The 144,179-nt window shown below is 42.9% G+C and overlaps 3 protein-coding genes across 9 annotated transcripts in view; all 3 read right to left on the bottom strand.

Annotated features, from left to right (window-relative positions):
• Positions 1 to 1,620, bottom strand: part of HSD17B7 (hydroxysteroid 17-beta dehydrogenase 7) — a 24,702-nt gene extending 23,082 nt beyond the window's left edge. For all 3 annotated transcript variants that reach the window (XM_042465878.1, XM_042465877.1, XM_042465876.1), the window contains exon 1: positions 1,498 to 1,620. In XM_042465878.1, the coding sequence (XP_042321812.1) occupies positions 1,498 to 1,532 (35 nt within the window). In that variant the 5' untranslated portion in view covers positions 1,533 to 1,620. The remainder of the gene's footprint in view (positions 1 to 1,497) is intronic.
• Positions 1,621 to 13,924: 12,304 nt separating this feature from the next.
• On the bottom strand, positions 13,925 to 92,247 carry DDR2 (discoidin domain receptor tyrosine kinase 2). Of its 2 annotated transcripts, XM_042464958.1 has the most exons (17): positions 92,167 to 92,247; positions 81,695 to 81,803; positions 67,557 to 67,659; positions 60,312 to 60,543; positions 57,111 to 57,258; positions 55,133 to 55,229; positions 50,679 to 50,862; positions 47,381 to 47,624; positions 46,277 to 46,339; positions 45,022 to 45,152; positions 37,084 to 37,294; positions 35,505 to 35,728; positions 34,667 to 34,794; positions 32,502 to 32,693; positions 30,411 to 30,645; positions 29,012 to 29,161; positions 13,925 to 18,946 (listed from the first exon to the last, which is right to left on the bottom strand). In XM_042464958.1, the coding sequence occupies exons 2-17, from the start codon at positions 81,765 to 81,767 to the stop codon at positions 18,812 to 18,814; spliced, it is 2,550 nt and encodes an 849-aa protein (XP_042320892.1). In that variant the 5' UTR covers positions 81,768 to 81,803; positions 92,167 to 92,247; the 3' UTR covers positions 13,925 to 18,811. The 2 variants fall into 2 exon arrangements, with proteins under 2 accessions (XP_042320892.1, XP_042320893.1); XM_042464959.1 differs by lacking the exons at positions 81,695 to 81,803; positions 92,167 to 92,247 and adding an exon at positions 68,793 to 68,823.
• An 18,932-nt stretch (positions 92,248 to 111,179) lies between these two features.
• On the bottom strand, positions 111,180 to 135,196 carry UAP1 (UDP-N-acetylglucosamine pyrophosphorylase 1). Of its 4 annotated transcripts, none has more exons than XM_042465332.1 (11): positions 135,129 to 135,196; positions 132,549 to 132,843; positions 130,459 to 130,663; positions 127,686 to 127,861; positions 126,671 to 126,843; positions 125,043 to 125,236; positions 123,104 to 123,247; positions 122,020 to 122,208; positions 118,688 to 118,735; positions 115,128 to 115,194; positions 111,180 to 111,484 (listed from the first exon to the last, which is right to left on the bottom strand). In XM_042465332.1, the coding sequence occupies exons 2-11, from the start codon at positions 132,838 to 132,840 to the stop codon at positions 111,392 to 111,394; spliced, it is 1,581 nt and encodes a 526-aa protein (XP_042321266.1). In that variant the 5' UTR covers positions 132,841 to 132,843; positions 135,129 to 135,196; the 3' UTR covers positions 111,180 to 111,391. The 4 variants fall into 4 exon arrangements, with proteins under 4 accessions (XP_042321266.1, XP_042321265.1, XP_042321267.1 ...); XM_042465331.1 differs by lacking the exon at positions 135,129 to 135,196 and adding an exon at positions 135,012 to 135,106; XM_042465333.1 differs by lacking the exon at positions 135,129 to 135,196 and adding an exon at positions 134,306 to 134,342.
• Between the last annotated feature and the right edge of the window lie 8,983 nt (positions 135,197 to 144,179).

The raw sequence follows: 144,179 nt of genomic DNA on the forward strand, positions 1-144,179 counted from the left end.
GCTATTTAAATGATGCATGTGTCCTAAGAATCCAGAAGCTGCACCAAAGCTGCCCTCCAGTGCTTAGGAATGGAGTGTGGCTTTGGCACGACCTCCAGACTCTTAGGACCCATGCATCATTTAAATAGCATACCTCCAAAGAGACCCAAAGCAGCTTTATTTTGGCAGTCTGTAACAGGCCATTGTCTTCCTCCATAGTAGCTGCCAGCTCCCAGTCCTTTAACCTCAGAAAGGCTCCTCTCCCACAAGTGTAGGAAGATTTTCAGCACAGCTATAATAAAATACAGAGTTCATTCCCAAATGGTACCTGAAGAAATTCCACTACAAAATCTATTTTATGGGGATGAGACAGACCTTTTAAAAATCAAAATTCATTTTTCCAAACTGAAAAGTCTGAAAAACACATTAATATAATTTAATAATATGAAATAGATGGGTCACTGAAATAATGCTGACAAGTCAACCCACAGAAAGCTCTGCACAGGTTGATCCTCTCTTATTCAAAATGCTTGGGAGTTTTTCCTATTCTGGGGCATTTGCATGGAGATCATGAGGTCTCTTATAGAGGGGCCCCAAGTCTAAACATTAAATTCACTGATCTTTCATGAAGACTTCATAGACACAGCTTGAAGGCAATAGTTTAAAATAATTCTGTGCATGAGACAAAGTTTGTGTTCACTGAACCATTAGAAAGCAAAGGGCTCAGTCTCTCAGCCACCTGTGCGGATCATTTGGGATTTCTGAATCCAGCCCTTACTTACTGTATTTATATCATGCCTTTCTCCCAAGACAGGATTCAAAGCGGCCTCATTGAGTTAGTATTTGAGAACAGGAGCCTCCCAAGGCTTCATGGAAGCCCAGCTGTTTCCAGTTTGGTTAAGACACAAAAAGGCCCACATCAGGCCCACTCCCAGAGACAAGGCACACTTATCCCTCCCTCCACGTTCGCTGGGGTCAGGGGCACAGGGCCCCCATGAATGTGGGGGAATCACTGCAGCGGAGGAGAGGGAGGCTCGCAGAGGCCCCATCCATCCATCCATCCAGGGGGAAGTGGCTGAAGGGCAGATCACAACCCCCCTTCTTCTGCCCATAAGGGCTGGTTGGAGTGTCCTCCTCCTCTGCTCCTTTGCCCAGCCGATGCCCATCACGCCCAGCATCTGAAGCGCTGCTGGGTGGCGGAGGAGAGCGGAGGGCTCAGCCCTGCAGAGGCGGCCCAGGGGAGCCTTGGGGGCGGCTGGCAGGAGAACAACAACAAGAGTCCTAACACAGGGATGTCCCTAGACTCCGCGGAGGGCCCCGTGCCCTGTCTGCCTCCGCGCCCTTCCTGACTTATGCCCCCCATTCAGAGGGGCTTCGCCATGGCCCTCCTCTGAGGCTGAGAGACTGTGACTCCTTGCCCAAGGTCACGGCGGAGCCGGATTCGAACCCAGCTCCCTCCCTCCCTGGTGCCTCCTAAGCAAGAGAAGGGAGGGAGACTCGCTGACTGGCCTCCCTTACCTGCTGGCGCCAGTGACCAGGGCCACCTTCTGCATGACGGCGCTGCCTCAGACACCAGCCAAGACTGACTGGAGGAGGACGCTGAGGAAGAAGCCGGCGGTAGAAACTCAAGGCAGCCCCGCCCCCAAGCTAAGCCCCGCCCCCTCCCGGCGCCTCAGCCGCTCCCTCGGCCTTGCCCCTCGCGGGCCACGCCCCCTGCCCTCCTCGCCCAACCAGAGCGTTCCCTCGTGGCCTCAGAAGTGGCGTGAGGGTTGCCCCACAGGAGACGGCGCCGCCCTCCTCTCTCCTGAGTGGCTGCGGCCGCGGGCGGGGGGCGGGGTCGGCGCCGCTGGTTGGCTGGGAGCTGCGTCAGTCACGGCCCGTCCGGTTGCCACAGCAGGCTGCGGCTGCGGGGGCTTGGCGGGTCAGTCAAGATTCGTCGTCCCTGCGGCCGGGTGCTCACTGAGGGCCCAACCCAGAGGACTCTGGCCGGGGAGTTCTGGGTCTGCCCAGCCCAGCTGCAGTGGAGCCCTCTTTTAGAATCCCACAGATGAGGAAAGGGGACTAAGGGACCCACTCCAGCCTCATAGAGCCATAGAGTTGGGCCATCCAGTCCAACCCCATTCTGCCATGCAGGAACTCTCAGTCAAAGCATCCCCGACAGAGGAAGCCCACTCAGGGAGGGACACTGGGGAAAAGTCACACACTCTCAGCCCAAGAGGAAGGCAGTGGGCAGCCAGTGCTGCCTGTGTGTGTGTGGGGGGGGGACTGGCACTATTGGTTTACAACTGCCTTCCTCTGGGGCTGAGAGTGTGTGACTTTTACCCAGTGTGGACAGCACCCATCCACCCCAGAAGGAGGAGGAGGAGGGTGGCACCCACTCTGACCCTCCTCCCACTGCGCCTCTCCCAGGAGCCTTTTGGAGATTTTGCAGCTCAGATCCGGGTTGACTGCGGGTCCAACAATGCGGATTCATGTTGTAACATGAATGTGTTATCAGACAAGATTCCTTCCTATGGGGGCTCCTTCCGTGGGGCTTCTGCAGTGATTCCCCCTCATTTTGGTGAAATCGGGAAAAAGTGAATTCACAGAATTCGCTTTCCAGCTCACTTCAATTTCACTTTGAATTGGTCTGGTGTGGAGGACCACCTTGGCCCCCTGCGTCCTGCTCCTCCATCCCCCTCCTCCTCCTCCATGCCATCTTGTCCTCTCTGCCACCTATCCCATCATCCCCTGCCTTCTCCTGCATCCGAACCCCACTGACCCCCCTGCCACCTATCCCATCATCCCCTGGCTGCTCCTTCAGTCCAGTCCCGGCCCCAGTGACCCCCTGCCACCTATCCCATCATCCCCTGCCTTCTCCTGCATCTGATCCCTGGCCCCAGTGACCCCCTGCCACCTATCCCCTGCCTTCTTCTGCATCTGATCCCTGGCCCCAGTGACCCCCTGCAACCTATCCCATCATCCCCTTGCTGTTCCTTCACCCCGATGAAGGATGACAGCTAAGGAAGGTGCAGAGAAGGACAGCGTCCAGACCCCCACTGAGCATGCACAAGGGTCCCAGTTCGAATCGTTGAATCCTCATTGCACTCACTCCGCTTTGCATGAATCTGCATCATGTGACTTGCCTTGGATTCGATTCCCCCTCAATTCGGAAGGGCAACAGAAGGGCAACCAGGTGTGATAAAACATTCACGTTATGACGTGAATTCGCATAGCTGAACCAGGAGTCACCCCGGATCTGAGCTGCAAAAAGCCCCGTGTGATAAACCTCTTCCCCACAGCAAAAAAGGAAAGGCCCAAGTGCCCCTCTGCTGGCTTTGATGGGGCAAGGAGACCTTTGCTGAGAAGGCTGAATGCACCCTTTTGTGCTGCAGTGCACCCCTGGGAATGGGACGGGGGTGGGGGCACCACTGGGTAAACCCCTTGACCTCGAAACTGTAGTACAGGCACTGGTAACCTCAAGGCTTGGTTTTTGCAACACACACTACATGGGGCTACCCTTGTGCTTAGTCTGGAAACTGCAACCGGTACAGAATATGGCAGCCAGGCTGATTACTGGAACATCTAGGAGTGATCACATAACACCAATATTAAAGTCACTCCACTGGCTACCTATTAGTTTCTGGGCACAGTACAAGGTGTTGGTTATCACCTTTAAAGCCCTACATGGCTTGGGCCCAACTTATCTAAGGGATCGGCTATTTCCATACAATCCGCCCCATGCTCTCAGGTCCTCTGGGAGGAACTTACTGCAGCCTATAAAGACCAGATTGACTGCGACCTCCCAGAGGGCTTTTCTGCAAACGCTCCCAATTTATGGAATGGCCTGCCGGACAAGATCTGTCAAATCACCAATCTAGAGAGCTTCAAGAAAGCTGTTAAGACTGATCTCTTCCAGCAGGCCTTCCCAGAATAAACTACTCGGCCATGTAACGACCTCCCACATATATGTGATGACGCTGCCCACCATTATTGTTTTAACTGTTTTATGTAATTTTAACCTTAAACTGCTTAATTCTTTTATAAGGGGGGTATTTTGTATATATTGTTGTATTTTATTTTAATATTGTAAGCCGTTTTGATTGTCTTATCAAAAAACGGTGTAGAAATAAAAGTGTTAATATTTATTTTTGCCAAAGTTGACTGAAAGGACATAACAAATAAGCTTCATTTATATACCGTTTCATACCGCCTAAGCAGTGTCTAAGCGATTTACAACTGTAAGCTAATTTGCCCCAGCAGTCTGGGTACACATTTTAGTGACCTCAGAAGGATGCAAGCAAAACCGTGACCCATTAGATTCAGCGGGCATTGCATCTAGGGTGTGTGGGTGTAACACTGCTGCCTTTAAAAAGAATTAGACAAAATTTGTTAGGTCAATTAGATAGAGAATTAGACATTGACACATCTCTGAAGATGCCAGCCACAGATGCTGGTGAAATGTCAGGAATAAACTCTTCTAGAACACAGCCACATAGCCAGAAAAACCCACAGAAAAACTATAGACACAAAATAGCTAAACATTGCTTCCAGGTTCAGAAACGCTGTCACCTTTTGCAAGGGTGAATGTGGGGGAAGGAGGCAGCTAACATCACAATTTCCCTGAGATAATGAAGGCCACAACTCAAAATGGAGGACTGGCATAGGTGGCCCTTGGGGTTATACATCACACAGTTCATTTTAAGCGCCTTCTGATTAAATCAGGGGCAGTTGCATATTTGTAATCACACCACAAAGAATCTAGCCTCTGTTAATCAGAATTATTCAGAGTTTTAAGCTTGTGCCTCATGAATATTAGTATCATTTTTTTTCTTGGCCTTGCTGGTGCTAGAGAAATATTTTGGCTTTTATGTCAGATTGTTATTCTGAGCAAACTGGATGAAAACAGGGCATACTTCCACAGTTAAGAACAGGAGCAAGGGGCAGCTGTTTTCAGCAGTGACAGCTATTGATAGAAGGATCACCACTTTTGCCCCATTAGAAAACTAATTAAAAGCATCTTCTCTTCTGTCTGCCTTCTCGTCTGCTGTTTTTATATGCAGAGGAAAAACCGTCTTTTAAATGTTGACCCCTTACTGTTTTAGACTAGATCCCTATACACAGTAAGGTCAGGAGTAAGTTCTGTTGAATTCACTAGGATTTCTTCTGAGTAGAAGTGCATAGAACTGTGCGGTTAAGATCTTTGTATGAATTTTTTGAGGGGAGGGAAACTTTGAGAAAAATGAAGAAAATATGACCCTTTACAGATTTAGGAAAATAAAAACAATTATGTGTAATTTTATTTGACACAAAATTATCATGTTTGGCACACAGAACCATAGACTCTTCAAGAGTTGGTATTGACCCCCAAGGGCCATCTTGTCTGCTCCCTGTTATGAAGGAATACATCGCTTAAAGCACTAGTGAAAGATACTCACCCAACCTTTGTTTGAAGACTTCTAAGTAAGGAGGGTCCACCACTCAGAGTGGATACTTTACCTAACTAATATGGAGGACATCTGACACTACAACTCAGTGGCTCTCTGTCTGGGGGAAGTGCTCAGTGGCAAGCAGGGTTTGGGGAGTATCATGAGTTGTAAATTCCTGGGAATGTAGAATGATACAATCTTAAGAGTTGGAAGGCACTACAAGGGCCATCTAAACCAGCCCTCTGCCACGTGGGAATACATAACTAAAGTACCCCTGACAGATGCCTATCCAACCTTTGTTCAAAGGCCTCCAAAGGAGAGTCCAGTGGCCTGCAAGGCAATCTGTTCCATTCCCCTTACCTTCAGATCTTTAAGGGCAAAATTTACCAACACCACCCCTTACCTTGGTACTGAAATATAACTCTGGCAAACAATATCCATCATCACTATTTGAAGGCTGCCCAGGTTGATGTGAAAGACCTGGTGCAGTTTCTTGCCAAGGATGGGCATGTGCTGTTGAGGGGGAGGCCCCTTGTGTACAATGGGCAAGTATAGTTAATTCACACAATATAGTAATTGGATTTCCTTTTAATTTAAATTAAATTAATTTTTTTTACAGATGAACCTCCAAGAACCTGAACTGTAAGGAACCCTGAACTGTAAGAAACTCTTTGGTTTTGCCAGTTTATTAAGAACTGAAACATCAAAATTATTTTTAAAAAAGAAAGAAAATTGTTCTCTTCTCTCTAGTTCTCTATATTGTCAAGCAGACATAAAACACTCATTGACATAAAAAGAAATACAAACCAAGACCAGGCATTGCAATGATCACATATTTGAAGTCTCATATTAAAATCGTAATGTTCCATAATTTCTAGAAATAATTTGGGGTTAATCAGTATATGAAAACCCTGGCCACAATCCTGCATCAGGATATGGGATGTAATGTTCTGCCTAGGCCTCGTGTCTCTCCTCCATAAAAGCCACTTGTCTCTTGCTTCCCCTCCTAACAGCGAGTGAGGTCATGGGACAATGAAGAAGCATCTGGTTACGTGTTCATGGCCGCCTGGAACAACATTTTCATTTTCTAAGACCACTGGAGGACCCCCCCCCAGGAAGTCTTGGGGAATGCCTTCATTGTCACTACAGGAAAATACCCAGACCATAGAATCAGAGTTGGAAGAGACCACAAGGGCCACCCAGTCCAACCTCTGGCCACACATAATCAAAGCACTCCCGACAGATGGCCATACAGCCTCTGTTTAAAAACCTCCAAAGGTGACTTCCTACACTCGAAGGCAGTGTAAAACAGCTCTTACGGTAAAAAAAATCTTCCTAATGTTTAGGTGGAATCTCCTTCTGTAGACTGAATCCCTTGCTCCATGTACTAATCTCTACAGCAGCAGAATACAAGCTTTCTCCATCCTCAGTATGACATCCCTTCAAAAATTAAACATGACTTTCTTGTCAATTCTTAATCTTCTATTTCCCAGGCCAAACATACCCAGCTCCCTAAGCCATTCTTCATAGGGCATTATTATTATTATTATTATTATTATTATTATTATTATCATCATCATCATCATCATCATCATCATCATCATCATGATGCTTTTTTTATATAGCGCTGTAGATTTGCACATCGCTGTACAAACAATAAAATAAGAGTAAACCTGCCCATGGCGTACAATCTAAGTAATAATAGCATAATACATATAAATAATACATAATGGCATGGTTTCCAGAACTATCACCTTTTTGGTCACCCTCCTCTGGACATGGTTTAGTTTGTCAATATTCCACTTGAATTGTGGTGCCTAGAACTGGACACAGTATTTCAGGTGATGCCTGACCAAAGCAGAATCAAGTGGTACTATTACTTCCTTTGATCTAGACACTACAGTCCTAGCAGCCTAGGACCATACTGGCTTTTTAGCCACTGCATCACACAGTTGACTCATGTTTAGTTTATGGTCTACTATGATGCTTAGATCCCTTTTGCATGTATTCTTGGCTAGCAGATATCACCCATCCTATACTTCATGGAATCTGTTGATTGATTCTACATATATCAAGTGAGATAGTGTATCTCCTCTTATTTCTAGGGGGGGGGGGAGGCAAAACTGAAGACGTCTGTATTGTTATGCAAAGCAAATTTCTCAGAATAGTCAATAGCAAGACTGTCTTCTGTTTTCACAATACAAGCAGCAAGTTGTTGTTACTTTTTAAAAGATTCTTATTTACAAATCAGTCATTCTATAGGAAAACAATCCAATGTGTATTTACAGAGAATAAATTAAAAAAGGAAACCTTTACATTGATATCTAAATCTTAATTTCCAAATTCAGATTAGTTTTTGAATGAATACTGCTATTACAAATTAACATTAAACAGCCTGAAGTGTATTTTTCCTAAGGATGAAAGGAACATGGCTACCCAGTATGTTCTTATAAGCAGAGGGGCCCTCATTACTTGTAAATGTGACTTAGGCTGAACCTAATGGGGCTTTTGTCTGAAAAGATATGCAGAGGATGGGACTGTTAGAACGTCTCAGCAAAATGTACTATATATTTCAGGAATAAAGTTCAGCAAAAAAGCAAGCATTATCATTACAAAGCAGGAAACTAATATACGACATACTACAAACTATTGCTAGGATCCAAAGAACTGTACAATTATTTCTATACTATACTTCCATACTTCTGAGGGATCTGAGCATATGTTTGTTTCCCACTAAAGACACTCAAGCCCTTAGGCACCCCTATGGTAAACTCTGCGGACCCTGGCCTGATTATAACAGAACAGTCAGGACGTAGGGGAGAAAAACTCTTTAGGGGCACTGTTTTGCTCCCACATTAAAATCAGGTCATTACACTTCTAATTGAGATTATGGGAAGTATGTTACAAATCATTCTAGACAACATTGACAGATCTGCAATTTACTTCAATAAGGATTCAAAGAGTCTACATGAGTAGAGATAATTTCCTCCTGTGATTAAAAAAGGGACTAAAATACTAACAAAAATGTGAACATAACCACAAACACCAAAACCTAAAGACTGTTACCCAAGTGTACCATTTGTCTGCACCAAATGTAACATCTGTCTGGTGTGTTAACAAAAGTTCCATATGTACGAAGCTAGGATTTAATATGTATTACATCTTGTGGTCATGCCCAATAAAGATATTTTCAGAGGAATTGTGAAACAATTTCAATTTCATAATCAGTGTAAGTCAATGAGGTTTAACAGCACTTTTTAATGTAATACAAAAAAAGGAAAATGATTTCATGATTATTGATATGGGTTACATCTCAGTTTTTTAAAGGCTGGATATATCTGAGAAACCAATGAACACTGCAGAGGGAAGATGTTTTACCAGATGTGGTAAAAATATCCTTATATTTTTCATGAGAACTGTAGAGAGCAGTCAGCCGTCTATACCCACTGAGCCTTTATCCACAGATTCAAGCATCCACGGCTTGCAAATATATATATATATATATATATATATATATATATTCCAAAAAAGCAAACCTTGATTTTGCCATTTTTACTAGAGTACTTATACCTCGCCATTCAACCCTAAAGGCTATCAGCGCGGCTTTTATATTAGGGGCATCATTTTAGTATTATTATTATTTTATTATCCTTTATTTATAAAGCGCTGTAAATTTACACAGCGCTGTACATATAATCTTTTAGTTAGACGGTTCCCTGCCCTCAGGCTTACAATCTAAGAAATCCACTGAATTTAACAGGACTTCAGCATCCACGGATTTTGGTATCCATAAGGGGTCCTGGAAACAAACCTTTGCAGATATCAAAGGCCTACTGTATAAGGAAGAAAGGAAAGAAATGTGGATAACATCAAGGGAAGAATTGGTAGTGGGGAAAGAAATGAGTAGTCAGTCTCATATACTAAATGCCAAAATGTGTTTGACTATGACAATTTCATCAGAATCCTAAACTGAAACAGACTGATGCATAGATGTTCAGAAGATGTCTAAATCAAAATGAGGCTCCTCCAAAGTGGAGCATGTTCAGTCTAAGTATCATTAGTGACCTGTTTTTGGAGGGACTCATACATATCTTCAAAAATGGATCTCTCTCTCTCTACAAGATGGAAAAACCCCATTTATTTGAAAGGATCTTATGTAGGGCATAGTCTCCCTGGCAGACTACATCTATCAACATTAATTTAACATTATTTTAAAATGATTTATGTACATTATCCCAACGATATATTTACTTGATAAACATCTCAAGGGCATTAACACTCTCCCTGTAATGAAATATGAAGCAATTGAAATGTGGGTTGACATTATATTCTCACTTGAATTAGCTAATTATTTATGATTCATGTTTATGTACAAAAGATAATTCTGGACTCATTCAAAGAGATCATTTTGAGAAAATCAATCAGACATTTAACAACTTTCACTTGAAGCTAGAACAGTTCACGTCACTTTCTTGACACAACACTATGCAACTATGGCCTGATCTAGACGGGCCTTTGCGGTGCCCCCATCACATGCCAGGGGTTGGCCGAGGGTGCACCACCCATATTGGCCTCACCCCCAGCACGTGACAGGGGCGTCAAAATGGCGGCGCCCTGTACACATGGGCGCTGCCAGTTTGATGCGGCGGATGCTTAGTGTCCACACGTCCTGGCGCGTTTCTGATGCCACAAGTGCGCCATTGGTGCATTGCACAATCACAAATGCACCGCATTAAGAACCTGCTTTTTGCGGATTCTTTTTGCTCTGCGGGGAAGCCCTGCGGTCTGGAGGATGCGGCTTCCCCGCGAGGCAAACCAGGGTGGCGGGAGACCACCCTTTATGGGCAATCTGTATCCCACCTATATAATGAACATAAAGGTGCTGTGTTATATCAAAACCCACGTATCACTACACATGCTCATGTGTGCCCAGAAAACACCAACAAAAATCTATTGTCTGTGGCTAAGTTCTCAACTCAACAAGGCCAATTTTTTAAAAAACTTAAAAAATGACCTAGCAAGCTAGTTGTCCAGGGTCAATCTACTATAAGAAATGCTCACGGGTTTTGGGTACAAGGGCTATTCTTACAGATAGCCCTCCAATCTTAAACAATTATTCCCAAGGTAGCTCTTTTGGTTTTCGTGGTTATTGCTGATTTCACATCTACCCAGTCTATATCTGTGTTCCCTCTCCCCCCTCCTAGCTATTAGAGCTTTTCCATTTTAAAATAACAACAACAACAAAAATAAAAACAGGGGCATGGTTGCTGAGGCTGAGTTGTGCACCTATGGCAATTATTCTCCCCTCTGAAATGTTTGTGGGTTTAATTTTACAATGTTATACTGAAAAAGTGCCATTTATAACTACGTTGATGCAATATGGCACTGTAACTATAAAAACATTTTTTAAAAGCAGTGAGGAGATGAGGTAAGGTAAGATTCAGGTAAGTTCAATCACATACTTCATTAGGGGGAGTGCTCCCCTTCAAAAAAATGTATGAGCCACAAGTATTGAGAATATTCCTATCTAGACTTTTTTTTGGGCTGTCTCTTGGAATGAAAAAAAGTGGGAGTGAGAATAAAAGGATGCAGCTGTTGTCAGGATCTGTCAGAAAATAGTCTGGGACAACAAAAACAGTGTTTTGTTTTGTTTTTTGTTTAAATCCAAGTTCTAAAGCAACAAATACTGTAAAGCAATCTCCAGCAACCTCCCAAGAAACATGGTGTGTTTTGTTGTTTTTGTTAGCTGTCCTTGAGTCGATCTCTCATAGTGGCCCTGTGGATGAGACATCTTTAAGACTTCTCTGCTCAAGTCCTGCAGACTCAGGCCTATGTCCTCCCTGATTGAATCCGGCCATCTGGTGTGCAGTGCTCTTATCTTTCTGCTGACTTCCACCTTTCCTAGCATTGCTGTCTTTTCTAATGAGCCATGTCTTCTCATGATGTGGCCAAATATGACAGTCTCAATTTAATTGTCGTGGCTTCTAGAGGTATTTCAGGCTTGATCTGCTCAAGGAGCCATTTGCTTATCTTGATGGCTGTCCACAGTATTGTCAGCACTCTTCTCCAACACCACATCTCAAGTGAATTTATTTTCTTATTACTGTATCTGCTATTTTCACTGTCCAACTCTTGCATCCAAAAATAGTGGTTTGGAATACCATGGCCTGGACAATTTTAACTTTAGTGCTCAGTTGTATATCTTTACTCTTTAGGATCTTCTCTAGCTTTTTCATGGCTGCCCTTTCCATTCCTAGTCTTCTTATCTCTTGACTGCAGTCTCCATTCTGAACTGTTTGATCCCAGACATGAGAAATCTTTAGTGTTAAAACTTCAGAAATAAATTACAGTGATACACTGCTGAGCAGGCATTTGAATCAGATAATGAGTACCTAACATGGTGTGGTAGATACTCATTATCTGATTCAAATGCCTCCTCAGCAGCGTATCACTGTAATCTGTCTCTGAAGTTTTAACCCTTACAAAAGCACCCACTCAAAACAGAACTAAATGAAAAAGACGTTTTTGGAAAATATTTACAAGTTGGAAGTTTCTTGTGGAAGTTTGTTGTTCTTATATCAGTTCTTACAGAGTACACTACATCTATACCTGAATCTCTAAGGTTCATTTGACATGGGCCCTTTCCATATGCAGGGGATCCATTCTGGACACACCCACACCCACATAAGGCAAAAATTGCGTATGCTTAAGCCCCATTGAAAACAATGGGGGCATGCTCCTGCACATGTGGCTTGCCGTTGCGCATATGGTTAAAGCTATGTATGGCGTGGGTGCACTGTTTATGTTAATCTTACAGGTCTTACACAACTCCTTTTTGCTTTGCCAACAGACTACACCCTATGCAAAATATAAGTCAGGCAAGGACGTAGCCAGGATTTTGGGAAGGGGGGGGGTCAAGGCTAAGTGCCACCATTTTGAGAGGCTAAGAGTCCCCCCCAAGACACAAAAAGAGTGTCGAGCGTTTACCCTCGACACTTTGATGGCACCACTTTAACTTCCGTTATGGCTTCGTGCAATGGAATCTTGGGAACTGTAGTTGAGTCATCTGTCAGGTGCCACAACAAACTACAAATCCCAGCATTTCACAACATGGAGCCAAGTGCAGTTAAAGTGGCATCAAACTGGATTATTTTTTCAGTGCAGATGCAAACTGAGTCCTTCCTCTGAAGGTGTTTACATCAGATAAATTCAGCTCGATAAAGCAAAGTGCAGCTGCTCAAGCAATGAGCGGCAGCCACTCTGTTCATGCTCAGAGACACTCTGCTCATGCTTTGAGACACTGTATTCCAACATCTGAGCTGAGCTACGAACCCAGGCTGCATCCACACATTTCATTCCCACTTCCAAGAGGGATTTTTAATTTTGAGATACACACACACACACCTTTTAATTCCAAGACCTACCTATCTATCTATCTATCTATCTATCTATCTATCTATCTATCTATCTACCATAATTTTTAATTCCAAGCCATTATACGTTCCTTTCTTTTTATATTAAACAAACCCCTTTAAGAGAATCCTATTTTGGGAGAAAGGCAGAGTACAGTGGTACCCCGGGTTACGAATTTAATTCGTTCCGCCGCCGCTTTCGTAACCCGAAATACTTCGCAAGCCGAAAAACCCATAGGCGCTAATGGGGAAAAGCCGCGATTTCGTGTGAAATAGCGCCGAAAAGCACCAAAAATTTTTTCGTAACCCGAAAAAACCTTCGTAACCCGGAACAGTTTTTTTAAATGGATTTTTTTCGTAACCCGGAAATTTCGTAAGGCGGCGCATTCGTATCCCGGGATACCACTGTATAAAATCAATCAATAAAAAAATATAGTGCATGGCCATCAGTACATGGCTTGTATTATAAGACTTTATACCTTTATACATTTAAAAACTATTAAAATCACAGTAGGCTCAGAGTGCTACAGAATCATGGAATCATAGAGTTAGAAGAGACCCCTAGAAGGGCCTTGATCCAGTCCAACCCCATTCTGCCATGCAGGAACTCCCAGTCAAAGCATCCTCAACAAATTATGTAATGGAGGTGTCCATCTGCATTGTAGAAAAATATACTATAGATTAATGCTATGGAAAATCACCACCTTGAGTCTTAAGCCTCCGCGGCCTTCCTTCCGCTCCCACAACCATGATCCACTGTCCATCCGAGCTTCATCAAGACTTCCAGGAGAAGACGTCTAAGGTAGTATTCCCTAGTGGTGCCTCTCCTTCTCAATCTATCTCCCGAACTTAACCCTCCCCTGCTGTAGCATTGAATGTGTGTATATGTGTGTGTGTGTCCCCTTTTGTTGTGTGGTTTTATTTGTGCTATAATAAACAATACCATTTTAATTGCACCTAATTGGTATCAGAGTCTCTTTCTCTTGGGGTGTACTGGCGACCTCTGGTATACACTTTGGGACCTGATCCTGACACATGGCATTGTTAGGGCCACCTCTCGGCTAAATTTGAGTTAATTAAAATTCCCCTAATTCAATCCTTCCCAACAATGAGGACTAAGCATACTAAAGCACAAAAAGGTTTTATTGTGACCATGATAAATTTTGAGTATTTTGCTAAGAACAGAGGTCATACATATGCAATTGTCATTTTAGCCTCTAAACTAGAAATGAAGGTGGAGCCACATTTGTTTCTTATTTGAGTATTTTATTTGTATGTAAATGGGGCTGGGTAGTGGTACTTACTTTATCAAAACAAGTGCAAGAACCCAACCCTACCCTTTCTCATTTGTGTACCACTGATTCCAAAAGTAAAGCGCCCATGTGGTTTGTCAGCCCAGAACTGTTAGAATGGAAGGCTACAAAAAACAAACAAACCCTGCTATAGGTGTCTCTTAAAAGAGCTGTTTACAATATACAAGGAGGTGGAATGCAACTGAATCAGAAACAGTAAACTACATAGAAACAAGCCAGATTGTTGTGCCTGTGTCTAAACTGAAGTACAACACTTACATCTAAGTATGTAAACAGGTGAGAAAAAGAACTGGAATGCACCTCAGCCCACCAAGGCTTTTTGTTGTTGGCCAGTGACAAAAATAAAAGGAAGGAGAGTGGACAAGAAGACCCACAAAGTATGATTTAAGATTCTTCATAGCATGGATTCCAAGAAAGTGAAAAGAGGCAGGGGAGAATGCTCCACTAGCATTTGCAAAATCTACTTGCATGCTATGTGTAAGAATGGCATCAATCCACCCAGTTCTGGGTAGGAAGTGGAGGAATGGCGTTTTATCTCAGCTCAGTCAAAACATATATTGAACTGACCTTGATGTTCCAGAGAAAAATCTCTCTCATCCATTCTCTTATCACTGCAGCAGCCTACAGAATCCCTACTCTTTTCTTTGAGAACTATGCTTTCAGAGCAGCCATGCCTTGTTTGGGGTTTCTGAGACCCATCTGTTGATCCAAAGCTCTCCTGCAAAAGCTAGTCACCCAGTAATCCATAGGAACATCAACTTTTAGTTGCAACATACTGATGGCTTACAACTCATCCTTATGAATCATATTTGGGCAAATAGCCTGTGCTGGCAACAACTCTATGCTTGTCATACCGAAGAGAGTAAAAAAGCCACTTTTGTTGTTGTACGTCATCACGTTATTTCTGACTTAAAGGTGACCCTGAGGCAAACCTGTCACAGGTTTTTTGGGCAAGATTTGTCCAGAGGGGTTTGCCTATATCCTTCTCTAAGGCTGAGAGAGTATCATTTGCCCAGTGGGTTTCCATGGCTGAGCAGGGATTTTAACCCTAGTCTCCAGAGCCATAATCCAATACACAAACCATTAAACTCCACACTGACTCTAAAAAATAAAGCTATTAGTGTTAAAATATGAAATTTAAAGGGTCTCACAGATATGCCTAAGGTTTGCATGAAAGCCCACCATGCATTCTCACAGAACTACTACCAGGTATTTTGGTGCGTGAAGCATATATTCCATACACCTCCTGCTAATTTAATATAGAACACTGGAAAGCCCTGTAAGATGCAATCTTGTATCAGGAGCTCTAGCACTATAATCCTGACATAATACATTTTTGCCACAACAGTAGTCTGTTGTCCTTCAAGTGACACAATGGGCTACTACAATTGTACCTCAGCCTACAAACCTCCTTGTGGCCTGGTTTATTAATCTGAGTAATCCGATATAGCCTGCATGCAAGACAAGATGCATTGGGAGTAGACATATTTGTTTGTGTGCCTGCCCCTTTCAAATATGTAATAGAGAGTGAAGGAGATAATTTGTAAATAGCAATATAGCAAGTACCTTTCTATACCATTTATCCATGAACTAGCACCCCCTAAGTTGTTTACAATGTGTAGGCCAATTCCCCCCACAAGAAGCTGGGTACTCATTTTACTGACCTACGAAAGGTTGGAAGGCTGGTAAAACCAAAGATATATGCAAGTGAAGAGAGGTGAACTCTTCTCTCAATCCCTACTTTACTTTCTGAACTCTACAATTGGGCTTGCTTTTCTTCTGAAAGCTCAGTACTCAAAGCCTATGGAAAAATTCTGAGGCAATAGAACACAAAGGCAGGAGAAGGGAAAGAGACAGCTTCTCTCACTTACATAAAACTTTTCTTTTTACATGTTAATAGGGCAGATTTTGTTGTCATATGCCTTCAAGCTGTTTCTGACTTAGGGGTGATCCTAAGGTGAATGGGATTTCTTGGCAAGACTTGATCAAAGTGGGTTTGACTTCCTCCGCGGCTGAGAGTGTAACTTAGCTAAAGTCACCCAGGCTAAGTGGGAATTTGAACCCTGGTCTCCAAAGTCGTAGTCCAACACTCAAATCACTACACTACACTGGCTCTCGAACCCTGACAGGCTCACGAATGGTTAAAAATAATAAAATGTGAGGTTTTAGTTATATTTGAAGCAAGAGGCAAGAAGAAAAAGGTAGGGCCACTGCCTAGAAAAGATGGGAAAATGCTAATGGGGCAGGCAGAAGGCCAAACTATTTCATACCTTTGCTTCAGTCTTCCTTCAAAAAGATAACAGTGTTCTATCTGGTGAAAATAGAATAAATCATGCAGTAAGAGGACTACAGCCTGGAAGCTAGTAGAAGAAGACATAGCTATTCTAAATGAATTCAAGTCTCCAGGGTTGGATGAACTGAATCCAAGAGTATTAAAGGATGCTGTCTTCTCAGTGTCACTGTCAATAATCTTTGAGAACTTTGTAAGCTGCCCCGATAACTTTGTAAGCCGCCTCAATTGCTTTTTGTAGAGAGGCAAGATATAAATAAATTTTATTATTTATTATTATTATTAGAATTCTTGGAGGACAGGAGAGGACACAGCAGATTGGAGATGGCAAATATTGTCCCCATTTTCAAAAAGGGGAAAAGAGGACTTCAACAACTACTGAATGATCATTTTGACATTGATACCAGGAAAGGTTCTAGTACTTCTAGAATAGATCACTGAACAGTCAGTCAGAATGTACTTAGAAAGAAATGTGATTATTAAGAGCCAGAATGGGTTTCTCAAAAACAAGTCAAACCAAATCTCTCTCTCTCTCTCTCTTTTTTAACAAAGTCATAAGGCTGGAAGATCAGGGGAGTGCTGTGGACATATGTCTTGATTTCAGTAAGGCTTTTGACTTATTCATCTGGAATACTTTTTGCATTTAAGGACATTACAGTTCAAGGATATACTGACCAAATGGAATGTGCCCAGAGAAGGGACATCAAGTCTTATATGGAACAACTTAAGCATCTGGATATGTTGGGCAGCTTGGCGAAGAAAATATGATAGCTATCTTTAAATATCTGAAGGAGTGTCATGTAGAAGATGTTGCAAGCTTGTTTTCTGTTGCTACAGAGTCTAAAACATGAACCAATGGATTCAAATTACAGGAAAAAGGATTCCACCAAAACCTTAAGAACCTTTTTACTGTAAGAGTTGCTCAACTTTGGAATAGATTACCCCTGAGGAGAGTGGATTCTCCATCTTGGGAAGCCTTCAAACATTTGTTGGATGTGCATCTTTTAAAAGTACTTCAGCTGTGTATATCTTCATGGCAATGGGTTGGACCAGATGGCCCTTTCAGCCCCTTCCACTCTAAGATTCTGTTTCTAAGATCATTAACCCCTATTAACGGGTGGAAGCAGCAAAGTCTTTCCTTCTTTTAACTTCTTGCAGGATAGGCATGTAGCCTTCTACATACTTAAGTCTCAGAGAGCTGCACCACTATGGTCATCCACCACTAATTTTGCAAGAAGATGAAACAGCTCAGCAGGAAGTTAAAAAAGAAATGTGATGACTGCTGCTGTCATTCTGGACCCTTTGGATTAGAGAGCCCATGGACCTGCCCTTGATGATTAAGTTTTAAGAGTGCCACTGATTACTGAGAAGAGAAGGATATTCTGAGCAAAAAAGGATGGACAACAATCATCTAGTCCAATTGAATCATCTACTCTAGCATTTTGTTCCCAAGCACAGCAGCCAGATGTTCCTAGAAGCCAAGCTGGGAGAGTGTGAAGGCAGCAGGGTGTGAGAGCATCACTCACCATTAGGCATCAGAACCTTTTTTTTTTTTTGTAGTAAAGTCTGCTGGAGGTTTGTTTAGACTATCAGCACAGCTTCTGATATTTTACGTAGGGCACCAACAGGCACAAAAGCAGCAAAATGGGGCGGGGGGGGGAATCTGTACAAAGTATTCTAAAATCTGCAGACTGTACAGCTATGGTGTGTATAATGTGTACAAATGGAAGAATCTACACACACAATCTTAGAGCTTTTTACACAGGTTAGTCTGGATTGATTACTCATGTGGTGTTATGCAAGGCACATAGGCCTTTCCCAAATCATTGGACATTTATTTCAGCAACCCTTCTGAACTTTCAGCAAGTATTGTCTACACACTTTCAAGCCTATATACACAGCAATGAAAATGAAAGAAGCAAAATTCTTTGTCCACATTCTATACATCTACAGAATTGTGGCATACACATAGCTCTGGGCATAAAGTACTATAGTGCTAGACACTTCACTACTTCCCTGCTATATGTACTTATTCTCAGCTTAGTTCCACACGTAAGTAATGTCTCAAGTTTTTTCCTCAGGTAAAGAATACCTCATGCTTTCCTTTTCCTTTCATAGACAAAATCGATTCATAACTCAGAACCTACAACATTTACAAGATAAATAATAGTTTTTTCCTCAGTCTTTGCTAGTTCAAAGCACAGCACCTTGAATGTGGCTATGTCACAGATGTGGTCAGATCCCAACTTTTTTCCTTTATTTCCTTTGGTGAGATTGAAATTCCAGCTCTGGTGTTGAAGGAAATGGTGAGTCCAAGAGTACTTCTAAGTGTACATTTTGGAGTATGGGAAAGGAGAGGGAAGGGAGGTGAAATAGATGGGTGGTTTGGGGTAAGAAAGAAAGGCATCACTATGAAGTAGTTGCATCTTGGAGGAGGCAATGGATTTCCTGGAAGGAGGGACGGTCTTTAGTATCTCGTCTCCAGCAGCTGAGCATTAGCTTGTATACAGAATCAGGACAAAATGCAGGCTGTGGAAGATAGGTCTTAAACCAGAAAAAGAAAAGAGGAGATGTTGAAAACAAACAGATAAATTATTTTCTAAAAGGCACCAAACCCAAGGCACAGCCACAGTAATAATGAGGATTTCATTTCTGGCATATAATTGCAGAATATGAGATGAACCTGAAGGTAATCTAGTCATTTATTAGTTTGACTCATCAGTATTCTCCTCTCCTCCATAGAGTTGAGGGTGGCTTGGAAGACTGGGTTTGCTTATCTTTGCAACGATCCTCTGAGGAAAGGTTCTGTTGAGAGTTAATATGTGATGTCATCTGATGCTGGGAAATGAGTTTTGTGCCTGAGGGGAAGGTGAAAACGCCCAGGCCTATCACTCAGTCCAGTGTATCACATAGGGATCACCTTTCCTTACTTTGAGACAAAATCTATAGTGGCATGAAGGAAGACATTGCTGATGGGGCAATCCAAAATGTCTGAGGTTTGGCTGAGAGTGAGTGGTTCTTATTTATTTCTCAACTGTGAGCAGAAGAGCAGAGTAAACAGTAATGAAGAGACTGCCTGAACCTCACTTTAGCCTGATGGTGCAGGGCATGAAGCCCCTATAGGCCAGGAATCCAAGTAAGGTGGAATTCCAATGGCATAAGAACCATCAGGTTCATATTGGTCAGTGAGTGGAAAAAAGGAATTTCACTGGCAACATGTATCAGCTGAATGATATATGCAAGAGCAGACTTTACTCAGCAGCTTTACAGCACTTGATGATTATGCAGTGTTTGATCAGTTTAAAATTAAAATATGCGGTTTATAAATTTTCCAACTGGATTTTAGAAATAAATTAATCTATTTTGAACAGATATATATTGCTAATGCCAACATATATATTTATAGTGTAAAAAGTCCTCCAAATTACTGATTACCTCCCTGAAATCAGGCACAGATTAACAATGGGACAGACAGATTTAAAGCAATTCTTATAGTTTGGGTTTATTTGGGGACATTCCATTGGTGCTTTCAGCCTAGTGATTACAACTGTTGAGAAAATGGAGCTTTGACTACAGTCAGCCCTGCATAACTGTAGATTTTTAATCTATGGATTCAAGTAGCCACGGCTTGAAAATATTTTTTGAAAATTCCAATAAACAAATCTTGATTTTGCTGTTTTACTATACCATTGTATTTAATGGGACTTGAGTATCCACAGATTTTGGTATCCATGTGTGTGTCCTGGAAACAAACCCCAGCTGATACCAAGACCCCACTGTATTTTACTTCCAGACTCAGGCATTTAGGAATTTCAAAGGCAATGAAGCAGAAACGCCTTGCAATTGTCATTCAGGACTTTTTATCATTCAGTGCATTTTTTCCTTCAGGTATTAAAGAACATTTTGAGAAATTGATGCAGCTATTAAAAACTAGTGAAACAGACAAATATCAAGTAATATACCTGGAAACAAAAGAACCACAATGTAGAAGTACAAAACATGATGAAAATAGCACTGCAGCAGAAGAAAGACCATAAAATATTGCTCAACAGTTGAATTCCTCTATGACCAAGAAGTGGAAGTGTAGTGTATTGTCCCAATTGATCCTGTTTATTGCTTTCTATACAAGTCAGTGTCACTGAGTAAAAATTCAAAAATGAGAATTTTTTGGTTTTTTATTCTGGCTTGCATAGGAATCTATGTGCCAGGAGTATCCCTGGTTTAGGTGATATGCTAAGCTTACACCTGGTTCACAGAGTGGTGACGCTAGGACAAGGGTGGACAAATCCCTGAGATCCTGCTGCCCACTGTACCTCAGAGGGCTGCATCTCACACTATTCTCCCAATTTAAAAGAGAACTGTAAAAAGACTTGCACCTTCTAGGAGCTGTGGAGAAGAAATGAAAGTGACTGGAAATCACTCTTGATTTTGAAGAAAAGCCCTGCTAAGCATAAGACATCCTTGGAAGACCAAAATTGCCCCGAAGGATCCTAGAGGGTATGATGGTGTATTTGCAGTTTTAAAAAATGGAGATTGGGGGGGGGGTCTGCACTAGGGCTGGGGGGGGCCTGCATGTGCCTGACATTACACACTTTGCCCACTCCTGTGAGAGGAGGAAGTAGTGGCAAATGGACTACATGTACTTGCAAGCATCTAATTTGTGACAAAGCAGGATTTTCCAGACTATTGGGGTTTCATCCTATGTGAACGTGACCAATGCATTATCTGTCTTAATTAAACAGTTTTTAATTGCATTCACAAAATAAAGGTGTCAGAAGTACCATATTTCATGTATGCAGTTCTTCACTTGGTAAATGACATTTCATTTTTATTGTTTACTATACAGTGAGCCCTTAGTATCTGCGGGGGATCCGTCCTGGACCGCCCTTCACAGATTGGTGGATGCTCAAGCCCCTGTTGTCCCCAATAGTGGTGCCTGCCCATGGCTGTGCCACCATTAGGGACAGCCCCCATTGTCCCGTGGCAGCGCATGCACATGGTTGCGTTGTCATGGGAGACAATGGAACTTAATAGTGGACACAGGAATGCACCACCACAAGACAATGGGGGCTGTTCCTAATGGTGGCACAGCCATGTGCATGCACCACCATTGGGGACAACATGGGCTTGCCATTTGCTGATGCTCAGATCTGTAGATGGCAAGTCTGTACATCCTTACAACAACCTGTAAGGAAGATCAATAAGATGCTTACCTGTAACTGGTTCTTCAAGTGGTCATCTGTGCCCTCACACAATAGACTCCACGGAAGCTGAAAAACTGAGCAGATTAGAGGGAGGCCCCGCCCACCCCCATGTACTGAGCATGCCCAACCCCACCAATCTAGCTCCACCTTCAATTCAAGTCCGCCACAAAAAATAACAGCAGGGACCTGACTGAGGGGAAGTAGGGCGGGTTCGTGTGAGGGCACAGATGACCACTCAAAGAACCACAGTTACAAGTAAGCAACCTGTTCTTCTTCTTCATGGTCTTGGTGTCTCACACAATAGGGTCACTAAAAAGCTGTACCTGTGGCAGGTGGGAAGGTCCCTGCAGAATTGAAGAAAGAACAGCATGGCCAAAGCTGGCATCCCGACAAGACCTGGAATCAAGTCGGTAATGCTGGACAAACGTGGAAGGTTGGGACCACGTAGCTGCCTTACAGACATCAGGTAGAGGGACGCCTCTGAAGAAGGCGGCAGATGAAGATACAGCCCTGGCTGAATGTGGGTGCACACCAACAGGAGGAGGGTGTTTGGCCAGTTCATGAGCCAGCAGAATGGTCTGGGAAATCCACTTTGAAATCCTTTGAGAGAAAACAGGGTGGCCTTTTCTACGTCCACCATAGCAAACAAACAACTTGTTGGTCAACCTGAACTCAGTAGAACACTGAACATAAAATGTCAAAGCATGGCAAACATCAAGTGTGTGCACAGTATTTTCCAGAGGCATAGAAGGGTCTGGATAGAAGGTAGATAGCAGAATTTCCTGAGAGAGGTGGAAAGGGGATATCATCTTAGGGAGAAAGGAAATGTCAGTCTGAGGACCATTTTCTCCTTGTGAAAAATGAGGAAAGGCTCGTCCGAGGGTAATGCAGTCAGTTCAGAGGACCTCCTGGCCGACATGATGGCCACTAAGAATACCACTTTCAGTGTAAGCAATGTCAACGAGACTGAACCTAAGGGTTCAAAGGGAGGCCTGGTAAGGTGCATAAACACCAGAGAGAGTGACCATGTAGGAGTCAGCGGAGGCAATGGAGGGTAGAGGTGATGCAGACCTTTGAAGAACCTTTTCAAGGTTGGAGAGGTGAAGAGCTGAGCAGATGACGAACCAGAGGGCTGATTGGCTACAATACCTGGCAAGTACACCTTGAGAGATGAGAAGGATAGTCCTTGGTCATGCAGGTGAAGCGGGAAGTGCAAGGTACTTGAGGGAGAGAAAGGCAAGGCAGTTCCAACAGGTCTTGCCTGAAAAGAAGAAAAGCCCTCCTTCTATCCACCATCTTGAAGGAAAAAAAGACAAGCCAGCTCCAACAGGCCTCCGAGGGAGAGCAGATCTTCTGGACTTTCCCCCTTCCCCTTCCCCACTGCCATTCCTTTCTCCTTTTGTGTCTTGTCTTTTTTTTAGATTGTAAGCCTGAGGACAGGGAAATGTCTCATTAACAAATTGTAAGCCACTCTGATAGCCTTGGCTGAAGAGCGGTGTATACGTAAATAAGTATTATTATTATTATTAAGTAAGGCTGTCGACAGTTGAACTGAAGAACATGGCTCGGCTCTAGCCTCAGCAAAGGCACAAAAGTGTTTCCATTTGTAGGAGTAAGACCACTTAGTGGAATCCTTTCTGGAAGCTGACAGGACCATGAGGAGTTCAGGAGCGATCAAGGCTGGATCCTCCATGCTGTCAGGTGGAGGCTGCTGTCAGGTGCAGGACTGCACGATTAGAGTGGGATTGTAGGTCTGGCCAATTTGGAAGTTCGAGGTTATGCCCCTTGGACAGGTGAAGTAGTAAGGCAAACCAGGGTTGCCCAGGCCAGTAAGGAGCCAGCAGGATTGCTTTGGACCTGTCTCTGGTCATTTTCATCACCACCCTCGCCACCAGTGGTAGCGGAGGAAAAGCATAGAGGAAGTGGTGGCTCCAACTGAGACGGAATGCATCTTCCAGAGAGCCCTGTCATTGGCCTGCTCTAGTGCAGAACATCGAACACTGAGTGATGTTTGAATAGTCAAAGAGGTCCACGGAGTGTGTTCCCCAACATGCAACGATGAGGCAAAAGGCTGGTGCAGACAGCATCCAAGGTGGAGAAAGATGGATGAATGCGTCCTGCCTTGTTTGTTGATGAAACAGACTGTTGTCGTGTTGTCTGTTATCACCTGGATAACTCTGTGGAGGAGATGAGGTTCAAAGGCCTGAAAGGAAGGCATTCCCCTGAGGATGTTGCTGGGGATGAGCCACAACTGAAGAGAGTTCCAAAGATATTGAGGGAGAGTCAATTTCTTGGACTGTTTGTCGTTGAGGTGGTCTAATACTGAGAGGAACCACTCCTGGAGGGGCCTCAATCTCAGGCGTGATAGACAGGTGACAGCTGTGGTGGAGGCCATGAGGCCTAGAAGGCGCTGCATGTCCCTTGCTGTGGGACGGTCCATGGCAAGGACTGGGTGAAGATGAGCCCAAAAGCTGTCTGCCCTCATGGTGGGTAGGTAAGCACGAGCCATGACAGAGACAAGAGATGTGCCTATATAGTCTATTACTCTGATTGGTTCCAGAACAGATTTGGAGGGGTTGAAAGTGAAGCTCAAATTGGTGAGGAAAGAGAGAGAGTGGTGTGGACATCTCGGAACAGTTGTGTGCAGGAGGACGATACCAGCAACCAATCGTCTAGGTAAGGAAAAAAATTGATTCCTTGTATCCGAAGGTGGGAGATGACTGCTGCCATGCATTTTGTAAAGACATGAGGAGCGGTGGAGAGGCCGAAGGAAAGGACGGTATATTGAAAGAGATCTCCATTGACAGCAAAACGTAGAAATTTGGGGTGCTGAGGCCTGATGGCGATGTGAAAGTAAGCATCTTTCAGATCGATTGATGCAAACCAGTCTCCCTGATGAAGAAAGGGAATAATGGAATGAAAGGTTAATATCTTGAACATGCGAGATTTGTTGTAATAGTTCCCGCCTCTCAGGTCGAGTATGGGGCAAAGGCCTTATCCCTCTTTGATACTGTGAAGTACCTTGGAGAAGTAGCCGTCCAGCCTACAGCTGGGTGGGATCCTCTGAATGGCACCTCTGTTGAGGAAGAGATCCCCTCTAGAAGAGGAGGGGAAGGTGGAGTGGATCAAAACACGGCGATAGGTGGAATACTTCAGAATTCTATGGCGTAACCCAGATGAATGATGGTGAGTATCCAGGTATCTGTGGTGATTCAACGCCATTTGTTGTAAAAGAAGCAGAGTCTGGAAAACTGATGAGATGGGAGAAGGGAACATAGTGGGATTAGATAGGATGATGTCAAAAATGAGACTTAGAAGAAGAAGACTTCTTTGAGGACTGCTGCTGCTGTTATTGCTGTTACTGTGGATAGCGCTGTTTGTAAGGTCTCCTAGAGGATTGTTGAGAAGAGCCACTATATTGAGAGAAGGCTGCAGAGAGAGGCTGAGAGTAATTTGAGGGTGCTGATCTAGGATGCCACTGTTGTCTTCGATATTGTTGCTTTTGGCCCGTAACACCTAGGCATTTGCCTTTGAGACGTGCTTTAGCTAGAGTGTCTAAGAAGTCATCAGTCTTGGCTGCAAAGAGGCCATTGCCTTCAAAGGGGAGATCCTCAATATGCTTCTTGGCTTCGTCACTGAGGTCAGTGGACCTGAGCCAAGCATAACGACAAAGGGCGACAGCCCCAGAGATGATTTAGTAGCACAGTCGACAGAATGTCTAGCAGAATGGATCTGTTGGTTGACCAAAGAGAGGGCCTCAGTGTAGAAATCAAGAGTAGCCACCTTCTGTTCTTCAGGTAAGTAAGGAATAAAGGCTGCCATCTTGTCCCAGAGAAATTTCTGATATGCACCCATACAAGCCTGGAGATTGCCTACTTTAGCAGAAAGGGTAGCAGAGGAGTGAAAGGGACGTGCAAATATATCTAGATGTCTGTCCTCTTTATCAACTAGTGCTGAGTAAGTCTTACTAGAGAACTTAGAAGTAGATTCAACCACCAAGGAGTTAGGAGTAGGTTGGTGAAAAGATAAGGTGCAGTGTCAGGCTGGACTCTGTACATGCCTTCAAGCTTTTTTGATGCAGGAGGTACAGAAGCAGGTTTGAACCAGGACAGGTTCATGATGTTGGACAAGGAAGCCAAAAATGGAAGGATAGTTGGCTGAACAGCAGTGGCATCAGCTATACCAAAGACAGGGTCTCTTAGCGGTTTAGGAGCCTCATCAATCTGGAGTCCTATAGCCTTGGAAAACCATCCTCTGGACCACATCTGAAAAAAGATGTATATCTTCAGTAGGAGATTGAGGTGTAGTATCTTCTACCTCTTCCTGTGGAGATGCTATGACAGAAGAGGGAGAGGTTGGTGACATCACTGTGTCATAAGCAGATTCCTCAGTAGACTGTGGTGGAGGAACGGGTATTGTGAGATGAGGCACATGCATAACAACAGGAGGAGGCATAGACTGATCTACAGGCAGTGAAGAAACAATTGGAATGACAGCTGGGATTGATGTCGTTAGTGATGTCGACATCGGGATCTAAGCAGCTGGCATAGAATGAAGAGGCGAATCTGGAGGTTTGGGAGGCTGTGCGAGGAGGAGGAGAAGGGACCCTGGTAGCATCATAGTCCAAACATCTCGGAGAACGAGAGTGAGAGCGAGGTCGATATCAAGAGGGAGATTCATAGTGATGTTCTCTGTAGGGACACTGATCCTGGTAAGATGGAGAGTAGGACCTATAGAAGGGCGCTCCCTCCAATAATCCTCAGCTCGATATCGAGCTATATACGATGCAGAGGTGTACGGCTAGTTGCGGTAGTAGTATCTGGAAGATGACGCCGACAGCTCAACTTGGTCTTTCGATGGTGTGGGAGACCTGTGAGACCTTGCAGGAGACATAGAGCCCTGGTGGCGCAGTGGTTAAATGCCTGTACTGCAGCCATTCACTCAAAACCACAAGGTTGCGAGTTCAAGACCAGCAAAAGGGCCCAAGCTCGACTCAAGCTTGCATCCTTCCGAAGTTGCTAAAATGAGTACCCAGACTGTTGGGGGCAAATTAGCTTACTTGCTAATTAGCTTACTTGCTGTTCACCGCTATGATCTTTGGAATAGCGGTATATAAATAAACAAATTAATTATAGCTTGGTGTCGAGGGGCTGGAGGCGAAAAGGAGAGTCTGTAAGCCTGAACCAACAATGGAAATATCTGCAATGGAACCAATGTTGGAACTGGTGGCAGAGGAGAGACTGTTGGTGGCACAGAAGGGGTAAGTGTTGATGCCGAAGGCAACGGAGCACTCAGTGATGCCGAGGTCAGAATCCCCGATGTTGAGTCTGTAACAGTGAGGAAGATGGTGGACTGTGAAGCCGGTGTTGGCATCGAGGCTGGCATCAAGAAGGCCATTCCAGTTCTGATGTTGATGTAGAGACCGGTGTTGGTGTCAAAGCTGACATCGAGGCCGAAGAAACAATAGGCAGAGCAGTAGCCTTAAATTTGTGCTTCTTTTTTGCTCTTTCGACGTCATAGTCAGTGGAGACGTTGGACCTATTTTTAGCTTTCTGCCAAAGGGCACCTCTTGCAATGAGGCAGATTGCCCAGTAGATGGCATCTGTGATATCGAAGAAGCAGGCTGTATTGCATCCATGGCCTCAATGCTGAGGCAGAATCAATAGGCTGTGAGGCCTTCGGTGTCGACGTTGAGTCTAATGTTATTGATGGCTTAGAGATCTTGGAGATTCTCAGAAGCTTAGAAATGGGAATTCTGGCTAAAGGATTAGGTTGAGAAGAGGATTTTTCAGCTACAGAGAAGGAGCGTTCCCAACAAAAAAGTTTAAACACTGTGCTCTTTTGCGAAGAGTTACAGCAGTAAAAGCTCAACAATGAGAGCACCAGCTGGTGATATGACCCTCACCTAAACAAAAAAGGCATTTAGAATGCCCATTGGAGAGGGGGATCTTGCAATCACAATCAGTGCAGAGCTTAAACAAAGATTTGGAGGCCATAAGAGGCCTAGAAGCAAGGAGCTCATCCAGGCCAAGAAAAAAACAAGAAAAAATTTGCTTCAAAGCTTTGCAAAAGGCCAAATGCTCAAAGAAATAAAAAAGAAATTCAAAATGAAAAGAAAAAAGTGTACCATACATGAGAGGTCTACTCAGCTCAGGAGCAATCCAAAAGAGATGTTTCTCTTGCGGTGGACGAAAGAGAACTGAAGGTGGAGCTAGATTGGGGGGATTGGGTATGCTCAGTACACAGGAGTAGGCAGGGCCTCCTGCCAATCTGCTCAGCTTTTCAGCTTCCAAATGGAGTTTCTGTGCAGGTGCAAACCTTACTGTGTGAGGCACAGAGACCACGAAAAAGAACCCTATTTCCCTCCTCTCTCAATAAGATGGGATGCTGATGTCAACCTCATGGTCCTAGCATTAGTTTCACTCTGCGCTTCTTACATTCCCAAGCATAGCCCTGATTTTCTTTTTGTATAATTGAATCCTTGGAAATAATATGATGCTTCTTTGTAATCATGAATTATTTCCCACTTTCACTTATGATTCCATTCAATTAAAGATTCTTTTCAAGAAACTAAATTTGACACATTCATTACCTTGTTTTAGGCTCCTTTCCCCACTCACTGCTCCCCCTCCCCCTGCTAAAAATCACATCATAATTACTGGAGGGATGATGGCAGTGGCAGCTTCCATGTCAGTGGGACAGTGAATCCCCTCTACATTTTGGACCTGAGTCTTACAGGTATTGTTCCCAAAATAGGCTTGCAGCTTGAGTAACACCTCTACTGTTCAGACTAAAACTACTGTAGAGTGGATTCAGTGCCCCACTGACATGGCAGCCATGGAGTAGGAGGAGGATGGATGTCAATGTAAGAATTTTGCATTGATAGAGCTCACAATTCCAAGGAAGAATGAGTGTCATTTGAAATAGATTAACAAAGGAAATACAGTAGCTTATTTGAATTGTGAAAGTGGTATGGTCAGCATGTATATTCCCCCACCACCACCAATTTGTAGTATTGTATATTTGAGAGCTGAAAACCAGGGAAAAGTGTGTCTTACAATTCAGCGCTGATATGATAAAAAATCCTGTGTGTTGAAATGCAAGATTGAAATGTGGTGAAAATAAGTGTTGAGTTCAGTGGGATATACTCTGAGGTAAGTATGTACAAGATTACAATCCAAAGGATATGTAGGTGATTCAAATGTAAATCCCCTAACAAAGTGGTTCCTGGTCCTGGGTCTCAGACTATACTTTCCAGAATTCCTCGACCACTGGTCTTGCTGGCTGCGGAATTTGGGAATTGTAGTCCAACATATAAGTAGATCAGATAACCCCCCAGTTCCTGTCCATTTAAAAATTATCCAGTAAAGGCATGCCTATAGTTTTCATTTACATGATTCCATACCTGTCGTCCCTGGTCCCGAAAGAACTCTCCGGTGTTCTCAATTACTTGCTCATCTGAAAACTGAGAATACGGCTGCTCACGGCAAAAAGTGAAGATCTCCCAAAGTGTCACACCAAATGCCCACACATCACTTGCTGTGGTGAACTTCCCCTAAATGGAGAGATTGGAAGGAGAATGAATACAGAATTCAAAAAACTGTGCACACAATTATCCAGACATGTGCAGTTTCCCTCCAAGGGCATAGGGAGAACATCACACATAGGTACCCCTGTGGTTTCTTCCAACTCTATGATTCTATGATCCTATTATTCTACTTAGGCTGTGGTAGAGTCTACATTTATTCAGTCTTCTGAGCCTTTCTCAAAGAAAAGTGCATCTGGCATTGGGACTTACCTGTTCAGAGAAGCTGCTGTTTAGTTTTTTACTTCACCCATCTAGCATTCCCTTCATGTAGCTATCAAGAAAGAGGGTATCAGAAGGAATCCTTGATAAGTTACTTTCTTTCTTTCATTTTGAGGACTACTCCAGAGAGAAAGGAAAAAAGAAGAACAAGGAACCAGGAACAAACCAGAAGAACAAAAAGAAAGAATTAAAAAACAACTCAGAGAACAACAAAGAAAGTAAAAGATCAGAAGAAGAAGAGGAAAAAGAACAGCCAGAAGAATCAGAAGACTCAGAAACTCAAGAAAACCCCTGACTAACCTACAAAACTAAAACAGCCTAACCAATTCTAATCAAACAAAATGACACTCAGAATGTGTTCCTGGAATATAAAAGGGGGAAATCTTTCACTATTTAGAATTTTTTTCTTGATATATTATGTCTACAAGAAATCAAAATTAAGAGAAATGACATAAAATACCTAAAAAAACCAAACTCGGTCAAACATTATTCTCAACTAATGGGGAAAAAAAGAAAGGGGTTCACCTTACAAAAGAAATATTTAAACATAATGGTCATTTTGTAGGAATGGAGATTAAATTTCAAAATATAAAATTATTAATAATAGGAATATATACACTATTCCACCAATATCAGCGAAAAGAAGATCACGTAGTGAACACAACGGTGTCAAATGCTATGTAGCTAATCAGGTTTGGCCATATGACTGTCAAAAGGGAAAATGAGACCAGATGATAACAAGGATAATGCTTTCAGAACAAGACAAAATGTTTTAAGGAAGTGTTCACAGAAAAATCACCTGAAATGGCTCTTTCAGGACTGCCAGAAATGCTCACCAAATGCACTTTGTTCCTCTTTCAGCTCAGCCCTAGTCACCAAGACAAGCCTGCTCTCTTATGTATATGATCAAAGTCTAGCTGGTCTGGGTTAAGACATGCCTAGATGCAGAATTATGATTTGGCCTCCACAGTCCTAATAGGAAGTTTACAATGCTTACCAAGAGAATGCTCTCCCATGACATCCAACGAATGGGGAGCACTGCCCGGCCCTGGATCCTGTAATAGTCACCACTATAGAGGTTTCTACTCATACCAAAGTCAGCTATCTTGATGGTATAATTCTTCCCTACCAGGCAGTTGCGTGTAGCCAGGTCTCGGTGGACAAAATTCAGAGACGATAGGTACTTCATGCCAGATGCAATCTGTGTGGCTATTAACTTCAAATCAGCATAGCTGGAGCAGCGGAGAAGTAATTTTAAAGAGATAGCCATGTTAGTTTGCAGCAGCAAAACAACCAAGAGTCATCTGGCACCTTCAAGAATAATTTTTAAGATTTATTGCAGAATGTGCTTTAATAGACACCACTCCATTTCCCCAGATGCATAGAGTACAATCTCAGAAGTTAAGAAATACATACAGTTCCCATTCTCTTCACATCCATAATCCAGATGCTTTCATTTTTTTTTAAAAAAAAATGAAGTTATTTTACATATTGAGTCAAAGAGCAGCTTCAAGGAGATGCTGAGCAGGAAAACAACTTGAGCACAAAGAGTTCATCTCTTTTCTTGTATATGGATTCCCCCAGCCTCCATGACTGCTTAATGTAAAAGAAAGACACATGACCAGTCCTACACTCACTATTTAAACATGTGCAGAGATATCTGACCAGTAAAGGCAACCACAGTTATGACAAAATAGCTGAGTAACTCAGAGCCTTGGCAAAATGTACTCCTAGTGTCTCCCAGGCAACTCCAATGTCCTCTATCTCCAGGTAATGCTCCACCATGCTGTCCCCTCTGTTCCAGCCTCTATCCCCATACTACTACCTCTGTCGCAGTCAAAACACCACTATCCCAGTTCTATCCAAGGCCATCCTCCTTTGCTACATGAACAGGTAGGAACAAATGGACAGAAGACTTCTATAGGGCTGTTTGCCCTCACATGTCCTCTCCCCATGCCACACCAGACCCTTGAAGGACCAAACACACACACACACACACACACAAAACGGAGCTGGCCAAAAAAATGCCCCCATCTTTCTCTCAAATACTCAAGGGCACTAAGGGAGAAAAACAGCAATTGTCCCGGTTGGCGCTTAACTAAAAAAATTCCTAACACTGGTTCTGGTGAGCCACCCCAGGGCTCATGGTCCTAGTATTTGCCTGACTATCCCAAATGGTGATGTTACATTTGGGGTAAATTAACAAGGAGATTAATCTGTGATGTGCACTCTAAATGGGTCAGCAGAGGGTTGGTCCTGCCCTATAACATGGGACTAAATCCTTCTCCAAGATGGAATACCTCTTCTCTGTCTTTATTTTCGAAGCCCTTCCTGTCTTTATTTCTTTTTACCCCAGGATGTATCCCAGCCATGACTTTTGTTCCCCCATTCTATCATCTTCACCTGCCTAAATATCTCCTGCTCTCTTAAACAACTCTGCCTTATGCTGTGAAAAGCTGCCCAGGATATTGTATGTGATGTTCTCTTCTCTGTTAGTTCAGGAAACACCTCTCTGATGTTGAAATCACACCTCTTAGTCCACTTCTCCAATTATAGCTTGCAGCTCATGATACTGGGTAAAGACATATGAGGCAGCTACTTTTCTGAAGCTAAGTAGGCCTATGTCATTTCAATACCTGAATGAAACTGTGAATCCCACACATTCTTTGTAGTTTAACTAAAAATTAATTTACTTGCACTGATTCTTTGTTAGACCCTTTTCACTCTATCTTCAATTTTGTGTCTCTCTGCTATCAGCATCTGGACTGTAAACTTATTTACACAGGATGGTCATGTGATATTGCACTTATACAAGGAGCTTATGAGGGAAGATCCAAGATGATCAGAAAATAAGGCTGGGTATGAAGGATCTCCCCACTTTTCATGGGATTCCAGGTATGAAGAGTGCAAAGACAGGAAGCCCTGTCATCCAGTCTTGGATTTACAGTAATATATCCAGGGATTCAATTTTGAACCCTTTCATACAGCACAGTATAAATGCATATTCTTATGGGGCTATAATGTGGAACAGTTGCCTCACACAGGATGCAGTATATAGAACAGTATTTACAGAGTTCTTATTGGCTACCTGACAGAAGGAGCAGAGCTCACTGTCAAGCTCTGGAGCTCCTGGCGAGATAGGAATTGATTTAGGTCACCATTTTCCATGTACTCTGTGATCATGCAGAGAGGGTCGTCAGTGATACACACAGCCAGTAACCGGATAATGTTGGGGTCCTTCAATCTGGACATAATCTTAATCTCTTTAAGAAAGTCATTCCTTCCAAATAAAAAACAAAACAAGTCATACAGAGGCAGAATTATGGGGCCATACTACACTTTAACTGTAGGAATTTCAGACCAGTAAGTGTTTGATTCAAATCACTTGTTTGACATGAACACAGTGGCTGACAAGCCTCACTAGACATGTCACATTCTCTTAGTCCTAGCAACTCCCCACACCTCTATAATATGAATACTAATCTATCAAACATGTCTAGGATGGGAGGATACTTTGATTTTTTTACTTCTCCCACCCAAGAGCAAGATTTCTAGGAGTACAGTGAAGATAAAGCTTGCACTTCCTCCTAGCAATCTGAATCAGAATTTTTATAAGAGGGAGTGTATATATGTATGTTCCCATCTGTTCATGTAAATGTAATTAATAAGTGAACAATGTATCAAGCTGTCTTACATTGTGCAAAACTGACATAAATGGAAGCTGAAGAACTTGGTCACTGATATATGCTTTATTGTTTGTTTTAAAAACTACCTTGCTGTATGTTAAAAAGTAGCAGCATGCTACGATGAAGAATCATCTGTAATCTCTTCCATGGTAAAAAACATTTTCTTTTGTGTAGGAATTTTTTTAATACTATGGATCATTCATACATTTGATCCTACAGCTGCAGCAGCCCACTCCAGTAGCAATTTCAAAGTCTAGAATTATGAATTAATTTGGATTAAGGTCTAACAATAATGATTATACTACCAATAACAACAAGAACAAATAGTGTAGTATGGTAGTTTGCTATAATGCTCTCAGCTTATGTTCATGTATCCATGGGTTTAAATTCCAGCTTCCTCCACTTTGTGAGCCATCAGGACCTGAAGCTTGTGGGAGGGAGGAGGTACAACAGATCAAACAAACAAATACAGAGTGCATGCCTAGCATTAAGATGATAATGATTTCATGGTCTTATATTCAGTAACTGGCATCACCAGCTAAAGGTAGCAGTCTGCCACATTATATGTAGCAGATCGCTACCTTAGAGCTCCTGCTGTGGCACTGCCTATAAGAGAAGGCACCAGTGATCTGACTCTGTCCAAGACAGCTTCATATATTCACCAGACAGCTTCTTACAGCAGTTTATGGGAGCCTCCACTTGTGTACTACATGGACACTTTTCAACAGTGCTATAGCATCAGGTGCTCCCAGAACCTTTGCTCTATTCTTACAAAAGGGGAAATTACTAAAGGTACAGCTCTTCTCATCCTGTACTTCTCCAGATTAACTAGTGGTATCTGTAAAGCGTGGCTGTAATAATTTATTGAAAGAACCAACTAAACACAAGAAAAGAGAGCAGATTGAACTGAACCATACCTCTCTGTGCAGGCCAGATAATCTATTTATGTCATTTAAGACCTACTGTCCTGTGAGGCAGGCATCCTAAAGACTCTGTTTGGTTAGTAAGTTCACTGAGGCCCCACTTTGCTAGCACCAAAAATGTTCTAGGGAAGAGATCTCTAACATTTGAAAGTCAGAGAGCTGGTCTGAAAGTGCCCGAAGAACACTTGTAATTTTCTATCCTGAACAGAGTTCTGGAAAAAGACTGTTTCTGGAAGTTTTCCTGCATGGTTAGGTTGAGATGAGGAAAAGTAGGATGTGATAGCTACCAACTGGCTAGCTCTTGTAATGTCACCCCCACATCTTATCTCCTTCCTCCTTCTTTGTGAAGTTTTGCAACTGTTTTGAACAGTTTTAGTAAGAAAAAGACTGAGTGCTTAATTCACGTTTGTGTGAGTCACATTTGTAAATTCATAATAAACAATATGTGATTCTTCTATTGCTTTTTTCAAAAGCAATCTGCCTACTTAAATGATGAGGGGAGAACCAAGAATAAAGGTATTCAGCATCCATCTGTTAGCATATTTATGTTCAAGACAAAGTAAGAGTTTTCATTTGGCTGCTACAACCATCCTTAAGAATACTGTACAAGGGCTTCCCCCTCACATGTCACACATTCAATGCACCTGGCATTCTTGTTGGCATCAGCTCGCAGCATTTTCACAGCCAGGAGAACAGACTGGCTCGAGTTGCCATCCAGAACAGAATCCTTGTCCACAAATTTCTCCATCCCCTCCACTTCACATAGGTGAACCTGGAGTAAATGTAACAAGCAGCAGTGATCTGACAGAGAACTCATTCATGATCACAAACAGTGAAGGGCTGAAGTTAAAAGAAAAGAAAAGCCCAGGATGACTCCACTCCTAACCTCCTCCTCCTCCTGCCATCCTTATCTTCAACTCTGTATGAAGAATAAGAATGCATCCAAAATATGTTGCCAATTTCAGGTTCAAGGCTGCTTGTGAAATTCCTTGTACAAATAGATCTTCTAATCATTCCACTGGAGCTGATTTAGCCATTACAGGAAGCCTCAGAGACACAACAACTCCCTCTTGCTTAATTCCAATGATATTAAGCAGAGAGAGGCAACATTAATCACAAGAGAGCCTGGTCAATATTAGGGCTATGCTACACAGACTTCTAGATAAACTTCTTCATATTTTGTGCAAAATAAAACAATGGGTATTGTGGCCTTAGCAGTCCTGATTATTGTAGCTGTGATTATCCTTATAGATGTCACTAAGGCCTTTTCTGTTAGGTCAGGGATTTAACAAGTGAATACGGTGACTTGATGGCAAGTAACTAAATAAATGAATGCTTCTTCATAGACCTCTAGAGCAAGGAATGGAGCATGGCTTTGGTGTGGCTTCTGGCTTTTTAGGACACATGCATCATTTAAACAGCATACCTCCAAAGTGACCTGAAGCAGTTTTATTTTGGCCTGGAAACACAGTGAGCTCTCACCTCTCCAAACTGGCCTTCTCCTAGCTTCTCTTTGAAAGTCAGCAGCTTCCTGGGAAACTCAGCCACAGCCACATCTTTGCCAGACAGCAAATCCATGGTGACTGCAGGGACAGAATAGGTGTTGCTGCCTGTCACTCCCTGCAGATTTACAATATCTGCCTCAGCATAATGGGGGACTCCCTCAGCTCCACTCAACTGGGTTGGTTTGGTAATCCCACTGCAGCCTAGGAAAAGAAGTAACAGAAGACAAGAAACTCAGCCAAGGGGCTCCAGAGGAGAAAGGGAGCTGCAAAAACTCTTCTGTTATGATCTGCTTCTTTTCTATTGTAGTCCTGTTTACTGATACTGTATTGCTTGAAAATGTTATTGAAAATTTTTGGGTGGTACTGTATCTGGTATATAAATGCTAATGTTATAAAAATAGGCTTTGGCTATAGAAATGCAGCACATACTGCTCACAAATGTTCAAATATATATATTTGCAATAATAGGTACAAAGAACCTGCCTTTTAAATACAATACTACAATAAAATATGGGAGTGGGGGTGGAAATAAATTCTATGCAAAATTTATCTTCTTTTTGCTCTTTGAGAACATCTGTTTTTGTTAGTCCTTAATATACTCATTTTACTGAGTGATTTCAGATACACCATCTTTTGATCGCCACTTTGATATGAGAAAATGAGGCCCATGGACTATGTGCAGTCCCCAAACCATTTTTCTGTTCTTGGGGTCTTTTGATTGCAGTGATTTTCATCCATGCCAGCTGGAAGATTCTGAGAGTCGTAAATAAATAAATAAATAAATATTTCTTAAATCTGCCCCCATTTAGACCATAAATGGAGCACACTCACAGATTAAAAAAAAATGAGGTTGCCACCGTTTTGTTCTCTCAGGGGTTGTTTTGCCTTGTTGTCCTCAGAGATCACTATCTTAGATCTGTTATATCAAAATTATTTTACTGAGCTACACACCACGTCTAAAAAAATGAGGAAATTGGAGATGATTCAACCGTTTACTTTAGCAGATTATCTGGTGTCATTTCCAGCACACAAAGCTTCACTACAAAGCTGTGAATTCCATGCCAGATATGCTGCACAAAGACATGCTGATTTAATTAATCTGATCAAGTTGAACTCAAAACAGGGTAAGAAGTATTTCCCCATCTTTTCCTCTGTGGGACACATTAGACAGAAAGTGTTAGTTGCCCAAGGTAATTGGCCTTGTTCAATATTCTAGCCACATAAAGTATACATGACCAATAATCTCAGGATGAAAAGCTAAGAACTTCAACTATTGTTACAGGTTTTCATTTCAATTTGATTCACCCTCTGGGTCTATTAAAAACTAAACCAAAAACAGAGGCTGAAATTTCAAATAAATACCGGTGTTAGTCTACTTCAGTTTAAAAGGGGCAGGAAAAAGAAGTCTTGTGGCATCTTTGAGACTAATGGATTTATTTCAGCATAAGCTTCCATGAGCTATAGCCAAGTTCATCACCCCAGAGTGATGCAGCACATATGGGAATTAAATCAAAGAATTATCTTTGAGATTTTAGAAAGATCATCCAAGTTCTGACCTGCCTCTTCCTCCTTTGGGGTGAATTCAGGCAGTTTGCGAATCAATCGAGATGGCTCCTGGTAGTCTGGACCCAGGGGAAATATGCGGTCATATGTAGAACTGGATTCACGTTCACTGGAGGATGTGGAGCGGTTGTGGTTGAACATACTTGACTCACTGGGCAGAGAGAGACTGACTGTCATCTCATCATCCAACATTCGTCGAGAGGCCTGGAAGTCAGGAGAAAACAGAATTTTTCTCACAACAGAATAGGCAATAGAGAGAGAACAGAGACTGGAAGTAAGGAGATACAAGTACCATGTTGCCAGTAAAGAGCTGTCTAATCTAAACAAAAGTAAATAAGTCACACTGCAAAAGCAGGATAACAAATGCAAACAAAGCTATTACAGTAACTATAATGAATAACTTTTTCTAGTTCCTTGTCAAAGTTAATGTTTAAAGAGCATATGGAGGCATTTTAGAAGCACTGTGAAAGTTTTTCTGTTGTTTTATACCACTTCCTTATAAATCTTAAATTCTCCCCCTTTGATTCTACAGGCATTTGAAAAAACAATGCAACGATATGTTATCTTTTAGCCGCTGTAACAAAAACATCAGAAAATGACACTTCAAACACCACAGGGAGGAACAGGAATTAGTTACTTTTTAAAGTAGCCTTTCAAGCTGTGGAAGAGTGACTTTCTGAACTGATAGAGAGGAAAAATAATATGGTTCACAGTATGGCAATGTTGTCAGGACTGAGGCAGTTCAGTTACACAGTATAATAAAAGCATAAAGCAATTCAAACCTTTTTTATACATTAAAAAACATTCATCATAAAATGAAAACATATCCTTTCTCATACTGCCCTGTTTTTCATGTACCAGACATTCCCACAGAACTGACCTTGGCAGTTCCTGATGCCAACTACTCCCTTTTACATCTGCTCATTAGCCATCTCTAGAACAAATAACCATTCCCTTTCACACAACACCACCAGCATAACATATCCCAGCATCTAGTACTGTGATGGTAAACCTAAGGCACGCACTGCCATGGGTAGCATGCAACATCATTTTGCTGGCCACGGGCCAGGGAGAAGAAGAAAGAGGCACATGCGTGCCCATTCCTCCTCCTCCCTGCCTTTTCCCAGCGTCCACCTGTCTCTCTGAGACAGCTGGAAGCCAAAAAATGGTGCTGGGGAGAAAGAGCCACAGGCACATGTCTCTGCCTCCTCCTCCCAGCCTTCAGCTGCCTCTCTGAGAGAGCTGGAGGCCATGAAAAGGGCAGAGGGGGAGGAGGAGCGACTGGACAGCGCCAGTTGCACCTCTCCAGAGACCTTTCCCGGCCTCAAGCTGTCTCTGGAGGGCCAGCTGGGGGCAGGGAAAGGTCCATGGGGAGAAGGAATGGGCGCATGCCCACTCCACCTCCCCCCCACAGGCCCTTCCTGATCCACAGCTGCCTCTGGAGGGACAGCTGGCAGCAGGGAAAGGTCTGTGGGGAGGAGGAATGGACATGTGCCCACTCCTCTTTCCCTCCCATGGGCCCTTCCTGACCCACAGCTGCCTCTGGAGAGACAGCTGTGGGTCAGGAAGAGCCCGAGAGGAGGAGGAATGGCTGCATGCCCATTCCTCTGGCCCTGCCTGACCACCAGCTGTCTCTCAGGGGGAAGGGCAGCAGGAGGAGGAGCAATGAGTGCATGCTTGTTGTCCCCCCGAACCTTCCCCAGCTTCTAGCTGTCTCTCAGAGACAGCTGGGGGCCCAGGAAAGGACGGGGGGAGAAGTCCTGCCTCAGAGGTCATGCCTCCGAAGGGCAGAGGTCCCGGCCCAAGCATGCAGCCCTGCCATCTGAGGCATAAGCCCCACCCCCAACACACGGACTGAAAAAGGTTCACTATCACTGATCTAGCATCATGAAACAAAACAGGCAAAAGGCAAAGCCTAACTGACTGACAAGCATGAAAGGAATTTTTACGAACTCAGAACCTGATATTCTGCCCATCTACAATACAACTCCCCTCACTACACACTAAGATGTTACTGTATAATACTGAAAGTTAACACAGTTTAAAATCAATTCAGTGCTGGCTTATCTGGGCAGTGGGTATGGACTTTTTGCACTGACTTAGGAGCCCTTCTGTGTTTGGACATCCTCCCAATCCTGCTTTTCCACTGAAAAATGTTTCTACTGCACTATAATTGTCTTGAAACTCTGGAGTCACTTTCCAGTCAACTTCACAGTCAACCCTTGTCCCTGCTTGGCAAATTTCACCATCTCTTTGGTTGTCTCTCTTTCACTGATTAACATCACCCATCCTATAAGGGTACTAGGGTTGTCTCTCAATAAAACCCACTCCAGAATATCTGGGCAAAGGACATCTCAAAAATATTGGATCTTGATAAGAAGAGGTGTGTGATCCTTCTCCTTATGGAATGGAACATCAAAGCGCACTCATCATAAGGGTGTTGTTGATATTTTGGGTGATAACCTTGCCCATGGTCCCAGTCTGGTGCCAAATGGATGAAGATGCCAGCTATCTCTCCAACTCAGGAACAGAGTGAAACTCCAAAACAGGCTTTCAGCTTGCTGGAACAATGCCTGGAGAAACAGCTGCTAAATCAAAGAATCACTCTCCAGCAGGATTTCACTCCTTAGAGGGCTTTATTACTTTGTTTCAGATAAACACAAGCTAGTCACTACTATACAAAAACTCTTACTGTCACACCACACTATCTCCAAACTCCCAGACTGCAAAACTCTCACAATTCACCAGAACAGCTTTTCCCTTATATACAATATCACCATGAGGCGACCACTAAGTCCAGCCTCTTCATACACAATTTGTTATGTGCCACAGACAAGTTGCTGTGCATCACAGACACCAATCTATCTTGAGACTGAAGACATAGCATTTTTACATTTAGTCCTGTTCAGTTGACCTTGAACATCCAGCTGGTGCTCTGGACTCCAGCTGTAGCCAATTTAGGCTTCTGCAGCCATTGCCACATCTGAACATTTTTACCTTCAATATTCATTAACAGATGTATCGGCCACTCTGCTGGCCCTCCTTCCAGATGCAGGGCTACACACCTCACCTTGGCTGCTTCAGATAGGCTTTATTTAGTCATAAACCCAGGCAGCAGAATGTCAGGATTGGGCTAATCCTATCATGATTATTGTGCTGCGAAAGCATTTTATGTATCTTGGATATGATCCATCTGTGATGTATGGTATTATATAATAAGTGTGGTTTCAACTGGAAGGTATGTTATTATGTCATGATGCTTCACTTCGATGTTTTGTTTTATAAGAGTATAAAGAAAGGTTTACATCAGGTGTGCCAACTGATATGTATTGGATTTGTGCTGATAGGTGTGCTAACTGATAGACATTTAATACTGATGCTCTGTGAACTGTTGAGATGTGTATGCTTTTGATATATAGAGTTATACATAGATATAGATTCATGTTGATATGATCCATTGTTCCTACTAGCTGGTATTATGTGTGAAAACTGGTTTGTGTTATCTTGGGGGGGGGGGAGAAATGCAAAATTGTTGTACATGTTAAACGAACAGGTATCATATGTTGTTAGTTGATTAATATGTATAAACGTAGCTGGCAAAATGTCTGATGATTTTATATATTTTAAATATGTTAACTACACAGACTAAGGTAGCCTTAGAGAGAGAGCTTGAATAATAATTGGGTTTTGCCAAATGCTTGGTAAAGAAATGCATTTTCTTTTCAGCTTGTTAAGGCATCTGTTATCAACTGCAGCAACAGTTAAAACAACTAGGCAAAGCTGACCAGATCATCACAAAAGCAAAACATATCCTTTCTCATACTGCCCTGTTTTTCTTGTACCAGGCAATCCTGCAGAACTGACCTTGGCAGTTCCTGATGCCAACTACCTCCACTTTACATTTGCTCATTAGCCATCTCTAGACCAAACAAGATGCACTACCAGCATGACATATCCCAGCATCCAGTATCATGAAACACAACAGGAAAAGGGCAAAGCCTAATTCACTAACAAGTAAGGCAAGACATTTAAGGGACTCAGACCTTGACACTATTCCAGACTGGTCTGAAGGAGCATGAGTTTTTGAAATATAGCTCCTTGGTTTTTTCTGGAGTTTGTTGGTTGTTGCTACCTCCGCATTCACTCATTCTATTATTTTGGGGGGCTGTCTGTAGTGATTTCTTGTACAAAATAGACTTTTATTTAAGACTATGTACAGTATCAGATCATTACAATTTCTGGTCTTAGTTTATTTTTTCTCAGTTGTTTTAATAGGAACAAGTACATTATTCAGGGACGCAGCGCCTTAGCGGTTAAGATTCTGACTCTGGCCACTGCAAGGTCAGCAGATAAGCACTTCGAGACCCAAGTGGTGTGTGATGGAGTGCGCTCCCACCACTATTCCCAGCTTCTGCCAACTAAGCAGTTCAAAAGCATGTAAAAGTGCAAGTAGATAAACAGGTACCACTTCGATGGGAAGGTATCAGCATTCTGTGTTGTCATGCTGGCCACATGATCGCAGAGTTGTCGTTGACAATGCTGGCTCTTCGGCTTAGTAACTGAGACGAGCACTGCCCCCTACAGTTGGACACAACTAGACAATCACTTCAAAGGTGAAACTTTTACCTTTAACTGTGGAGTGGTACAGAGAGCCAGGAAGAGGCGGCCGGGGGCGTAGCCACGCCGCAGCAACCAAATTGTGCACCGTGGCTACGCAAAAAAAAAAGGACTGCTAAAAAGTGGCTCCTTTTTTGCGCCGCCGCAAACAGCTGGCGGTAGCGCAAGCACATCGCTACTGCGTGGCTCCATCTGGAGGCCACACAGCAGTGACGTCATCACTACGCATGCCGTCTATTTGGTGCCGCACAGCGAGGACGCCCTCGTCATGTGCGAGGGGCAAGGGTAATGTAGGCGGGGCAACCCTCGCACGTGATGAGGGGGTCCTTCGGGGCCTGTCTGTACCTGGCCTGTGTTATGTTTGTTTGACGTTCTTGAGAACTATTGGAGACAAAATAATTTTCTGTGTTTCACTACTTTTGATGTTTTTGTGTACCTTTATGGGAGTTTTATTTTATGCACTTGGCATATTGTTTTCAAGTTTCTTTGATCCTTCCAAAAATAAAAATAAAAGTGATATGTGGTCACTGCTGCACCATTGTCACTATAATTTAAAAAAAATCCCTTCCTTTTAAACTTTTTAAAGGTTTGGAAACAGGAAAAAGTTAGATGAAGTAAGATCTGGTTAGTAGGAAGATGGTCTATGCACTCAAACCCCAGTTTTTTCAGAACATCCATCGTCCTGAGGAGATGCATTGTCTTTCAAAAAAGAGAAGGCCCTTTTGGAGCTTCCCTTGCCGTTTTTACTTCAATTATTCCTTTAATTAGCATAGCTAGTTAGAATAATATTCTATATTAATTGTTTGGGCTTTCTGAACACTGTCAGTCATCATAATACCTCCTTATCCCAAAAACTGTGGTCATAACCTTTGAATCTTGTATTTCTTCAGCCGTGAAGAATTCAATTGCTGCAGTGCAAGGGTTGTTGTTTCATCTCCAGATCATAGTGATTTAACCATGTTTCATCAACAGTGACAAATCATTCCAAAAAATTATCACTAGATTGCTTAGAATGCTACAAAATCAATTTGGAGGTATCCACTTAATTTCATTTCTGGTCAGCATTCAAACATTTCGGCATTCACTTGGTTGACAGCTTCTGCGTAGCCAACTGTTCGTGAATTATAAACTCAGTGCATTCCCAAGATATCTCTAGTTGTCTCAGCAATTGTTTTAGCTGAGATTTGCCAACCTGCCAAAATCAGGTCATGAACAAGCTCAATAATTTCAGGAGATGGCACTATTAAAGATCTCCCAGACCTTTGGTCTCAAAATAAGTTGGCACACCACTTCTTCACAGTTGACTATGATGGGCATTTGTCACTCAGTGTTTGCATCATGCACTCAGGGATTTCTTTTGGTGTTTTCTTCTGCAGGGACTTCATGATGGCCTGAAATTCAGCACTTGAAAATTCCACACTTTTCCTTGACATGATTCTATCAATAATCTGAAAAAATTCAAAAATTAGAACTACGATCCTGCAAATTTGCTGTTTACAAGACAAAAGAACACTCTTTGAAGCGATATTGACAAAATCACACTCAGATTTTGGGAAGTACATTGGGCCGAGAACTTTTTAGCATACCACTGTAAAGTAACAAAGTGACTTTCAATATGCAATGGGTAAAAAGGTAAGGTAAAGGTATTCCCCAATGACAAGGTTGTCAAGTCATGTCTGACTATAGGGAGTGATGCTTATCTCTGTTACTAAGCCGAAGAGCCAGCATTGTCAGAGATAACTCTGTGATCATGTGGCCAGCATGACTGCACAGAATGCTGTTTACCTTCCCACCGGAGTGGTACCTATTTATCTACTTGCATTTGCATGCTTTCGAACGGCTAGGTTGCAGAAGCTGGGACTAGTGAGGGGAGCTCACTCCATCATGTGGTACTGGGGTCTTGAACTACCAACCTGCTAACAGAGTCAGCGTATTTTTCTTTTCTTTTTTCTGAAAAAATTCCTTTTTCTCTGAAATTTTTTTTGGGAAAATGTGCACATGGGCACACATACACAAGTTTTTACATGGCTTCAAAATTATCAGGAAATTATACATTTCAAAGCATGTATGCTTCCAATCTTCTACTTAGTTGAATTTCTTTCAGCCCCATTTTTGGAGTTCCAGATAATCTTATTTCTAAGGTGGAGCTAATACATTAAGAATTCTCATTGGGGGGGGGGGGGGGCTGGAATTTTGTACAGATTATTGTACAAAAAGAAAGTTTGCCAAAACTTTCATCTCTAATAACATCTTATTTAAGCTTTCCCCTCCACCATCCTCCATTCACACAATTTTGTTCAATTACAGTTTTTCCATTGTTTTATCAATGCACATTAAATGCCTTGGTAATTATCATGAGTGGAGAGGCTGAAGGACAAATAAATGAAAGGAACTGAATAATATGGCAAGTATCCAATGCAAGAGTTAATTTTCAAAATTCTCCTGGCTAGAATTGAAAATGGTAAGAACACAGAGAAGAAAACCAGAGGAACTATAAGGAAACAGAAGGGAGAACCCTCTCATCTTCAGCAGTGACACTTATGACTGAAAAGTTTTCCAAGTATTTAATTTATTAAAAACACTTGTACAAAGCTGCTAGTTTGTGTGTGGAAGAATGGTGAAAGGTCTGAAGTGGCTTAATATTCTGTCCTCTAATAGTTTGCCCATTCAGAATCAACAGACATAGCTGCTTTTTTCCTTTTATGTAAAATAACACGAAATCTTTGTATCTCTTCCCTTGTGCATAGAAAAATATGTGTTTGAGTAGACATATGATGGGAAAGCATTGTGTATTCCCTTTCTTGAAATTTTCTATTCAAAACTGCAGTCTCCAGGGCTATTCTTCAAACTTAAAAAAAAATAATAATCACAAGACTATTCACATACAGTATCTCCTATATAACATTAAGTTCATTCTCAGTAAAGTAAGCTACCCTTATAGATAGATAATTACTAAAAAAATATATTTTTTTAAAATCCAAAATCCAAGATACTTTTCACAGATTATGGATTTTGTTTTATCATGCTTAATATCCAGCATGGCTGCCTGTGAATGTTTCCTAAATAATTTCTAAATTACTGAATAGGTTGCTTCAAATCTTAAACATTATCTGTATATTTTGATGCTCACATGCTTGAAATAAATCCAAATACCACACTTCCCCCAAAATTCTACCATATAGGAGAAGCAAATTTCAATACAGCCACTTGCTCCTAAGTGCCAGCCACTGAACTAGCAATTTACTTTGCTATGTTGTCCAATTCACATTATGTTTATAATTTAGACATGACCTGCACCTGTTCTGTAGTCTTACCTTTTCCAACATCTTTCTCCAAAATTGTCTCCAGAGGATGATTACTATGATAGCCACCAGAATAAAGATGATGGCCACTAGACAGCCAATCAAGATTCGAGTATTGCTGTCATCAACCTTGAGGGTTGGATCTGTCAGAACATAGAGGAGATTGTGAGAACTTATGAAAAACAAGAGTCACAGCTGGCAATTTAGGCCCAAAACAGATGGGCCAAAAGCTCCGGCTTTGGGCTGCGTTGGGTGTGTGGCATTCAGATGATGCACACCCCCAAAGTGGCCAGAGCAGGCAGATTGCACTCCAAAACAGAAAAGCAAACACAAAAAGGAGCAGACATAATCCGCTCCTGCCAGTGGCCAGATTTGGGACTGTAGTGGCAGTGCAGTCCTGGTGCAATTGGGGCTGGCACGTTCCTGGCGCAATCCTTTTGGCCTGTTTGCTTTGGGCCTTAGTTGCCTATGCAAATTTCCAACTGCTGTTCTAGATCCATGTCTTCCGAGACACTCATCAGAGCAATAAATGCATGTTAGAGTATAAAATCTGGAAATCCTTTTTTGAAGCTATCCCTTCTCTTGTAGACTACTGCATTTTTCCAGCACTCAAAGACAATAGTTAATCACATGGAAGATGTAGGTTGCATTTAGGTAAATTTACAACTGTGATGACAGATGTTGCATGAACTCTATAAATACTATATTACCTATTAAATACCTGTTATAGTTACTTAACCATCCAAAGTTAAAAGTATTTCCCCTGTTAATACAGACTGATAAAAATTTATGTATCAGACAGAGCCTGTGATATTACTGTACTTGTAACAAACCACAAATCTGCACTACATGAGCTATCTGTCAATTTCTAGTGTGCTGGTTTATAACTTTTAAAGACACAAACAACCTGGGATGAGGGCACCCCAAGTACAATTTTCTCCCACATTTTATTTTCTGATGAAGAATGTGAAACTGGTTGTGCTCACTATGATAGTTACCATCATACTCAGGCTACCCAATTCAAAGTTTCTAGTTATAGGTCTAAGGTAAAGCAGATGATAACTGGAATTAGGGCCAAGAACACTCCATGATAGGTTAGCCTTGGGGTCACCATAAGTCAGAAACAACTTGAAGGCACACAAGAACAACAAATGTATCACTGATACTGGAGGGAGGGGAGACACTCAGCACAAACAGCTATGATTTTTCAGCTAGATCACTTGCAATATGGTCTACATTCCAATCTAACAGAAAGTATCAGTCATACCATAAGCAGTGGGAGTAACCGAAGATTCAGGAATGGCTCCAGAATTGTTGTACATGGCAGCATCTAACAAAAGAAGGAGGAGGAGGTTTTATTCATATAAGTAATGGGTGAAAGTGTCTAACTTGATTTCCAAGACTTTAACATGATTTTCAATGGTGTACCACAAGACAATAAAGTCTGAATGTGTGCTCAAAAGCAAAGAAGAGAGATAACTCCAGAAGCTGGAACTGTCATGATGAAAAAGGCCCTTTCCTTTGTTCCCACTGAGCTTCTAGTGGTGGTGTGGAACAACAAAAAGGGCTTTGAAGACTAGGGGGCTCACACACTGCCTCTTTGGAACAGCCTGTAAATACCCCTTTCCTTGCTGGATCAGGGTCACAGCAACTACATCCCATGGGTTCGATCTGGCCTTTCCACAATGCAAAAAGAATAATAATAACAACAATAATAATAACAATAATAATAAAATTTATTTGTATCCCGCCCCTCTGAGAACAATCGGAGTGCCTAACAAAGTTAAAAATACAAAACATATAAAATCCCTGGTACCCTTCCCGCCTTAAAAAAGTATTAAATTCAATGTAATATTTAAAAAACAGAACAAAAAACAACAAACAAACATACAAGTTAAAAACTGAAAAGGTCAACAACATCATACCAACAAGCAACCAGTGGGAGCAGCAGTATCTTTCCCAGACGTTTTTGTGTATTAGATTTCATTACTGTACTGTTTTTGTTGTAGTTATACAGGAAAAGGAGGGATATAAATACATTTTTATTATAATAATAATAATTATTATTACTGAATCAATTAAACATATATATGTGCTGACTTAACCAACTTGCCATTGGATCAATAAGTCTACTGCAGATGAGACTAAGAACTGAATTTAGCCAGTGTTTTATAGGGAAAGGGAAAGTCATCGTTCAGAGAACTTGTTTTTCATGCAAAAAGATCCTAAATTCACTTTTTGACAAGCCCAGGTAAAGGATCTCGATGACAGAGCTGGGAAAGAAAAACATTGCTTGAGATCCATTTCCTGATCCTGATCGCTGTCTAACCCCACCACTAATAGTTACAGCATCCACCCTTCTGTTTCATACCTGACTGGAAGGTGATCTCACTGAACATCATCCAGGTGTCAGCAAAGTAGAACTGGCATTTGATGGCACTGGCCATGTGGTGAAGTAGTGGCACTGTGACAAAGCGAGCACTGGGGTTAACATCATCTAACACCAGAACTGAGGAGATGGAGTTGGGCTCCCACTCATTTGTATCAGAACGGAAATGGCATTGTACCTCCCTGAAAATCTTCGCTCCTTTGGCAAACATATTGTTGCAGTGAACCTGTGCAGTAGAGACAAAAGACAGTATAACGCAATGCTCCTCCTAAGGTTGCCAGGTTTTTTTTTGGGGGGGGGGTTTGGAAACTTTTGCTGCTGTACAGACTGAACAATATCCATAGGTACAACTTTTCCTGCTTGGGCATCTGATGTAAAGACAGTGTGGCAGAAGATTTCTGACAAGACTTCACAGTACTTTTTGTTTTGTTTCTGCAGCAAGGTCTAAACACTTCCAAGTGTCCTGAAGAACACCAAAACCAGGACTCAGCAAATATAAAAAGAAAGATAATGCTTGTGGAAGTAGCACAGTAGTATGGAGAAGTTTAAACTATGAGGAGAAAAGGATAGAAGTATAGGAGTGAAAAGTAAACTTAAGAGAAAAAGCATTCCCCCATTTTCTTTTGGTCTCCCTTCTCTTTGTTTGTGTCCTGGAAAGGAAAGCTTGATATAGACCAAGAAAAGAAACACAGATACTGTACTTTGTATTTCCACTGGGTAAGAATCATATGATAGAAACAATAAAGCCTCAAGCAAAAAGTTTGTCCTGGTAATACAGGAAAAGTAGTAAATCTCTGAACCCAGAGATTAGCCCCCAAAATGGAAAACAACAAGGAAGTGTTGTGTCTACAGAACTCTAAATTTACAAAACAGGCCAGAGGGAGCCATCTGGTGGCCAGTCTTAGACACAGCACATTAGCTGCATACTTGAGAATCATGGCTTCAGGGGGGAAATATACTCAGCAGCTGATGCAACCAAGTCAGATGCAGAGACGTCCATCAGCAGATACTTCCTTGAAAAATATAGAGCAAAATGAATTCATGATGGAAGAATTACAAAAAATAAGAACAGGAATCAGAGAGGATAATGAGAAGATAAAAAATGAGATGAACGAAGAGATATAGGGGAAAATTAGGGGGAACTGAAGATCATAAATCAAAATTTGGAAACAATAATGAAAAATATGGGAAGAATTATAGAGAAAGTGGAAAATTTGGAAAATGAGTTTAAGCAAACAGAAGAGAATGTGAGGAGACTGACTAAAGAAAGAGGACAGGATTTATGTAACTAAAATAGAAAATAAAACCGGAGAGAAATCCCTGAAACTGAGAGGTATCCCAGAAGCAGATGATGAAGGCCTATATAAATTTCTAACCCCAATCTTGGCAGATTTTGTCCAAGAAACAGCGCAACACTTTCCCTGGGAGATAGACAATATGTATCATCTCTCTACTAAAGTTGCGAAGCTCAAAGGTCTTCCGAGGGACGTGATTGTGCATTGTGTCCAAAGATAGACTCGCGATTTAATAATACAAACTAGCTATGAAAAAGAATTGATAATCGAAGGGAAACAAATTCATATCTTTAAAGATGTGTCACGATAACACTCAGAGCAAGAAGAGATTATCATTTTTTGACATATCAGCTGAAAGTACATGGAGTACCTTCAGATGGAAGGAGGTGGAAGGAATCACAGTGACGTGGAAGCAGAAAAAAATACAGATTAGATTCGCTGATTAAAGCAAAGGACTTTTGGGCAAGATTCAGAAAGGACATTGAAAGAAAATAGTCTCAGTAATGAAAGATATGGAAGGAGAATCCTGACACGCAATCGATTATGATAAATGAGAAAAAATATGGAAGAAAAATATCAAATTTACATTGGCACAAAACTTGAGAGAAAACTGGTTTAAAATGTACTTGAGATGGCATCTAACCCCAATAAAAATAGCCAAAATATATAAGAAAACAAATAATTTATGTTGGAAATGTGAAAAAACAGCAGGCTCCTATCTTCATTGTTGGTGGTCATGTGGGAAAGTGAAAGAATACTGGAGGCAGATAATAGATACAATAAATATGATACTAGAAATTACACTAGAAGAAACACCAGAATGTATATTATTAAGCATATTGGACGATAATCTAGATAAATATATGGGAGAATATTGATGTATATGTTAGCTAGCGCCAGGGTTTTATACGCAAGAAAATGGAAGACAAAAGAAATACCAAAAATAGAAGAATGGATTAACTCTCTATATGATCTATTGCAAATGGACAAACTATCACACATACTGAGAGAAAATTCTGGAGAAACTATATCAGAAGACTGGGGAAAAGTATTAGATTTTATTAGGAAGAAATGGGGAAATAATTTGATTATCTATTGACGATACTTCTTATTGTACTATAATTTATTAACTATGTTATTCTACTATGCATTTTTAATTTTATGATATCAGAAAATAACTTGAATTTTTGTTAGAGGGACAAAGAGATAAACTAAGGAAGCAGTATATAAACAAGCAAACAAACAAATAAAAAGTGATATAGTGTATTATAGAATCTCGATGATGATGATTATAGAGGGGGGAAAAAGACTGGAAAACCTAGTGGTTATCTGTGTAAAAGATATTTGTAGAAGATAAAATATAGTAGTTGAAACATTTGGAAAGTATAGTTTTGTTAAGATATTGAAGGAGAAGGATATAAACGAGATAGCAAGATATAAGAGAGTATTTAGTTGGATTCTCATAAAGTGGTGGAAGTCATAGATAAGTAGGAATGTGTGTGTTATGAATAAAAGAGTAGAGAAAAAGTTTTAGTTTTTAAGAAAAAAGGGGGGAAAGGCAAAGCAATTGATTGACTTACAAACAAGAACACAACAAGAAGAAACATTGAAAGCAAAGGCTCAGGTTAAAGAATGAGAAGTTAAAGAAGAAAAGAAAGATAAAGAAGAGGACCAAGAATTAGTGTCTCTCATAATGTAGATAAGACACTCAAATATGACTTTGCCTTGAGGAAAGAAGAGATTGTATTAATTTAAGGAATGTAGTGTGTTATGTATTTTTTAAACTAATAAAATTTGTCAATAATGTTTTGTTTTGGTGTTTTTTTAAAAAAAAAGTCAGGATCCTGTTGGTGCACTAAGCCAGTTTACCTATGCAAGCAGAGGCAGTGACAGCAGGAGGAAGAAAGGCAACTACTACACATGCAAAACCAGTGATTTGGTACTCCATGGCAACTTAGGATCAAGGAGTGATTGTGGCAACCGACCTTCATGGTAGTAAAGTTTCGAATCCGATCAAATTCAAAGATGATTTCCACATATCCATTTGTGGTGCTCTCGTTGTGCCAGCCAACATAGTCATAACCAGGCCATACATGGTATTCGTGGGTCTGGCTGAAATCATCTAGGCCTGCAACTCCATCTGTCAGCTGGCCTAGTCCTTCTGTCATGCTAGTGGGAGACACATGGGAAGGAAACAAAAGGACATGATAAGCCTCAACACTTTCTATCCCGAATTTCAGCAAGCATCTTTGTCCATACTGAGTATGGCTTTCTTCACCACTGCTTAAAATAATTGAGGCTGAGTCAGTGGATACAGAGAGGGATAAACTCAGTGAAGAGGGGCTTAGTGAAAAGGCCAGTTTAGCTGTGGGATGAGCAGACTTTCATGGCATTTTGTAATGCAGTAAATTCTTCACAAGGGATAGCTTGTAAAGAGAGTGAGATCCACATAATGCTTCCATATGTATATTGCACTTTTCCAAGTTCTGCTTCCAGCTGCAGCATCTTAAATCCTATTAAAAATCAATCCAGGCGATTCTTCAACTTCCACTGAGGATACACTTTTGGATATGGGGGTGGTGTGGGGGCTGTCATAGAGAACATAGAGAAAGCCAAAGCTCTTGCAGTTTTCTGGAAATCATCTTTTGCTACATTATTACCATGTGGTAATTTGTTTTATGAAATAGTCCTATAAAAAAATTCCAAACAAGTGCAGACATTTCTGAAACATTCAAATACTAATTATACTGCTGATGTAATAACTTGTGAATGTTTTGACATATGAGCTTTTTCATATATATAATGTTTAAAGCATACGTCCAGTCACAAAAATAATGTTGTATATAGACACTACACAAGAACTTTGTCATCTGAAAATTAGAATCAGTCCTATATCTCGAGCTGAATTTGGGGTGTATTTCTAATTTGGACAGGCACAATGATATGGAAGGAGAGATTGCTGAAAGACATTTCATTGATTTATAGTGCAAATGTATCCAATGAAAGACAAGTCTCATTGAATACAATGGTACTTACTTCCAAGAATGTGGGAAGAGGATTGCAGCCTTAATTTATTGACTAGTTACGGCAAGCTATCTGAAGGGCTAAAGCTCAGTGGGAAAAATGTATTTTGCATGCAGAAACTCTGAAGTTCAATCCTTGGCACTTCCAGGAAAAAATCAGCTGAAATCCTGGAAATCACTCCCAGTCATTGCGCACAACACTGCTAAATGGTCTAAAGGTCTTACTCAGAATAAAGCAGGTCCCGACTTCAACATCCCACTTGAGACCAATTTAACAGGTGCGGCTCAGGAGTTCATGGAAGCCATAGAAGCCATGGGCCTCTCCCAATTGGTTACCGGGCCAACACATTCTGCAGGTCATACTCTCGATGCGGTCTTCAGTATGGAACAGGAATATCTGTGGGCAGAGGTAGTTAATACCTCTGCACTGTGATGGATGGATCATTTCATGGTCAGGGCTGAACTAAGAGCCACTGTCTGTCTCCCCGCGGGTGGAGGACCTGTTAGAATGGTCTGCCCTCGAAGGCTAATGGAACCAATTGGATTCCAGAAAACCCTAGAGGGTTTGTTGGTTGATAATGCCGGTGATTCTGTCAAAGCTCTGGTGAACACATGGAACACCGATCTTGACAGGGCTATTGACACAATCGCTCCCAAGCACAAATGGCGCTCAACTGGACTCTTATCTGACAGAATTCGTCATAAGAAATTTCTTTATTCTTATAGAAAGGCAATAAAAGCAAAGAGGAGATCCTTCTCGTCTGCTCGCATTGCATCTGCAAAGCCTCATCCGGCTGAACTGTTTAGGGTGGTGAGGGAACTGATGGTGATGCCATCTACCCAGAACCCTCTACTTAACCTGACAACAATCTGCTGTAATGCATTTAACAACTACTTTGCAGGTAAAATCTCTCAGATAAGAGCCCACCTGGACGCCATTGTTGGGGCAAAATCAACTGATGAGGTGTCCAGTCAATCCGTTTATGAGACTAGACTGGATCAATTTGAGCTTGTGAGTACTGATGATGTGGACAAGATCCTTGGAAAGGTGAGGAAGACAACATGCCCTCTCGACCCCTGCCCATCATGGCTGGCCATCCAGGGGGGTGATGCCTTGATGGCATTTCTTAGATGTGTCATCAGTGCATCCCTTAGGGAAGGTTATGTACCATCTGCCTTAAAGGAAGCGGTTGTTAGACCGCTTCTGAAAAAACCTTCCCTGGATCCCCTGGACATGAAAAATTATAATCCTGTTTCCCATCTGCCATTTTTGAGTAAAGTGATCGAGAGGGCTGTCGCTCTTCAGCTCTAAGTGGTCTTGGATGAAGCCAATTTTCTAGATCTGCTTCAGGCTAGGATATGGGGTGGAGACTGCCATGGTCGTCTTAACTGATGACCTTCGTCTAAGTATCGACAGAGGAAGCGTGACCCTGTTGGTGCTATTAGACTTCTCAGTAGCATTTGACACAATAGACCACGACATCCTCTTGGAACGTCTGAGAGAGGTAGGAATTGGAGGCACTGCTTTGCAATGGTTCCATTCCTTCCTCTCAGGTAGATTCCAAAGGGTGATGCTCGGGGACAGTTGCTCTTCAAAAACAGAGCTTAAATGTGGTGTCCCTCAGGGTGCCATCCTGTCTCCAATGTTATTCAACATCTATATGAAACCGCTGGGAGAAATCATCTGTAGACATAGAGTGGGGTGTTATCAGTATGCTGATGACACCCAAATATACTTCTCCACGTCTCGGTCATCAGCAATGACGACAGATGGCATTTCTCCCCTCAATCAATGTCTTGCAACAGTAATGGACTGGATGAGGGAAAGCAAGCTCAAGCTGAATCCAGACAAAACGGAAGTACTTACGGTAGGGGCCCCCAAACCAGGTATCGGGCTGCAACCTCCAGTCCTAGAGAGGTTCACGCTCCCCTCAAAGGACTGTGTTTTCAGCTTAGGGGTGCTTTTCGACTTGCCGCTTCAGATGAGAAATCAGGTGAATGCAACAGTCAATAGTGCTGGTTATCAGCTCCAGCTGATATGTCAGCTGCGCCCTTTCCTAGAGCTGGGTGACCTCGAAACTGTAGTACATGCACTGGTAACTTCAAGACTTGATTTTTGCAATGCGCTCTACATGGGGCTACCCGTGTGCCTAGTCCGGAAATTTCAACTGGTACAGAATATGGCAGTCAGATTGATTACAGGAACAACTAGGAGTGACCACATTACACCTATATTGAAATCACTCCACTGGCTGCCTATTCGTTTCTGGGCACAGTACAAGGTCATTACCTTTAAAGGTCTCCATGGCTTGGGCCCAACCTACTTAGGGGATCGCCTCCTTCCATATAATCCGCCCCACACCCTCAGATCCTCTGGGAGGAATTTGTTGCAGTCCACAAAGACCAGGTTGACGGCGACTTCCCAGAGGATTTTTTCCGCAATCGCTCCCACTTTATGGAGTGGCCTGCCGGACGAGATCTGTCAAATTACCAACCTAGAGAGCTTCAAGAAAGCTGTCAAGATGGATCTCTACCGGTAGGCCTTACCGGAATAGAACCCAGCCATGTAACGCTCCCCCCACAGACATATATAAGCGAAGACTCTGCCCACCGTTATTTTATTATTGTATTATTGTTTTTAGATTTTATCGTTTGTAATTTTAATGGATAGAATTGTTTAATCCTTTTTTAAGGGGGGGAATTGTATATACTGTATTTTTTAAAGATTCTATGCCGCCTTTGATTGTGGTAACAAAAAGCGGGATATAAATTAAAGTTTTATTATTTATTATTTTTAATATTTTTGTTTATGTTAAAAATTAAGCACTCTTTTATCTGGGGTTGGTTATTTTCAGTTCTTCTGAAAACAAATTATTTCTGGAAGAATCTGATATATGCTGCTGCATGGGTCTAGCCTTCAAGGTATTAGAGAAATATTTACAACTTTTTCAGTTAACATTTGAAGGTGGATTCTGTTTTCAGAGAATAGAGCCATTATACTCCCAAAATATTTGTACCTCAGAGGTTTTACAGATTTCCAACAATTGTCAATGTGCCAATAAATTAGGCAAATAGGCCACATTTCTACAAAAGGATCAGCTTTGGTTTTGTTTGTTCCATTGAATTAAGTAGGATACCAAAACCAGAGAAGCAGAGAGGTTGTTACCTTGGATGCAGAAATCTGATTCTAACCATAAAACCACAAAGAAAGCTGCTAGAAGTTGTGATAGGAGCAAACTTTCTGGAAAATATTTATGATTGATGCTTTCTGTTTGTTTCAATTCGAAAACATTGTAATCGTCTTTTGAGCCAACCAGATTGCCTGGTTCCTTCACTTTGAAATATTAATATGGCTTAAATATCTCCTCCTCCCCAGACCTGAACCTTTCCTAGCCACATGATAATGATGAACCTACCTGTAACCATCATAGATTGAATCATTCAGGTAAATCACAGTTCCTCCAGGTAGAACCAACTGCTGCCCTGCTGGAGCATTGTATGAAACCAACCCATCTGTAAATGGTTAAAAGAGAGGTTATTTTTACTCTGTTGCTGTTAATGAGAACACACATCCACAAATATAGAGCCAACCTGGAGGTTGAAATGAAATGAAATTCTTTATTACGGCCAAAGAACAGCATCAACCTGGAAGTTAGTGAGAACACAGATCTGGAATAACATCTGCAAACACAGAGCCAACCTGGAGGTTCGGAACATACCCATCTGCATAGTTAGGGATGTCATCTAAGCTCTAATTCTGCTACAGTAGCCATACAGGCTATTGTAAGTGACAGAAATTCTCCCTCTGGCTTACTGTGTTTGTAGAGGAGAGCTAATGTAGCATTCTGATGAAGGACTAAACCATGGTTCTCTTTGTGTCTTCCTCCTTAGCTAAGAGGAAATGTGGAGACAAGCACACACCAGTGAAGATCAGATGTGAAGCACATCTGGATCAGGGCAGAAGCAACAAAAAACAGGGTGAGGGATCAGTTTCCCCCATGCTGCTTCCCCAGCTCAGTTGTTCTCCCATTAGACACATAAACAGAAAAAGACCAGCATCTATATATAGTAGCTGCCTTTCCCCATTTCCACAGCAAATAGCAGCGGAGCATTTATGTTAAGTACAAGTCAAGGGAGAAAACACTGAAAACAAGAGCTTGGAAAGATACTTTTTAAAAGTCATTTGTTCCCATTACTTGTTATAGTGTTTGAGCAGTAATTCATAGTCATTAGTCCTTCCAGTATTTTAAAAAGTAACTTCATGTTTTGTTTGTTGTGTTGTTTTCATTACTTTAAAAAACCTGGATTGATAAAAGTGTGGGATCAAAGCAGAAACATTCTTCTCAAAATACTTCTGAAAATGTATTTTCCAATTGGCTCATTACAGCTAATTACACAGCTTGTTAATTCTTTCAATTTTCTTTAAAACCCATCTTCCTGATTCTGACTACTATAACCATGATTTGCCCCTTCCTTACTCTTTCCTGCACCCAGCAACTGCTTTGCTTTTACAGAAAAAAGCCAATTATCTTTTTACCATAGATCTCCCATATAATGCCTAGTCTGACCATGAGGTTCTCATGTTATGACTTATCTCTGTTATGAACTGATGCACCTGGACCAGGCTCTACTGGCAAATGGTTATTCCAGCTCAGACATCAGAAGGGCTGTCAGGCCCAGGAAAACCCAGAGGAATGAAGACAAGCAGCCACCCAAATGGAAGGTATTTTTACCATACATCAGAAGAGTCACAGACAGAATAGGCAAAGTGGTGAGGAAGCAAAACCTGCAAATGGTTTACAAACCGACGAAGAAAATCCAGCAAATGCTTCACTCAGCCAAGGACCAGAGAGACCCTCTCACAGCCACAGAAGTTTACTGCATACCATGCAGCTGCAGACAAGTCTACATAGGGACCACCAAACACAGTGTGCAAACAAGAATCAAGGAACACGAGAGACACTACAGACTGGGCCATCGAGAAAAGTCAGCAGTAGCAGAACATGCCACAAACCATCCTGGGCATAAAATACTGTTTGAAAACACTGAAATTCTGGACCATGCCAACCACTAACATGTCAGGATGCACAGGGAAGCCACTGAAATCCACAAACACCTGGACAATTTCAACAGAAAAGAGGAAACCCTTAAAGTAAACAATGGCCTGTTACAGACTGCCAAAATAAAGCTGCTTCGGGTCTCTTTGGAGGTATGCTATTTAAATGATGCATGGGGTCCTAAGAATCTGGAGGTCGCGCCAAAGCCACACTCCATTCCTAAGCACTGGAGTGCAGCTTTGGTGCAGCTTTCGGATTCTTAGGATGCATGCATCATTTAAACAGCATACTTCCAAAGAGACCTGAAGCAGCTTTATTTCCTGTACTATGAACTTACCCAGCCATATACAACCATAGAGCTCCACTCTGAGGCAGACGTTTGTGGAATGATCAGTCATGGGGATAAAGCGAATGAATCGGCCAATGATGGGTGGCTCCAAGTCCTTGAGAACAATGCCATATGGGTTGGTGTTTCCATCAAGTATCTGTGGGGTGGGGAGAGGAAACATACAGTGAGAAAAGAAATGGCTGCTGGACAGTAAACAGATAGAGAAGAGTTACAGCCATGGTAATGGGGACATATTGGATTGCAAAAGAAGGGTCTCTGTCAGAGTGCAAGACCAGAATCCTGGACAATCAATGAATCAATGATGAATCAACAGCACTTTATTGATAGATCCAGAATCAGCAATTCTACATCACTCAGCTTTATAGCTGAGACTGACCCCTCCCAACCAAACCAATAGCTAAATCCCCCTAGTTAGACTACTCCTCCCCTAAGCCAAAAGCCCATGCAGAAAACCCCACCTCTTTCTCACTGGTTCTCATCCTCCATCACTCCCCCCTCAGCTTCTATCCCCCTTAATTGAAAGCTGCATACTAAGCCTCTGAGAGCAAGGCCTTCAAGGACACTAGATAAGCACCACCTAGCTCTACTGAACACTATCAAGCACTATCTACAACAGCCTAGCCAAAGCATATCCCAACCCCCATCATCCACACCAATAATACATCTGATAGAATACATCAGGATTCTAACAGTCTCTCTTGAGATGCAAATGGACTTTGAAAATCTCTCTATTGCCACATAGCCAGAAGGAGGAGGAGCCTGCCTTCAAAAGATATCCTCCCCAGCATACCATCTTTACTAATGACTGAAACAACATGCAAGCATCTGACTGTCTCCAATTGTTTTTTCTCCTGTTTGGTTTGTAACATCTTGACTGATGAAGAAGCTGATCTTTTTCTTGTTAATTTATTTTCTTCTATGGCTCCTACTATTTCTCCTAATTTAATTTCCATTAAGTGTTTCCCCTGTACTCAGCTTCCTTTCATTTGCTTTCTTTGGAACTGCCAATCAGTTGGTGTTAATGCAAGGAGAGTCCATGATCTTTTCTTGCTAAATCTCTTAATCTTCTTGCTCTCACTGAAACCTGGCTTCCAGTTCATGACACTGTAACCTCTACTGCTTTCTCGTTTGCTGGACATTTTTTTCTTACATTCATCACCCGGAGGGCAGAGGGAGAGGGGTCAGTGTCCTGCTATCCAACCCTGTCCCTTTCAACTCTTATCTTCTCCTCAACAGCACTTTTTTTTCTTTCAAACTTCATGCTATTAAACTTTCCTACCACTTCAGCTTCGGTTATCTATAATCTATTAGGATGATCTACTAAGCTTTTGTCAGATTTCAAGACCTGGCTGACTTTCTTTTTAGTGGGTGAAGTCCCCTCTTTGATTATCGTAATATCCATACGACTGTACGTCTCTTCTCTGTGTTGTCTTCTTTTGGTCTCAAAAGCTGTTCTAATGCACCATCTCATTCTTCTGGTCACTGCCTTGATATTGTTCTTACGAAAAAATGTGTAACCTCTGACTTCATGGCTAGGGATTTCCCATTGTCTGATCATCATTTCATCTCTTTTGCCCTCGTCCATAATCCACCTCCTCGTCAAATTGTTCAACGCTGCTTTCGCAACCTTCATTCTATTAATCCTGTGACTTTTGGCCTGGCTCTAGATTCTTCTTTCTTAAACCTTGGAGACTCTGTGGATCCAGCAATCTCCTTACTCAGTTTAAGGCCAAATTGAAGACACTCTAGTTTAGGGAGGCATTCTAAATTACTGGTTGTTAATCTGCTGCTTACTTTGTCTTTATTATATACTAAATTATATACTCTAAAATAATATATATTATTTTAGAGATATTTTAATTATGTAATGTTGTCGTTTTAGACTGTATGCCACTTGGCAAATTTTTATGCTTTTTTGCCTTATTTTATTTGACCCTTACTATGTAAAGTGCTGTGCAAATTCTACAGCACTCTATAAATAAATGTTAATAATAATAATAATAACACCAGCTTTTCAAGATTTTCTTCAGCAGAAATCATGGGTGCTGAACAACAAAGAACAGAAATGTGAACAATGGCAACAACAGATTTACTGACAAATTTAACATGACAGAATTAAAAAATCTTCTTTTTGATCAAATGTCGGTATGAGTATTAGGTTACAAAAAGATGAAGAAAATGAAAAAGAATGTAGAAAAGAATGTAAAAATTGTCTAAAACTTCTTATGTCATAAGGAAGTCATAAAGGGATATGGACTGTAATGACAAGGAAGGAAATCCGAATGAATGTGTAAGAATATAGAAGAAGTACGAATAGTGAGAAGGTGCGGGGAAGTGATTTTGAGGGAGGGGAGAAGACTGGAAGAAGGTAGAAGGATTAGGGAAGGAGGAAAAAAGAGGGCTCTGGAAAGAGAGGAGGTGAAAAGGAGAATAAGGGTTTAAGTGTTATGAAGATATTAGAAGAAGGCCTCCCTCCATGCTATCTGCCACCATCTGGTCTCAGAGGGAGTGAAAAGGCAGGCCCAGTTCATCAGGCCTAGACTAAAGTAAGAAGAAGAGCCCTGCCTCCATGCCATCTGCCATGGTCCAAGCCTCAAAGGGAGAGAAGAACAGCTGGACTTATTTCCCTTCCCCACTGCCATTCTTTTCTCCTTTTGTGTTACGTATTTTTAGATTGTAAGCCTGAGGGCAGGGAAATGTCTAATTAACTATCTGTAAGCCGCTCTGAGAGCCTTTCTGGCTGACGAGTGAGGTGTAAATAGAGTAAATAAAATAAATAAATAATGAATATGATGTAACGTACGTAATAAGAAAAATATATTGTATTTCCAAAAAGTACAGTCATGTTTTTACAAGTAAATTTTGGTATCAAAACTAGAATTTCATTGCAGATGCATCCCCGCCCATGGTACTCCTTTCCCAAAAAACAGGTAACGTCCATGGCATTTTTTAAAAATTCTGCTTAAAGACTCTACCCTTTTCTGAAGGCAGGTTCCTAAGATGCGTAGAAGAAGCTTTCCCCAAAACATCAGTGTGGGGTGGAGGAAGTCAGAAATCAACCCATTCTATTTATGTCACAATAAACAGCTCACCTGCCAAAGCCTTCTGATAACAGCAATGAATAAGAACACTATTATCCTCACCGTCACCATTTCCTCTTCATTTTCCTCCTCCGTCTCACTACCTTACCTGCTTTCCATGTCTGTTTCGCCAAGAGATCCATCGGATGCCATCCCGACTGTAATTAATTTTGTACATTGGAGCAAACTCATTGCCATGGCCTCCTGCATGGCGCCCTTGAGTCCCTACTAGGGTGATAAAGTGAAGAACATGTAAATCAATCTCCAGGAACTCTTTCAGGTCATCGGGCTCCACAGGAATCTCAGGACACCATGCACCATCCCCATCTTCTGAACCTAGCCTGGAAAAATACAGAGAGTGAACCTAACTGATGTTGCCCACCACCGAAGTCAGCTTCTTCCATGGCACACTTCCCAAGGCTTTGGTGTTCAAACTAAGCTGCTCTCTCTCATTCCTTTATTTTTTAGAGAAGAAGATATGAGCACTTCCCACATGCTACATAAACCCTTCACATTCTCAACATTTTCCCACATGCTATACAAACTTGTTTCCCATATGCTACACCAACCTATGTGCCTACAGTATTCACCACCACAGCATTCCAAGCCTTCTGAGTACAGGGTAGGTCTGAAAAAGAAGTCCAGTCCTTGCCCCCTGGCCTACCTATGGCAATAGCCTCAGAAATGGAAAGAAGGCTGTAACAGCTGAGATTATGACAAAGGGAAGACTAGAAGCAGGCTACAACCAACAGACAGACTGAATGACCCTGCACTGTGGTGAAGACAGCAGCCAGAGAGGCATTTTTCTCCTCTCACACCACACCCCTGAGAGTCACCCAATGAATTGACAGCAGTACATTCAGAAAAGGCAAATTAAGATTCTCCAAACAATGAATAAGGAGAGGTTGCATACCTGTAACAGTATTTCTTCGAGTGGTCATCTGTGAATTCATACAAATAGGTTGTACTGCGCCTGCGCAGTGCTGCTCGGAAAACTTCCAGAATCACTGGGCAAAGTTTACTTTGCAACTTTTTGGCGGTAGCTCTGCCCATCCCTTATAAGCCCCTTGCGTTCCCGCTCTTTCCCCAGTTCTGCAATTGGACCCGCGTGAGCGACATGAGAATGAGCCAATGAGGAGCAGGACACTGAGGGGAGGACGGGCGGGATTTGTATGAATTCGCAGTTGACTACTCGAAGAAATACCATTACAGGTATGCAACCTGTTCTCCATCTTCGTGGTCTCTGCAAATCATACAAATGGGTTGAGACTGACAGGCTTAGGTCCGCGGCAGAGGGAGTGTCATGAAACCCAAGCAAAGTTCAAATAAAGTGTGTTTATTAACCACAATAAAATCTTTAAACCCAAGACTGTGTCAGTCATTTTTGGTACCTCAATAAATAGCACTCAATCTGTGCAAGACATAAGGCACATAAGAACACATTAGGTCCTGGTACACCTGTTACCAGTGCTTCAATAAATAATACTTAAACTTGTTTTGACACCTGAAACAGAGAAACAACACAGTAAGTCATGCAAGACCTATGTAAGCTTATGAATGTTGCAAACCAAGACAAGTTTGGCAAAAAGACATTCAGTTGAAAGCATGTAAACCAGTAGGAATGCAGTACACGGACACTCATTTCAACATGTAAACACCTGGAAACGCAATGCAATTAATGTAACTCTGAAACCAACACTGTCCTTCCAAAGGCTGCGTCCCATTTGGCCCTGGTGTCCAGCCTGTAGTGCTTTACAGACATCTTCTAGAGATGAGGAAATGGTCCCTAGGGAGATAGGTGACGTAATCTTCAGAATCGAGGATGGTGCCTATGAAATTGATCCATCTCGATGGAGTGAGATATGATTTCTCCAGATTTACCACAAGCCCAAGGGACGAGAGCAGTGATAAGGTGAACTCGACATCTTTTTGGAGCTCTTCCATGGAGGGCGCTGCAAGGAGACAGTTGTCCAGGTAGGGGAAGACCCTGGAGCCCTGCTGGTGAAGGTATGCCATGACTAGGGCCATGCACTTGGTGAAGACCCTTGGGGCTGTGGAGAGGCCAAAGGGAAGGACATTGTAGTGGTACATGTCAGGACCGACATCAAAGGCCAGGAACCTCCAGTGGCTCTGTCGAATCCCCACATGAAAATTAAGCATCCTTCAAGTTGATGGTCGCAAACCACAGTCCCTGATGCAACAAGGGCAAAATAGAAGCCTGAGTTACCATACGGAAGTGACAGTATGACAAAAAAGCATTGAGGGCTCTTAGATCGAGGATTGGTCACCGTGAAGTATCTGGAGAAGAAACATCTAGGGGCCTCACTAGAGTCAATGGGCGAGATGGTGCTCTTAGCAAAAAGAGATGCGTACTTCGTCAAGAAGGGTGTCTGAGGGAGTGGTGGAAACAACAGCTCCAGTTGGAGAGAGCTCTTCGAACTCGAGGGCATATCCCCTGCAGACAATATCTAAAACCCAAGAGTCGGAGGCGACAGAGGCCCAGGTGTTATAGAAGGGCCTAAGTCTATCAAGGAAGGAGGAGGGCGGGAGGACGAAGCATGCAGGAACCCTTCAGGACCTCTTGTTTCCCTGGTTGGTATCCTGACGGCGACTCTTACGGTACCGAGCAGGGGCCTAGCGACGGCCAGAAGCTGAAGAGGACTGGGAAGAGTAGCGCTGCCTCTGGTGCTCCTGTTGTTGGTACGGTCGATCCTGTTGGAACGGCCTCTGACCTTGGCCCTGCCACTGGCGATAGTGCTTCTTGAAGGGAGGCTGGGAAGGAAGAGACATACCGTGCTTCCTGGCCGCAGCCTTCTTCTGGTACTTGTAACTGAGCCGTTCATTGGTCTCCTTGTTGAACAAGCCGGAATTATCAAAAGCCATGTCCTCAACCATGGACTTGGCGCCGGGGTTGAGGTCCAAGGAACGGAGCCAGGCATGTCTCCTGAGCGCGATGGACGCCTCCATGGATTTCACTGAGCAGTCCGTGGAGTGCCGGGTCGAAGTAATAAGCCAGCCGCCAACTGAGTGGGCTTCATCCCTAATGTCAGAATTAGTCATTGGAGTTCAGTTATAATGGTAATTCATACATGTAAATATATTCAGTTAATTGAGTTCAGTTATGATGATTGTTCATATATATATACGTATTCATTCATATAACTGTTCATATTCCTGTTTTGTCTATGAATATTATAGTGGGAGGGTGTTGGGTAGTGAGTAGAAAAGTTTAATAGATAATGGCCTGTCGAAGAGGCCTATCTGGGCAGCTTGGAATGTTGGTGATAAGGTTTTTACTGCATCTGGTGTCCAAGGTTGCAGTCCCTCCTGAGAAAGTCTTGGTTGCCATAGCAAGGTGTGTATGGTGTGGGGATAGAACTGGGCTGGAGGAAGGAGGGGTTGAGAAAGGATAAAAGTGGGACTTTTTTCCTGTGAACCTCAGATTCTGCAAAAACGTGTCAATCGATTACTTCTGCCTTATTTCCACAATAAACTTTCTTTCTTTGGAATATGTTTTCTTGTGGATTACTGGTCTGAGGATCCCATATCTCACACCTAATTTCTGTGAGGACCCGCTGGCAGTCTTCAGGAACATCAGGGATGACCGGCGAAATTTTTTCCATGAGGTGCTGAATGTCGGCCCCCATACATGCGTTGTAATTTGCCACCTTCAAGCCAAGCACTGAAGCAGAATAGGCCTTCTTAGCCAGGCCGTCAATCTTTTTGGCCTTGCGGTTGGCTGGCGATGTCAACATCTTCGGGGTGAACGCCTTTTGGGAACCCTCGGCGATCGCCGAATTCTGCTTTAGTTGGGACGTGAGTCAGGAACACTGGGAAGGCAAGATCCTGTATAAAGACTCAGTCTTCCTAGAGGATGCAGTCAGTGAGGCCGGAGTGTCCCATGAGCATTTTGCAATGCTCCCCAGGAAAGGCAAGAGTGGAATGGAGGGAGGTCTCGGCACTTTGCCGTGAATCCTCCTCTCGACTGCATCCTTGGCCTCATCTTCGACATGAGAATGTTGTAGCTCCAAAGAGCTGGCCATCTTAATAACATGCTCCAAGAAGGTGCGGACATCATTCGTTGGGGATGAAGAGCCAGGCTGGTATAGTTCCTGTGGAGACTGAGGAGCCACCTCGTCCAAGGAGCCCAAATCGACGCAAGAAGCATGAGAACCCTTGGCATCGGATCCGGAATCGGTGTCAATGGCATGGCGCGACAGAGTCGGTACGGGTGGAAGTGGCTTGAAGGTCGACGCGGGTGCTTGACCCGTTGATGGAGTGGTAGCCACGCGTGTTGAAGGAGAAGTTGTGTGCCCTGGTGATCCAGTGGATCGTGCCGGTAGCCCCTTCGAGATGGAAGCCTGCATTGGCAGCACAGTGGATTTCGATGACAGCCGGCTATAGGCCACACATCCTGGCTGACAGTGACAAAGTACCTATCAATCTCTCTATCATAAAAGCAGTCTGACTCCTCTCGATGATGGACCTCGGCTTGGTGCACCTGGACTCGAGGAACAGGTGTTGGAGAGTGCCGGTGAGGTGACGGAGAGGCATTGGAGTGGTGGAAGGCCAGCATTGCAGGCAAGGTAGAGGCCGGGATCGAGGCTGATACCAAGATGGTCCTTGGAGAAGCGAGGACTGAGGGCACTGGTTCAACTTTCGCAGGTACCGAAGGAGATGCAAGGTCCCTGGGAGGTCGAGGAGTATCCGAGGACTCTTGATGGGTCTTCTTGTGAGAAGAGCTCTTGGATGACTTGGAGTGGGCCTTCTTATGAGAGGGTGGCTGTACCGAAGCCTCGGTGGGGGCCAAAGGTTTGGCCTTCTTCAACGAGACGTGAGGGGAGCCGTCTCCCACATCCGAGGGGACGTGCCTCTTCTTAGAGGCGGATTTAGAGCTCGTGTCCTTTCGAGAGCTCACCTCCTGGGCCGAACTCTTATCGGAGCCTGAGTCCTTGGTTCTAGCCTTATCCTTTTCTGAGGGCTTCGGCTTTGAACCAGCTCCATCGGTTGCCTGCCTTTTCGAAGGCTTTTCGGCGGTGGCACTTGGCTCAGTGGTGGAGCTCTGGGCCACGGTGGCACTATGCTTGGTCTTGGAGCCCTGGGCCACAGAACCAGCAACATCTGGCATCAATTCTGAAGCCGCGGGTGCCAAACCCGGCCGGTCGGTATCCTGAGGCTTGAGGACCCCTTGGTAGATGGCCATAATCAATCGGGAGTCACGGTTCTTTCTAGCCTGAGGGGTCAAGGACTTGCACAAGGCACGAGCTTTGGAGTTGTGATTCTTGCCAAGGCAGAGGAGACAAGAAGAGTGGGGATCCTGTACGGGGATCTTACCACTGCAGACATCATATTTTTAAAATGGTGCCGGAGACATCATTAAGCCGAATCAAGATCCAAAGAGAAGTCAAAGACATGCCGAATGGTCAACAATACATGGGGGGGGGGGGGGTGTCAGAAGAAGAATGGTCAAGAACAGTCTGAAGTCAAAGTCCAGTGAACAAGTTCAAGTAACACAGAGTGAAATTCCCCAAGCAGCTAACGTGGCGGAAAGAAGGAACTGGGGAAAGAGCGGGAACGCAAAGGGCTTATATGGGATGGGCAGAGCTACTGCCAAAAAGTTACAAAGTTAACTTTGCCCAGTGATTCTAGAAGTTTTCTGAGCAGAACAACCCATATGTATGATTCGCAGAGACCATGAAGAAAAAAGGAATTTCCTGCCATAGAATAGGTTAGCCACTGGCTGAAATAGTGTAAATGGAGATTATACATAGTCATCTAGAATAGGTCTACCAGTGGCTACTGACCCATGAATACTAAATGGAACCTGCAGGTACTGAAATGGAAACAAGAAACAGGGTAAGGAATCACCTTTCTGGCTTGCTTGCAAGCCTCTAAGAACATCTGACTTGCCACTTTTGGAGATGAGATGCTGGACTTGATGGACCCTAAGACTGATTCAGCTAGGCTCTTTTAGCACCTACCTCATTATTAGAAAATAATGAACAGAAGAATAGCTCACAAATAGTGCACTATTACCAAAGAGTGGTAGGAGGGAATATTCCAAGGCTGCGCAGAAGTGCATGCTTTGACCTGGAAATCTTTTCTGACCCTAAAAGCATAGGGGAATGTGACAGTTAATAAGAAGGAACAGGTTATGTGGTAGTTCACTGGAGGTTACCTGTCCTTACTGTAAAGCATAGCTATTTGAAGGAGATGGTGTTGCTGGTGAAACAGACTGTGAAAAAGGCATGAGTATCATTAATTCAACTGAGCCAGTATGGTGTAGTGGTTTGAGTCTTGGACAAGGATTCTGGAGACCAAGGTTTGAACCCCAGCTCAGCCATGTAAACCCACTGGTTTGGGCAAGTCACACTCTCTCAACCTCAGAGGATGGTAATGACAACTTCCCTCTGAAGAAACTTGCCAAGAAAACCCCATGATAGATTTGCCTTAAGGTAACCATAAGTTGGGTGGGGGACACCTTGAAGGCACACAACAAAAACAAACCATTAATTCAGCACTGTGTAGGCTAGCAGTGCCCAGCCTGGACTGTAGCTATCCTGGCTCTCACACACACACTGGGCATTGCACAATGCTAATCTAAAAGTCCCATGCCTTCTCCATCACCTCATGTCTCCCCTATCCCATATGCAAGGGCACACAGCAGCAGTTGCAAGTAATTTTCAGCAAACAACCTTGAAAACTACTATTCATTACAAGAGAATGATTAATTCCAAAGACATGTGTTTAGTCCAATTAATTACTGCTGCTAATGGTGAGTATCTGAAACCTAGCATGAAACAGGGCTGACTATCGGCACTACATTGGTGCCAATAACTTTCCTTGAACCATTTGAAAGCAAGTTCCAGTTTCATGGGGCGCTTTGACAACATGACTCATTAACATTCTGCTGGTGAGAAACAAAGCCACATCTGGAAAGGGATGGAAAAGAGTGGGCAGGTGAAATGAAGATTGGTTTCAGAGTCCCTTACAACAGCAGAGGGGATTCGGTGATTCCGCCCCGCCCCATTCAGGCCATGGCCAAGTTGGAGATAGAATTCATCAAGAAACAGCAGGCATGGCTCTAAAAGTTGATGGGTCACAGAATGGGTTTAGGCATCATCAACCAGTCAAGTTCTGATACCAGTAGGGGGTAGACAGTGAACAATTACTTTCTTGGCCAATATATTATAAATCCTTACCAAAGGAAAGGTATTAGAGGGTTCTAATTCACTGAGAACAAAGATAAGGAAGATGACTAATGTGTTATTGGACCCAGAGGGCTTGAAAAGGGAAGAGGGAATTAGTATCCCTCTGGACTTGGTGAGGCACCCCAGTTACATCTCTCTCTTACCTTCCATATTTGGCTGCTGTGGATTCAGACCACTGGCTAGAAGCAGAAATGTCCTCATCAGGGATATGCCCACCTGACATGCCCAGTGGATACCGGCAGATAGCTACAGAGAGGAAAAGAAGAGAAAAGAAAGTGATTACCACATATCACTCTTAACCATAATTCTTTGAGAGAGTTATTTTTATTTAGGTTATATCAAAAGCAATAAAACTACAACTTTTAAACCAAATAAAGAATGTGTTTTTACATTGATCAAATTAAAAATCTGTAAATAAAAATGTGATTCTCCCATATGTATGTCTAATTGTCTGGTAACTTCGAGACTGGATTTCTGCAACGTACTCTACATGGGGCAACCCTTATACCAAACTCGGAAGCTGCAAATGGTGCAGAACATGGCAGCCCGGCTGGTCACTGGTGCTCCCAGGACCAGCCACATAACACCGGTGCTGAAAGACCTCCATTGGCTGCCCATTCGCTTCCGAGCTCAATATAAGGTGTTGGTGATTACCTATAAAGCCCTAAATGGCTTGGGCCCAGGATACCTAAAGGACCGCCTCTCCCCGTACATTCCGCCTCACACCCTCAGAACATCTGGGCAGCAGTTACTGAAGGTGCCTGGGGCTAGGTTAGCCTCCACCACATGGAGGACATTCTCCACAGCTGCCCCAGCCCTTTGGAACACGCTGCCCACTGAGCTCCGCTCGTCCACCACCCTGGCCCAATTCAGGAAGGACTTGAAAACCTTCCTGTTTCAACAGGCATTCCCCGAATAAAATCCTGCGGGCCTCCCTCCTCTTCCGTGGCCAAGAGGTTGGGCTATGGGGTTTTTTGTCTGTTTTGGTTTAATGTTTTTGTATTTTAATCTTGTTGTATTTGTGGATTGCTGTTTTTAACCTTGATGTAAGCCGCCCTGATCATAGGAAGGGCGGGATATAAATAAAAATTTTATTATTATTATTTATTATTAATTGTTGATTATCCTTGTGAATACATAGCTTCTTTTGACAGTAGGAGCCCTGGTGGCGCAGTGATTAAATGTCTGTACTGCAGCCACTCACTCAGGCCGTTATCACACAACGGAAATTGGAAGTATAATCCAGTGTCACCCTGAACGCCATCATATGTATTCACGCTATTGAGCAAAAGGTTATCACACGCATTCGCTGGCATTATGAACGCACTCCTAATGCAATTTCACAGCAATCCAAAATTAAGTAAATTCAGTGAACTAACGAATTCACAAATCCTGTTTCCAGGCTACTTCGCATTCAATGCGGTGTTTGATATGCATGTCTGCTGTGGCCCTGGTACTGTATTCCCCTGCATCAATTCCCACAATCCTCTGTTTTTGTTTTGTCTTCCGGGACTCCTAGGTTTTCTTCGGGAGCAAAAGCAGCTGTTTTTGACAGAGGAAAGAGTGGGGGGAAGGCTCTCCATTAGGCGTCCTGCAAGCTCTTTTGGCCCAAAATGGTGGGCTTTGGACTTGCCCTGCTCCTGGCCCCTTGTGCCCCTTCAGGGACCTTTTTGCCTTCTTTCCTTCCTCCAGGGCCAGGGGGCGTCATAAAGAGCGAAAACCTCCTCCCCCCTTTTTATTAGCCCTAAAGAGTTCTTCCTCTTTTGGGGAGTGGGGTAGCCTGGGGAATGGGGGTGTTTTCCCCCCCTCAGGGGTATTGCTCTGGGCTCACAACAAACTCCAACTCCCAGAATTCCATAGCCTTGAGCCACAAAGAGTTAAAGTGGTGCCAAACTGGGTTATTTCTCCAATGTGGATGTAGCTTTAGTCGCCAGCTCTGGTTCCTGCCCAGTTTCCCCTCCCCTTTCCCCTCTTCCAACTCATAACGAGGCTTTGCCATTGCCTTCAATGGGACTCCCAATCGGCCAGGTTACAACCAGAGAGGACCCATGTACCCCACAACCTCACTGCAGCCAAGCTCTCCCAAATGGGAGGGACTCCTTCTCTTCCCCCCTCCCACATAGCTGGGGACTTAAAGGCACAGATACAGTCTCACTCACACACAACCATCTGGAGACCCCCACCCCACTTTTGGGTTCTCTTGGCAGGTTTATTCAGACGGGGTTTGCCATTGCCATTTTCTGAGGAGGCCGAGAAAGTGTGACTTGCACCAGGCCACCCAATGGCATTTGATCCCTGCCTTCTAGAGTCATAGTCCAATGCTCAAACCAAGTACAAGGTGGCTTTGGACTGATTTTGAATTGGTGAGTTGCCTAAATAACATGAAATAAGGGGTAATGAATGCACAAATAAAGTGAATTGCCTACAGAACGTGAAATAAAGGGTAATGAATGAAGAAATAACGTGAATTGCGTAATAACATGAAATAAGGGGTAATAAATGAAGAAATAACGTGAAACAAGGCAAAGCCACGGGAAGTGTAAAAAGGTCATGATCCGATTCTGCCCTCACTGCGCATGTGCAGATATGCTAATTCGAATTCTAGACTATGAAGGGTACATACTCATGAGAGGGTGGCTTGGAGGTCTCTCATTCATCAGATTGCCGTAAATTGAAGTCAACTTGATGGTAGTTAACAACAAAGATATATACATGAACTGCTAGATCAGAATGAGAATCATGCAGCTCTCCACATGTTTTTGAACTGTACCCTAGCTAGCACAGTGAAGGATGCTGAGAACTGTAATCCAGCAACCTCTGGAAGACTGCATGATTCCTATTACATTCCATGCATCTAAGGAAGCAGACTGCAGTCAATGAAATATCATGCCGTCATGTCAGTCTTTGTTATTTGAACTGTATCAGACCAAAAAGTCTATCCTATTAGAATTTATAATCCAGATGTCATTGAAGAAAACAAAACAGTATACCAGAAGTTCAGGAATGAAAATGAGGGTCAAATTAAATGGTTCCACATAGCCTATAGCTGTATGAGTTTACTTTTTATTTTCAGGATGTGAATCTCTGATTGAGGTCAGGCCTATTATGTGTGAACAGCTTAAATCTCCCCTGCAATAGTTTTTCAAAACTACATTTGTCACCAATATCCAAGAATTTAAAACACCCACCCACACATGAACCATTCCATCAAGTGTTCATGTTGGGTGAATTTAGGCTTTTCTTTAAAAAAAAAAAAGTAACTTGTTTAAACCTCTCCTGCCTGTCTGCAGTTGGCCTGATCTAGACTGGGACCCTGTGCACTTACTTATCAGTAAAAATGAAACTTTTTCACAGCCAGATGCTACTCATTATCATATCATCTAGTACAGTGATTCCCGAACTTTGGTACTGCAGATGTTTTCAACTTCAGTCGCCAGAATTCCTGATTGGTCAAGCTGGCTGGGGCATCTGGGAGTTGAAGTCCAAAACAACTGGAGGAGCAAAGTTTGGGAATCACTGATCTAGTTTGTAAGAAAGTTAGATGTTTTGGCATTCAGAAGGTACTGGTAGTTCTTATGAAAAACTAAGTATTAGTTCTTCTTCTTCTTCTTTCTTACCCACCTCTCCCCTTAGATTGAGGTGGGGAACAACAACAATGACCAGACAAACAACATCAGTTAAAACATATCAATTAAAAGACACATCAATTTAAAAGGACATTCATACAATTTAAAAGGATAAGCCTTCTGGAAGATTGGTCTTTAATGCTGTTTTGAATTCAGGCAGCACATTCAGCTGTCGAATCCCTTCTGGCTGGTCATTCGGCAGTCTAGGGTGGCTGAAGAAAAAGTCCTCTAGCTGATAGATGCCAACCTAGTCCTGGCTGACTGGAGTAATTGTCTGCCAGAGGACCTGAGAGTATGGGGATGAGATACTAGCAATTTGTATCCCCTACAGAATCTGTACATTTTCACATGGCATCACAATCAAGAACCAATAAGGACATGGTCTCCCATCAACCTCCCAGAATATATTACCCAGCAAAGTGACCAAAGAAGTCTTTGTTTGATTACCAAGTCTGAAACCAGACTCAAATGGATTCAGATAACCTGTCTCATCCAAAACCTCCTGAGCTGAGATGCCAGTGTGCCACACACTCTATTCCATTGCCTAATACAAAAAGTTCCTGCTTATTTGAGAAGTTAGAGACCAGGTCACTATCTAAAACTAGGAATTATTGAAATGCAAAACCTATAGTGCTCTTGTTCCTAAACTGCTGAATAAAGGGAGGGGGAAGGGGGGACTCCTGTATTGAACTGGGGAGTGATATCATTTTAAGTATATTTATTTTCTTTCTATGTGAGATAGCATTTCAGCTAGACAGCGACATGGACAGAAGAGAGCAGTTGAGGGAAAGCTTGATGGTCATGCCCTGATTGGTGTTAGGCAGCCCTCCTTCAACTGGATAGCTGGGAAAGAAGAAGAACCAAGCACCTCATTTGCAAGCCTGCATATGACCTCCCACTTTTCCTCAAATGTTATGTTCAGCCCATGCCGCTGGCTGGCTAAAATGCTCCCTTGTCTAGAAAGGAAATAAATACAGTGCGCCCCCGTCATATGCAGGCACGCTTTACACGGCTTTCAGCATACGCTGAAAGCTGCGCAAGGAGAAGGAGTGGCGTGTCCCATAGGGAACAATGGGGCATGCGCCTATGGTGCACGCACGCCACCACTGTTGAAATGTTTTGGGTGATGTCTCTTGCCCATGGTCCCGGTCTGGTGCCAACTGGATGCATATGCAGGCTCCTCTGGAACTCAAGATCAAAGCAAACTCCAAAACAGGCTTTTCAGCTTGCTGGAACAATGCCTAGTGAAACAGCTGCTTAATTAAAGAAACAAACTCCAGTAGTATTCACTCATTAAAGAGGGCTTTTATTGTCTTATTGCTATATACACGAGCTAATAGCTATAACTGTACAACACGTCTTACTCTTTCAGTCTCCATTCTCCCAGGATCCACCAGAACAGTCTTTGTTATCATAAGTATAACATTCCCACGCTGTGATCACTTAGTTCAGCCTCCTTCCCACAAGGTGCCATGCAACATAGAAACCAATCATAGTACAGACATAAAACATATCTTGTTCACATCTTGTCTTGTTCTGTTGTCCTTGGACATTCTGTCTGCGGCCTAGGCTTTTGGCCTTCAGCTGTAACCAATTTTAAACTTTAGCAACCATTGTCACATCTGAACATTTTCAACACAAATATACACTAACAGCCACGCTACCGCGTGCACAAGCCCCATTCATTTAAATGGTGCTCGAGCATAGGCGGAATTCGCTTTATGTGGGGGAGTCTGGAATGGATCCCCATGTAAAGTAAGGGCACGCTGTAAGCTTAACATGATATTCTTCCTCTGCACAAAAATTCCTATGGCCATAGAAGCCTCAACATTCCTTCAGGAAAAATAAAGATCTATTAGTGATGCCTCCTCTACCCAGTCCATAATCAACTCAGCCAAACAAGTGTTAGCTTCTCCCTCAAAAGTGAAAACCTACCCTTCCCAATCTATTTGAACCAGAGAACAAACCTCCACTCTTTCAGCCTTTCAGCTGAACAGTTACAAACCTCCACTCTTTCAGCCTTTCAGCTGAACAGTTACTGTTCAGACAGAAGCATTAATTCAACATGTGGTCAAAAGAGAGGTCTACAGGTCAAATATACAGATTTTGGGTATAATTCAGAACAGCTGAAAGAGCAAGTTTTTGAAAGATAATCTGTGAAAAATTATCTTTTTGAGGATGTCTGTAATGTAATACTGGAAAATAACTGGAAAATATCCAACATACCAGGGTTCAGGACAATCTTTTTTCTTCTTCCTTGCCATGCTATAAGAACTCATCGTAAACAGACTTCCATCATACTACTGCCAAGCGTTATGCAAACTCATCAAAGTGTCATACAAAGTAATATGCAAATTGAATAGGAACTGTTTCCTAAGGAAAATGTGTTGCGGCTGCAGAGTTGTGCAAGTGTGCATTGGGAAATGTTAAAAAGAGTTGATAATGTGGATGCTTCTCTCCTTGCTCCTCGTGGAACCATTCCCTCAAGGTGAAAGGTGAAAGCAGGAAGAAAGGTAGGTGAATGTGAAGCAGTCTATAGGCTGAAGCCACTCGCATCAAAATAAATCACAGTATAGTAACTTCAGAGTATAGAATTGGTCAGCAAGCTGTCTTTCTATCTTCCCTTTTCACCTTTGGAAAGAGGAGTGCTGTGTAGGAAGAGGTAAGGTCTGTCCTCCATTTACAGGTTAACACACACCAAAAAACCACAAGACATAAAATCCATTATCAAAGCAATCTGAAGAAATCTAGGATATAAGTCCAAAACTGGCATGAAGCTGATGTGAAGAGTGCTTCATGCACTGGTACATTATAATGACATAGGGGAAAATCCTAGTGATTATTAGCCCTCAGTCACCACTCTAAAACCACGTAGCTGGGCATCTGGTTAAAAAAATCACAAACCCACTGAGATCAAGCAGCCTAAATGCTGGAGGGACAACTAAATAAAGTAATTTTGCTTGCTCCTTTCCCAGCACCTTCTTGCCAGTTGAAAGTGGAAAACTACTAGTGCTTGTAATGTGTGACTGCTTTTGATTTGCAAGAGACCAGCCAAAGAGCTGCAGCAGGCCCTGCACAGCTACCTGAGCATTATTTTTTCATGCTTAGCTGCCAAGAGAGCTTCTCAAAGGGCCACTTGTTTCACAGTGTTTACTGTCTGGTCACGGGACTCAAGCCCAAACCTTCTGTCCGTAACCTGCGCATAAGGTACTGAGATAACTGAGGTACATGTTATGAGGAATATGATGTTTCTTTGCACTTCTTACACACAGCCAACATCTTTACTAGACAACGTAGAAGCTGGGGACTACTCAAGGAAATTGATTGGCAATAAAGTGAACCAGGGCTTTGAAAAAGGCGGGGTACACACCACCAGAAAGAGGCGCCTTCCCGGCGCCTCTCTTTGCTCCATGGGAGCACTGCAGCAACCAAATTGTGCAGCGCTGCTGCGGAGCAAAAAAGGAGCGCCTGGAAGCAGCTCCTTTTTGTGGCGCCACTGTGACGCTGCAAAGCGCCAGAGCCAGCGTGATGACATCACAGCTGCGCCGCCCTGTCTGGAAGCGGCACAGCTGCGATGTCACCATTATGCACCCCGTCTGGTGGGTGTGCCGCAGCTGCGGCATCCTCGTCACATGCAAGGGGTGTCGGCCGTGTGGGCACACCACCCACCAGACAACCTTCAAACGTGACAAGAGCACCACAAAAGCACATCTGTACCGGGCCAAAGAAAGCAATTTTTCACTCACTGAATAATTTGACACGGAATTTGTTGCCATAAGTGTTTGTCAGAGTCTTAAATGACTTTTTATTAGAGACCAGGCCATGTATATTAGTGAAAGATAGTCCCCTCAGAAAGTATTATCTATGGCCCGTTACAAACGGGCCTAAAAGTGCGCGCTCCGCACGTGCTAGGGTTAGAAAGGGGTGTCCTTTCCGGACACTCCCAACCCTAGCATGCACAGAGAGCGCACAAAATGGTGCCGGCCGTTCCACATGGCTGCCGCCATTACGACATCACAACCGCGCCGCCTCTATACGGGGCAGCACGGACGTGACGTTGTCACGCCGTGCCAGGGCGCATAGGAGCTTCCCCGGGGCTTCCCCGGGGCTTCCCCGGCCACAAAAGGAGCTCCGAAACGGAGCTCCTTTTGCCGTTTGCATCACTGGGCGCAGCCTTCAGACAGCTGCGCCCAGCGGCGCAGAGGAGAAAGGGGCCTCCTCCTCCCCGCCGCTGCAGGGTGTCCTTGGGGCTTGAAGCTGCGGGGAAGGGGCCACTCTATATACATGCTGTCAGGCTCTCCACAATTTTGCCTCTAAGCAAAACTACTGTACTCCCTTTCACCTTTGTGAGGCAAAGCATACACAGAGAGAAAGTGAGAGTGTGTGCAAGCATAAAAGGAACAGATTGATGAAAAATACAGAAAACCCACTTAGTCTTTCAGGGTTGTTTTTTTTTAATCTATGCAAAAAAACTATATTTTATATAAAAATCACTTCAGTGGTTTGCATAACTAACAGCCTCAAAAATGGAAATGCTGTCTTCAAAAATGCACTAGAAGCCCTCATTGTCTTACTCATTAATGAGAAAAGTGTTGAGGTTTGTTCTTCTCCTGCACAAGAACAAGATTATAGTTTATCATGGCATCCTAGAGTTGGAAGAGACCCGAAGGGCCATCCAGTCCAACCCCCTGCAATGCAGGAAATCACAAAGTACTCCCAACAGATATCCATCCAGCCTCTGCTTAAAGACCTCCAAAGAGGGAGACTCCATAAGAAAGTGTATTGGTTGGACTTATGGTGACCAGAAAGTGAACCTATCACAGGGTTTTCACAGGAGATTATTATTTCTATAATACTAATAAACCAGCTGTCAGGTGGCAGATGTAAGACTGGGTAGTGGTGGGAGCATAACCTGATACCAACTAATTGGCTATAAGGCATCACTTTAGTGAGAATAGGATTATGCTGGAACACTTAGTTTTATTCATCCGGTGTGTAAAAACTGGGAACTGCTGCCTAATGGTTTTTAGAATTGTGTTAATGTGTTTTAATTGTTAAACTCATTTTATTGTCTGTTTTAAAGTATAACGTGTAAAGAAAATGGGGCTACAATTTCAGTTGTCCAGGACAGAGGTAAATATGGCAACGGTATGGTGACATATCATTACAGGGAAAGGAAAGAGAGATACTCAACACCTGTCTTATCTTCCAATCAACCTGCCATCCTCAGGAGCCTGTAGAGTGAACCAAGCCACGCACAAAACCTAACCTTGCTCCTCTGTAACTTCTCAAAAAGCCCTCCCTGACACGCTGGACCTAAACAGCTATAGACCAGTATCAAACCTCCCTTTTCTAGACAAGATAAGTGAGAGGCCAGCTGCTTTCCAACTCCAGGCAGTCTTGGATGATACAAATCATCCAGACCCATTTCAATCTGGCTTCAGAACAGGATACAAAGTTGAGACTGCTATGGTCACTTTAGTGGATGATCTCTGACTTAACACTGACAGGAAGAGTGTGTCCCTGTGCTTTTGGATCTCTTGGGGATGTTCGATACCATTGCCCATGGTATCCTTCTGGAATGCCTGGGGGATTTGGGAATTGGAGGCACTGTGCTTCAGTGGTTCTGGTTCTATCTTTGGGTAGGTTCCAAATGGTAGTGCTTGGGGATAGCTGCTCCTCAAAAAAGGAGCTGTTATACGGTATACCATTAGATGTCATCCTATCCTAAATGCTATTCAACATTTACATGAAACCGCTGGGAGAGATCATTTGGAGGCATGGAGGAGGGCTGCTATCAGTATGCTGATGACACCCAAATATATTTCCCCGTGCCTTCAAATACAGCCTCAACTAAGGATAGTGTGTCTCCTCTGAATCAATGCCTGGAGGGGGTAATAGGCTGGATGAAGAAAAACAAATAGAAGCTAAATCGAAATAAGACAGAGCTGCTTACTGTCAAAGTCATAACCTGGGTTTGGAGGTGTGTCAACCAGTCCTGGATGGGGTTACACTCCCCCTGGAAGACTGTGTTTGCAGCCTGGCAGTGCTTCTGGATCTGCTGCTCCAAATGAAAGCTCAGATAGATGCAATGGCCAGGAGTGCTTACTATCAGCTTTGGCTTTTACTCCAGCTGCGCCCCTACCTAGAGCTGGAGGAATTAAAAATGGCAATGTATGCACTGGTAACCTCAAGGCTGGACTTCTGCAATGCATTGTACATTGGGCTACCTCTGTAACAAGTTCGGAAACTTCAATTAATAATTAATAATAATTTGTTTTATTTATATACCGCTATTCCAAAGATCATAGCGGTGAACAGCAAGTAAGCTAATTAGCAAGTAATTAGTTCAAAACACGGCACATCCAAAAGTGAACATATTACACCAATCTTAAAATCACTCCACTGGCTGCCAATTAGTTTCTGGGCAAGGTACAAAGTGTTGGTTATTACCTTTAAAGCCCTACATGATTTGAGTCCAGTAGGAGTGAATCGTTTCCTCCCTTATAATCCATCCTGTACACTCATGGCCTCTGGCAGAGATTTACTCCAGGACTAGATTGGTGAATGTCAGCCAGAGGACTTTCTCTTCAGCCGCCCCTAGATTGTGGACCAAACTGCCAGAAGAGATTCGACAGCTAAATATGCTTCCTGAATTTAAAACAGCATTGAAGACCAGTCTCTTTCAGCAGGCTTATCCAGATAAATTTAAATTATGAATTGAGATGGTGAATTGTAAATGGAGACTGTTTTAAAATGTGTGTCTTATTCGTTCTTTTAAACTGTTGCATGTTTTAATTAATATGGTTTAATTGATGTTAATTATTGATTTGTTGTTGTTCCCTGCCTCAATCTATAGGGAAGGTGGGTAAGAAATAAATATTGTTGTTGTTGTTGTTATCATCATCTTGCCAAGTTTCTTCAGCAGTTTCTGCCATCCTCTAAGGCCGAGAAACTGCGACTTGCCTAAGGTGTAGGATTCATGGCAAAGGATTGGGTTTCATGGCCAAGTTGCCAGGTTTCTACCATTCTCTGAGGCTGAGAGACTGTGATTTGCCCAACCCACCTAGTGGGTTCATGCCCATGTATGAATTCAAACCCTGTTCTCCAGAATCATAATCCAATGCTCAGACCACTACACCACACAGGCTTTAAGGTGATTTTGACTTAAGATGACCCTATGAATGAGAGTACTCCAAGTGACCCTATCCTCAACAGCCCTGCTCAGATCTTGCAGACTCAGAGCCCTGGCTACGTTGATTGAGTATATCCATCAAATGCAGTCTTCCTCTTCATCCAGTTTCTGCTTAAAAACCTCCCAAAAAGGAGAACCCACACTATGATACAGCATATTCCACTGTTGAACAGATTTTATCAGCAAGAAGTTCTTGCAATCATTTAAGAGGAATCTCTGTTCCTGTAGTTTGAATCCATTGTCTGGAGAAGCAGAAAACAAGTTTGCTTCATCCTCAATAATGATGGACATTCCTTACAAATATTTAAACATGGCTATCATGTCACCTCTTTAATTGGCCTCTTCCTCAAGCTTAACATAGCCAGCTCACTAAATCATCCTTCATAGGACGTAGTTTCCAGATCTTTCCCATTTTGTTCACCACCCCCTGTATTCCAGGTGAGGTATAACCAAAGCAAAATAGAGTGGTATTATTATTTCCCTCAATCTAGACATTATACTCCCATTGATGCAGCCTATCATTAAACAAAGAGTTCATGAACATTTAGAAGGGTTTCTGAAAAAGAAGTCATGCCAGACTAATCTGATCTATTTTTATGATAAATTTACCAGTTGGATATGGCATATCTTGATTTCAGTAAGGTGTTTGACAAGGTCCCCCATGACATTCTTGCAAACAAGCTTGTAAAATGTGGCCTAGACAATGCAATTGTTAAGAGGATTTGTAATTAGTTGACTGGCCAAGCCCAAAGGGTGCTCAGCAATGGCTCCTCTTCATCCTGGAGAGAAATGATCAGTGGGGTGCCACAGGGTTCTGTCCTGTGCCCAGTGCTATTCAACAACTTTATCAATAACTTGGAGGACAGAATTAGGGGCATACTTATCAAATTTGCAGATAATACCAAACTAGGAGGAGTAGCCAATACTGATCCAGAGGACAGGATCAAAATCGTTCTCCATAGGGCATGGTTTCCAGATCTTTAAACCGAGGCTGGATGGCCATTTGTCAGAGGCGCTTTGATTGTCTGATTGTAACTTCCTGCATGGCAGGGGGTTGGACTGAATGGCCCTTGTGATATCTTCCAACTCTATGATTCTATGAAGATTCAAAAAGACTTTAATAGATTAGAAAGCTAGCCCAAAGCTAACAAAATGAATTTCAACGCAGAAAAATATAAGGTACCACACTTAGGGCAAAATAAATGAAATGCACAGATATAGGATGGGGGACACCTGGCTTCATGAAACTACATATGAAAGGGATCTAGGAGTCCTAGTGGACCACAAGTTGAACATGAGTCAACAGTGTGATGCGGCAGCTAAAAAAGCCAATCTGATTCTAGGCTGAATCAACAGAAGTATAGTGTCTATCAAGGGAAGTCATAGTGCCACTCTATTCTGCCTTGGTCACCTAGAATACTGTGTCTAATTCTGGGCACCACAATTCAAAAAGGATGTTGACAAGAGAAGGGCAGCCAAAATGGTAAAGGTTCTGGAAACCATGTCCTATGAGGAGATACTTAGGGAGTTACGTATGTTTACCTCGCTTCCTAAGATAGGAGAAGAGAAGGTTAAGAGGTTAGATATGATAGCCTTGTTTAAATATTTCAAGGGATGTCATACTGAGGATGGAGCAAGCTTGTTTTCTGCTGCTCCAGAGACTAGGACATGGAACAATGGATGCAATCTACAAGAAAAGAGATTCCACCTCAACATTAGGAGGAACTTCCTGACAGTCAGGAAGTTTGACAGTGGACCACTCTCCCTCGGAGAGTGTGGTGGATTCTTCTTCTTTGGAAGTCTTTAAACAGAAGCTGGATGGCCACCTATAGGGAGTTCTTTGATTGTGATTTCCTGCATGGCACGGGATTGGACTGGACAGCCCTTGTGGTCTTCCAACTTATTATTATTATTATTATCATTATCATTATTATTATTATTATTATTATGCTTTATTTAGATAGCACTGTAGATTTACACAGCGCTGTACATGCAAACAATAAAATAGATAAAGTAAACCTGCTCATAGTGTACAATCTAAGAAATAATGGCATAATACATATAAATAATACATAACAATACAGGAAAGGCTACAATAAAGTAAAGCAGGCAACAAATTAAAAATGTCAAATAACAAATAATAATCACGCAATGCCTGGGAACACTTCTCTGAACAGGATAGTCTTCAACTCTATGATTCTCTGATTCTCTGACATGAAGCATTAAATACAATTTTTAAAATTGGGAGAAATTTACTTCCTCAAACAGCAGTTCAGTGCTGTAGGAAGCTGCAGGCATTTGCCCATAGTGAGCTCATGTGGTGATTTATGGGTCAGGCTTTTACCCAAGGTATCTCAGTGTGGCAAGTTACTGTATGAAAAGCAGAAGCCCAAGACCCTTTTTGGTAAATGGAACTAGCTGAGTTATTTTTAGATCTTGGAGAATGTTTTCATAATTTAGGGAAGGAAATTGAACATCCCTGAGCTGAGACAAGCCTCCATAGTCTCCTTCCATTACACTTGTTGTCAACTTCCTTTGAGTCGACCACAACTCATGGAGACCCTGTAGATGAGACATCTCCACGATCCCATCCTCCACTGCTTTGCTCAGTTCCTGCAAACTCATGTCCGTGTCCTCCCTGATTGAGTTTGGCCATCTGACATGTCGTCTTCCTCTCTTTCTACATCCCTCCACTTTTTCTGGCATTACTAATGATTCATGCCTTTTCATTATGTGGCCAAAGTACGAAAGCCTCAATTTGATCATCTTGGCTTCCAAGGAGATTTTAGGCTTGATCTGCTCAATGACACATTTATGTGTGATTTTTTGATCTTTAATAAACAATGTATGTAATGACCCATTTGTTTGGCTTTTTGAGCCATCCATGGTATCCTCAGCACTCTTCTCCAGCACATTTCAAACGAGTTGATTTTCATTCTGTCTGCTTTCTTTACTGTCCAGCACACATGGTGATAGGGAATATGATGCCTTGGACTATTCTAACTTTAGCACTCAGTTGTATATCTTTATTACTCAAGATCCTCTCTAGTTCTTTCATATCTGCCCTTCCCATTCCCAGTCTTCCTCTTATTTCTTGAGTGCAATCACCATTCTGAACAATGGGAACTCTATAACTCTTTTGATTTTCTCATTGTCTAGGTTAATTTTTTGTATTTCTTCTGTAGTCATTATTTTCTTTATGTTCAACATTACTCCTGCCTTTGCACTTTGATACTTGATCTTCCTTAGTAATTGTTCCAAGCCTATGATGTTTTCCATTAGTATTATGGTGTCATCTGCCTATTTTAAGATTGTTGATTATATGGGGGGGGTGTGTTGAGATGGCCACTCACCCCCTGGACCTCCTTGCCTTCACACACACCTTTTATTATAACCTCAGGTCTATAGAATATGGTTATTATCTGGGTCTGTCAACAGAAGCAGCACTCTCATGCCTTACCTGGATTGACCTGAGCTTTCACAGCACTTGGAAGAACCAGCAGCATTATCAGTATCTGGGGAGATGTAAGCATCTTCAGATCCTATCACAGCTCTGTAGATATGCTAGCCTAGAAAGAAATAAGAAGACACGTAGAATAAATACATAACTAAAATTGCAGTGACTTGAATACTTCCTAGCAAATAACTCACAGAGTATACATGCAGAAGAATGTACTATAAGACTTTAACTGTAAACAGCTTGGGCCCATTTACTAAACAGGGTTATTTTTGACATAAAATAGTTCTTCCTAAACTGGCAGCCTCCAAATGTATTGTCCATGATGGCTTAGGATAAGAGGAGTTGTAATCCAAGACATCAGGAAGGCAACAAGTTGAAGAAGGCTGCCCTGCGAGAATTTAACCTAAAACCCATAGCTTAAATACATTAGGTGATCAAGAGCTTTAATAAGATGCTACTTTCTTTCTCTTTATTTTAATGGCTATTATCTCTCTATTTCATACTTTTTGTACCTGTATCTGTGCCTTGGGCTGCTGGACTGTGCCACCTAGAACACAAGACAAGCTCTTCCAACTTATGCCTGGGTAAGCTAGATGTCTTTTTCTGAAAATGAAGTGGCTCTCTCTACAAAACACTGATATACTTCTTTTCCTATGACAAACATTTTAAAAATTAATTAAAATATGTTCTAAAAATAAAATAACTAATGGAAATTAAACTAGCACTTCATACTAAGATGTGAGTTTTAGATATAATAATGCCATGATTCTATTCCTTAAAACGACTTCACAGCTGTCTTATGATCAATCACTGTGACAGAAGTTTTATTTTCTACATCTCAATTTCTGCTTTACACTCTTTCTCCATCTCTTGAAAACGGGTCCGTTATCTCCAACTGAAGAGAACATTTGATGCATATGATGGTGTGTGTCCACAAATGCATATGCCATAATTGGTGTCTTAAGTCTTTAAGATGCCATAAATCTTTTGATGCAATACCCCTTGAGGGTGTTGGGTGAAACTCTTAGGAAAGACTGGGGATTCTGTTCCTGCATCACTTACTCTGCTATTCAACAATTTTCCTGTATGAGCTGACAGAAGCCTTCTTTGTCTTCATGTTGAAAACCACTAGGCTGGCTGGGGAACATAACACTGAGTGAATTATACTTTTTGGTCATTAAAATTTGTGGTTGGACTAGACAAGGGTTGCACTAGATGGCCCTTGTAGTCCCTTCCAACTCTAAGATTCTATGATTCTTCAGTTTTCAAAAGATACATAGACAAATGTATTTAAACTTATGCAAATTACTAGTAATAGGTAAAAGGTAACTACCGGTATTCAGCTAAGGCTAATAACCCAGAGGACAAGATGATAATTCAAAATGACCTTACAGATTAGAAAGATGAGCCAAAACTAACAAAATGTAAGGTACTGCACTTAGGCAGAAAAAGATGAAATGCATAGATATAGGATGGAGGACACCTGACTTAACAAGACTACATGTGAAAGGGATCTAGGAGTCCCAGTAGACCAGAAGTTGAACATGAGTCAACAGTGAACATTCTCGGGTAGATGTGTTGGCCATTTAATAAATACACACAAAAATCCATCAGTGATATTTTTGGATTGGATTGCAAAAGATGGGTCCCTGTTGAGAAGCAAATGGACTTTAAATTTTCTCAACTTTGAAAATCTCCCTATTGCCACATGGTCAGGATGACCTTGCTTGCAAAAGATATCCTCCCCATCATAACATCTTTACTAAGGACTGAAACAACCTACAGTCATCTGACTAACATTTCCGATTGGGTTTTCCCCCCTCATGTTTTGTTTGTAACATCTTGACTGATGAAGAAGCCCATGGAGCCTCAAAAGTTTGCAACAAGTATATTGTGTGTTCCAGTTGGCCAATAAAGGTATCACTGATGGATTTTTGTTTGTATGAGTCAACAGTGTGATGTGGCTGCTAAAAAAGGCCAATGCAATTCTAGGCTGCATCAATGAAAATATAGTGTCTAGATCAAGGGAAGTGCAGTCAGCCCTCCCCAGAGACAGGCTTGCCTTCTGCGGCTTTGAGCTTATGCCGAAGGCAAGCCCCAGCAGAAATAATGGCACACACCCCATTATTTTCTATGGGGCTTGAGCATATGTTCTTTTCCACATACATGCGCGGGGGGGGGGGCGGAATGGATCCCCCACATATGAGGAGGGTGGACTGTAATAGTGTCACACTATTCTGCTTTAGTCAGGCCTCACCTGGCACCACAGGCTCCACAGTTCAGAAAGGATGTTGGCAAGCTGGAGCATGTCCAGAAGAGAGCAACCAAAATGGTGAAGTGTCTGGAAACCATGCCCTATGAGGAAAGACTTGGGGAGCTGGGTATGTTTAGCCTGGAGAAGAGAAAGTTAAGAGGTGATATGAAGTCCTGTTTAAATATTTTAAGGGGTATCATATTGAGCACGGGGCAAGCTTGTTTTCATCTGCTCCAAAGAATAGGACACGGAACAATGGATGCACGCTACAAGAAAAGAGTTTCCACCTAAACATTAGGAAGAACTTCTTGACAGTAAGAGCTATTCAACAGTGGAACACACTCCCTCAGAGTGTGGCGGAATATCGCTCTTTGGAAGTTCGTAAACAGACTTTGTTGGGTGTTGTTTTAATCGTGTGTTTCTGCACTGCAGGGCATTGGAGTGGGTGGCTCTTGTAGTCTCCTTCATCTCTTTGACTCTTTGATATTGTCCTCCACACCCAGTCTTGGGACTTCTCAGTAGTACTAACTTCTAAATAACTATTTGTAGAACTGCCCCATAAAACTTATTTATTCTGTAAACAACTCTGATTAGTTTTGCAATATTTCACTCCCTACAGTCTATTCCTGTGAAGACATGAGTTAATGAGAATTCTCCTTCTTCTTTCCCATATTTTATCCTAGGCCTGTAAATTAGTCAGTAAACATTTTTCTACACTAATAATGTTAATAGAATCATAGAACCACAGAGTTGAAAGGGATCTCATGGGCCATCAAGTCCAACCTCTGCTCAATTCAGGATCTCCAGTTTGGATTGCTCTAACTGCTTCTATGAACAATATTGGTCTAGAAAAACATTTACTAGTTTAACTGTCCATCTGAATACCAGGAAAAGAAAATCCTGAATTACTGTTGTTACAAAGGCTTTTCTACCTTGCTTCCCTGGAAGCAGCTTTACTTCTCAGTGGAAAGGGGTTATAATGATTCTGCTCCATCCTCTTCCTGACCTCAAGTATGTTGCCATTACACTCCTTCTAAAACATCTGAATTGGCCAATATTTTCTTTCTGACCCCCCTCCCTACATAAAGGGGAAATGCATCTGCTCAAGTGATTTGAACCCTGATCTCCAGAGTCATAGTCCAAAGGCTTCTATCTGAATAAAATTTTTTCCAGTCAGACCAGTCCCTGACTGTATATATATATATTTTAAAGAAATTGCATAAAGTTTGGGTTTGTTATGCACAGTTTGCTTTAGGATGCATGAAGGAACCTGTACTCAGGACAAGAACATCAGAACTGAATACGGATAAACAGAATGGTTCCCAATTGGAAAAGGCAAGGCTGCCTACTATCACCCTATTTATTCAAACCACATGCAGAAAATATTGAAGTGCAGGCTTAGGCTCAGAGGTAGGAGTGGTGAAGTTCAGAGGTAGGAGCATAAACAACCTAAGATATGCAGATGACACAATACAGTGGACCCTTGGTATCCAATGGAGTTTGGCTCCACGATTCCCACATGGATACAAAAATCTGTGGATGCTCAAGTCCCATGAAAAACAATGGTATAGTAAGATGTGTCCCTTATGGAAAATGACAAAATCAAAGTTTGCTATTTGCAATTTATACTTATATTTTCATGAATGCTTGAATCCGTGGACAAAGAATCCTTGGATACGGAGGGCCAACTGTACTACTAGCACAAAACAACAAAGACCTGGAGCAATTATTGAGGAAGGTCAAGGAGGAGTGCCAAGGCAGACTTGATGGCAAACATTAAGAAAACAAAACAAATGACCAAGGAAGATCTACAAGAATTCATCCTAGATAACAAGAAAATTGAAATAGTCCAATAGTTCTTGTACCTTGGATCAAATGTTAATCTGAACAGATAACTGCAGTCAAGAAATCAGAAAAAGGCTAGGACTGGGAAGGGCACATATGAAAGACCTGGACAAGATACTAAAAAGGAAAGATATAACTCTGAACACTAAAGGTGTTCTCAAACTAGATTATTTCTGCAGTGTGTTTTTGGATCCGTTGCCTACTTTCCCACTGTCCCAATGTGACAGGGCCAGTCCCAATTAATCCTCTCTTCTCCCACTTTTTCAGCTGCATTTAACATATACAGTCCGTCCTTGCCTTACGCAGGGGATCCATTCCGGATCCCTCCGCGTAAGGCGAATTCCGCCTATGCTCGAGCCCCATTGGAAACAATGGGGCTTGTGCGTGGCGGCGCAGGCGCGCGCAGGGTGCAACGGGCGCACGCGCCCATTCAATTGAATGGGACACACCGCCCCTTCCGCCACGCGCACGCCCCGCGGCTTGAGCACGTATGCTCAAGGCCGTGTATGGCGCACCCGCGTATGGCGCGGGCGCACTGTACCAGCTTCTCTGCCCTTCCCATTCTCTCTCTTTATAATTGCTGTGAACTAGTGCAGTAGTAGTTTGCACCCACTCAATTCTGCAGAGGGGAGAGAACAGGAGGGGACAGACTTTGACCTCTCCCTACAGACTGAGGCAAAACTAAACCTCACCTAACTTGTGTTTTCTTATGCATTCTCATTCATTACTTTCAGCAGCTTGACCACACTTTGATGTCAGAGGGGATGGTCATATCACAAATATATCTAGCCCAGCCATATCATATGGATGCTTCTGGGAAGCCCACAAACATAAAGACGGCAGCTGAAGACAGCCAGAGCAGTACTCGGACAACGCTGGGTCTTCAGCTTACGAACAGAGATGAGCACCGCCTCCTACAGTCAGTTACAACTAGACAATCACATCAAGGGACTCCCTTTACCTTTTACCTATGTGTATATACTACCCACTTGTCCCTCCACATTTATGCCTTTGACTTTTGTGGATTTGATTATTCACAGATTTTATTAATATGTTCTCCCTAGGAATATCTAGGTCCAATGGTGCAAATCTGTGGTCAACTTTAACCAAAAGTCGCACTGAAGGACGTAAAGATTCCTAGAGAGAACGCTCCACTAGGCCTTTGTAGCTCCTACAGTGCAGTTCTATGATCAGTGTCTGTCGGATGTTGACCATATAGTTGCACTGGAGAAGCACCTAGAGCTTACTAGAGAGGCGTCCTCTCAGGTAAAAAACAAAAGTGTTTTTGTTATTTGCATTTTTCCCACACTGACGGGGGTCCTGTGCCCCTAACTCCAGTGAATTTAAGGGGAAAGTATATATATGTATATATGTGTGTGTATGTGTGCACGCGCACGTGTGTGTATATGGACAGGTTGCATACCTGTAACAGTGTTTCTTCAAGTGGTCATCTGCGAATACATAAAAATGAGTTGCACTGCACCTGCACAGTGCTGCTCAGAAAACTTCTGGAATCACTGGGCAAAGTTAACGTTACAGCTTTTTGGCGGTAGCCCCGCCCATCCCTTATAAGCCCCCTGCGTTCCCACTCTTTCTCCAATTCCGAAATTTACGCCGCGTAAGCGACATAAGAATGAGCCAATGAAGAGCAGGACACTGAGGGGAGGACGGGCGGGATTTGTATGTATTCATAGATGACCACTTGAAGAAATACCGTTATAGGTATGCAAACTGTCCTTCTTCTTCATGGTCTCTGCGAATCATACAACTGTCCTGCAGAGTGAGAAGGTCCGGACGGAACTCAAGCCAGAGAAAGTGTCTCCTGGAAAGCTGGATCAGGGATGGAAACCATGGCTGTCTCGGCCACCAAGGAGAGATAAGGATGGCATCTGAGCAATCTCTTGTCATCTTGGACACCACCCTGGTGATCAGTAGGAAAGGAGGAAAGGTGTACAGTATCTCTCCTGACCAAGCAAATGTGAATGCGTCTCTGAGGGAGTTCTCGTTGCACGCTCGGGAGCAGAACTGGGGACAGTGGCTGTTGAGAGCAGTCGCGAAGAGGTCGATCCGGGGAGCTCCCCACCGACTGAAGAGGCCGTTGACCATCTCGGGATGGAGCCTCCACTCATGGCAGACTGAGGAAGACCTGCTGAGCTGGTGGGCCAAGTCGTTCTCCTCCCTAGGCAAGTGAATTGCTTGGAACAGAATCCCTCTCAGGATACACCAGTCCCAGATGCAAAGTGTGATGTCTAGCAGGGTCCGAGACTTGGTGCCCCCTTGTTTGTTGAGGTAGTACATGACTGTGGTGTTTTCTGTCAACAAAAGCACTACCTTGTTGGCCAGGTTCATCTCGAAAACTCTCAAGGCCTTTTCCAAAGCCAGCATCTCCAGGGCATTGATGGGGAGAGACTGCTCTGTGAGAGATCACCTTTCCTTGATGAAGAGAGTTGACATGTGGGCACTCCAACCTTCCATGGAGGCATCTGTGGTCAGGGTGACCTGAGGCTGCGGCGGAGAAAAAGGCATGCCAACGCAGACGTTCCAGGAGTCGAGCCACCAATGGAGGGAGCAGGCAACAGGTCTCGGGACGGTGAACCATTTGGACGAAGGGTCTGTCAGTGAATTAAAGGCCGATAGGAACCATGCTTGACGGGGCCGAAACTGCAGTCTTGCCCACGGGTCATCAAGGCCATGTGACCTAGGGCTACCTGGATATCGCTGGCCTGTACTCGCCTGTTGTCGAGGCAAGTCCTGACCGAGGAGCAGAGAGCGTAGAAGCGGTCCTGAGGGAGACAGGCGAAGCAGACCTCGGAATCAAGGACAGTGCCAATGAACTTGATCTTTCTGGATGGTGAAAGATGGGATTTCTCCAGGTTCACAACGAGCCCAAGGGATGCAAGGAAGGAGAGGGCAAAGTGTATATCTCTCTGCAATTCGTCCACGGAGGGGGCGGCAAAGAGCCAGTCGTCCAGGTATGGGAAGACTCTGGAGCCTCTTTGGTGAAGGTAGGCAACGACTGGAGCCATGCACTTGGTGAAGACCCTCAGAGCCATGCAGAGACTGAAGGGAAGGACACCGTAGTGGTACTTGTCGGGACCTACGGCAAAGGCCAGGAATCTCCGGTGGCTCTCTCAAATCCCCATGTGGAAGTAGGCATCCTTCAGGTCGATTGTCGCGAACCACAGGCCCTGGTGCAACAAGGGCAGAATAGAGGCAAGAGTTGCCATACGGAAACAATAGTAAACAAGATAGGAGTTGAGAGATCTCAAGTCCAGAATCAGCCTAATGCCCCTATCGGTCTTGGGCACCATGAGGTTTCTGGAGAAGAAACATGTAGGGGCTTGAGAGGGGTCAACAGGCGAGATTGCGCCCTTAGCCAAAAGAGTGCGTACGTCAAGAAGGGTGTCTGAGGGGTTTGTGTGGAAATGACAGCTCCAGTTGGAAGGAGCTCTTAGAACTCAAGGGGCATAGCCTCTACAGACAATGTCAAGGACCCATGAGTCGGAAGTCACAGAGGCCCAGATGTTAAAGAAGGGCCTCAGGATGTCACAGAAAAAGGCAGAGGGAGCGACAGAGCACGCAGGAACCCTTCAAGATCTCTTCTTGCCCTGGTTGGTATCCTGTCTGCGGTTCTTACGATAGCAAGCAGGGGGCTGGCGCTGGCCAGAAGAAGAAGAGGATTGGGACAGGTAGCTCTGCCTCTGGTGCTCCTGATGTTGGTATGGGCGGTCCTGCTGAAAGGGTTGCTGGCCCTGGCCGTACCATTACCTCTGGTGCTTTCTAAACGGAGTCTGAGAAGGAGTAGACATATCGTGCTTCTTGGCAGCCGCTTTCATACGGTACTTGAAGTTGAGCCGATCAGTCTCGTGGTTGAATAGGCCTGCATCGTCGAAGGGCATGTCTTCAATGGTGGCCTTCGCGTTTGGGTTGAGATCCCACGAGTGGAGCCAAGTGTGCCTTCTAAGGGCAATAGCTGCCGCCATGGCCATGGACTTGGCCGAGCAGTCCATGGAGTGATGGGCTGAGGTGATGAGCCAGCTGCCAATAGAATGGGCCTCATCCCTGATCTCTGTGAGGACACGCTGACAGTCCTCCGGAACATCAGGAATGATGGGCGAGATCTTCTCCATTAAGCACTGTATGTAGGCCTTCACACAGTCATTATAGTTGGCGACCTGAGTCCCAGAACGGAAGAGGAATAGGCCTTCTTTGCTAGGCCGTTAACCTTCTTGGCCTCTCAGTCTGCAAGGGAAGTGGACATCTTAGGAGTGAACGGTTGCTGAGATCCCTCAACAATAGCTGAGTTTTGTTTGGGGTGTGCCAAGAAGACTGAGAAGGAGAAATCCTATAGAGAGCTTCAATCTTCCTAGTTGTGGGAGTCAGTGAGGCAGGTGCATCCCAAGAGCGCTTGGGTATTCTCTCAAGGGATGGCAGCAGCGGGATGGAAGGTGGTGTCAGTACCTTACCATGAATCCGTCTCCTCAATCGGGTCAGCAGCATCATCCTCGGTGTGAGTGACCTGGATATCCAAGGTGTTAACCATCTTGATGATGTGCTCCATGAAGGTACGGACGTCGTCAGTAGGAGACGAGGCACCTGGCTGAAAGAGTTCCTGCAGAGATTGTGGGGTGGCCTCATCTGAGGAGCTCGAGTCAACCTGAGAAGTACAAGGATCTGTATGATGAGTTTTGTCATGATCAGATTCTGAAGAGTCAGGAATCAAGTCCACATGAGAAGAGTGATGTGTCTGCTTAGCAGGGGCAAAAACAGAACGGGGCCTTGTACCTGAAGGAGAAGAAGATGCGACAGCCGTTGGTGATGGAGTGGACTGCGACCTCGGAGCAGACTTGGGCATCGAAGGCAAAGTGGACTTTGGCATTGGTGGCACAGTGGTCTTGGGGCCCAAGTGACTCTGGACAACCTCCCGGCTCACGGAGACAAGGTCAGTCTCACTGTCATAGTAGTAGTCTGACCCGTCGTGGTGAGACACACGGGGAGGGGTGGCTGATGAATCTCTGCCTCGTGCACTTGAACTATAGGGACTGGTGTCGGTGATCGACGACGAGGTGACCAAGAGGCGGTGTCAACATCCTCATCCGAGGGCTGATTGAAGGTCAATGTAGCAAGTGGAGAGGCAGCCAAGGCCAAGGCCGGATGGGCCCGTGGAGAGAGTGGTACTTACGCATCCCGCTTGGGTACCGAAGGTGAACCATGGCCCTTGGAAGAAGTCCGAGCACCATCCAGAGTCTTGGTATGGGCCTTTTCATGAGAAGAGCCATGAGAGGAGATGTCTCCAGAATCCAAGGGCCTCTTCTTTGACGAGCCCCGAGGAGAAACGTCTCCTGCATTGACTGACATGCTCCTTCGGTCCCATCACCCTTTTCAGGGATTGCAGTAGTGGCACTTGGCTCAGTGGTGGAGCTCTGGGCCACAGAACCAGCAGCGGCTAGTACGGACTCCGAGGCAGCAGATGCCGAAGCAGAGCGAGAGGCACTGTGGTTGAAGGGCCCGTTGGTACAGGGCAGCCAAGAGACAAGAGTCACAGTTCTTCCTGGCTTGAGGAGTCAGGAATTTACACAGGGCACAAACCTTGGGATTGTGCATCTCGCCAAGGCAAAGAAGGCACAATGAGTGGGGATCCTGCCCGGGAATGTTACCACCACAGATGTCGCACTTTTTGAACAGTGCCGGAGACATCGTGAGCCAAATCAAAGTCCTCTAAGCAAAGCCATTAGATGTGCAGAAGAGTCAACAATACAAGGGGGGGGGGGTTTCAGATCAAGAATGGTCAAGATGGTTCGTTAGTCAAAATCCAGTGAAACAAGCAAGAAGCAGAAGCGAAGTTCCTAAAGCAGCTAACGTGGTGGAAAAAAGGAAAGAGCAGGAACGCAGGGAGCTTATAAGGGATGGGAGGAGCTACCGCCAAAAAGTTGCAAAGTTAACTTTGTCCAGTGATTCTAGAAGTTTTCCGAGCAGCACTGCGCAGGTTCACTACAACCTATTTGTATGATTCGCAGAGAGCACAAAAAAGAAAGATATATGTATGTATGTATGTGTGTATATATATAAATGTATGTATTTATGTGTGTGTGTGTATAAATATATATTTATGTATACGTATATTTATGTATACATATATGGGTGTGTATATATGTAAGTGTGTGTATATATATAAATGTATTTGTGTGTGTGTGTGTGTGTATCTGTATATATAAACATAAATATATATATAAATATGTTTTTTGTGGGGGGGCGTGTTTGTGTGTATAACCCCCCCTCACTTCATTCTCCACACTTCATGTAACATATTTGCACCATGAATTGTATTTTCCTACCTCCAAGGACTTTTTCACCCATTTTCCCAACCACAAACCTAAACAATGATGGCTTCTTCTGGTTCTGTAGATGGTGTCGCCAGGAACGGTTTGGATTCTTGGATCATGGGTTGCGGTTCCATAAGGAGGGACTTCTGGCAAGGGATGGGTTGCATCTCACACCAGTTGGCAAAAACGTCTTTGCCAATAGTCTCAAAAATTTGATCAGGAGGGCTTTAAACTGAGATATACAGGGGAGGGAGACAGTATTCTGGAAGGCAAAAGGGGTGGAGAAAATAGCCAAACTGTCATAGAGAGAACAAGACAAACAGTGCAAGGACCCAAAAGTGGGAGGCAAAAATGTTTACACAGGCAGCAAGTAAAGGGAACACATAGTCTTAAATGTCTGTACACTAATGCACAGAGCATGGGAAATAAGCAAGATGAACTTGAACTCCAAGCACAACAAAGCAAATATTATATAACAGGCATCACTGAAACCTGGTGGGATGAGTCTCATGATTGGAATGTGGAAATAGAGGGGTATAACCTTTTCAAGAGAAATAGGCCAAACAGGAAAGGAGGAGGAATAGCCTTATATGTCAGGGACATTTACACCAGTGAAGAGATCCAGGACATCAATCCCAGAAGCCAAGAGGAGAGAATCTGGATAAAAATTAAAGGGGAGGTAAACAACAGGGATGTTATTGTGGGAGTCTACTATAGACCCCAAGTCAGACGGAGGAATTGGATGATGCCTTTTTAGAACAGATGACTACACACTCAGAAAGGAGAGATGTAGTAGTGATGGGTGACTTCAACCATCCTGATATTTGCTGGAAGTCAAACTCAGCAAAATCCTGAAGGTCTAGCAAATTCCTCACTTGCCTCAAAGACAATTTCATTGTCCAAAAGGTGGAAGAGGCAACAAGGGGATCAGCTATTTTGGATGTGATCCTACACAACAGGGATGACTTGGTTAATTGAGTGCAAGGGGTGGGATCCTTAGGTGGAAGTGACCATGTTCTCCTGGAGTTTGTTATACAATGGAAAGGAGAAGCCAGGCAAAGTCAGTCACACATCCTAGACTTTAGGAGAGCAGATTTTAGTAAACTTAGAGAAATACTGGGGGTGATCCCATGGTCAGGAATACTAAAAGAGAAGGGAGTTCGAGATAGATGGGGCTTTCTGAAAAGGGAGATACTGAAGGCACAATTTTAAACAGTTCCAGTGAGGAAGAAAAATGGGAGGTGTCTCAAGAAGCCAGGATGGATGACTGAGGAACTTTCAACTGAGCTAAATTTTAAATGGAACACGTATAAGAAATGGAAAAATTGGGAAATCACCAAAGAGGAATTCAAACAAATAGCCAACCTGTGTAGGGGTAAAGTCAGAAAAGCTAAAGCGCAGAATGAACTCAGGCTTGCTAGAGAGGTTAAAAACAATAAAAAGGGCTTTTTTGATATGTCCGCAGCAAAAGGAAGAAAAAGGAAATGGCAGGGCCACTGTGTGGAGAAGATAGAAAAATGCTAACAGAAGACAGAGGAAAGGCAGAATTACTCAACACCTTCTTTGCCTCAGTCTTCTCAGAAAAGGCAAAGGGTGCTCAACCTGAGGATAATGGAGCAGAAGACAGAATACGGGAATTTCAGCACAGAATAAGTAAAGAGATAGTACAGGAATACCTTGTTAATCTAAATGAATATAAATCTCCAGGACCAGATGAACTACATCCAAGGATATTAAAAGAACTGGCAAATGTAATATCAGAGCCATTGGCAATGATTTTTGAGAACTCCTGGAGAACAGGAGAAGTCCCAGCAGACTGGAGGAGGGCAAACGTTGTCCCCATCTTCAAAAAGGGGAAAGAAAGAGGATCCAAACAATTATCATCCAGTTAGTCTGACATCTATACCAAGAAAGATTCTGGAGCAGATCATTAAAAAGAGAGTCTGTGAACATCTAGAAGGCAATGCCATAATCACAAAAAGTCAACATGGGTTTCAGAGAAAGAAGTCATGCCAGACAAATCTAATCTCTTTCTTTGATAAAATTACTAGCTTGTTAGATGAGGGGAATGCTGTGGATGTAGTGTATCTTGATTTCAGTAAGGCCTTTGACAAGGTTTCCCATGGCATTCTTGCAAACAAGCTAGTAAAATGTGGGTTAGACAAGGCAACTGTTACATGGATTTGTAATTGGTTGACCGGCCGAACCCAAAGGCTGCTCAACAATGGCTCCTTTTCATTCTAGAGAGAAGTGACCAGTGGGGTCCCACAGGGCTCTGTCCTGGGCCCAGTGCTATTCAACATCTTTATTAATTACTTGGATGACAGAATTAGGGGCATACTCATCAAATTTGCAGATGACACCAAATTAGGAGGAATAGTTAATACCCCAGAGGACAGGATCAACATTCAAAATGACCTGAATAGACTAGAAAGCTGGGCCAAAGCTTACATTTCTCTATTCAACATAGAGAAATGTAAGGTATTGCACTTAGGGCGGGAAAATGAAATGCACAGATATAGGATGGGGGACACCTGGCTTAAGGAGACAACATGTGAAAGGGATCTAGGAGTCCAAGTAGATGATAAATTGAACATGAGTGAACAGTGTGATGCGGCAGCTAAAAAGACCAATGCTATTTTAGGCTGCATCAATAGAAGTATAGTGTCTAGATGAAGGGAAGTAATAGTGCCACTGTATTCTGCTCTGGTCAGGCCCCACCTGGAATATTGTGTTCAGTTCTGGGCTCCACAATTCAAAAAGGACATTGAGAAACTGGAGCGTGTCCAAAGGAGGGCGACAAAAATGGTGAAAGGTCTGGAAACTATGCCCTATGAGGAATGACTTAGGGAGCTGGGGATGTTTAGCCTGGAGAAAAGAAGATTAAGAGGTGATATGATCGCCCTGTTTAAATACTTGAAAGGATGTCATATTGAGGAGAGAACAAGCTTGTTTTCTGCTGCTCCAGAGAACAGGACCCGGAACAATGGATGCAAGCTACAGGAAAAGAGATTCCACCTGAACATTAGGAGGAACTTCCTGACAGTAAGGGCTGTTCAACAATGGAACACACTCCCTCAGAGTGTAATGGAGTCTCTTTCCTTGGAGGTCTTTAAGCAGAGGCTGGATGGCCATTTGTTGAGGATGCTTTGATTGGGAGTTCCTGCATGGCCCTTGGGGTCTCTTTCAACTATGATTCTATGATTTATTAGGCATATGCTTTTGTATACTGCCATACAATGAATGTATACAAACACAGACTGTGTGGGTCCCTTTCACAGCTTCAGTTCTTAAGAGTGTGAAAGTCCAACCGAAACACTGCCTTGTAGGCGAAGGTGTTGGGAGTCGTCCCAGGCCTGTGTCCTCACGGGGGAAATAACCCGCTTTTAACCCGCTTTAACGGACAGGGTCCCATGCGATGGCGTTCTGAGACTGGGAGTGTGTTGCGGCTCCAGGGCAGAGTTCCCCCATTCCTAGGACGCCATTGCACGGGACCCTGTCGGTTAAAGCGGGTTAAAAGCGGGTCGGTTCCCCGGTGAGGGCGTCCCCGTCCTCCTCCTCCAGGGATCGAGGGCAGAGCTCCTGCGCCGCTGTCCTTGGGCCCCTCCGAGGGGAGCTCAGCCTCCTCGGCCAAAGAAGGCGCCATCAAGAAGAGTTGGGGAAACAGCCCCGGGACACAAGAGAGACCCAGAGAAAGGACTCCGGAGGGAGGGACTGGGGAACCCTGCCTCCCTCTGGGAGAGAGAGCATCGTTTCATCCTCTCTCTCTCTCTCTCTCTCTGCCCTGTTTCAAAGCAGCCACGAAGCAAGAAGAAGAGGGAGCCCGCCCTCTGGCCCGCCTCTCTCTCGCCCCACTTCCAGGGAGCCCCTTCCCCTCCCTCCTGGGACCCTGGCATCCCTGCCAACTTTCCTTCTTCCAAGTCCCCTTTCCCTTCTTTCCTCCAAGGCCCCGCTTCCTCTCGGGCTCCCTTCCCTTCTTCCTCCTCCTCCTCCTCCTCCTCCTCCCGGGGCCCCAAAGCGGGCGAGGCGAGGGTCCGCCTGGCCCTGGCCCCCGAGGCTGCCTACCTGGGCCGAGGGTGCTGAGAGGGGGGAGGCCGGGGCCTTCTTTCCTGGGCGAAGGAGGCGATCTGGCCGGGTCCCGAGTCCGGAGGCTGATGCAAGAAGGAGGCTCCCTGGGGCCGGGCCAGAAGTCCCACAATCCTCCCACCCCAGTCCCACATTTGGTTCCAATTAGGGGCCGGGAGGGAAGGAAGGAGGCAGGCAGGAGACAGACGCTCCGACTGGCTCCATCTTCTTCTTCTTCCCTTCTTCTTCGCTCCAGGGATGGAAGCTCTTCTGGGCCCCTCCGCCCGGCAGGAAGAAGAACCCAGTTGGACCCCTCTGGGAGGACTGGCCTTGCTAAGAAATAGGTTTAGTATACGAAACACAGACATATACACAAAGAATCCAAATGCATGGCAAGTCTTCGAACTCTCTGGCCCATGCAGGGAGGGGCCAGGAAGAATCCCGATGGACTGTTTATTGTACTACGGACTCTTGTATTCTCATTGTTACCTCTCCATAGAGCCTTCTTTTTAACCTTTTACAGAGAGCCTTACAGAGGGATTTATTAGTTTTGTTGCATTCTCTCTTTTGCATAATGTGTTGCATCTATATAGCCCTATTATATCCTTATGTTTATATATTTTACTCCCATGTTCTCTTATATAACTCTTAGTTAGAGTTTTACACAGAGTTTTATATGGAGTTTTATCTTGTTTTTCTGTTTTGTATTGTGGTACTTTGAAATGGCCTACAGGCTAACCAATAAATATTGATCGAGTATGAACATATAAAACACACTTCCTCAGAGTCTAGTGGAGCCTCCTTCTTTGAAGGTCTTCAAACAGAGGCTGGATGGCCATCTGTGGGGGGGGGGTTGCTTTGATTGAGAGTTCCTGCATGGCAGAAGGGGGCTGGACTGGATGGACCTTGCGGTCTCTTCCAACTCTATGATTCTATGAAAAATACAAATACCAACATAGAAACAAACATCCTTTCTAGATAGTGAGTATTGACTTTTCAAGTTGGTTTGGGATTTATAGTTCGTAGCTGCACTCTGTTTGCCAGGAATGATAGCATCACAGAATCCTAGAGTTCCTTCTCGGTTTAGTTTTCCTTTCACCCAGATGAAAGAATGTGGCTTATCATAAAATCCTAGAGTTGGAAGAGATCCCAAGGGCCATTGGGTCCAAGCCCATTCTGCCATGCAGAAACTCACCATCAAAGCACCCCTGTGGCAGATAGCCATCCAGCCTCTGCTTAAGAAAGAGACTGCACCACACCCCAAGGGACAAACTAGAAACCCCAACATTGCATGTCATGGAGCCCTGGCAGTTAAAGTGATGTCAAAATGGATTATTTCCTCAGTGAGGAGAGAGGGGGAGTGCCTTTTAAAAACTGAGAATGTTCCTCCTTGGTTTAGTTTTCCTTTGACCTACAAGAAAGGATGTGGCTTATCATGGCATCCTAGAGTTGGAAGAGACCCCAAGGGCCATCCAGTCCAGCCCCCTGCAATGCAGGAAATCACAAAGTACTCTCAACAGATTGCCTTCCAGCCTCTGCTTAAAAACCTCCAAAGAGGGAGACTCCATCACTCTCCAAAGAAGTGTGTTCTTCCACTGTTGAACAGCTCTCACTTCTGTCAGGAAGTTTTTCCTAATGTTGAGCTGGAATCTCTTTTCCTGTAGCTTGCATCCATTGTTCTGGGTCCTAGTCTCTGGAGCAGAAGAAAACAAGCTTGTTCTCTCCTCAATATGACACCCCTTCAAATATTTTTACTTGTTTGATTTTACTGCCTCAAGAAGTGTGAATGAGGGGCCTAGAATGAGAGTTGGGCCAGTCCCAGATTGTGAGGCCCCTTTGAAGGCCTGCCCACCTTTGCGTCTGCCACTCCAAAAGCAGAGGCCATGGGGGCTCTGGGGCCAAGAGGGACAAACACCCCTGCCTTTCCCAAGACCTGCTTTATATTTCAGCCTTCTGTCCAGGAGAGATTCCAAAATGGCCTCCATTTTGGGCATATCTGAGGCTGTATCCACACTGGGGAAATAATCCAGTTTGACACCGCTTTAACCACCATGGCTCAAGGCTATGGAATTCTGGGAATGGTGGCTTGTTGTGGCCCCAGACTTCCACAACCATAGGTGGTTAAAGCAGTTCAAACCAGATTATTTCTCCAGTGTGGATGCAGTCTAAGAAACATGAATTTACAATTACATGAGTGTTTTTAGCTTGATATTTGGTCCTGTCCTCACTTTTTCTTGAATGTCCTTCATAGAATCATAGAGTTGGAAGAGACTGCAAGGGCCATCCAGTCCAACTGCATTCTGCCATGCAGGAACTCTCATCAAAGCATCTCCATTGACAGATGGCCATCCAGTCTCTGTTTAAAGACCTCTAAGGAAGGAGACTCCACTACACTCTGAGGGAGTGTGTTCCACTGTCAAACAGCCCTTACTGTCAGGAAGTTCTTCCTAACGTTGAGGTGGAATCTCTTTTCCTGTAGCTTGCATCCATTGTTCCAGGTCCTAGTTGAGTGATGGCAAACCTTTTTAGGTCACCATGCCAAGGGTGGAGCTTCTGCCCTCCAGGAGCAGGGTCCCATGCCAGAGGCGGAGCTTCCACCCTCCAGGGGCAGGGATTTCCCCTGAGCCCTTTCCCGGCCTCCAGCTGTCTCTCAGAGACAGCTGGGGACCAGTAAGGGCCCGTGGGGGGCAGGAGTAAAGGGTCCGCAGGCCCTGCTCCTGTCCTTGGGGCTTCCCCAGACCAGAGGTGTCCTCCGGAGGAGATCTCTGGTTGGGTGAAGCCCTGAGGGCAGGGGCAGGAGCAGGAGGCCGCCCGCCCTTTTTCCTTGGCCCTATGCTCCGCACGAAAGGGCTCCATGGAGGCCGAGGAGAAGGAGTCTGGGCACACATCCCACCCCCCTTCTCTGCAGCCCTTCGCACGGAGCAAAGAGAAGACGGCTGGGAGGAGGAGCCAGACGCACGCGTGCACTGTCTCCTCACAGGTGCCATTTTCTGGTTTCCCATGTCTCCTTCGCCGTGCCTGGTGGAATGGCACCGCGTGCCACCCGTGGCACGCTTGCCATAGGTTCGCCATCACGGTCTCTGGAGCAGCTGAAAACAAGCTTGCTCCCTCCTCAGTATGACATTCCTTCAAGTATTTAAACACAGCTATCATATCACCTCTTAACCTTCTCTTCTCCAGGCTAAACATCCCCATCTCCCTAAAACATTCCTCATAAGATATGATTTCCAGGCCCTTCACCATTTTAGTCAACTTCCTTTGGATGCGCTTGTTTCTCAGCATCCTTTTTGAATTGTGGTGCCCAGAACTGGGCACAGTAATATTCCAGGTGAGGTTTAATTCCTGTGTCTAAAAAAAGAGTCATTAATACTGCTGTAAAAATAAAGATTCCAGTGTGAGGAAACATACTGCTCTGATTCGTGGGTGTGTTTGTGTGTGAGTGTCCAAAAAGGTAAATAAAAAGAAACGTCCTTCCATTTTGGGCAGATTCAAGGCATTTAACGTATAATGAAGACTATCAGAATAGACCTGCTATGTGTTGACTGTTCATGTGCACTTCAAATTGTTGTTAATGTCTCATTTATCATAACATAATATTTCTGATAACTTTTCATTTTGGTGCTGAGAATTTCCCATCCTGCTGACTGGTGATGTTACAACCATCCTCCTCAGCTGTGCTGTTCACACCATGGATGTCTAAGGTGCCTTGGTCCACTCAAGCCCTTTTCTTAGCAAGACTGGTTGTCAGTGCTGGAATATTCCTTGGGATTTTGACAGCTGATGTTCTAAACTCAAGTTTCCAGGGCTGGGAAGTAGGAGTAAGTAGGGAGTAAAGGAGTAAGAGGTTTTTACAGGAGTAGGAGTAGGAATAAAGAGTAACAAAATATATATTATATTGTACATGCAAACACCAAAAAAACATTTTATTATATTGTACTGGGGAAGGGACTGGGAGAGACGCCAGCCTTGCAAAGCTTCCAGCGATTTCCCCTGGGGCTGGGGAGTAGGAGTAAGGAATAAAGGAGTAAAAGGTTTTTACAGGAGTAGGAATAACATTAAGAAAAAAATCACCAAATGCTAAAATGTTTTTGTATTTGTTCTTGTTTATTTTGGGGAGTAATATTTCATTTATATGTAGATTTCCTTATTCATTTATGTACAACATCTACATTAATTGGGCTGCTATTATGAAAGTCTAATACATTAATATATTTCATGTAACACTAAAGTTTAATATTAAAATGAACATAAATTTGATGCAGTTCTTAAATGGTTTTACTTTGCATTCTATTGTTTCCTTATCAAATTTTCACTTTAGCCACATGAAGTTATGTAAATGTGAATACAGTTAGGCACTGGAGATGTAATGTTAGGTTTTGTAGTTTATGTCACTGCTATTGCCCTGACATTCAGTGACAGATAAACAAGAATTATGCTTTGGGAGGCAAAGGAATGCTGTAGCCGCGGGGCGCTTCCCTTGCAGCCTCCAGAAACACAGGCGCCACGCGCTGCGAGCCAGAGGCTGGTGCAAACCCAGGGACTTTGCTGAGCACACACCGGGCAACTAGAACCACCAGCACAACATCCCCCCCCCCGGTCAAGTCCCCAGTCCCGCTCCCCTTCCTCTCCGGAGGGGCCCGTAGGACGCCCAGAGGCCTTTCCTGGCAGCTCCCTCTCCTCTCTCCCCCACTCCTGGGTCCCACCAGTGACCTGCCAGATCCACCTCCTTCTGGGCAGGAGTAGCTTTCCAGTCCTCCCCGGTCTCCTTCCCACCGTGGGTTGGGGAGCTCTATGGCTCGGCGGGGCCCCACCTTTGTCCTACACTGGGAGTCACGCAGGGATCTCGGGGGCAGCCTTCCCTAAGCGGGCTGTCTAGGGGCCGCTTTGCCTTGTCCTGCCCCCTCTCGTCTTCGAAGGCGCCGGCTCCCCTCCGCTCTGCCCTGGGCCTGTTGACTCCCTCCCGGCAGGGACGTAGCCAGGGGGGTGTTCTTGGGGTCCGGACCCCCCTTCCATTAGAAAAATGAATGGTGTGTGCTGCTGCGCCGCTGCACCCAAGCCCCATTATAATGGTGGCACTTAGTATGGACCCCCCCCCTTCCTAAAATCTTAGCTACGTCCCTCTTCCCGGGCCCCATCTCCCTGCCTTCCCTCTGGGTCTCCTGCCCTATTAATTCTGCCCTCCCCGATCTCACCCCTCAGAAAACATTCCAAAGGATTCTACCTGGTAGGGAGGGGAGGAGGAGGAGGCAGCCTCTGAGTTACTGCACCGGGCGACATCAACTCAGATAGATAGATAGATAGATAGATAGATAGATAGATAGATAGATAGATATGCCCCATGACTTGAAGATATACAACAATATTGTAGCTGAGCCCTCCAAGCAAACGTGCGTGCATATATATAGTGCTTGAATAGATAGATGCATGCCATCTATTCTGTTCTGCGTAATTCCAGGTCTCCCCAAACACTGATCCTGTTGCGTCTCCCTTGGAGATCCTAACATGACTGAGTGTTTGAGAATAGGCTTGGAACCCCTGAAGCTCACTTGCTGTGGCTCCATTTATTTGTACTAAAAAAACCCAGCCTCTCTAGATAAGAATGGCAGCAAGTGCTCTATCACCGTTAAACAATGCCAGCCACCCACTCTAGGAGAGACATCCCACCCAGTTCAGAGAAACCACTTGTAGAATCATAGAAGTGTAGAGCTGGAAAAGACCGCAAGGGCCATCCAGTCCAACCCCCTCCCATGCAGGAAATCCAAATCAAAGCATCCGCAACAGATGGCCATCCAGCCTCCGTTTGAAGACCTCCAAGGAGGGAGACTCCACTACACTCCGAGGAAGTATGTTCCACTGTTGAACAGCCCTTACTGTCAGGAACTTCCTCCTAATGTTGAGGTGGAATCTCTTTTCCTGCAGCTTGCATCCATTGTTCTGGGTCCTGTTCTCTGGAGCAGCAGAAAACAAGCTTGCTCCCTCCTCAGTATGACATCCCTTCAAGTATTTAAACAGGGCTATCATATCACCTCTTAACCTTCTCTTCTCCAGGCTAAACATCCCCAGCTCTCTAAGTCGTTCCTCATAGGGCATGGTTTCCAGACCCTTCACCATTTTAGTCACTCCAGTTTCTCAATGTCATTTTTGAATTGTGGTGCCCAGAACTGGACACAATATTCCAGGTGGGGCCTGACTAAAGCAGGACAGAGTGGCACTATTACTTCTCATGATAGACACTATACTTCTATTGATGCAGCTTAAAATTGCACTGGCCTTTTTAGCTGCTGCATCACACTGCTGACTCATGTTCAACTTGTGGTCTACTTGGACTCCTAGATCCCTTTCACATGTAGTTTCATTCAGCCATGTGTCCCCCATCCTATATCTGTGCATTTTATTTTTCTGCCCTAAGTGCAGTACCTTACATTTCTCTCTGTTGAAGTTCATTTTGTTAGCTTTGGCCCAGCTTTCTAGTCTATTCAGGTCATTTTGAATGTTGATCCTGTCCTCTGGAGTATTAGCTATTCCTCCTAATTTGGTGTCATCTGCAAATTTGATAAGTATGCCCCTAATTCTGTCATCCAAGTAATTAATAAAGATGTCCTGGGCCCATGACAGAACCCTGTAGGACCCCAATGGTCACTTCTCTCCAGGCTGAAAAGGAGCTATTGTTGAGCAGCCTTTAGGTTTGGCCAGTCAACCAATTACAAATCCATGTAACAGTTCTTTTGTCTAGCCCACATTCTACAAGCTTGTTTGCAAGAATATCATGGGGAACTTTGTCAAAGGCCTTACTGAAATCAAGATATACTATATCCACAGCATTCCCTTCATCTAACAAGCTGGTACTGTAATTTTATCAAAGAAAGAGATTGGATTTGTCTGGCATGACTTCTTTCTCTGAAACACATGTTGACTTTTTGTGATTATGGAATTGCCTTCTAGATGTTCACAGACTCTCTGTTTAATGATCTGCTCTAGAATCTTTCCTGGTATTGATGTCATACTAACTGGATGATAATTGTTGAGATCCTCTTTTTTTCCCTTTTTGAAGATGGGGACGTTTGTCCTCCTGCAGTCTGCTGGGACTTCTGTTCTCCAGGAGTGTTCAAAGATTATTGCCAATGACTCCGATATTATATTTTCCAGTTCTTTTAATACCCTTGGATGTAGTTCAGGGATGTAACAGGGATGTACTTACTGAGGGGGCCATGCTGGCACATAATACACAGGATGTGGACCTGAGGGACTGGAGAACAGACAGCTGTGGAGGACCAGCCAAAACCCAGCAGCTAGCCTTAGGCAGAAAGGCAGAGGGCCTCGGGCTGGGGCTCTACAAGAGGAATGATGCCAAGCAGAATGGGATGAGGAGAGGGGATGGAAAAGAGAGAAAGGAAGCTTGCTGGAGGACCAGTTGGTGGGGATTGAGGAACAGAAGCGGAAAGCCTTCACATAGCCGCTAGATTTATCCTCTTCTAGGAAATCTTTCAGTATCAGCCAAGCAAAGCATCGAGCAGCTTTTAAAGATACCTGTCAGTAAACACATCAGCTTTGACAAGGGACATGTGCAAAAAAAGTACAAAGCATGGGCTTTCTTTAGATGCTAGCTCCATCTGATGGTCTCTTTGTGTTATAGCTGTTCCAGGATGGCTGTTAATTGACTTGACTTGAAAAGACTGGCAGGGAGCTGTTGATCTTTCTCCAGCCACAGGACAGACAAGCTATGCTCCCAAAGACTTCAAGGGACTGTTCTAGAAATAAGGGGTTTTGTTTACAGTTATAAATCACTGATTGCACCACTAACAGCATTCTGTGAGACAACAACACCACTTTGTTTTTGAATATAGACTACTCTTCTGCTTGATTCCCCAACTACTGACTGATATTCTTGACCGCTAATCCAGTATATAATTTCGCAGTTCTCCAAGTGAATTATCATTGCTGAACCACCAACCTTCTCTGGTAGAGCTATGAGGCACTTAGGTTTTACAGCTGAGGTAGCAGGGGTCCCACCAACTGCTGCTGAGTTTGGATGGCTGCTGTAAATTGGGCCACCTGGTCTTGTAAGACCAAGTTATCTTGCACAAGCTGCTCTATAAAGAAAAGAGAGGCTCTTTACAGACAGTCCAAAAGGGGCGGTCTTGCGCCGCTGCCGGTTGCAGCGCGGAGGAGTCGCAGCAGCCAAACCGTGCGACTCCTCCGCACTGCAAAGAAGAAACGCCAAAATGGCACTTCTCTTTGCAGCGCAGTTATGACGCCGCGAGGCGCCAATTGCGCACTCGCAGTGTCATATGCGCCGTGCGGACACAGCACGTCCGCTATGCAAAGATGGCAACCCCGTGTGGAACGGGCGCCGCCATTTTGTACGGACTGGGTCCGTATTAGGGTTAGGGGCATCCGGAAGGGACGCCCCTTTCTAACCCTAATACGGACCCAGTCCGTACTTTATGCCCGTTTGTAATGGGCCAAAGAGTCTCCTGCTTTTTAATGTTCTGTGTAAGAGACTGGAAACAAGCTTGGGCCTCACCAACTATGCAGCAGGTGTGGCAAACCTCTCTTCAGAAACTCTAGTCCTGCTGGTATTTCCAAGGGAAACACAGCAGATGCACACTACTGCTATAAGGTAAGTTTTAGTGGTGATAAATGATGCAGAAGATGGTATACAGCAGAGACGTATTCCAGACCACATTTGCTCATAGGTTAAAGCATCAACTCAAAACCAATGGTAGAATTGGGTCCCCAAACAACTAATTCTACCCAGATTATGAAGCCTGTAAGCTGGTGTACACCACCTCCCAGGGCAAGGTCAATGGAAGACAGACTCCCAAGTATTATATCATGCAGAAGAAATCAATCAGAATCAAAGGCTGACTCTGCACTGCAGAAAAAATGTAGTTTAACACTGCTTTAACTGCCATGGCTCCATCCTATGGAATCCTGGAATTTGTAGTTGCAGCACCAGAGCTCTCTGACAGAGAAGGCTAAATATTTCACAAAATTACAAATCCTAGAATTCCATACCATTGATCCATGGCAGTCAAAACAGTGTCAAGCTGCATTATTTCTGCAGTGCAGATTTAGCCAAAGCGTGCAAGCATCTCTCGATACCTAATAAGTATGAGAACCATGCAAGCTGGTTAATAACAAAGGAAAATCCACTCCCCTAGTCTGTTTCCAGTCTTCATATGTTTTCCTAGCTTCAGACTGCCAGGTTAATGCAGCCAAAAAAAAAAATCTAGCTAAATCACTAATACAAATTAACCCTATCTGCATTGGTGGACAGCTATTCATGCTCATCCATGATACCAACAAGAAATCCATAACCACCTGCTTTGTGGCAGATGCCCAACTCATTATACATACTTATTTGGGTGCAATCTACACTAAACACATGGCGTGAATGTCAAGTACATACTGTGTTTAAAATAATGTTCATGCTTAAGAGTGACTGAAAGAAAATGGTTGGGATAAATATTTTTGCCTTCTTATGTCAGTACCCTCAAGTGCTATGATAGGTGTTGTGATGGCCTGACTTGTGTCTGTTGGGTTAAATCTCACCAGCCCTGGAGAATCTTTTGGGAGAGTTTGTTGGGTCAAGGCTGTTGAGTCTCTTGGGGTAAGACTGACAGTTTGTGTGAGAGACCTGGGAGGAAGTTTGCTTGCATGCTCATTGGTGTTCTGTTTATAGGCCCAGGTCCTCTGCCTGAGCACATGGTTTCAGGGGTGTGTGGATCTGCTGAGAGGAAGTGAATCAGATATTTGGCTGGGGCAGGAACTAGTAAACACCAGCGCTCTCTATAGCTGCATCCCTAGACCCTGAGGCTTGGCAAAGAAGACCTCCAATAACAGACAAGGCCAACAGGCATTTTGTATGGGCATTTTGAGGGGGAGGACTGGAGTTCTGTTTCAGTGCCTACTGAAGACTACTGAATATGGGGATTTCGATGCTGAAATGGTGGAGTATTGCAGTGTTCCTTGGAATCTCTACTAAGTGGACTCTGTGGCGCTGGCTGGTTTTTAAAAGTATAAACTAGCTGATACTGCTTCCTCCAGTGTGGGAAGCTTAGCAAATAATCTCCAAAGGTTTAATGCCTGTCCCTAGCATGCAAGACGACATCAGCTATTGTTGACATTGTTGCTTTGCCACAGATGGAAGAAGAGTACCATTGGAGAGTACCATCATCAGCCTGCCATGTTTTAGCCACTGAAAGGCTCGATACACCACACATTCAACTTTCCATTTTAAAAAACCAACAACATCAATCACTTTGTGATGTACAAGAAGCTTGGAAGTGAGTGGAATTAACTAACTTCTTACACTACTGTTAAAATCATGAGTAAAACATCTATCAGCTAAAACTAAGCAGAGTGTGAAGCACTTTCCAAGTGGACTTTAAAAATCAGATTTAAAAACTTAGTAATAAATTTCAAAAGTGTCGAGAAGATAGCAGGATAAAAACCGAAAGACTAAAAGGCTGGAGCATTATGAACTCTAAATGTTAAATTAAAGTGAATGGATAAATTGTTCTTTGAGAACTGAAAGAGTTAATTTTTTTAGAAGCAGGAGAAGATCTATCTCTTTTCTGTACCCAAATGTTGCCATCATACGATGCTAAGAGAAAGGTAAGAGATTTTCTTCTGGGTGAAAGAGAGAACTGTGAAGGACTAAGGAAACCAGTGACATCTTGTGGCCAATGTGAAAATTTCAGGGGAAATATGTTGTCAAATTGCTTTTGAAGAGAATAAATATGGCATTTTCTACTAGATCTCAGACCGGGTAACCTAGATTGACTCAAGATTCAAGAAGAGCATTTGTTAACCAGCCAAATGAAGTAAATGGAGCAAATCAATAAATTTTAGAAGAAATACACCATATGGCTGGTCAATAAATAGCCCAGATGATCATGGATTTGAGAAAAGAATTCCTCCTGCAGGAAGAACTGAAAGTTACTTTAAAGGGGGGGGGGAAAGAATATTTAAACGAGTGAATATTTCCACTGAAATGCAATAATTTAACATGAAATTGACATCTTTGGAAGAAAGAACAACAAAACTGAAAGAAATTATTGAAATGATGACTACTAACATAGAGAAAGAAATCTGGATGCAATGTCTCTACTGGAACTTAAAGAAAGAGAGGTTTAAGAGTTAGAGGGATTGAAGAGCAACAGAATAATAATATACATGACAAGGTGGTTGATGCCCTGGCTGAAATGTTGGGGAAACAGAGGGAATAAAATGGGAAATACCTTGACTACCAGAACGGAGGGTACGAGTGGGAGTGTGAGGAGAACGAAGTTCAGATAAATAAGGAGGGGGCCAGCCCATGCAGGGCTTTAAAAGTCAGCAATAAGAGCTTATACTGAATACGGAAGGGGAAGGGAAGCCAGTGAAGAGATGAATGTAGAGGAGAAACATGGTCAAAGTGCTGAGCGAATGTAATAATGCATGCAGTGAGTGCTGAACAGAAATTAAAGGGCAGAGGTGAGAGAAAGGAAGCCCTGCCAGAAGGAGGTTACAATAATCTAGTCATGAGACCACCAGAGTCTTGGCAGTAGTGGCCAAGATAAATGGGCAGATTTTAGAAATATTGTAGAGAAAGAATTGACAGGCCTTGGTTGTGGCCTGGATCTGGGGGATACATAACAGAGAAGAATGAAAAATTAAACCAAGACTGGGTTTCCTGGACCAGTCGAATAGAGATTTCATCAACAGAAACAGAAAAGGAGTATTGACTTAAGATGGAAAGACAAGAAGCTCAGTCTTGGACATGTTGAGCTTCAAACACCGATGCCACATTGTCAGAACTCCCCTGCATTCATATATTCATTGATCATTTATATATTCATTTGGGGATTCTGTCAGAGGGATTATTAGTTTAGGGTTTTGTTTAGATGTTATTTGATTAAGGACATAATAGGTTTGATATATATTGGTTAGTTAGAATGTACTAGAAGGGGATAGATAGATGGCTAGTTTCTGTGCTTGCTTATTAGGATTGGAATGTTACAATGTTAGGGAGTTACCCAGCCAGGCTGAGACGGCTCTTGTGTTGGGAGGGGTGAGTTACACCTTAGGAGTTAATGTTACTACTTATAGACTGTTATAGTAATATGTTCCTGATATTAATATATGTTGTTGTTATGCTTTATATGCTGCCATGTATGTGGGGTTGTGGGATGATGGGATATATAATCATTCTTACATATACTCATAGGTTGTTAAGGTTTTATATTACTTAGTTTAGTAGAGAGGGATGTCTGGGCTTCAAGGCCACAGGTGCAAGCAGGAGATAACACTTGGTGAGAACTTAAATTGTTTTGGGAACAGGCTGGAGAGGCCGGACGAGAGGACACTACGTCATCTGGGTGGAGATTCCTCACTGCGCGGGAAAGACTGATCCAATTAATTAACTTTATTGCTTAATGGGGGTGGGTCTGCTCGTGGGACTATATAACCCATCTGTAACTATGTATCTTCATTCCTGACAAAGAAGTCACTTCTGTTGCCTATACCTTTACCTTTCAATAAAGCTGTTACTTTTAGGAAGCACAGCCTCTTGTTGTTTGGGGGTGGCAATTGGGAGCCTGACACACATTCACTGAGAGATAGCTGTAAGACAAGATGAAACTTGCTGTTCAAGTCCTGGAGAAAGGTCAGGGGTGTAAAGATATAGCTGAGTGTCATTGGCATACAGATGATAGGAAAAACCAAAAGAACTAATAAGTTTCCCTAGGGACTCTGTGTAAAGAGAGAACAGTAGGGGACCCAAAACAGCCCTGGGGAACTCCAACAGATAAGGGAACAGAGGATGAAGTCTGACCACCCATGACCACTGCAAAAATCTATCTAACAAATAAGATTAAACCAATCAAGGACAGAGTCTGAGAAGCCAATGTTGGAAAGTAGATCAACTAGGAGACAGTGATTCACGGTGTTGAAGGCTGCAGACAAATCCAGAAGAATGAGAATAGAGTAAAGGCCATTCGCCTTGCCTCGCAAAAGATCGTTCGATATTTTTGTGAGGGCCATCTCTGTAGAATGCTGTGGGCGGAAACCGGACTGGAAGGGATTTAGAATGGAGTTGGCTTCGAGAAACTCAAGGCAGCGAGAGTAAATGACTCATTCCAAAACCTTAGGAAGAAAAGGAAGAAGAGAAATCAGATGATAGCTAGACAAAGAAGAGGAGTCAAGAAATTATTTTTTTCAGAATTGGGGATGCTGGCGAAACGTCAGGAAGAAACTCTGCTAGAACATGGCCACATAGCCTGAAAAACCCACAAAAACCTATTAAACATCTTCTTTGCCTCAGTCTTCTCAACAAAAGTAAAAGGGTGCTCAAGCTGAGGAAAATGGAGTAAAGGAAGCAGTAGAGAAAATGCAGCACAGAACAAGAAAAAGCAGTGCAGGAATACCAGGTTAATCTAAATCAAATCTCCAGGGCCAGATGAACTACATCCAAGAGTATTAAAACAACAGGCATACGTAATCTCAGGGACACTGGCAACAGTCTTTGAGAATTTCTGGAGAACAAGAGAAGTCCCAGAGAACAGGAGGAAGACAAATATTGTTCCATTCTTCAAAAAAGAGTGAAAAAAAGACCCAAACAATTACTGCCTTGTCAGCCACACATCAATACCAGGAAAGATTCTAGAGCAAATCATTAAACATACAGTGTATAAGCTTCTAGAAAGGAATACCATGATCACTAAAAGCCAACATGAATTTCTCAAAAACAAGTCATGCCAGACTAAACTTACCTCTTTTTTTGATAGTATTACATCTTGGTAGATGAAGCTATGGATGTAATTTATGCTGAATTCTGTAAGGTCATTGGCTAGGTCCCCCATTATGTTCTTGAAACAAAGCTAGTAAAATGTGGGCTAGATACTACTGCTATTAGGTGGATTTTTAATAGTCTGACCGACCAAATGCAAAGGATGCTCACCAATGTCTGCTCTTAATCCTTGAAAGATGTGACTAGTAGGATGCTACAGGGCTCTGTCCTGGGCCCTGTGCTATTTAACATCTATATAAATAATGTGAATGATGGAATGGAGGGCACACTTATAAAATTTGTAGATGACACAAAATTAGGAGAGGACAGGATCAAAATTCAAAATGACTTTAACAGATTAGAGAGTTGGGAGAAACCTAACAAAATTAATTTTAATTGGGAGAAATGGAAGGTACTGCACTTAGGCAGTAAAAATGAAATGCACAGATATAGGATAGGTGATACCTGGCTTGATAAGATTGCATGTAAAAGATATCTAGGAGTTTTATTATGGTAAACCACAAGCTAAACATGAGTTGAGAAAAGTCTCAAAACAATTCCCCTGTGAGGAGCTGCTTAGGGAACTGGATTGTTTAGCCTGGGGAACAGAAAGTTAAAAGGTGATATAATAACTCGGTTAAAATATCTGAAGGGATGTCATATTGAGGATGGAGAAAGCTTGTTTTCTGCTGCTCCAGAGAATGGGGCATGGATTCAAACTACAGGAAAAGAGATTGCACCTAAATGTTAGGAAGAACTTCTTAATGGTCAGAGCTGTTCCTGGTGGCAGGTTTTTAATCACAAAGGCTGGATGTCCATCTATCAGGAGTGCTTAGATTGTGTGTTCCTGAACTGCAGGGGCTTGGAGTGGATTGCTCTTGTAGTCTCTTCCAACTCTATGATTCTATGCTTCTAAATCAAGAATTTTGAGGAAACACTAGGTTATAAAGAAAAATGATTTAATATCTTCCCTAGCATTTCAACTGTGCAACCTCTGCTAAAAACAACTGTTAATAATTAACAGTTGTTAAAATAATATGGGCAGCAAAACAAGAACAAAGCTTTTTTTTTAAAAATGAAAGAACAGAGTTACTGAAAAACAGAATTTCAGATTAGACTCTTAATCCCAGTACACTGGTTACGTTATAACACTATCATACTATACAGGCATAATCTAAGTTTTGATACCAAATGCAGGCATTTTGAAGCACTGCAACATGAATGGAAATATCTCTGCTATTTATTCAACATGTGACCTTTTTTAACATTAATTTTTTTTATAAATAGATAACTCCATGGTGCATAGAGGAAAAGGTACTGTATCCCTTCTACGTACAGCCAGACTTTGGATTTTAACAAAATACCGTTCAACTGAAAAACCTAAAGAGTAATGCGTAAATGTTTGAAATGTTTGAAAATGAGCCTTCATGGAGACCTCAGACTCCGTTCTTCACCAATTCATGGACCCCACTTATATCAATAATCAGGGGGGCATGGAATTCTTTGTTCTTCACAAACTCCTCCAGGCCCTATAAAAAAAGCAGATATTCTGAAACAGGCCACAATAGATTTAGTAATATTAAAAAAGCTAATCAAAAACTGTAAGCAAAATGTAGATCTAGACATTGTTTGTTACACTTACAATCCACCTTTCCTCCAAAGAGCACCCAGTGATACACATCATTTTCTCTCTCCATTTCCTGACAACAATCTTGCAAAAGGTACCTTAGACTAAGAAGTAGGGACTGACCCAAGATCGTTCAGTGACCTTCACAAGTGTGATTTGAACCTGGGTCTCCCTGGACCTAGTGCAACCCTCTGACTGGATAGTGATACCACAATTAGGGATTTGGGAAAGCCAGCCTCATATTGCTGTTCCGAACTTCAGCTCCCCAAGTCTAAATTTAAAAGTCTAACAACTTCCATAGAAGGATTACTACAGGCAAGAAAAGAAGGAGGAGATTAAGGGCAAAAAGGTCAAGGTAGTCCTTTGACATAAATCAGGGTTTTTAGTTTTAATTGCTGTTTTTATCCTTGATATTGTATTTTTAATATGTTATACTATTTAATACTGTCTTAAGGGGGGGAGGGATAAAGTGTTTTTAATTGTCATATTTTATATTTTACTGTTGTTAACCGCCCGGATTGGTTTGCCAGAGGGCGGTATACAAATAAATATTATTATTATTATTATTATTATTATTATTATTAAATGACTAGTCGCAACCGACTGTAGGGAGCAGTGCGCATCCCCATTACTAAGCTGAAGAGCCAGTGTTGTCTGAGGACTGCTCTGGTGGTCATGTGGTCAGCATGACTGCACTGAATGATGTTACATTCCCACTGAAGTGGTACCTATTTATCTACTTGCATTTGCTGGCTTTTGAACTGCTAGGTTGGCAGAAGCTGGGACCCATCACACAGCATTCAGGCCTTGAACCGCCAACCTTCCGATATGACATCTTAACCACTAAGCCACTGCATCCCCCAGAATAAGTGTGGGATATAATATGCATACAGATACCGTAGACCCTCTGTATCCATGGATGGCAAGCCTGTGGAGCAGAGCAGGAAGAGGAGGAAGGAGGCGGAGGGGCAAAGAGATGGAGGAGAGGGAGAAGGAAGGCGGAGGAAGAGGAGGCGGAGGGGAAGAGGAGGAAGAACTAGGAGGAGGAACAGTAGGGAGGAGCTGGCAGTGATGGGGAAAAGAGGAGGGAGGAGGCGGGGGGAAGAGGAGTAGGAGGAACAGGAGGAAGAGCTGGAGGAGGAGGAGGAGGAAAATGAGGCAACCCTTTGCTGTCCACCACAGTAAGAGTAGTGAGGCGGGCTTTGGGTGCCAGGGTGGCAAAATTCCATTGTCCCCAATGGATTGCACTACCATTGAGGACAATAGGACTTGAGCATCCATGGATTTTGGTATCTGTGTGGGGATCTGGAATGGATCCCCCACAGACATCAGAAGGGATTATGAGGCTCTGAGTAGGAAGCTGAAAGAAATGGATGCACATGTTGTCATCTCGTCTCTTCTGCCAGTTGAAGGGCATGGTCCAGGAAGGGAGAGGAAAATAGCGGATGTGAACAACTGGCTCCGCAGATGGTGCCACCAAGAACGATTGGGATTCTTTGACCATGGGCTGTGGTTCCATGAGGAGGAACCTCTGTCAAGAGATGGGTTGCAGCTCACGCCAGTTGGAAGAAATGTTTTTGCCAACAGTCTCAAGAACTTGATCAGGAGGGCTTTAAACTGAGTTCCGTGGGGGAGGGAGACAATATCAAGGAAGGCGAAAGGGATAGCGAAAATAGTCAAACTGACATAGAGGAAACAAGAAAAAAGTGCAAGGACCCAACAGTGGGAGGCAAAAAAAACTTGCACAGGCAGCAAGTAAAGGGGACCCATGGTCTGCGATGTCTCTACACTAATGCACAGAGAATGGGAAATAAGCAAGATGAACTCGAACTCCTAGTACAACAAAGCAAATATGAATGATATAATAGGCATCACTGAAACCTGGTGGGATGAGTCTCATAATTGGAATGTGTAAACAGAGGGGTATAACCTTTTTAAGAGAAATAGGCCAAACAGGAAAGGAGGAGGAATAGCACTATATGTCAGGGGCATTTACACCAGTGAAGAGATCCAGGACATCAATCATGGAAGCCAGGTGGAGAGCATCTGGGTAAAAATTAAAGGGGAGGGAAACAACAAGGATGTTATGGTGGGAATCTACTACAGACCCCCAAATCAGATGGAGGAATTGGATGATGCCTTTCTAGAACAGATGACCACACACTCAGAAAGGAGAGATGTAGTAATGATGGGTGACTTCAACTATCCTGATATTTGCTGGAAGTCAAACTCAGCAAAATCCTGAAGGTCTAGCAAATTCTTCATTTGCCTGGAAGACAATTTCATTGTCCAAAAGGTGGAAGAGGCAACAAAGGGGTCAGCTATTTTAGATCTGATCCTAACCAACAAGGATGACTTGGTTAATGGGATGCAAGGGGTGGGATCCTTAGGTGGAAATGACCATGTTCTCCTAGAGTTTGTTATACAGTGGAAAGGAGAAGCCAGGCATAGTCAGACACGCATTCTAGACTTTAGGAGAGCCGATTTCAGTAAACTTATTGAGGGTGATCCCGTGGTCAGAAATACTAAAAGATAAGGTTTACATTGATTGCACTGCATTTCCTTTGTTTACATGTTGTTGAAGGGAATGTCTTTTGCCAGGTTGGCATGGTTTACAACATTCCTATGGTTTACATACAGGTCTTGCATGACCTAATGCACTGTTTTACCTTTGACTTGAACAGGCTGACTGCTTTGATTAAACTAATAAACACAGCTCACATGATTTTGGGTTCAACTTTTTTATTGTGATTAATAAACACAGCTTGTTTGAACCTTACTTGGTGTCATGACACTCCCTCCACCACTGACTGAAACTTGTCAGTCTAACCCATTTGTATGATTCGCAAAGACCACGAAGAAGGAGGAAAGCTTGCATACGCGTAACGGTATTTCTTTGAGTGATCATCTGTGAATACATACAAATTCCACCCATCCTCCCCTCAGTGTCCTGCTCTTCATTGTCTCATTCTCATGTCACTTACGCAGCGTAAATTTTGGAACTGGGAAAAGAGCGGGAACGCAGGGGGCTTATAAGGGATGGGCGGAGCTACTGCCAAAACGTTGCAAATTTAACTTTGCCCAGTGATTCCAGAAGTTTTCTGAGCAGCACTGTGCAGGTGCAGTACAACCCATTTGTATGTATTTACAGATAACCACTCGAAGAAATACTGTTACAGGTACGCAACCTGTCCTTCTCCCGACCACGCATCAAGTGACTTTTTCTTGTTCTCAGAAATGAAAAGTCCATTGTGGGGTCACCAATTTGACAACACAAATAACGTCATTCATGACGTGGAAGAGTGGTTTAAGGCATAATCTGCAGACTTCTACAATAACAGTATTCAGAGGATCAAGAAATGCTGGGAAAAAATGTGTAAATCTGGATGCTGACTACATGGAGAAAAGTTAACTATAAATCAAAACAAACTTTCTGTAAAATATTTTTAAAGGTGATAATTAAAACTTCATGATACCCCATCATATACTGCCAAAAACAGTGCAGAGTGATTAGGAATTTGAAAATAGGAAAGAGAATAACTTACTTCACCTCCATAAGAGACAAGAGGAGAAATCTCACACTGAATTGGAACATCACAGGCATCCTTCAAACTAAGGAAGAAAAACAAAAGATTAGGCAAGAGAGAGAAGCTTTGGCTTGAATATTCATTTCTTTGCATTTCAAAGACGTTTGTTAATAAATTAGCATTTTGCTCTGCTCCTGCCAAGAAAAAGTTTAGCAGCAGTGTGGAAAGAAACCAAAATGATGTCCATGCAGCAGGTCCATCACATGTATCCATAGGGATTAGTTAAGCGTGCAACATGAGTTTGTTAAAAATATATACCAAGAAAGATGCAATAGAAGCAACCAATAATAGGAAGTACAAGATTTAAGTGCTCCTTTCAAATATAGTCTCTCATTCCAGAGAAAAGTTAAACAAAGCAAAAAATAAAGCCATTTCAGTACACTGTATTACAAACTGAACTTTCCATTTCAGGTCTGCCTCAAACAGGATGAATTTTTTGGGCGCAAAGTTTTAAAATCTATAGGTTGGCCAAGTAAAGCTTTAGGTCATAAATCAGTACTGGCAAAATTTAAATCAACAAGCCTGACACATCAAGATTTGCACTACTGTAATTCAGTATGCAGCAGGAAAAGTGAATATTATTTTTCTGCCTTAAATCCTCTGGGACACTTAAGGAAAATGTGAACACTTTCATATTAGCAGGAGACATATTCTGTTTTTTGTTTTTGCTAGATTCTCCAAACTCCAATGAAAACAAGGGCCTATGGAGAGCTAGTGGAAGTTCTCCTCAGAGGTATTTGCCTCTAGAGCAGGGGGGGGGGCAATGAGTGGCCTGTGGACAGCATGTGTCCCCCTGAGCCTCTCAAGGACCACAGCTTTTCAAAAAGTTTTTTTCTTTCCAAACTCTCATCAAATGTCCTCTGGGGGCATTTTTGCTATGTTTTTAGCACATCCCTTCTGCTATTTTAGGTTCAGGAAAAGAGGCCTTTTTAAAAACCATAAGTAAGGAAAGGGCCTCTCCTCAGCTTAAAACAGCCAGAAGGGACTAAAACATGGTGAAAATGTCACCCAGAGCCATTGGAGGGCATTGGGAGGAATTTGGAGGTAATTTTTTTTATTTTATTTTTTTATTTATTTTTGCAGTGAGGGCGCACCCCCAAAGGTTCTCTGGGGGCCCAATGCCGCCCCCTAGCTTTCCACAATCGCCTATTCCTGCTCTAGAAAGTAGGTTTGTGGGTGACTGACAGAAATATTTACCCAATCCTATCATACAAATCTTTTTTTAAAGGATTGGGCACAGGGTTCAAGAGAGAACAGAGATATAAGTACCATGTGTGCAGAGCTTTGAAGGATGCTAGAACTTACACCATATCTTTGCTTCTTAGCAATGGTGGGAGAAGAAAAGACTCTCTCTCTTTCTCAACCACAGAAGATGAGAATTAACTCTCTTTTGCTCAGAGTATGGTGTTTTTTTAAATAGTGTCTATGTAGTGGATTTTAAAAAAAAAACTGACTCTCCCACTTCCTTGCAAAGTGTCTGAGGATTTTGTTAGGGCAGGGGAATTGCTGTCAAGAAATATAGATGCTGACTACTAAGCTGAGCTAATATATGTGGCCCTTGCTGGCTTATGTGCACACACTTTAAGGAGATAAGCAACATGCATGATCGGCTCTCATATGACTCATGGACTTCAGGGGATGTCCAGAGTGGCAGAATTTACCCACCACAGAGGGTGTATGTGTTATCATTAATTCTAGAAAGCCATTGTTTAGATATCCTTTTATGGGAAGTGATAAATAAGACAATATATAGATATAAAGATACCTACTCTAGTTGCAACTATCAAGAGGATTAAGACCCAGGAATGTTAACAGTCCCTTCAGGCCACCTGATGCCATACTATGGAATATATTGTAGAGCTGTCATTAAATTACAATTAAACCCAAACTCCACAAAACAGTGATACCTTTTTGGAGCCAAATAAGAAGTGCAAAATATATTAGTTTTCTATACTGTTCAAGTAGGACAATCTTCAAGCTACCAGAAGCCGCTCATTCCCAGGCTTTTAAAAAAATGGGTGTGAACATGCAAAGAGCCCTCTGAGGGCTGGTATACAGTCCTCCCTCAATGGTCACCTGAGAGACCAAAAAATAATGTAGTAGCTGCAACAATGGAACTTGCCTCTAAGCCACTATAGATTGTGCTCTGGTTTATCATATCTCATCTCACTCTACTTTTTTGCTATTAGGGTGGCCTTTATGAAAATTTAGTTGCTAAATCAGGTCTTAACAGAAGACAGCAGCCAATTTTCTTTCACTTTATAAAATAGGGAAGACACCACTCAGAACAAAGTCTTTCAAGAGCTGAGGCTAAGACTAAAGAACGCATTATACTGCTGATTTTTTAAAAAATTGGGACATTTGAACAATATATTTAATGGAAGCAGGGAGTGAGGAGAGAAAATAAAAAGCCCAAATATGTAACAGGTTGTGAAGACTCTTATCTTGTTGTGAAGACTCTTATCTTGTTGCACAGCCACTGTACGCATTAATATTCGAGGAGGTGCTTTGGAAAGGATATATTTTACATTTAAAGCCAAATAAAGATAAAGCTCAAAAGGACCTTGAAAAATACTTACAGAAATGTCAACTTTTCAGTCAACTCTGCTTTTACTATTTTGTTTTTAAGTGGCATGAAAACTATCATCCTTTGGCCTGCAAGGGAGTGAACAGGCAGGCCCAGCTCCACCAGGGCTAGCCTCAAGAAGAAGAGTCCTCCCTCCAGTCCGTCTACCTTGGTCCAGGCCTCAGAGGGAGAGAATAACCACTGGACCTCTTCCCCTTTCCCACCACCATTCCCTTCTCCTTTTGTATCGTGTCTTTTAGATTGTAAGACTGAGGGCAGGGAACTGTCTAATTAAAAATAATAATTGTAAGCCGCCCTGAGAGCCATTAGGGCTGAAGGGCGGGATATAAATACCATAATAATAATAATAATAATAATAATAATAATAATAATAATAATAATAATAATATTGACTGGATTTATCTTAATACTTGGGAAGATCCCTTGGAATTTTGCAATAAAAACAAAATGAGAGACTGAGGCAAGTAGGGATTGTAGTTTACACTTAATACCCAATTACAATAGAGATCCAATACAGTAAAAGCAGCACAAATACTGTGTGGTTATGCCTACAAATAGAAGGGAGATACAGAATCTAACCCTGACCCCTACACACACCAACAAAGTACTACAGCCATAATTTGTAGACAAAGCAGTTATTGCCTTAAAGATACTTCACAGTTTTGCCAGAGGAACCTAGCTCACCTGTTCCTTAATTTCAGTCATGGCAAGAAGCTACAGGATTCAACGATCAAACATGCAGTGCCTTCCTAGTGTCTGATTGTCTACCATTATATCAAGTGTTCCTACAAGGCAAGTGTGTCATAGCAACAAACATCCCCTGAAAAAAGCAGGCTAAGCACTAAGATCCCACATGCTGCAGAAAGATCTCCCAGTCAAAGCCCAAGTACAGACCCATCACCATGCAGCTGCAACAACCCAGTATATTTACTTGTGATTGACATCAGCTTGGTTCATATTTGATCTTCCATTAGTGCAGCTGTCACATGGGAAGAAAAAAGGATTAATGAGAAGGTAAGCTAAAATGGGATATGCCAGATCAACTCAGCAGACTTTCCTGATTGTCCTATATGATGCCTGTGATGGCATGTTTGTTTCATCGATAGTTCCATCTAAAAGATGACCTTGAGTCACCACGTGCTAAACAGAATGACAATGATGGGTAACCCATTCTTCTGGTTCTAAATAAACAAACCCATTCACACCTATCACGGATCAGTTTGATTTTTGCTCTCAATTCTAGTACTGGATTGAAGAAACATTTTGGCCATTTTTCAGAACATAGATTCCTGCCCAAGAGAAATGATCCCAGACAACTTTTTGATCATGCAAACACAATGCTGACAAATCTGAATGAGGTTCAGAGACACTTCAAAAATGGTGCAGTGGTTTGAGTGTTGGACTACGACTGTGGAAATCAGATTTGACTACCTGCTCAGCCATGGACACCCACATGGATACCTTGGGCAAATCACACACTCTCAGCTCCAGAAAACCCTGTGATAGGTTCACCTTCAGGTTGCCATAAGTTAGCAATGACTTGAAGGCATCAAGCACACACACACACCCAGACAAGACTGCTAAGGATCATGCTGGTTCTGTTTTTGAATACTCAAGTATGAACAAAATAATCCCTTATTACATGCAAGTGGTCCATTAAAACAAATATCTTTTCTGTGTGGCGGCAGCTCTCCCAGATCTTGACTGTTATGAAGCATTTATTGCAGCTATTCTCCATCCCATAATTTAGTTCACTGGACTGGCAAGCTTACATTAATTATTTTATCCCGTCCGTGGTGGTGGTAGGCTGCTTCATACCAGTGATGGACAGACCCAAAATTAAAAATGAACTGGACCAAACAAAAGCGGATGAGGCCATTTCTACTCACCCTTTTTTTACACACCATTTTCTCTCTCTCTTCATCATCTCCATCAACGCTTACCAGTTGTACCTCTCTTTTTGCTCACCTCTGCCTTCCTCACTAACATAAGGCAACCACACAAGCAAACTCACGAGTTCCCATCATACCAGCTAAGCTGTCTTTCTGAAGTACAGCATTCTAGTCTGGCTGCATCTATTCCTCTTGATTTCTCCCTGTCTCTCTTTTGGTATCCGTTGCTTTTGCTAAGTAAAGGTAAAAGGTAAAGGTTTCCCTTTTGACAAGGTTGTCAAGTCATGTCTGACTGTGGGTCAGTGCTCATCTCTGTTACTAAGCCAAAGAGATAGCATTGTCTTTTTAAACTCTGTGATCATGTGGCTAGCATGACTGCAGAATGCTATTACGTTCCCACCAAAGTGGTACCTATTTATCTACTTGCACTTTTACATGCTTTAAAACTGCTAGGTTGGCAGAAGCTGGGACTAGCAGCAGGAGCTCAATCTGTCATGCGGTGTTTGGGCCTCGAACTACTGACCTGCTGATCTAGCAATTGTCAGAGTCAGCATATTGACTGCTGAACCACTGTGTCCCATTGCTAAGTACACAAGGCAAAAAGAGACAGGGATAATAGCTTCAGGTTCATTTCCGGGCACAACTCAAAGTGCTGGTTAAGACCTTAAAAGCACTGTATAGCTTTGGCCCAAACTATTTGAAAGACTATTTTCCTATGTGATCTTAGCTTTAAGATCCTTTGGGAAGAACCTTCTTCTATTCCCATCACCATCACAGATGAGGACACTGGAAAAAGCCACCTTGGTGGCTGCTCCCAGGTTGATCTTCCCTCTCATGGGAGACTAGGCTGTTACCCTCCCTGATCTCCTGTAAGCAGGTAATGAAAGACTATTATTTGAACAGGCATTTGATAACTAAGTGGGCAATGCAGGAAGGTGCCGAATTGTTATTACTAGTGTCGTTTTTAAATGATTTTATACTGTTTTAAATTACTGATGCTTCAATATGACAGTTTATTGTTTCTTAACTTTTTAACATGACAATTTTGTTAGATGTACCTTGTCTAAATTTTTGTTGACCTTTTGTCCCATGTCAGGGGAAAGTTAAGAAAGCTGAATGCCGGTTTTCCACAGCAAACAAGAGTGTGTGAAGTATGTGAAAGGTGAAATCACAACCTCAGGTCGAAAGTCTCCACAGACATAAGTCCATCCCTGATTTAGCCACTGAACTCCTTCTTACTTCTGTTACCCCAGAGAGGCTGAAGCACTAGGTGCATACCTACATCTCACAATGGCTGGATCTATTTTCCAAAGAAATGAGTATCATTATCTTTGGTTTACTCTGAGTGTGGGAATCATGGAGTGCTAGGATTCCATCCACTTTTCCCCAAATCAACACTTTCAAGACTGTAACAGATGCAATTATGAATATTAAGTTGTGTGTGGCCAACAAAGAAGAAGAACCCTCCCTCCAGTCCATCTGCCTTGGTCCAGGCCTCAGAGGGAGAGAAGAATGCTGGACCTGATCCCCTCCCCCCTCACCATTTCCTTCTCCTTTTGTGTCATGTCTTTTTAGATTGTAAAGCCTGAGGGCAGGGAACCGTCTATTATCCCCTCTGTTGTAAGCCGCCCGGATTCCCAGTGATTGGGCGGCATATAAATAAATCCTATCATTATTATCATTATTATTATCATTATTATTATTATTATTAAAACAGTATAAAACAGATCCACTGAGGTCTGCCAGTTGTTATCCTCCTGGCAAATGTGAAAGAAGCAGCAGCATCAAGACAAAAGGCCACAAGCACAGTGGTGTGAAGAAAAGGAGGAGGAACCCAGCAACAGTATCAACAGGAGGAGAAGGTTGCTGGCGCTGAACAGTACTTTCTTTGATGCAAGGCTTGCAAGGATGCAGAATGGGGGGATCCTCGGAACCACATTGCCTTGGAAAGAGTGGCTTGGACAACTGCTTGTCTCATAGCACAGGCAACTGTCCATGCCAGCCCTCTTTGAGCAACCTGGCACTGAGGACTTACCTATAAGCCATACATTGAAGAAAATGGCAGCCTAGCATCAGCAGCCTTTTCCAACTGCTATTGCCACCTCTTCCTGTGTAAACTCAGAGAGGTTTGCCACAACAGGATTATATCCACAGTGCAATTATATGATATGTGTAAATACAGTCAGAAGCAAATACTACTAGTTGAGAAGCCTGCTACAAAATATGGATGAAAAATCTATCCACAGGAACATCCAGCATGTCTGAATATTGTTATAAATAGACAGCAAGATTATCCAGCCTTATAAGGCTTACTCACACTACAAATTAGAAGTGGAAGTTAAAAGGCAGAAGAAAGCAAAAGTCATCTTACCAGGGAATGGCAGGAAGGCGTGTCTTATTCTCATCCACGAAATGACCACCAGCATTGAGAACCCAGCGGTGATGCAGTGACATCAGAGAGTGCCGTGCAGTGGTGGGGTTATCCTTACCATTTTGGCTATCTGCATTCTTCAAAGGGGAGAACTCATCTTCTCGCAGCACTTCATAAACCACAAAATTCCTGATAGCAAAATAAAGGAGAGATGTTAGAAATCAAGTCTTTTTAGCTTTCTGAAAATGTTCTATTAAATTTGAAGGAAGCCAGCCAACATTCTAGAAGCTTCTAAAGATTCGAAATTATACTGTGAAGAGCAGAGCAACACAAGATACAGGAATAAGCTTAAGTGCTAAACAGAATGAAAGGGGACTTGCAAAAAGCCAAGAAACCCAGCCCCAACCAATTTTAACTCTTGCCTGAAGACCCCATTAATTTCAAAGTTCTCAGAATGGGACTATGCACCAGTTTCACAGTAACTGTTTGCACTTATTGCTACTTTACCCACAGATGAGAAGGAAAAGGTGGACTCAAGTAAAGCAATCCTTGGGATAGTCTCCTGCTGACTTATTTGTCCAGTACAGATCCAAGGCTGTGGAATTCTCTCACATGGAAACTACATTGACTCTCTCCCTGCTGTCCTTCTCAAGATAGAATGAATGGATGCCCCTCACTCTTATATAGTTTTATAAATGCTTAGGCATTTCAGCTTGTTCTCAACACCTTGTGCAAGACATTTTTTTAAAAAAATCTGATGAATGAAATTGTCAGTTCTTATCTCTGTTGCCTATACACAGAATTTCCAGGCACCTCATCTTCCAGCCTTCTCACATCCCATAATCATGAGGCTTACAAGACTTACCATTTATGCTTGGATTTTGCTCTTTTATTTTATTATTGAATGTTTAATTTTTTATATACACTGCCCTGACATTTTCATTCAGATGGAGGCATGGGATATAATATACTATGATAAATAAATAGAATTACTTTTAAAACAAAATGATACACCAAAATTAAGATGACAAAAGAACATTATCAGAGCTGGGAAACAAAGAGCTGGGGAAACCCAAGGACCTACTTGGCAAACTGGAAAATGTCAAAAACAAATTTCTCCATCTTAATCCCATTTGGTTTGTCTGGCGTCAAAGGTTTCCCAGTGGCCACATCAATGTATGGGATCTTCTTCTGAGCTATGTGGTGTTGTAGTTGGGATTCATGAACACTGGAACATCAAGGTAAAAATAAACAGAGTTTGAAATGCACCAGGATCTACTGGGGGCCACTAGCCAAATGAAACACCCCTGTCTCAGATGTTTGAGTCAAAGCATATGAAAAAGCCATAACCTTCATGCTATGAACCAGATAGTTTTTTAGATTCTCACTAAATATCAATGTATCTCCAAAAGCAGACCTGATATCAATCACTCTGGCAGAAAATACACCGATCTGCAATTGGATCTCCATGTTTTCTTCTTTTCTTTTCTTTGGTTGTAAAGGAATCTACAGAAGACTTGCTAATAAAAGTCACTACAGTACCACTTTTGAATCCACCTAACACAATGTAACACTTCATGGTATAGATATCAGTGCAAGCAGGTAGCATGAATACATGCCCAAGTATGCACTGATTTTTCATACTTTTTCTTAAAGAATCCAACTCGCTGGTTTTAATCTAAACAGTTTCTCACTGATTCCAGTTTAAGCCAGGCATAACTGGCAAATTATATGAAACCAGATCTGACATTTATTTATAGAGATACTGTTAGGATGGCTGCAGATCATCCAAGTGGCAATTATTTTATGGTGGGATTAGCACACAAAAGTTAAGTAGAAACTAGGCATTTTCATAAGCAAATACCACTGAGTTTTCAAAATTACAGGTTGGCTGATCATGTTCCAAGCTTTATTTGTTTAGTTCTTTAAAATGAGAAAGTAAGGACCTCCTTCCTTGGAGGTCTTTAAGCAGAGGCTAGATGGCCATCTGCTGGGGATGCTTTGATTTGGATTTCCTGCATGGCAGGGGGTTGGACTGGATGGCCCATGCGGTCTCTTCCAACTCTATGATTCTATGTAATCAGCACATAGCCATTATACCCTACAGTATCAAGTGTAAAGCTTCTTCTAGACAGTATTATCTCAGGATTCATAGAATATAGTTGCATGTTTTAATATCCCATGGGACATTAATGGACACAGAAAATGACCATATTCTATAATAGATTAAGGTAAAGAGAATCTGCCTCTTAACATCTATTTTAAATAGATTAAGGTAAAGAGAATCTGCTCCTTAGCTATTTTTCTCCTTGCAGACTCAAGTTCTCTCCAAAACCCAATTCAAAGAAGCATTCAAATATGTTTCTCCACTCTTTCCTCCAGCCTGATGTGATATAGTCTAGGGAAAGATTTACTATTTAATCCTATTAGAGATACATATTGGACATGTTAACTGGAAAATGCTAACACCAGAGGACTATTGTTAACTACAGAGAGGGAAGGAGCCCTGGTGGTGCAGTGGTTAAATGCCTGTACTGCAGCCACTGACTCAAAACCACAAGGTTGCGAGTTCAAGACCAGCAAAAGGGCCCAAGCTCGACTCAGGCTTGCATCCTTCTGAGGTTGCTAAAATGAGTACCCAGACTGTTGGGGGCAAATTAGCTTACTTGCTGTTCACCGCTATGATCTTTGGAATAGCGGTATATAAATAAAACAAAAAACAAATTAAAATATATTAGGAAAACTTACTTTCCCAACCATTTAAATTTGTTTTTTAAAGCTTGAACCTGTTTTTATTTTGTTATGCCATATTGTGTTCTCACTGGTTTTTTTTTTTTTATTTGAATTGGATTTCCAATAGTGTTATTTCTTTTTCTGGGTCACCTTGACAACTTTCCTATAGGACAGCATATAGGTATTGTTAGTATATTATCAATAAAGGTTTTGGCATCCAACAGAGTCATCAGAAATATATCCTTAGGACTACATTTCCTAAATAATCCACAATTAAGGAATGTTCATACCTGACAATGTCTTTCAGAAAGTCCATCGTGAAGTAGTGGTTGGCAATGTTACCAGCATTAAAAAGCAGCCGACCATCAGGACTCCTTTTCTGTGCTGTGGCCAGAGAAATCTCACTATACTCCACTACCTTGTAAAGGCCACCCACTTGGCATACCACACCAACTGGCTCAGTGGGGTTGGTCTTTTCAACAACCTAACAGGATGGTAAAAAAATAAGTTTTGTGGTATTTTCAAAACTAACAAATTTAGTCTATAGCATACACTATTTTGGACTATAAAAAGAAGAAAAGGAGGAGGGAGAGAGAAATGTTCCAGCAATTTTAAGACAAAATGTTGTTGTTTTTTATTTTAGTAGGAGTTTTCATTGATTAAAAAAACTTCTTCTTAAGATGCAGTAGAGTGATGGACTGTTGTGGACTAGAGTCTGTTCAGCAGAAGCATCCAGGGCTATCCTTGGTTAGTTGGAATAACATATATGCTGAATATATGGTGGGGTTGGTTGAGTGGCAATAAAATGCAAGAAGTGCCATCTGAAACAAATTGTATTAAGCTACCATTTACAAAAGGTAGCCACACAGTAGGTATAAACATAATGGCAAAATGCATGGAAAATAGAGATGATACTAAACAACAGAATCACAAAACTTCTGATAACATAATAGTAGAGGAAAAGTAACAGGTGTAAACATATAACAAATAAAAGGTAATACTGCTAATATTTACTACTTGGTATCATGCACTGGACAACATACTCCAAACATTTACTGTAATTCCCATTGACATAATATAAAATAATTTTTGTTGTTGTGTGCCTCCAAGTCATTTTTACTTACAATGACCCTAAGGCAAACCTATCATAGTTTCTTGGCAAGCTTTTTCAGAGGGAGTTTGCCACTGTCATCCTCTGAGGCTAAGAAAGTGTGACTTGCCCAAGGTTTTTATGCTCAAGTGAGGATTTGACCCCAGCTCTCCAGAGTCGTAGCCCAACACTCAAACCACACTGGTTCTCAATAACATAAATTAGCCAATACCTATTATATGAGTTCCCCACAATGAATATAAAGATACCCTACATTTAAACAAAAATCAAAGCTATGAATTCATATACAGTCTTTGGAAAACTGCTAGAACAATGAGTTGCAAGAGTGCTGATGCACCCATAACCAGTATAGATACATTTCAAAGAATCAATTCTTCTTAACATGACAACAAGCAAAGATTTCAGTACAATGAGTCTTCTTAACAGAGCAGTTTTCTTAGCAACAACAGTAAATCCTGTGTGGTGGTGTTTCCATTTCATCATACTTGACTTCATCAGTTGAATATGATTCCATGTGTGTTCCTCAATATCTATAACTTACTGTCATGTGGTTCTGGGAGTCTGCAAGCCCAGTGTGGCAAAATGGAAATGATAATACAGAGCTCTTCCATTGTTGCTCTGTTAAGAAGGTTGCTTGTAAAAGTACAAATCCCAGGATTCCATAGGATAGAGCTACAGTGTTTAAAGTAGTGTAAAACTGCATTATTTCTAGAGTGTCGATGCACCTATAGCCAGCTTACCAAACATAATGTCCACAAGGGGAGGTGAGAAAACAACTCATTCTGTACAGTTTATGCAAAGAATTACCTTTGCTCCACAATCTGCTCCTTTGTGTATACAGAATCCAATGAATGAAGGGTCAGCCACTTTTACCAAAATATTGTCTACACAGTACACATGAATGCTGCCAATGCCTCGCTGTTCCATGTCCTCTACAATATGATGAGCTCCCAAGGCGCGATACAGACCACCATTGCCATCTTTAAGAAGGGGTTGAGAAGAGGAAACATTTCAGTGTGTCAAGTACAGTACTTCTTACTTTGTTCTTATTTATTTCTGTCTAACTTTTTTTGACATTGCCATATGATGAGTCATCATATCTAACATTTATTTTTAACAAAATAATTTAAAAATCATCAAGCCAACATCTCATTTGTTGCAGGTACTGATAACATCCAAGTTCAGTTGCTGACCAACAGAATGACAGAACTGACAGTTTACAGTTGGTATATCCACTTACTTTTGCATTGTATTCTTATTTGCAATCTTTTTTAGTATATCACTCTTTGTATGAAAAAATGGGATGAATAACCCTGCTCTGGAAATAGAGCAGTTTTTCCTATTCAGTGCATCAAGGTTTTTAAAATAAAGGAAATTAAATCCCCACTCAAGCATGTTGTCCTACCTCCTTTTGTAGTCAAAGATATTTGGTCCCCGCCTCAGCTCCAAATATGCTCAGAGTTACCTGCTGGATATCTTTGTTGTTGTGTACCTTCAAGTCATTTTTGACTTATGGTGACCCTAAAGCAAACCTATTTTGGGGTTTTTTTGGCATGTTTCTTCAGAGTGGATTTGCCATTGCCATCCTGATCACACAATATGTTTTTATGTTCAAGCGGGGATCTGAAGCCTGGTCTTCAGAGTCGTAGTCCAACACTCAAATCATTATATCAAACTACAACTTCAGAATTTGAATAATTACCAAATCAGACCTGTAAAGCTTGCTTGAGACCTGTGTTATTGGCTCATTCACTGGAGTCAGAGGGAAAGGAAGGGCAAATGCCATGGTGTCTTTGAAAAATGCTTTTGTAGATTGTAGTACCTGGTGCCATAGAAATTTTGCCTTTTTCCTCCAGAAGAATTTTCCCATTAAAGTCCATAGCAGGAAGCATCCCCTGTTGGAAGAATACTACATCCTCCTTTTTTAAGCCAAAATATTTGTGCTTCTGGAAGAATTCCCTTGTCAGTTCCATTGTTCTGCCACTTGTCATGATGTACCTGTTCAACATAAAAGCAGTATGACTCATAGTATGCAGCATGTTATGAGACATGCAATCCCTGGCCCTTCTCTACTACTAGACATCCACAAGTGTCAACCCCTAAAAGAGCCATAAGACCATTAATGTATGCCTCTTTATTTCAGTGTTCTGGGGGCTCTGAAAGTGTAGATGCCCAAGAATTCCACAGGGTCTGACATCCAAGATTTCAGGGCAAGTCAGTTCTCAGACAATAAAGAGGCTAACCTCTCATCAGCAGCAAGAAATAAAACCTGTTAGAAAACTGGGAAGAGAAAGCCAACAAATGTAAACAGCCATCTCTGGTCTAATGTGGCAATGCAGCCCTCCTTCACAATTAGGTAGCTTTATTTCTATCTGAGGCTTTAATATTGTACTCCATCACTGTACTTCAGAAATAACAACAACTTTATTTATTTATTTATATGACACCTTTCTCCCAAAATTGAGAATCAAGCAGTGTACAATTTAAGAAAAAATACAACTAAAATCATACAAAAATGTGAACATTAAAATAAGATTAAACTATCAAAATGGTTTAAAACTGTACTTAAAAAGATAAAATACCATTAAAAAAGTAAAAATCCTTTAAAACAATTCAGTCTAAAATAGTACATCACCCTCAGCACATTCTTTTGAGGGGGGGGGGGGGGGAGGCGTACATCATCCACATACTGATGGCACTGCACCCCAGAACTCCAGATGACCTCTCCCAGCAGTTTCATGTATCTGGTGACTAGCATAGGGGATAAAAGAGAACCTTGAGAGACCCCACAGGCCAATGGGTCAAGCAGGAGTCTCCCAACACTACCTTCTGGGTTCACTCCTCTTGGTAGGATTGGAGCCACTGTAAAACAGTGCCTCCAAATCTAAAGTGGCTCAGAAGGTTACTATGGTGATGGTATTAAAAGACACAAAGGGGTCCAACAGAACCAATAGGTTCTCAAACGGTGGAATAGGATCCACTGAGAGTGGCATGAGAACTCCTCAAGGGGAGCTCCAGATTTGGAGGCCCTGACCTTCCCACAACTTTTTATGTGTAAAATTTATACATACATTGAGTTAAATATTTAATTTATTTAAACAAAACTTTTATAATTTTAATGATATTATTTCCTTATAAAATGTTAAAACATGAATATACACAAATGTGCAAATGAAAATATGCACACTAAATAAACATCATATTTCTATTCATATACTATGTCAAGTGTGGTGTGTGTGATCTCTGTATGCAGATATAAAAGGGGGTAATAAAATGTTTGAGAACCACTGAACTATGGCATCCTGTTTGGAACAGATCTGAAAAAAGTAGATTGTAATACACAAAAGCTACAAACCCCGCCCCCCATTTCCAGCCTGACTTTTTACATTTAGGTGGGGCTTTTTCAGTTGGAGGGATGTGTGTGTGTGTGTGTGTGGACATGGTTATATGGATTTAAATATGGTGGGTTACACAAGACAGAAAAAGATCCCTTTTGATAAGTTCAAGGATAAAAAGAGTCAAAATGGGATCTAACTCCAACCTCAAAGTCAGGCCAATTAATACAACTGTCATTAATACTTTGGCACTAGAGCAGTCATCTCCAATATGTATAGAACTTAACAGTACTTAACAATAAAAGCTACTAGGAGCTCAAGGTATCTATGAAAAGAGAAGGCTGTCTACTATACTTTTGAGGGGTTTTGTGCTCTGCCCTCTAGTCACTTTTTAATGTTGTTGTTCTGTGATCAGTTTTGAATATTCAATATTCTCTTACCATAGAGACAAGAAAAAAGGATGCCCGCTCCAGGAGGCAGCCCATTACATGTCTAAACAGGTTATGGTCAGAACAGCCCCTCTTGCAGAAGCACAGAGGGAGGACTATTGAGGGCATGCACGTCTTTATACCTCCACAGTTTCATAACTAAAGAGCCTAGTAATATTAAGTCTCCTGTGTACCTCCATCTATCATAACAAAATCTTCCAGCTAGGCAAAATGAGATGTTTCTAAGGTTGTGTGTAGAAACAATTTCAACTCAGGCAGTCCAAATTCTCTCTCTCTCTCTCTGTTTGTGTGTACACATGTGTGTGCAAGATTATGAACATACATTATTTCTTCCATATTATTTTACTGTTTTGCATGAGTCTATTGGGTTTTGCCTTTGGGAGAAGGCAATAAAACCTCTTCCTCTTACCACTTGAAATCTTATTCATCCACCTCTTCAGCAAACACTTCATGTATACAGTGGGCCCTTCCTCTTACGCAGGGAATCTGTTCCCCCCCTCCCCAATTGAAAACAATGGGGCTTGTGCACATGGCACGGCACATATGACATGGGCATGCTGTACTTTCAAGCACTTGTATATAAGCATGGGGTTTCGTTTTAAAAAGTGTCTAAACATTAAAAAATACTGAATTTCTTAAATAGCTGAATTCTGCACTAATCTCATTTTCTAAGCTATGAATTTCAGTAGTTACAAAACTGTGATTACTGAAACTCTGAAACTAGTGAAACTTTGAACCAACAAAGCCAAAATTGCTATCAGATACACATACTATAAATGTCACTGGTTACAAGAGCTTCCAGGATACTTACCAAGGAATGACACATTTGAGACCATGTTGTTTTTCAGCCAATTGCTGTAGTTTCAAGATTTTCTCTGCTTGAATTTGGAAGAGGGTTTTATGGGATGGCAGGCCGACATCATACATTCCTTTGGGGTATGAGACACCTAGCCTTGTCCCCTGTCCACCAGCTAGAAGAAGGACAGCAACTTTGCTCTGAGAAATCTGTCGGAGACCTAAACCAAATAAAAAAGATGAAAGTGAATTTTGTCACTGAGTCCAAAATAGCTCTAACAGATCCTTTCCTCCCAGTCATTAAAGCAGAACGCTATTGAGTTATACAGAATCCTTTTCAGCTCCATCAGGAAATACTTTAAAAAATGTACTTTGCACATAGTCAAGTCATGCTCTTTGTTAAATTCCCTTGTGGGATCTCTGCCTCACTACTCCAAGGTTGTTTTGAACCCCTCCACACACATTAAGTCAAAAACAATGAAAAATTCCTAACATTCCTTTACATGAATAAGAGTTTTATGTCTAAATTCTAGTTAGATTCCTGAGAATCAAGTGTTTCATTTACACATAGGAAAATAACGGTCATGCAGACATGCATACATCATTTTAAATAGTTTGGGTTTTAAAAGTCTCCATTACTGAAGGTAATTACTGAATTCTATTACTGAAAAGTAATCCCAGTACTAAAAAGTCTCCATCATCTGTGGCCTTCCTCATTTGGACTTCTTTTCAATATCCCACAAATTAAAACATTTAAATAAGCACATTAAAAACAATATTTATATCATTTTTCTGTTTATGGGCCCAAGGGTTGATGTTATATGCAAAACCTTAGCATAAATCTTAAACTCATACATCCTTTTTGCTTGTCAGTTCACTGTCTCCTTTCCTGGTTTGGGAGATTTTGTCAGCCTGAATAATATGCAGATTGATGGTCCAGCAAAACTCAAGCAAGAAGGCTAGAAATTGTCGTCATATGTGGCCTAGTGGAGGGAAGGGAAGGAAGCATGTGATTTTCTTTAAATATTCTTTAAAGAAAGGGACTTGATAGAAATAAATATAACCAACAAACCTTTTTAAATTATTTGTTTAGCAGGACCAGACAACCACTTGAAGAACAGCATTCAACAGGCAACTCTCATAACAGCCCACAGACAATGCTGTGCTTCTTAACAAACAGGCAAGTTTGGCAACAAAACAAACTGGCTACAGTTTGGCTATGGATATTAATATGGATAATAAGATATAATATGCATATATTCGTCCATCCTGGAGGGAGAGAATGGGCGGGCCGAACGACATCGGGACTGCCCTGAAGAGACGGAGCCCTCCCTCCATGGCAACAACTGCCACCTTCCATCCTGGAGGGAGAGACAGGGTGGGCCCAATGACCTCGGTCTGCCCTCAAGAGACTGAGGCCTCCCTCCATGGGAATAACTGCCACCTTCCATCCTGGTGGGAGAGATAGGGTGGGCCCAACGATATCAGCCTGCCCTCAAGAGACTGAGCCCTCCCTCCATAGCAACAACTGCCACCTTCCATCCTGGAGGGAGAGACGGGGATTGGGGATTGGAAAGGGGCTAATTTTGAATTGTATTTTGTATATATTTTTATTCCTGTAACCCTCTCGGATTCCATGTGATTGCCCAGGCTATAAATAAATAATTTTAATTATTATTGTTATTATTATTAAATGGGCATATTATAACAAAAAGAGAAACATAGATATATAATGTGAATTTCCTTACTGGTTGGTAAATATATGGTAGTCTGCGAACTCACAATTATTTAACAACTTTACTCACTACCTCTTCTTCCAATAGAACAGATGAAAAAAATGGCCCAGAAAAAAATGACCTTTATAATAATAATAATAAAATAATAATACAGTAAAAGCTTTATTTATATACCGCTTTTCCAATATGATCAAAGCATAAACCTGTACCTCCCCAAAAGAACCTTTTCATTCTTCAGAGACTGTGGTGCCATTAAGGAGAGAAGTAAGCCAAAGACTCGTCTTTCCATATGTAAAAATTCTATTACTTTGGGGATCACATCTGTTTGCCTAGAACTGCCGTGTGAGTCAAGCGGGGTCACATTTAGTACCTTCCTTCTCCCAGGCTGGCAGGTGATCTTGGTCTCGGGTTGTACTTCCTAACACTTCACGAGGCAGAGGTTCCATTTTAATATCCACATTCTCCTTCTCTGGTAAAAGGCTGCCACCCCTCATGGCCTTTTGGAAAGCCTGGCTCAACTCCTCCAAGTCCATAGCATTCAACTCCATATATAGCTCTTGCTGTTCTGCTACACTGAGTTCATCCCAAAACTGAAGTAAGTGGCTTTGCCCTGCGACAGCCAACCGATGCTGGAGAATACGAATATTTTCATCCTTGTCCATTGTCTGTAGAAATGAAGAGAAAGAGATTCATAAGATTCACTGAGAGGTGCTGTGCTTGACACGCATGACATTATTCTCAGCAATGATCCTGGAGTTAACTCACTCCAAAAGTTTTCAAGGATGTTGGATGTGAATCTGATTCCTGCAATACACATCAAAACACTTCTGCAACTATTCCTAGTTGGATGCATTTATTAAGCTTTGTGCTTCAATTCCAGCGATATCTAATTAGGAATATGTCAAGGAATAAATGTTTCCTGCTGAGCTCCTAATTCTTCCCATAACTCCTTAATCATTTCCCATATTTCTAGTTAACGGGGCACTCTCAATCCTATTCTGGTATAATGGCAGCCCTGAGGCCTTATGCATGCACACATAGTAAGTATATATAAACACAATACATTTCTATAACAAGTAGTTCTTTATATAATAAGTAGTAGTTGGTCCTCCTTATCCATGTTTTTTTATCCATGGATTCAAGCATCCACGGCTTGAAAATATTCCAAAAAAAGGTATAAATTTCAAATAGCAAACCTTGAATTTTTTTTTCCATTTTATATAAGGGACACATTTTTGCTCTGCCATTGTATTTAATGGTGCTTGAGCATACATGGATTTTGATATTGATAGGGGGATCCTGGAACCTAACTCCAGCATATAAAAAGGGTCCACTGTACAATAGGTAGTGTAACAAATAAATAAAGTAGTATAATTATATAAATAATATATTTATATAATAAGTAGTAATATAAATATTGCATAGATCTCTTAATATGTGTATTTTATGCAGCTTAATATGTTCATTTTATGTAATGAATGTGTGTTAACTATGTTATAACCCATCTCAAGCCACGAGGAGAGGCAAGTAAGAAATAAAATTATTATTATTATTATTATTATTATTATTATTAATACTATATATATAATTGTTATAGGTTATTGATTATTGATTATCTTAAACCCAGAATTTTAAACAGAAATCAGCAGGAAGACCAAGAAGCTTGACTGGAAAGGAAACATATTTATTTTTAGCTGCAGCATTATTCCTAGCAGGAAATTCTTCCAAATTACTAGGACCCCGAATTCAAAGTGAACCAAGTTTTTATACTATTCTGAATAAAGGAAACTACAAATCACATTTCATTGCTTACACTGAATTAAACATTTACACCCCTGTATATTCATTGGATGTTCAAATATTACACCCAACATATGTCTCTATCTCTTGTGGTACCCATCAATCAAACCATTACCTATATGTTTTGTTTCACTGTCCTCAAACTGTTTATGTGGTACCTCCTTTTATTTGGGTTAAAATTATAAATTAGGAGCCATTATCAAATTGTTTACATTCCAAAACAGAACATTTGACATGCTCTCATTTCAGCACTAGAATCACAGAATAATACAGTTGGAAAAACCCACAAGGGCCATCCAGTCCAACCCCTGCCATGCAGGAACTCACAATCAAAGCATTCCCAACAGATGCATCCCCAAACAGCCTCTGCTTAAAGACCTCCAAGGAGAGATTCCACCACTCTCCAAGGAAGAGTGTTCCACTGTCTAACAGCTCTCACTGTCAACAAGTTCTTGAGGTGGAATCTCTTTTCCTGCAGCTTGCATCCATTGCTCCAGGTCCTAGTCTCTGGAGCAGCAGAAAACAATCTTGCTCCCTCCTCAGTATGACACCCCTTCAAGTATTTAAACAGGGCTATCATATCACCTCTTAACCTTCTCCTCTCCAGGCTAAACATCCACTATAATTTTTAACTTTTGGGAATAAGTAAAATTCTGAATTTTAACCATGTTACCACAATAATAATATTAATAATACTAATAGTGATATGATTTATTTATAGCCCGCCTTTTCACCAGGAGTCAAGGCGGGTTATTTAAGTAATAGGAGCACCTCCCAGCCCAAGTTTTCCAGTGGTCCCCAAACGATGCCCTTTTAAGGGACTTTGTACTCCATCTCCCAGAATCCCAGCCTATTGTCCCACATGGCTGAGGCTTCTGGGAGATGAAGTCCAAAAAACCCCCCTTAAAAGGGCACAGTTTTGGGACCCCTGCTTTATATCCTTGTTTACAGCAGGTGGATGAAAAGAGTCTTATACAGCTCCCTCCCTGGGGTCCCAATGTTGCTGGACAGCCCTGGCAGGAAGGCTCCCCACCATAGAGCCCCTCAGGCGGCGTCCCCAGGGCTCCTGGGAGGGTTTGATTTCCCTCTCTGCCTGCCTCCTCAATCCAGCGCTTCCAGCCACAAAGGCGCCCCTCCCTCCTCCACTCACCTCAGAGTCAGAAGTGACTTCTCCTTCCTCCGCCCAACACCAGCCCTTTTAGAGCTCCCTCTCGGCCCCGCCCCCTCACTCCGCGACAACCAATAAGGACGGTGGGCGCGCGCCCTGGCTTTCCCCGCCCTCCCTCGCGCTGGAAGGCTGCCACGTCACACCCGGCAGAAACCGCCACGCAGCGCTATCAGAGTGACGCGGAACCTTGGCGCGGTCTCTATGGCAACTGCGTTGAGACAGTCATTGCCCGGAAGTGCCGCTGTTGGGTGGCCAACTGTGACTCATAGGGGATGCTTTGATGGAGAGTTCCTGCATGGCAGAATGGGGTTGGGCTGGATGGCCCTACTTGGGTCTCTTCCGACTCTAGGGTTCCAACCTGAATTCTGGGGGCCAGGCACGTCCTCCTTGTCCAGGGCCTGTCCCCCATCTCCCCCCTTCTGCCCGGGAGGAATTGCCAAGCGGCCCCCTTCTGAGCATGACTCAGGGCAAGGGCTTGGATTAGGGGCCTCAGCAGGGTTGGCGTAACACACACCCACACCCTCCCTTGCCCTCCCCCTCTTCCTCCTCCTCCCATCCCACGCCAGGCACAAGCCTTGTACTCATGTCACTCATTAGTCACAGTTCCCGTTTATCACTGAATGTTGCAACACACACACACACACAAACCAAGCAAAATTAACAGTATACCTTCAAAGTATGCCTTTTGATTCCAAGGTCATATACACAGCCTAAATATAATTAATTAATAATTTAATTTGTTTTATTTATATACCGCTATTCCAAAGATCATAGCGGTGAACAGCAAGTAAGCTAATTAGCAAGTAAGCTAATTTGCCCCCAACAGTCTGGGTACTCATTTTAGCAACCTCCTCGGAAGGATGCAAGCCCGAGTCGAGCTTGGGCCCTTTTGCTGGTCTTGAACTCGCAACCTTGTGGTTTTGAGTGAATGGCTGCAGTACAGGCATTTAACCACTGCGTCACCAGGGCTCCTTATATATTTAATATATAATTAATATATAATCTAACAATATATAAATATATATTGTTATATTAAATAATACACACACACACATATATATATCTGACCTAGAGTAAGCAGATGAGCCCTCCCTTTGCCATCTCCATCATCTGAGGGAGAGAGAGGCCTGCCAGCTCCATCAGGCCTAATCAGAGTAAGAGGAAGGGCCCTGCCTCCAGTCCATCTGCCTTGGACCTTGGTCCAGGCCTCAGAGGGAGAGTAGAACCGCTGGACCTGATTCCCTTCCCCACCACCGTTCCCTTCTCCTTCTGTGTCCTGTCTTTAGTTTCTGTTGATTATCCTCTCTTGTTTCTTGAATAAGCATTTCCCCTTAAATTTCTAGGTGGAGGTGGCAGGAAAACGCCATCTGGTTTTCTTTTTTAAAGCCCACCCATCTTTGTTGTTGTTGTTGTTGTTGTTGTGTGCCTTCAAGTCGTTTCAGACCTGTGGCAACCGTGCCATGGGGCTTTCTTGACCCATTTCTTCAGAAGGAGTTTGCCATTGCCATCCTTTGAGGCCGAGAGTGTGTGACTTGCCCACTGTCACTCAGCAGGCTTCCATGGTCGAGCTGGGATTTCAACCCTGGTTTCCAAAGTCTTTATAGTTGAGTGCTCAAACCACTACACCACACTGGCTCTTTAATCTGACTCTTTGACCTCTTGGGTGTATCACAAATGTGTTCCACCTTGGGATTTTGTTTTCTTTTGGTCCATTGCATAGAAGTTTTCATTTCCTTAGAAGAGAGTTGGGGTACTCCCAAAAGATGCTGCAGCATCTTAGATGACTCTAACCCCAGGGGCCAAATTGCAGGACCAAAGAAGGACAAACAGATGGCACAATCAACTACTTGGGGTACTTTAGTGATGGATTCCTGCACTGGCAGAAGGTTGAAATATATGGCCCTTTTGGGTCCCTTCCATGATTCTGTCACTATGACCTCTTGGCTGTATCAAAACTGTATTCCACCTTGGGTTTTTGTATTGTTTTGGTCTATTACACAGAAGTTTTCAGAGTGTGAGCAGGACGGTGGGGGTAAAGTCCAACCCAGAACCCAATGGAGCCTTGATATGTATTTTTTTTAAAAATTGGCACTGCAGTAGAAAACATTAACGTTTCTTATTTTGTTTCTGGCTGCCTCGAAAAGGCTTCTCAGCCGTACTTCTCCAGTCATGCCACCTGCAGCCAGAAGGGAGCACCCTTCTGGTCACTGTTTCCGGTATTAGCTGTTTCATGCACCTTTTTCAGTTAATGAGTTGCCTCTCCCTAACTGAAACTCCCTAATAAAAATCTCTAATAAAAGTATCAAATGCATACCCAGTCAACACCATTGGATGCCTATTTGGACAGGGATGGCCATGAAGGAGTGGTTGAAAAGTTATAGAAATGAGGCAGAGTGGTGTCAAAAGGAGAGGAAGGATGTTATTATTTGCCATCAAGTTGTCTTGGCAATTCCAAGAACCCTGGTGCTCCACTGCCACACTCAGGTCTTGCAAACTCAGGGCAGCTAAAGCTTGATTGAATGAAATGCACTCTTCCTCTTTACCCTTTCCTCTTTTCATTTTACTAAGCATTATATTTTTTCTACCTTCTCCATTTTATTATACTTCAAGTATTACATAATTCTATAGGCATGATATATGCATTAGTAGAGCATGTATATGCATGGCTTCATGAATGAGACCCCCTCCGAGACCCCATTGTCGGGAACCGCTCTGCTCAGGCCTTGCAGGCTCAGGGCTGTGGCCTTCCTGACTGAGTCTGTTCATCTGGAATGTGGTCTTTCTGTCTTCCTACTGCCCTCCACCTTCCGTAGCATCATTGTTTGTTCTAGTGAGTCATCTCTTTTCACGGTGTGCCCAAAGTATAACAGCCTCAGTTCTCAGTTGTTATCTTGGCTTGCAGGGAGATTTCATTGGCCATTCATGCTCTCCTCAGCACTCTTCTCCGGCACCACATCTCAAGTGAGTTTATTTTCTTCCTCTCTACTTTCTTCACTGTCCAGCTTTGGCATCTGTTCATGGCGATGAGGAATACAAGAGCCTGGGTGATACTAATTTAGTGTTCAGTTTTATGATCTTGTCCAGTTCTTTCATAGCTGCCCTTTCCAATCCTAGTCTTCTTCTGAGTTCTTGACTGCAGTCTCTGTTCTGATCAATTATTGATCCAAGGTATGGGGAATCTTTAACCATTTTGATTTCTTCATCATCTAAATTGAATTTCTTATGTTCAGCAGTAAGCCTACCTTTTCACTTTCTTCTTTAACTTTTCTTAGTAATTATTCCAAGTCCATGATGTTTCCCACTAGTTGTATGGTGTCATCTGCATTCCTTAGATCAGTGGTTCCCAGCCTTCCTAATGCCGCGACCCTTTAATACAGTTCCTTATGTTGTGGTGACACCCAACCATGAAATTATTTTCATTGCTACTTCATAACTGTAATTAAATAGGTGTTTTCCAATGGTCTTAGGTGACTCTCATGAAAGGGTCCTTTGAACCCCAAAGGTGTCCCGACCCACAGATTAGGAACCACTGCCTTAGATTGTTGATATCCCTGCCTCTAATCTTCACTCCTTCCTCTGTGTCTAAACCTCCTCTGTGTATTATATTTTCTGTATACTGTACAAGTTGAATAGATAGCATGAAGATATCTGGACCAGTTCCTTTTGACAGGACACTACCACTGAACCCATATGGAACATCCCTTTATTTTCTATTGGACTAGATATTAGTAATAAAATAATTAATTACAATTTAAGGTCTTATAGCATGCCTATTTGTTAAGTGTCGTTTGCTATGATTTGTAAAAAGAAAATTGTATATGTACATGAGTGTGTGTGTATGTGTGTATAGAGAGAGACTACAGCAAAGCCTTTGACTGCATAGATAATGAAAAACCGTGGATTGATTTTAAAGACATGGGAGTACCTTTACATTTGTTTGTGACAAGAGGCTACCCTCAGAACAGAATATGGAGAAACAGAATGTCTGACCCCCTTTCTGATTCAGAATCATTCTGTTTCTCCATATTCTGTTCCTGAGGGTAGCCTCTTGTCACAAACAGCTGCAGGTCACTTGTTTTGAGGTCAGAATGAGGCATCCAACACGTCACCATTACCTTGGCATTTTGTTCCGACTTCAGAACAGGTGACTTGCAGCGGTGGTAGATGCTTGCCCTTGTAGACAGCCTCCTTGCCACAGAAAGTGAGGGTATAGTAACAGTGGGGAAACAGGAAACTGTGGGGCCAGGATACTCTGGGCACAGCCTTGGTGGTCCAATTTTGCCACGTCGTTGCCAGTTTTGCCATCCTAGTGTCCCTGTCTTGCTGGACTCTGTGGTGTCTCTTTCCCAACCTCCAGCTGAACTGGTCTTTGTGGGAGTCAATATGACTCACCTTGCTTAGCCCTTTTGTGGGGACTTTGGTCGGGCATACGCAGATGTGGAGCAGCAGTTTCTTCCATATCAGTCTATTTTGCACTGGTTTCTTGTCCAAATGCCATTCCCTGCTTGCAAATTGACAGGGGTTAATATAATTGATTACGGAGAGATGGGCCTTATTTGCGGGCCATTTAGTTAATTATGCCTGGGTGGGGGAAGCGTGCGCACTAATTGCTGCTCGTGGACGCAGAACTCTGGGCTGTGATGGTGGTGCAGTGGCTTTCAGACACATTGAATTGCTGTTTCCATCATTTCTAGTTGTGGTTGTTCATCTGCTGTCAAATCAGCATCAACTTATGGCAACTCCATGAATGAGAGACCACCAAGGCTGCTGCCACACTGCAGAATTAGAGCATTTTGACACAACTTTAACTGCCATGGCTCCATCCTATGGCATCCTGGGATCTGCGGTTGTGGCGCCAGAGCTCTCTGGCAGAGAAGGCTAAATATCTCACAAAACTTTTTTAAGTCCCAGCATTCCATAGCATTGAATCATGGCAGTTAATGCAGTGTCAAACTGCATTAATTCGACAATGCAGATACAGCCCTAGACATCCTCTTAGCTGCCCTTGCTCAGGTCTTGCAAACTCAAGGCTGTGCCTTCCTTGACAGAAACAACCCTGTTTGTAACGTGTTCTCCCTTCTTTCCTGCTGCCTTCCATTATTGCCTTTTCCAGGGAGTCATGCTATCTAAAGTATGTCTAATGTATGACAGTCTCAGTTTAGTCATTTTAGCATCTAATTCAGGCTTGATTTTCTCTTGGACCTATATATTTGTCTTTTTGGTGGTCTATAGTAGCTATAAAATTCTCTTCTAGCATCTTATAACAAATTAATCATGTTTTTCCCTGTCTACTTTCTTCATTCTCCTGCTTTCACATCCATACACAGAAACTGAAATACCATGGCATCAATGAGCCTGACTTTCGTGTTCAACAGTATAGCATTACACTTGCATTTCTATCATATCCAAAGTAAGAGCAAAATCCAGCTGTTAGTCTGAAGTGGAGAAGACCCACTGAGTCAGCGAAACGTAGTAAGTCAACACCTACATAACTTCCATAGATTCAGGGCCATAATGTGGTACTGTGTTGTGTATGTTGTGTGCCTTCAAGTCGTTTCTGACTTATAGCGACCTTAAGGTATGGCGTTTTCTTGGCAAGATTTGTCCAAGGAGGTTTGCCATTGCCTTCCCCTGGGCATCGAACCCTAGTCTCCAGAGTCCTAGTCCATCACTCAAAGCACTACGTGTAGTACTACTGAGTAATAATTGGATTTGTCCAGGCACACCTGGGGATGAACTTGGCAGTGAAACTCTGGAGGGTAAGCACTCCTTTATCCTCCCCGCTTCTCTGAATTTGCTCTTTTTTAAATATTGCCACTCTTGGTGTTATTGTGAATTCTCTGCTTTACAGCCGGCCCTCCTTATCCACTTATTTTTTATACACGGATTCAAGCATTCATAGCTTGAAAATATTTTTTAAAAGTATAAATTTCAAGTATCAAACCTTGATTATTTTTTTTTCCATTTTATATAAGGGACACCATTTTGTGATGCCATTGTATTTAATGGGACTTGAGAAGACACGGATTTTGTTATTCATGGGGGATCCTGGAACCAAACCCCAGCAGATAGCAAGGGTCCACTGTATATGAGGGACAGAACATTATTATTATGCCAGAGCATTTAATGAGATTTGAACATCCATGGATTTTGATATCCATAGGTGGGGTCCTAGAACTAAACCCCAGCGGATACCAAGGGCCAACTGTACACTTAAATGGATAAAAATTAGTAATGTGTGTTTAATAACAACAACAACAACCATGGTGTGTAGATTTCATAGTATTGGGACTATGGGCAGCGAGAGAAAGGCACACATCCTCTTTTATTGTTAATATAGATATAATTCACTTGATAGTTCATATATAGTTTTCCAGTACTGTATGCTTCTTTGGGGGAAATTCTGTATTGCTCAGAATCTGAGGGTGCATCTGCATTGTAGAAACATGGCAGTTTGGCCCCACTTTTAACCGCCATGGTGCCATTTTTACAGAATCCTGGGATTCGTAGTTCTGTGAGGCACCAGAGAACTTAGGCTGAAGACCTTTGTCAAACTGCAGATCCCAGGACTCCATAGCAATGGTTTCATAGCGTATTAATGTGGGTTTTTTTAATTGATTTTAAACCTTTTTGTAAACATTTTTTAATTTCTGAAAGCCGCCTCAGGTCCTGTCCTGGAAGAAAGGTGGCATATAAATGAGGTAAATAAACAAATAAATAAAAGAATTATGGGCTGCAGCACTTAAAAGTGGTGTCAAACTACATTGTTTTCACAATACTGAGTCTCCTCAGAGTCTTATTTCCTGAGGAGAAAAACCTCAACACTCTCATTTTTTGTTCCTTTTAACAAACTCCTCTATCTCCCGCCTCGGAGTCAAAATTTATCCAATCCGGTGAGCCGGTGGCTATGATTGACAGGCCTTTCCCCTCCCTCCGCCTCGAGATTATGGGGGGGGCACTAAGCTCCTCCCACACATTTACCGCCCCACCCCTTTTCCCCACCAACCGCCACTTTGGTCCCTCCCCCCGTCCAATCCTCACGCGCCTCAACCTCCCCGTTCCCACTCCCAACTGTCACTCCCAACTGTCGCTCTAGCCCCACCCACCCCGCTCAACCCTTTCGCCGAATGTCCCGCCCCCAACATCAACCACCAATCAGGATGTGAGCTCCTCCCTTTTTTCCTCCTCAGCTCCTCCCCCTCCTGATTCCTCGCCATCCCATTGGCCCCCGGCCGCCCTCGCTCCCCGCCCAGTAAGCGGCTCCGTTGCCCGTGGCAACGTTGGTAGTTGGTCGGAGCTCTGCCAACGGCCAAGAGTTTGAGGAGGAAGAAGTTGGGAAAGGTGTGTTTTAGGGGGGGCACAAAATGGGAGGAGAGGGAGGAATTATGGGAAGGGGGTGGCTGGTGGAGGGAGGGGGAAATGGGGACCAGGGGCGTAGCCAAGGGGGGGGGGGTTTCTGGGGTCCGGACCCCCCCTACAGCAGGAGGAGAGAAACGGGCTCTTGTTGGAGCGCGCGCGTGCACGCAAGCAGCCCCAAACAAGCGCCAGCAGGGGCCACTTGCTCTCCTCGGGGACGGTGGCTTTAAGGGACAATTGAGAGCCAGCTGGGAGAAGTGACTTTTTTTGGACAACAGTTCCCAGAATCCACCAGCACAGTGTGGCCCTGCTGGCCAGGGGACCCTGGGAGTTGTAGTCCGCTCCAAAAAAAGTCATCCCATAGCATTGGGACTGGTGAGTCTTGTGTTCAAATCTCAGCCATGGAACTGGGGGATATTATTAATATTATTATTATTATTATTATTATTACACTCATCCCTCCAAATGTGTGGCTTTAATTATTCAGGGATTTGATTAATATGTTCTTTCTAGGAATCTCTAGGTCCTCCAGTGCAACTCTATGGTCAACCTTAGCTAAAAGTTGCATTGAAAGACCTAGAGATTCCTAGAGAGAATACTCTACTAGGCCTTTGTAGATCCTCCAGTGCAACTCTGTGGTCAATGTCCAGCAGATATTGACCACAGAGTTGCACTGGAGGACCTAGAGATTCCTAGAGAGGTGTCCTCTCATTTTAAAACATGGTGTTTTTGTTATTTGCGCTTTCCCCATATTCACAGGGGTCTTGTGCCCCTAACCCTTTGGATCTCTTTGGAGTATGCTGTTTAAATGACACACGTATCTTAAGAGTGCAGATACTGTGCCAAAGCTGCGCTCCGGTCCTTAGAATCGGAGCATGGCTTTGGCGTGGCTTCTGGCCTCTTAGGGACTTGAGAAGATACGGATGCAGCATTTAAACAGCATACCTCCAAAGTGCCCCGAATCAGCTTTATTTGGGCCTGTCTGTTCGTGCCCAAAAAACCCTTTAAAAACAGCTCCTGACTCTTTCTTCGTCTCAGCTGCCTACCTCGCAGGGAGAGCCAGGCGTGGCGTAGTGGATTTGAATGCTGGACTGAGACTCTGGAGACACCCCTCTTAAGCTTAAAAAACTTTGGGCAAGTCACACTCTCTCAGCCTCATAGGATGGCAATAGCAATAGTAATCCTGCTCTGGAGAAACTCACCAAGAAAGCCCTGTGATAGCCTTCAGGTTGTTTCCAATTTGTGTTGATCCTATTATAGGGTTTTCCTTGGCAGATTTTTCACAGATTTCCCCATTGCCTTCCCCAGAGGCTGAGAGAGTGTGACTCGCCCAAGGTCCATGGCTAAGCCAGGATTCAAACCCTGGTCTCCCAGTGTCCTAGTCCAATGCTCAAACCATTTGCAACACTAGCTCTAGGTTTGCCTTAGGGTTGCCGCCGCAAGTCAGAAATGCCTTCGAGGCACACAACAGCAACAACCTCACAGGGCTGTTGTTGGGAGAAGAGAATTGAGAGGGAAATCCCTTTTGTACGCAGTCCTGAGCCCTTTGAAGAAAGTGAGATCTAATAATAACATTAATAATGAGAATTTTTTTAGCAGTCATGATGCACTGAGGATGCTTTCTGGAGGATGGCCAAGAGAACAGATAGTCCCTTTCATCCACACTGGAGAAATAAC

This window comes from Sceloporus undulatus, chromosome 4, assembly GCF_019175285.1.
Source record: "Sceloporus undulatus isolate JIND9_A2432 ecotype Alabama chromosome 4, SceUnd_v1.1, whole genome shotgun sequence".
NCBI classification, from domain to species: Eukaryota; Metazoa; Chordata; class Lepidosauria; order Squamata; family Phrynosomatidae; genus Sceloporus; species Sceloporus undulatus.

Bases quoted from the DNA above. Each gene is read 5' to 3' on its own strand.
- DDR2 (XM_042464958.1), bottom strand. From the start codon at position 81,767: ATGCTTACATCTCCCCAGATACTGATAATGCTGCTGGTTCTTCCAAGT. The intron at 47,625-50,678 runs GTCGGTTGCCAC...TCTACTGCACAG, and splicing joins GAAACTTTACTACCATGAAG to GTTCACTGCAACAATATGTT. The intron at 45,153-46,276 runs GTATGACTGATA...ATGTTCTGACAG, and splicing joins GGTTACTCCCACTGCTTATG to ATCCAACCCTCAAGGTTGAT.
- UAP1 (XM_042465331.1), bottom strand. The intron at 123,248-125,042 runs GTATGAACATTC...TTGATGTTCCAG, and splicing joins TTTCTGAAAGACATTGTCAG to TGTTCATGAATCCCAACTAC. The intron at 115,195-118,687 runs GTAAATATACTG...TTTCTTCCTTAG, and splicing joins CAAGCTGATGTCAATCACAA to TTTGAAGGATGCCTGTGATG.